Source organism: Lates calcarifer, linkage group LG3 (assembly GCF_001640805.2).
Source record: "Lates calcarifer isolate ASB-BC8 linkage group LG3, TLL_Latcal_v3, whole genome shotgun sequence".
Taxonomy (NCBI): Eukaryota; Metazoa; Chordata; class Actinopteri; family Centropomidae; genus Lates; species Lates calcarifer.
In genome coordinates this window covers 19,231,845-19,343,425 of record NC_066835.1, presented here as the reverse complement: position 1 = coordinate 19,343,425, position 111,581 = coordinate 19,231,845, and the positions used below count along the sequence as shown (strand labels likewise).

The following is a 111,581-nucleotide window of genomic DNA, read 5'->3' as shown; positions in this document are numbered from 1 at the left end:
TGGGTGGGTGTTTCTCTCCCTGTAAAACATATATAAAGCTACTTTTTTTAAATATCTTTTAAATTGTGTAGTGTCAATATCCACATTCTTCTTTACTGACTTTGTTAGTAGTTTTCTACCACCAACTGTTGATCAGCAGAGATGGCATGTAACTAATGGCAGGACATGAATGACCCACTCATAAAAACGTCGCTCCACAGCGCTGCTACTGGTCAAAAGAAATTAAGTTCCATTTAAAAAGCTTTACAGTGAAACAGGTGATGATATTTTCAGTCGCTCTCACACCGACAGGAGATGAGAGAACAGGTCCAGGTTGAAACCAAACAGAATTAAGCTTTAATGTAAACAGACGCAGGTACTGAAGGCAACCAATGATAGAGATGATATGGGGGAGGGAAGTGGGGGGAGCAGACGTCTGAGACGGATTAAAGGCTGTTAACGTCCACTTTTAGAGGGAATGTATCCATTAGTTCTCATAGGTTTTTTAGGGGGAAATAATATATGTTCAACTGCTCTTACTTGTTGTTGATGTATAAAAAGGCTGGGACTACTATCCTTGATGATGACGACCGAAGACGATGACTTGATTTAAGAACCAAAAGCTTTAAAACTCTTTATCTCTCATGGGCTCTTTGTTGGAAAAAAATATTTGTATTTATTGTATAAGGGAGGTGCGTGCTTTTTCGGGGATGGGGAAAATGGTCCGTTTGTATTTTATGAACTTCTTTGTCTCTCACCTTGTTTATTTATTGAGTCTTTATTTATGTATTTATTGGATTCTATTTAAGTCTTTCTGGATCTTTGTAATAGTTTTTTCAGGGGTTGTTGTGAGGCTTGTATCTGCAGAGAGGGGTGTTCTTGAGATCAAGACAAGAAGAGAAGATGCCAAACGAATGTTTCAAAGCAAAACCAAACCTAAAGACTGTTGTAACCTGAGACAGAGAGAGACAGTAGCAGGGAAACTGTGACAGAGGAAAATGATGTTTTGAAATTAGCATTGGGGGAGAATTCACACAGAGCTTGAAGAGTGTGTTACTGTTTAAAATCTTCAGTCAGTAACGTTTACTTTCCTGTTCCACCAGCTCTTTGTTAGCGCAGCGTTAGCCGAGCTATAGAACAAGTGTTTACCAAGAGGAGAGTTACAATACCACACACAAGCTAGTTCTTGCGTAGAGATTGTCTTTCTATCACTACATAGCTAATGTTAGCATTAACAACTGTTTATGTACCAGTCTAGAAGAAACATTGTTCAGCATCAAACTTCATTCTTTTAATCACCTAGAGCTGTCTCCAGCGGTGGAAAGCAATGCCAATGTTTTGCTTCTAGTTCTATCACCTATTTTCTTCTTCTTAAGTTAGCATGCTAACCAGCTAGCCCATCTCATTACTTTCTGATAGTGACTCACTGTAGCATCTAGTCTGGCCTGAAGAAGTGGCGCTGCTCAGAGTGTTCAGCGTCAGAGAAAACTTAACTGTAACTGGAAAGACTTTAAATTAATATAAAGTATAATATAATATACTTTAAATTACAAAACATAATGCTCATGACATCAGACTACATGACCAGCTAAATAGCGTTGGTTGGGTTAGCATAATCAGATTTAATTCTAAACTGAATGAATACAACAAACTCTGAATGCAGACATAACATATATATAACATATAAATTGGCCTCTAAAACTGTGGTTATGTTACAGCTTGTGATACTGCAGTGACCTGCTGTTTATGCAGATGATTATTTATTGTTTCCTACTAGCTAGTAGCTATGGCAGTTTTTTTTAATGCTGCAGCCAGATTTAGTGAATCACTAAAATTAGCCAATAGTGTCTAAGATATTGGAAAAGACTTACATATACTGCTGCAACCCAAGTTCATTCAGGTGTGATTGTATTTGCAGCTTCAGGACATTTACGTAGCAGGTCTGGTATGCTGTGTCACTAGAAAGTAAACTAATCAGACTATGCTAGCTGTTTCACCCAGCTCAGTTTCACACACTCTTAACTGGTTAAACTGGTCAGTGACTGACACAATTCTCAGTTTTTTGCCGTGTGTTTTAGTTTAAAATCCAACATTTCTGTCCCTGTCGAGTGAATTTCCTCTGTTCACGTCTCCTCCTCTGCTCTCTGAAAAGCTTTCTGATTCCCTCTGTCCCACTTCAGGACGAGGGCTTTAACTCATACCTCTGATACTCTGATGAAAAACCAAATAGATATTCAAGCTTTAATGACAAAAAAAAGAATTAAAAAAAAGACGTGACTTGTCTGAACTCAGGAGTGAGGGATATGAAACTGGCCCTAGCAAGTTAGTTTGGTGAAGGAAAAACAAAGATTTTCATTAACCAGTTGTTCTTATGGCTTTAACCTACAGCATACACCACCTTGTCTTCTCCTGTTCACTGTTTGGAGTTCAGGGAGGTGTTGAGGATGTGGCTGTTGTTTTGTAGAAAGGAAGGTGTGTGTATATTCATCACTGCTGTCGGAGAAAAAAGGAGTATTTTTACTCAAGAAGAAACACGTGCTAATTTATGTTTTTAGTGTTTTGCTTGACTTTTGCGGTGTTAGAAATCTACTGCAGAGCTTAACAACTGCATTGATGTCAAAGTAAAGAAAATACAAATTTATATTTTTAAGATTTGAGGTTTTATTTTTGCTCCGACAGCAGTGCAGCTCTGACTATATGTGTGCCTGTGAAGTTAGACTCAGCTGTGGTGGACAGAGAATGATACCAAAGTTAAAACTACCACAGTGAGACACTACACTACAAACACAACACACACACATTCACAGTGATTCCATGTGTATATAAACATTCAGGATTCTTGTTAGGGACTGTAACTGATCAAATAAAGGATATCCAGCGCCTGACGTTAATACAAAAACACTGTCAGATAATAAGAGCACTTCAGGCCTTGACAGTTTTTTACTGTAGTTCTTCTGTGGCTGTGAATGTTAATTTTACTACTCTGCTCAATTTTCCAAGTCACCATGAAATATAAAAGACTCTTTTTTTGGCCTTGAGAACACAAAATGTAATACCAGTAACAACAGATAGAGTGGAGAAAAAAAAGAGAATAATTTCAGTCGATATTGTTTGCCCCGTATTATTGTTAATTTATTTAGGAGAAATTTAAAAGAAGCATTTTCCTTTCTATTTTTTCTACAATGCAGCTTAAATCCAAAGGTTAAGAGGACAGCAAAGATAGATTTTACTGCTAAAGAAAAAAAACCTCAATAGTGAAAACCAAAGAGTTCCACTGTATCTTCTCACCTTGATTTTCTTTTTTATCCGCATTGTACAACTCCCACGTTTTTACGATGGCTCCAAAAGTGTTCTTTAATATAGCCTAATGATGATGATGGTGGTGATGATGGTGATGATGAACATAAAAGAAGAAACAAACACTGCTCTGTAAGCTTTAGTATCTGTTCTTTGGGTCCTTTTTCTGTTTTGAAGTATGCTTACAATATGCTGTTTTTTGACCTCGAGGCTCTCTCTGTCTGAGTTTGATTCTATAACCTGATTCTGTTGGAAAGCGTTTGGGTTTGAAACTGTTCTCTACTGTCCCTTAACTCATCGCTATCTGTGTGCCTGTTGTTTTGGGGGCCAGGGAAACGGGGACAAAACAAACCTGTAAGTGTTAGGAATAAAGTGCGAATTTAGACCAAAGTCATCTCCTGTGTCTTTGTTGTTTATTTATTTTGCTGTATTCAAGAACAACAGAATTTCTATTTTTTGAATGTGAGTATATCCGTTTAGGGAGTTTTAAGTAAAGTTTTGCAGATGCAAGTTTTAAGTACGGGATGAAAAAAAAAAAAAATATATATATATATATATATATAAAAATTTCATAAGTTTGAAAAACAGGTTGAAAAACATCTCAAATTTTCATGCTTGTCTGTGAACGACTGTAAACATGATAAAAAAGTCAGTGCTGTTTATTTTCAAATATATATGCTTTTCATTCACGGTTATTTACTAGTATTATTTCTATATTATATTACATTACAGATAATTAATACTGGACACCACAGCTGCCCTCAGCTCTGTGGAGCGTTTTAGCAACTTTCAGCTCCGTTTTGGTTGAGTCTCGTGGCTCTCATCAACCTCGATTCAGCCATAAGCAGGCAGCTGTTTTCAAAACGTGTAAATAATTTTCTTCAAAGTCAGAGCCAAAAGGAGAGGCATGCTTTAAGTAAACACAAAGTTGACTGCGGTCCACCGTATTAAAGTCTGATGTTTTTAGTTAGGGAAATATCGTGGTTGTCATGGTTACAGTAATAAATGTGGTTACAGATATGCTCGTGCTTTTCTGTTGCTGACCCAAATAATATCCACCCTGACCTCGACATTATGTAGACTTTGTTGCTTAACAACAATGTCATGTAATAATTACTATGGCCACTAGAGGGCTCTGTTGGCCATAAATACAACGCTAATGCACACAATGTGTAAAGGGATATGTTCAGTAAATAGGCAACTGTTCACCAACACAATTTACCATATCAACTTTGTGTAAACTGAAGTCTGTCAGTGTTGTGTTTCCACTGCCTTCAAGTCTTTAAACACTGCCTTAAGTTTTTTTTTTTTTTTTTTTGGTGAATAACAACCTCAGAGAAACCCTGAATATTTTTTAAAATGTGGAATGAAAATAGTCTAATTCAGTACAATCTAAGTGGAAAATATTATGTCCTCCAAATACAAAAGGCATTCAGTTTCACATGAAGTTAATTTGATGAAATTCTTCTCTCTCAGACAGGGCAAGAAGAAAAGGTGTATTTAAAGCCTTTATTTGTCTGTCTGCTGTCTAATGGTTTGAAATGCCGACCCTGATGAAGACGCTATGAGGTGGAAACCATTTTAAAAGATGAATATTCCCAGCTTAAATAAAAGCTTTTCATAGACTCTCCCTCTTTGATACCTGAAGAACGATTCTTTTCTGTGTCTAGTCATTATTATGTATCAGAAAACCTTGGTTGATATAATTCTAGTCCAAACGGTTTTTGTGCTTTTCTTTCTTCTCTGTTAACAATAATACTTTATTCTTGCTTAAATATCAATATTTCCAGTTTTTCTTGTTTCAAATAAGCTATACTAACAAGGTCAGGAGATTTGTGTCCGGTGGAAACAGTCAAGTTAAAACATGTTTTCCTCTCAGTGTCTGTTGATTACAGATGTACTGTATGTGCTGCGTACTGAGCCTCAATGACAGTGCTTTGTTCTTGGCAGTTATTGTGCAGATTTTCAGAAAAAGGAATCCTCTGACTCCTGCTTTAAATCAATAAGACAATATCTATATCAGTCATTTTCAACCATCCAGCTCTCCTGTTTTTCCTTTCTCTGCGCTGTTTGCTCTAAGTCCTCACACGGTTTTGTTTTGTCGATAGCTGCTGACATAGGCAGGAGGAGTTTTACCACACGTGTGCACTTCGCTTTACATTCTTGCAGTTGCATGTTCGGGGGGGTACCATCTTGGATGGAAACCCCTGAATCATTCAGGGGGCCCGGAGCAGGACAGGAGCCCTGCAACCTACCAGGGGGGTATGGATATTTAATGTCTTAGTGTTGTTGTTGAACTCACAGGGGCCAGGATTTCTAACAGTGCCCCTGCACACTTTCACAACTTATTGCTGCCCAGTAGTACCACAGTCCTCCTCTCTGCAGCTGCTTGAGCATAAAATTGTGTTGTTGTTTAGAGAATCAAGATCGAACTTGTTTTCTTTCCCAAAAACAACATTTTCTGAGCCAGTTTCTACATTCTCCTCCTCCTCCTCCTCCTCCTCCTCCTCCTTCTCCTCTGCTCCTGTTTTTTATGAGCTGGATCCAGAGTCATACGCCAGTTTGTAATGTCACAGATCAGCCAAACCATAATCCACACTGCTCCTCCCGTCTACAGTAAATCATACCAGTGCATCCAAGTCCACATACAAATAGCTTCTGGGTAAAAAATTAGAGCTTAGTCTTCACTGTTCAGCAAATTACTGGGCTCTGAGATACTCGATCAGATCTATTACTTCATGCCACGGTTGCCCATTTGCACCAACACACTATTTCATCTGAGAACTTGTGTTTATTTTGTGGTCAAATCAAGAATCAATACAGCCATTTTGGTTTTTTAATATCACAGAACTACTTTTTTGTATCTGGTCCCTTTGTTGAAGGCCTTAAACCTTAGATGTTTTACACCGTACTGTATTTAGTTTGACTTTGTCCCAGTCGTATATGAAACATTTTCTACCATCAGCTGCCAGATGTGGTGAAATAAAAGGTGGAATGGCAGATACGAGGCTTCTGTGTGAAGCTGTTGATGTGTAGTTTTGACATTCGGCCGCCTCCCTCGTGAAGCGATCTTTTGAAATAATGATGCTGCTATTGGTCCTGGGTGGTTCAGATCTGGGTGGCCTCTCTGTGAGTGTGTTTCCAGTCAGTCCCAGTCTCTCTTCTGGGAACTAACATGTTGTAACCCACAGGTCCCTCAGGAGCAGCTTTGCTTTGCCTCCTCCAAGGAAGAAACTAACTCTCACTCTTTTTCTCTCAGTGTCTCCGACACACAAACACACTCACAGTTCAAGCTTGGTCTTCACTCTCCATGCTCTGTAAACCATGAATGAACCTCTATGTTTGCACCTTTACACACTCTGCGTGCCAGATGTGAACCAGCCAAATGTTTGGAAAACCCAAAGTGAAATACCAGGTGTGAAGCAGCCGTGAAATCCGCAGCGCCGCTCTGACCGCTGAACACCGCGGTGTAGAGGTCACAGAGATGACCAGCAGAAAAGGTTTCACAGCAAATGATATCTTCATCCGTTTCCTAATCTCAGCTATTTTAGTTTAAAACCTAAATGTTTTTTTGTTGTTGTTGTTTTCTTCTTGTATAAACTGGATCAGTTTATACAAGTCATTACTTTTATTCTTAAAACTTTCCTTATACTATACATACTCCTCTCATTAATTTGTTAATTTGTTATTTAAATATTAACCAACATTTTCTTTCAGTATTATTTTTGTATGATTCTTGATTCATTTTTATCATGAATTTAGAGAATGAATGTCTGGTCTGCTCTTAACTGGACATTTTCTCACTGTTAATTTTGAATGAAGGTGAAGATGTTGTTAGATGAGGAAAACCTGCCCCACTGTCTTAAACATGGGCATTGTGTTAAGCTGCAGTTTACGATAAAAGCCACTAGGTGGTGTCCTCTCACTATAAACAGACCAATAGTTTGAGAGGACCAGGAACAGGTCGACTCAGCTCTTCAGCAACTTTTGATGTTCATAATGTTTTATTTTAATTTACATTAGTCAACATCTAGGGTGGAAGTGCTGATGTTTTTTTCCTAGAAAAATGTTTTTAAAATATATTTTAAAAACTCTACAGTCAGAATTTCAAATATAATATATTTGATATTATTGATATTCAAATATAGATGTTTTATTAGTTTTATAGTTATTGTTCTGTTACAGTCAGAAAAACTAAATCACTTTCATCTGAAGACTGAGAAAAGTGGCCCTGAGAGGCTATTATGCTAACAGTGCTCGCTAACGTGTTAATGTTTAGCGGTTCAGCATGCTAACACTGGATAATCAGAACTAAACACAAACCACAGCTAATAGCTTACTGATGGGAATGTCAGTGTTTTAGGTGTTTGGTCATAAACCAAACGACAGAACAAAATGAAAGAGGAAAGGTCAGGGATCACTAAAACCTGTAGTATACATGAACGTCTGTAAAACTTCATGACAGTCTGTCCAGTGATTGTTGAGATTCTTCAGTCTGGGTGGTGAATGAACCACACTTTTATAGAAATACTCTCCTCTAATCAATAAAAACAGCCTTTTGAATTGTATCTTTAGCTCTTGTCACCATTATTAAACTCTCAAACTCACACTCCAACTCAACTGTTTGCAGCGTGTCATTTTCAAGGAGATAAATCTTAATTTACCGCCTCACTAACTTGTTGTTGGTTTTTGGTTAAGAGCTTTTGGTGAGACCGCTGCAGAGTGTTGACGTTTTATTCTGTGAAAATCTTAGTATTTATTTTTCATTTCAGCTGCAAGACGCCACACTTTTGAAAACTTGTAGGTCTTAAGAAAGTTTTTCCTATAACCAGTCAGATGAACTTGAAGTGTGGTGGTCAAACAGAGAAGAAACATATATGAGTTAAAGCTTTTCATCTGCACAGGTGCTGCTGTAAACAAACTGTTCTGTCTGCTCTCAGTCTCTGTGTTTGGATAAATGTAAATTAGTTTTTGCCTAGCTTTGAATGTGAGAGTCATATTATAACAATTGGTGTGTTTTGCAACATTTCACATGTAAATTCTGTCGTAGCAGTTAAACTGTCTGTGCTGTAAAACCGGAACAAATGCGTCATACTGGTTTGAGTTATTTTGAATAAATATTAAAATGACTAGGCAAACAGTTCAGGCTCCACGCTTTCACGAACCTGGACTGTTGACTTATATTTGTTTAGTCAATGAGCTTATTTATTAAGGAAACCCTCATTGCTTTATTTGTTAATACTCAGCCGATTATTGTCTCTTCAGGACCTGTCTGGATGTTTGCTCATGTGTGTCAGCTATGTTCAGCAGTGGTGAGTACTCACATCCTTTCTTTAAGTAAAAGTGCCAGTACATTAAGGTAAAAGTAAAGTCCTGGATTCAATAGAGATGCAGTAAAATCCAGTTTTTCTGAACTCCTATCTATGTGGTCCATTGGTCTGTGAACTCTGAGATCGGGGTTTCCCCTGCAGACTGTCAGGATGGATAAATTTGATGTGAACTGTCCCCCTGATTTTGCCCCCTAGCCCTCACGTCTCAGCATGAGAGCGAATGGCAAAACGCCTAAAATGTAAATACACAAGCCAACACGACGCCACATCTGCCTCTGACGTTTGACTGTCTCTGTGAGGTTCCATAATCCAGACACCTCCAGACACAACGTCCTCTGGTAACCGCGGTGATGCAGACAGTCACTCTGTAGCTATAGAAACAAAACTGTATGCTCTGGGTGTGTGGTAGGTGGCCGCCTGCTTGCGGTTGGCTGAATGGTTGGTTGGTTGGCGCGTTGTTGGGCTGGCTAATCACCGCAGCCCTGGTGTGATGTCTGTTGCCATCACGCTCTCGACATCAGCCAAAAAAAGAGCGGGACTCTTGCATATTGCTGAGCCTATAGGCTGCTCCCCCACGCAGGGCCATCCCCCGCCACCCTGGCCAAACCTACACAAACACAGTGCCAGCCAATCTCAACCCAACTCAGACAAACTCAGTCTCAATCCAAACCCATCCAAGCGTAACTGTGTGCAGCCAAGCCCACCACACTCCACCCTGCCCTAACCCAGCATTTGATATTTTATACCCGAGACATCATTTAGCCAACGCTCTCCTCCAGAGCTGCAAACAGTGGAAGAAATCATCGTAATTGTAGGTGGCAGGATCATCTTGTGGCTAGAGGGAGCGTCGTATAACTTAAAGGTCACAGACTTGATCATATCGACAACCGATTTGTCTGTCAGTCTCCAGTCAAAGTGTTTTAGCGAGACTCTAAACCACAAACCACTCAGTCTGAGTTACTGTGGATGAGAGCGGCAGCTGTGAACCAAAGCCATAAATCACAAATAGAACCAAGTACAAAAGACAATCGCTGAAATACAAATAACTAGAAAATGATACTGAGGTTTTGTCTTTGAGTGGAGGGAAAAACTAAGCAGCCAAACCTTCTCTGTGATGCAATTTTTCAGCTTTTATTCCAGGATTTCTGTGGAACAGGCCTACTAGGGAACCAAAAGACACTTTGTCAAATCAGGATTTAAAATAAAATCTCTTCTAAACAGTTTTTATTCGAGCACAGAAAAAGCTGATTAAAAAGCAAGTCAGAATCACCTTAATCTCTCAGTACAGTCACTATAATTTGCCTCAGAGACACACAAGTACAGACAAGTGTTGAGATAAAACAGGGCCTCACATGCCTGTATAGTACAAGGCAGTAGACTATACATGTCAGACTAAATATATACATTATATTCAAACAATAAAGACAGGGAGGATGAGGGGAAAGGGGGGAAAAGATGGCTGCTGAATCTCAGATCTGTTTTTCTGTAGAAAAGGAAACAGGGTGACAAAGAACAGGATTAGAAGAAAAAGGAGATATAGAAAAGGAAGTGAAGGAGGAGGAGAAGAAAGTGAGACAGTGAGCGTCAGTTCGCAGAAAAAAACAACAAACCTTCCCTGAATTTAGGAAAAAAGGTTAAAAACTTCTAATAGAGATGAGAATCGCAGCAGGAAAAATACACAACCAAGCTACACACTCCTTTGCATCCAAGCCACAGACGTTTAGATCAACACTGAACCAAATCTAAGCACCTGGTTAGTATTTTCATTGGCCTGTCACTGTGTTAGCGCTGTCGACTCTTACATACTTTTCTGTCTCTGCTGTCAACAGACAGTAAAACCGTATGAATGAACCACTGTGAGATTCTCAGAGGCAAAGAGACTGTTAGCGTCGCTATCATTGCTAAATTAGATTTTACATTTAATTCAGTTTGCTGAGACTGATTTACAGTCAGTAGTGGGGTAGATTAAACATCCTGACTAAGAAAAGGAAACATTTAGCCTAAAAATAATTTAACACTCTCACAAATCTGAGGGTATGTTTTTTAGGTTATTTTGAACAGATTAGCAGTATTCATTATTGGGTTTTTCACTTTTGATCAAATCTTAATCCTATATTTCTATATATTTAATGTCTGTCTTGGTCTAGTTTGTTAGGTTAGTGTTTGATTGACTGAAACCATCACATAATAATAATAATTGTAAGGTTTGGGTAACTGCCTGGAAAGATTTGGGGTTCGTTCTGGCATTCACGCAGGTTTATATCTCTTATACAAGAAGCAAAGATGCCATTTTTACACCAACCTCAACCAATGCTAAATATTAAAGCTCAGTTAATTACTTTAATGGCCACTAGGGGGCGACAAGTACACAACCCTCACTTATTGTTACTGAGGCTTCAGCGTGATAGCAGTTTACACAGATTACACATCCAGGAAACACAGAGCAACGTTATCATCCAATTGGTGCATATTCTGTTCTCTCGACAGAATTAAGTGTAAAACTCAACTCCTGGGTCCTTGGTTCTGGTCCACCTTGGTTTCAAGCAACTGCAAGCAGGTAGCTGACAACTAAAGATCCAAATACAGACCAACATTCTGTACTAGTAATAAAAAGAGATTTAAATTCGAAGTGCACAGACACATGATCCCACTGGGATGATAATGTTGCTCCCTGTCTGCTTAATGTGCAAGTAAGCTTTGTTTTAATGTTTTAGCTGTGACACCTTCATAAGACTACACCACAGCAGGTTTATATGTGTTATCTTATTTTGGAGTTCTGTCTCCAAAAGGTTTATTAAATTTAGCTTTACATTTGCATTGTTGGCCTCATGGGGACAACAAAAGAAAGTTCCTGAGGTAAATATGTGGCTCTTTAGCTGCTATCACAAGCTGGTCTCTAACTGTGTCTGTTGTTTGGTCCTAGACCTTAGGGTTGGTGACGACCAGTGTTGGATAATGTTACGTTTAAAAGTAATAGAGAATGGGAAAAGAATGTGAAGGCAACGAAAAAACTACGTAAAGAGCGTCCTATTTGCCATTGCGCCAGCTGAGCTTCACTTTAGCGCTGCCACACTGTAGGACGAGATACCTTCCACTAGTTTGCAATTGCTAAGCCATAAGAAAGAAAGATACTGTGCGAATGTGTTTTGGTTTTGTTGTAACAGTAACTTCCTCTTTTTTTAAATATCTAACGGATGATTACTTGAATTCCAAAACTAGCGCATTACGTTTTTTTAACGTAATTTAAGCAAAAAAAGTAATCATAGTACTCGATACTCGAATGTGTTAACTCTTAAGTGTTACCTCCAACACTGGTGAAGACCTAGAATCCTAGATGTTCTTCTCATGTTGGCAGAGACCAAAACGATAAAACTACACTGAATATTGGGCTTAAATACACAGAGGGCCTGAAAAACATGGAATACAAACAATGCAACATGTTACTGGTCTGTGTGTCTTAGAGTTATTCTGCTCTCAAGTGGCCAAAAATCAACTGCTGAAGCTTTAAAGAAGAAATGTGGCTCCCATCGTAGTGTTAATCTACTTATCTAACCAGCTTTATTTATATACATGACATGTCTTTTTGCTTAGCCTTACTTCTACTTCTCTACGTCTACTTCTACTTCTCTACTTCTACTTCTCTATATCTGTCTTTGTTTGCTATCGCTGTTCTTTAGCACCGATAAACCAAGACAAATTCCTTGCATGTGCAAACTTACTTGGCAATAAAGTCTGATTCTGATTCTGATGCCCGTATGAGCCATCTGACTGAACTCAACAAGTTTAAACATGTCCCCAGGGTGCTGTTGAAAGTCATTCTGGGAAACGTAGGACATCACTAACTGAAGTACAGACAGCAGACTGAAGGAACGTGGGTAAAGTTACAGTCTGGACGTCGCAGCTTTAACATGCAAGCAGAGCGTTTCTATATCAATAGAGTTGACGGAGCAGTCTGGGTATTTGGGGAGTGTATTATGGGAGGAAGCGGTGCATGGTGCCAATTGGAATAGGAAGAGGGAGTTCCTCCAGAGACAGACAGAGGAGACTGTTAACACATACACACTGAGCTCTATATAGACTGACACCGTTCCACACATACCTCGCTCTCTCTCTGACGGACTGACTGCAGGCTGCTCCACCTCCTAATGCCCCCCCCCCCTTCAAATCCCTGTCTTTTTTCCTCCTCACACTCCTCCTTTCTCATCTCCCTCTCCCTCTCTTTCCATCTTGCCAACTCACACTTCTCTCCTTCACTCACTTATCCCTCTTGTCTTCGTACTATGCCTCTCGGGTTTCCCTTACTCATGCTCTTCTTCCTCTTCTCTCTCTCTCTCTCTCTCCATTACAGACTTGGCACAAGGCCGCAAATAGGTCAAATATAACTCTCACATTCCTCCCTGCAGTCACTCTTCCTCTCCAAGGACTGAATGTGGCCTCACACTATCTCCCTCACTGTCTCTCTCCATATTAAAGGTTTATTGGATGTGATTCCTCCGTCTCCCTGCAGAAGAGTTGACTTGCTCCTAATTAAATGCTCACTTTTTTCTTTCAAGTTCCCACCACTTGGCCACTTGGAGTGTGTTTGAAATTCTCCTGTGCTATTCATTATGCAGAGCAATAATCTGTGGTGGTTCACGAACGACAAAACTATTGAGTGAGCACAAAACCAATTCAAGTGGTAATCACTTTGCAAGTTAGGATGAGAGCGCGTAGGACAGATTCATGAGCACAAAGTAAGCTTTGAGTAGCCATCCCTGATTTTGAGAGCATTCTTTCATTACGGGTCGGTTCACCCAAATTAGAAAGAAACATATTTTCTGTCTGCACCTGAAACATTTCAGACTAATTTTAAAGTGGTGCCTTAAAAAACAGAAACACTACTAAACTGTTGATCAGATCAGCTTTCTGTGTCCAGATATCACCAACCTATCTGCGTGGGTTGCTGTAGCAACAATGTAGGTGTCTTAATTGTGTAGCTACTGTCACTCTGGATTTGATATTGTCATTGTGATGCAAAAAAAACACCTCCAAATGTGGTTTGGTTCCAATTTCCAGATCTGACTTCTCGGTTTCCAGACTTCTTAAAATCAATCTGAATATACCAAAAACACCAATCTAGGCTGGCAGTCTGAACAAGACTTTATACCTCTGGCTGTATCTCACAATGATGGTTTTGATTTTAATTGCAGAAATTTCAAGATAAGTGGGATTTACACAGCAAACTGTTGAGCAGGGTCTGTGGTGGGAAGTAGTTTGTTTTCTGTGGATTATCAAGAGGAACTGGGACAGTGATCCTGAAAAGAAACCAAAGCTACTTCCATGGCTAAATACCACTAGAGGTCAGTGATAAGGGTTTTTTTTTTGGTAAATATTTGGGTAAACTAACCCTTTAAGCCTGACAAAAAGAAAGATATGAAGTCAGTGAGCAATGTTAGCTCTGTTCTCTGCTCAAATATGGTATTTCAACACTTCACTTTCTTAACATATCTAACACCAAGAATCCATGAAACTTACTATTTTGTACTTGCATGCTCTTACAACATGTTTTGTATTCTTAGATTTTGATTTTCAGATCGATTCTGACTCAGTTTTGACTTGAGAAATGTCAAATGTATTAAGCCAAATTTCATAAATGATGAGTAGGACGGATCATTTACAGCTTGTGAGATGGTTGTTTACTCCAGCTCATTATTCAGATGCCTCTTGCTCTGACTGTATGCAGATAGAGTTTGAAGGGGGCTGTCCTCCCCGAAATTCAAATGAGCCTAAAATGTCCCCTGTGACCTCCCGTAGCCTAAAAACAAGCCAATGGAAGGAGCTCTGCCACCCCTCTTTTTTTCCTCTATAGGTTTGTTTTTCTATTCAGGAACCCCGCTCTCTCCTCCCCCTCAACCTTCCCCTTTTTAGCCCCCTCTCTCTCACTCACTTCTCTCTCTCTCTCCTCCTCCTCCTCCCCCATTTCTTCCATGGCCTCATCCTCCCTTCTTTCCTCCGTTTCTGTCCTCTCCTCCTCGGCACAGGAGCGCCTTAATCCCATTACACATGTGTGAATACCAGCTGGAGGAGAGAAGGAGAGAGAGAGAGACACAGAAAATAGAGAGGGAGAGAGAGAGAGGAGAGGGGGAGGTAGAGGGGGAGACGGGAACAGAGAGTGTTTGTGTCCTAGTGTGAGTGACTGCATACTACGACTGTGTCTGCCTGATGCAAAATCCCCTAATGTAATGTAGTGAAGTTTACCGTAATATAATGTAATGCTTTATAATGAGGTGTAATGTAGGAGTTTCTCAGTTTTCAGCTCTTGTAATGCAGAGGAGGACGTCACCCGACCGGCCCCAGACAAACAAGTATTTTTTCTAAGCTATAACATCTTTTAATAAACTTGTTTTTGTTTTTTTAAAGTTCAATGCAAGTGTAACTTTTCTTACTCTGATTTAGTTTTAGGATTCAGGCTTAATGAACCTTTTAAATCCCTCTGACATAATTTCTGAAGTCAAACCTGCAGATCTTTGTTTAAAGTTTCTGAAAATCCAAAAATCTCAGGATAACTATCGGAGAAATTTATTTTAAAAATGCACAAGATGTCTTGAGTGGTGTAGATCTGAATCTTGGTTTAACAAAAATAATTAAAACTTGAGGTCCATGTAGTAGCTTTTTCTGGAGCTTTCAATTGCATATCATGATCTTCATCTGCAAACTGCTAAATCAAGCAAATCCATGGAAAAGGGTAGCGAGGGGGTCTTGAGTTAAGATGATTTTGGAGTTTGGATATTAGCTTCAATGAAAAACCAGAACAACATGATGATTTCTCAAACCTTAAAGCTGCTTAATGTGAAATAAAAAGGGGAAAATATGTATTTAAAACAGTGCAATTTCAATATATTTACTTATAGAACATTAACAGACCTTTTTCACACATACACAGGTTTTTAAAATACTTGAATGGCAAATTTCACTTAGCAACCTAACTCACCAAGGCCACAAGGGAAAAATATTATATAATATAAAAAGTTACATTAAGATTATTGGTGTACTGTGTATAAAGTATCAAAAGGAAAAGTGTAATACTTCCCTCTGAAATCTAATGGAGTAAAAACATAAAATGAAAATAACACTGTACTTGAGCTCAGTACTTGAGTAAATGTACTTTCCACCCCTGGGATTCGATGAGGATAAAGAAAATAAAATTGCATAAATGTGAGTCACACATAAGAGACACTTGTTTTTTAACTCAATTTGAACTTAATTTTCTCCATGTCTGCCACCGTTCAAGTGCCCACCATGTTGAGCCAAGTGCTGCTGGGAGCGATTGAAGTATTTAAAACTATATTTTCCATGTTTTAGGTGCTTGTTTTGGTTCCGACACGGTCCCGCTCCCCTCTGTGATTCAGGGCTGGTTGCTGGGATGTCGGCGAGGCGATGAGGACGCGAGCTAGACAGTGCAGACAGGCCCAATGTGGCTCCTGAAGAGTTCAAGCGCCAAGAAAATAAACAAGCCTTTTGATCACAAAGAGCCCATTCACTCTCTCTCACTCTCTGCCTCACTCTCTTTCTTTCTTTCTCTCCCCCTCCCCCTCTACTTATCCTTGGTAGTCCTCCTCAGCTCTCCTCTCCTGACCTCTATTTTTTCATCCTTTTTCCTCCTTTTAAAAACCTCTCCATGTGTGTTTTAACCTTCTTTTTTTCTGTCTCATCTACACACTCAGCACTGTCCTCCTGCCTTTGACTGGAAGACAAGAGCAGCAGGGAGACAGGTCCGTGCAGAGAGACAGACAGACATCATCTGACCAGCCAGGGGGCAGACAGACAGACAGAAACACAGACAAGGGCCTCCTTATTCCACAAACATACGGTCATGGTGCAGTGCAGGGGAACACGACATGGAAAATGTCTTCATCACTCCATCTTTAGCACAAAGCACGAACAGGGACACAGGCAAACTTTCCCCTCCAGCCACTCACACACTTTTCTTTCTGCTATCACGAACACACTAGCTCAATTTGACTCCACTACTAATGCTGTATGAGTGTGTGTGTGTGTGTGTGTGTGTGTGTGTGTGTGTGTTTTCTTATGCATACAGATGGGCTGGTGTGAAAAGGCCTCTCCCATTACAGTTTTGTTGTTGAGGGTGAGTGCTGCTGCTCTCTCTTGGGTGTGGCTCGGTTACCATTTGCCCCCTCAGGCCTATTTTCCATTTTCAAAACACACCAGATTTGCTCACATACAAAACACTCACCTCTGAAAAAAACAATTAAAGACATAAAAAACAGCTTTTTCTCAAGCTTTACACTGGGATAAAGTTTGTTTCCGTATAGCATCAACACAATGATGGTTATATATCTCTTTTAAACTAACTTTTCATTATTTGTTTCCAGTTTCCTTTGCAGTTTTGAATGTCATATGTTCACAATTTTCTAACCAACAAAACATTTCTAGTAAAAATTGAACTTTTGAGTATAAAAATTGTTAAATATATACATTAGTGTGAGTAAATAACCCAGCATTGAGATTAAAAAACACTAAAAAGTCCAAACAGCCCAGTGATACCGGGTAAAGTTATTGGTGCTCTAATGAGTGATTTTTTGTGTGCAACATCAAACAAAATCATCACAACCTAAATCCCTCTGATCAGATCCTCATTCAGTAATCCTGCATTTCTTGTATTTCTTCATCATTTTCCAATCACTGCTGATTGATTGCGCCTGTTTACTGATTAGGGTCATTACCACCTCAGTAATGAACTGATAGTGACTCTGGTGATCAATTAGTCCCAATCACCCCGCCATTTCACACGTATGTAACTGTCAGTGCTCCTGCTGGGCTTTTGTTACCGTTGCCTTTCACATGCAGCCACTGTCTGCAATGTGTCACTAGAAACTGAATTTTTGTCATTTTTTTATTTGAATCTTGAAACACTTAACTTAAATAAGTGCACCAAAAAACATGATTTTGAATGATTTCATTTTGAATTGTATTGTTTAATCTTAATAATAGAATTGAAAAACATTCAGTTTCAATGACACATATTTCTGCCCATAGATTGGACACTTTTTAAACTTATCTTAGTAACTTATAAATGTATTTAACCTCCTGTAAATGAGTGAGAAAACGAAAAATAAATATATGACATCTGATAGACAGACACATTTTCCTTTTCTTTGGTGAGAACTGTAACCATATTTGCATTATTATTAATCTGATTCTCAGGGGTCACAGTACATTAGAGAACACAAAAACACTTGTATTTGATTAAGACGTGCAATTGTTTAAAGCAGGTTTGGTGGAAAGATGTATTTTGATTCACACGTTTCTTTCTTTACGGCGGCATCTCCCCACCTACACAGGTACGAGTAGCTGCGGTTTCTGAAGACTGAAATCTCACCAACAATATGAGAAACAGCTGAATTTGCATTATATTATAATCCACTTAAAGAGTTTTCCAGTAAGCTGCTTAATTTCATGTAAATCAAATTTGTAATCTCTCAGAAGGAAATCTTTGTGAATATTTGTTCCTTGTTAAAAAAAAGTGTTTTCTGTCTCTCTGATATCAACAGGTCGTCACGCTCAGCAGATCAGACACAACACGACCGTTCTCACTTTCACCTCCTCAGGGTGTTCGTCCTGACCTGTCCTCAGGTGGAGCAAAGGTCAACAGCAGAGCACAGACAGGAAAAGTTGGGGTCAGCAGGAGCCTGGCAACAAATTTCTGCTCCCTAGGAGGTTAATCCAGCCCTGGATGAGCTTTAGAGGTGCAGGGAGGCCAATGTTGTTACCACAGTATAAAGTAAAGTGAACCTGGGTCTTCTCTGGTGATCCAGCTTTATAATAATTAATATATTTCATTTCATATTACATCCTGTGCTCATGTCCGTAGCAGATTGTTTTCTACCTGTGGACACAGCTAGGCTAGTTGTTTCCCCTTGTTTCCAGTCTTTATGCTAAGCTAAGCTAACAAGCTTCTGGCTTCAGCTTCAAGATGAGAGTGTGCATGTATTTGTGAGGTTGTTTCTTCAGGATGAACATCCTGAGGAGGTGGACTGAGAACGGTCCTGTTGGGACCAGCATGGCACCCTGTTGATACATACACGACTATAGAGAGTTTTGGAAGAGAAAGACGTCAGAAGTTTAGTGGTGAAGGTGTAACGAGGCATCATACTGAGGAGGAAGAGGAGGAGGAGGAGGAGAGCTCAGGTGAAAAGAGGGGGGCGACAGGTTGGCGAAGAGCGGGAAAAAATTTAGGAGGGAGAGGAACTGGAGAGCACTCAGAGGGAGAGGAGGAGGCTTGAGAGGAGGAGAGGTGTGGGTGAGCAGGAAGCAGGGGATGAAGTTACAATACTGAGGAGGATGAAGGAGAGAAGAGCAGAGGAGTGAAGGAGGAGGAGGAAGAGGAGGCAGCGCCGGAGGAAGTACTTTGAGGAAAAGTACAAGTAGAGTATTGTAAAAATACTCCACTACCCTCCAATCCCTCAGACACAGAAGTATTCACAGTAAAATGTAGAGCATCAAGAGTAAAAGTATGCACTATTTTACTGTTGTAGTTGTCAATGGTGGAGGTGCTTTTGAGTACTTTGTGTACAGTTAGGTAAGTTTAGTTCAGTGGTTCCCAATCTAGGGGTCAGGGCCCTCCAAAGGGTCACAAGATAAACCTGAAAGGTCGTGAAATTATGATATTTTTGGACTTTTCTTTGTTTTTTTGTGAAAATTTTGATTTAATTTTAAACTCAGACATCTGAAGCTGAAATACTAATTTAATCTGTTACACTTCATTTTATTTTATAACTTACTGAAAAGTAACTAGTATGTATATTTTTCTGGGTGAATGTAGTGGAGTAAAAAGTAGGTTATTTCTCTCTGAAAGTAAAGTGGAAGTCTAAAATAGTATAAAATAGAAACGTATGAATAGGCTATCTCACACTGTGCTTAAGTAAAGTATTTCAGTACATGTACTTAGTTACTTAGGAGGGTGGCAGAGAGGAGCTCACAGAGGAGGAGAAGGAGGAGGAGGAAGTGAGACAGCAGAGAGGGTGGAGGTAAAGCAGTGTCAGTGATGAGATGTTTTGTGGTATTGTTGATGTTATTGTGCCTCTGTGTGTGTGTGTGTGTGTGTGTGTGTGTGTGTGTGTGTGTGTGTGTGACAGTCGCATGGCCTTCACTTCCCACACGCTGCCACTTAAAGTAAATGAGCAGAGCAGAGGAGGGATGGAGGGATGGATGGACGGACAGACGGACGGAGAAAACAGTGGGATGATGATGATTGGGTGGAAAGAAGGAGGAAAGAAAAGAGCTACCCACAATCAACACACTTATTCTCTCCACTTCATTTCCTTCCATCCGCTCTCGAGCTCAGCCTGCTCCCTGCTCTCCAGTTCACGCTCTTGAGTAATTACGGCTCCTTTCTTTCAACTCCCTCTCTCTCCGCTGCCTCCTCAGAGCTGATGTAAGTGCTGAAGGGCCCTTCATTAGAGAGGAAGAAAGGAGTGTGGGAGAAAAGAGCTGAGTGTGTGTGTGTGTGTGTGTGTGTGAGCCCATAATGCTAATAAGCGCCTGATAGGCTACAGGCGATGTCCTCTTATAATTATAGTCTATGTAAATTTCACCCGGTCTCCATCTCCATCCATCCCCTCCCTGTGGGACAAAACACCTGTTGATCGGCCTCTCCTTCCGCTCCCCGTGTATGTATTAAACTGACGGATGGCGGCTCCCCTGGCTGCCTCGCTGTCGCAGTTTACAGGTAAACACGGCGCCTCTCATCACCCGCGGCGGTAACGGGGTCTCCACAGCAACGCCGTGACGCGCCAACCGGGAGCGAGCAGGGCGACAGAGTGGAGGCAGCGGCGGCGGCAGCTCCAGCTCCGGGCGGCGAGCGAGCGACGGGTCCTCATCGAAGATCGTCTAATGAGATGATGAGCCACTCGAATAAAAATAAGTGCACTTGAAATCGGCCTTAATTAAGAATTTCAAATTACATTTATTGCTAAATTTAAAAACAATGAACAGACTTATTTATTTATGAATAATAGTGTGTTGCAGTCCTACTTGAAAATATAAGAGATACCAGATATGTTTAGCTTTTACTTGCCACTGTGAGGCTATATATATACATACATACAGCCTTATTGCTGTATATATATATAAGTATGGATAAAGGCTACAACTATATATAAAAACACAACAACATAAGTCAATTCAATGAATTTAAACTTATTTACAAAGAAAACTCAGACCTAAAATGAGCTCATCTACCTGCTAAAAACCTGTCCCCCAAAACTTTCTGTGCAACGTGCGTAAGTGTTTCCATCCTGTGTGATGATTTCTGTAAACACGTATTATGTTAGAAATATGTAACAGGTAATAACAATAATCTCAGAGCCAGATGTTGACACCTTTTCAAGTTAAGGCCCTGAGATCAAGTAGGATCCACCTTTAGGCCTCTATCAAATCAATGGGTGTTGTATTAAAAAAAAATAAACAAACAACAACAAAACCCCCCTGAGGTTAGACATTACAGCTCCAATGAACTGTTGAAATGGCAGTTAAATATCATTATGTCTTTTCTTGTTCTGTAAAATGTAAGTGAGCATGAAAGTGTACTGGCACCTTTGCATGCTCCCTGATCCTCTACAAAAATCCTAAAATGCCCTTCCAGCTCTGGCTGGAATGAAAAGTAATCTTCCAAAAACATAGACGATCTTTGGCAACAAGTGGGCGTTGAGTTCCTCTCTCCCTCCCTCCCTCCGTAGGTCAGCGTGGGCGGCCCCGTGTGGCAGGAGGAGAGCGAAACACGACACCCCGACAGAGGAAGGAGGAGGGGGGGAAGGTTGAGAGAACACGAAGTGAGTGAGTGAGTGGAAAAAGAAAAAGTCTGTGCCGGAGAAAGAGAAGGGGGCAGAGAAAGAAGAACAGAGTTGGCTTTGGTACTTTTGTTCCGCCGCTGTTTTGACTGTCGGTGAGGATCATGATGATGAAGATGATGGTGGTGACGATGATGATGTGGAGGAGGAATCGACCATGCGACATCGTTGCAACAAACGGGATGAAAATTTAGACTCGTCGCATTCCGTTGCTCCAGCATCGGCCAACGGCAGCACGACTCCTCCAAACTTCGACCTGCGCCATTCAGATCCCGGGCAACTGGATTTCCCCCCACTCGAGAGAGTCGGGGCAACTTTTCGCATCAGAAGCCCCCCGTGCTTAAAGAAAAAAACAAATAACTCCAGCATAAAAGTTTTTATGAGCTAACGTCGATGAGTCGAGGTAAAAAGCAGAACCTCATGCGAAGTTAGCGGAGTTTTTTTCTCTTTTTAAACTTAAGAGCCGAGCTCGTAATCGAGGCAGGTTCTCTCTAACGAGCCTCTTGTGAGAACAACACCGGAGGAAGGAGTGGGGTGTCACTGCTAACTTGGCTAACGGCTAGCTAACTAACGTCTAAAGTTACCAGTCGACGGGGGAAAGTGACTGAAGCGGCGTACCGAAGACGGCGACAAAGATGAAAACCCCGGCAGACACGGGTGAGTCGACGGTCACACACACTAAAAAGACTTTTATTTAGTTTTTTCCGCTTGTACTTCAAAAGAAAACAACAGCGCCTGTAGCTTCGGTGGCTAACTGGTTAGCACGCTAACAAACTCCAGGGAAAGTGTGACAAAATTATGGCGCTAGAGTGGATCCCATTCGAGTCTCTTGTTGTTGTTTGAGCCATCCCAGGGAGTCGATACCACTCGGGACCGCTTTGTTTTTCATCTACAGCGAGTCAAGCCGAGCTTTAAGCCTGTTTTTAAACTTTAATTCAGAGATATTTAACTTTAAACGGACATCCGAAGCTACTGTGCAGTGCGGTTCGGAGTGAGTGAAGGCAACTGTAGAGTTAGCTTTAATTTCCCAGATCAGTGGTAAAGGAGTCAGGGTCAGGGCCAAAGTGCACTGACCGTGCACTGCAGTAGCTTTGTATTTGAGATTTAGTTGATGCCTCAGAACAAAAACGACTTAAATTTAGTGAGAATAAATTGACTGCAATGCACCCACACCAGTCCTGTGGCCCCTAATCTGAAGTGGAAAAACTAAGTGAATGAGTAAAGTGAGGTAACTACAAGCGATTTTATTTACATTATTTTGCAGGAAATGTCAAAGAAAACATGTTTGAAACTAGTAAAGCTGATAACTGCTGCTCGGAGTAGATTCAGTTTAATGTGTCTCCTGTCCAGCTTTTCATAGATATTTAATTCTAGGAGGTGACAGAAAGAGCAGATTTTTCTCTAGTCTGACTATTATATACCGAAGGTCTCAGCCAACACACTTTTCCATTTATCACTACATCACAGTCTGCAGTGAAAGGTGGTGGAGAGTGACTGCATGATTGGATTGGGAACTAAAAACTGTTGCATTTGATCAGTTCTCTGTTATGGTAATGGTTGGCTGAGATAGTTCAACTCTCCTGGATAACATGCTCATTCAAGTGTTGGTGTGAGACACATGTTTTGTCCCTTTTGTTTACACATTTTGCCTCCTGTAAGGCTTTTTTGTAAGTAAATCTGTTTGACCCATGACACCAACAAATATTGGAGCCAAGAGTATTGTTTTACCAGTGTAGTTAAAAGCTTTACTAACCTGCTTCAGGAATTTAAATAGATTTAAAGTCAGAAATCTGAACTTCCTGCTGTTTCAGATTCCACACATTTTTCAAAGATGATTTTGGTTTCATTGAAATTATTATGATTTTCCACCCATACGTTATGATTTCTCCTCCATTGTGCATTTAGGTGCTTTTAAACTTGGTTTAGTCAGGAGTGTTTTGTGGTAATCTTGGGCAGGCAAAGATCCAGTTCCCATAATGGATGTTAAAGAGGGGAATGCCACACCACACCACAACACAACATCATAATTAGAAATATGGCTCCTAGATCTCTGTGCTGCCTGAGATAACTTTTTATATCACAAAACAATTATGAGAAAACTTAAACACAAGCAGCTTTTGTCAAAGGTTCTGTAGCCACATGGATGGATAAATACAGTATCTCATACTGGAACTTGGAAACAGTTTAAATGACCGGATTCGACTGTCAGATTTTAGCTACTGTATTTTTTTGTTTTCAGTGCCGTTATGGGTAGCATAGCTTGAGAGCTGAGTGAAGCCCTATGATCCATGAAACATTCTTGTTTGATCTTGACCACAGAGCCCATCAAGCAGAAAATACTTAGCAGGCAATTTCTGTCACACACAGTCAAATAAAGGTTATGGAGAGGATCAGATCAGCAAGGGTAATCTGCACTTGTGTTCAAAAGCAGATAGCCTTGTTTTAAGGACAGCTCCCTTTGTTAGTTAATGAATACATTTCTGCTTTGGTCATGCTGGTAAGCTTACATTCAGCTTAAAGATGGCTTGGCTTTAAAATGAAACGGTTTTTCAGCAATTATTGTCTGATTCATACCAGCTTCCTTTAGTTTCTAGGGATTATTTTTTTTGTGCGAGTGAGTCACAGTTCCAAATGAAACTGTAGCTTGCACAGTGACATCAATATGAAGGAGGTCATTTTAGTTTGGTGAGAACTTCTTCCCCCTAAGGAGAGCTGTGCTGATACTTAAGAATGGCATTGGGTAACACTTATCTATATCCACAATACATTATGCACAGAACTACACAGGCCCTTTGTGTGTACTTCTTCTGGTGTTGGAGCCTGTTGACTAATATATATATATATATATATATATATAATATGGGTCAACCTCCACTCTCTTCCTATCAGGAAGTCAGCAGTCTGGCCCCACCAGCTCCAATTTTCCACTTGTGTTACTCCTTGTATCAACAACGCGCCACATGTAAGACGTCACAGCTGTAGACAGCCCGGGACAGCGAACCAGCACGCTATGTTAGACTGTGTGTGTGTGAGTGTGTTGTGCATGTTTGAGCACGTGTGAGCGTGTGTGTGGAGTGAAAGGAGCCATACATGAGCAATTAGCTGGTGTTAAGTCTGGTGAGGGCTGGGCTGCTGTTTATGACTTTGAATTTATATGTTTCTGAGTGTAAACATTTATGTGTGTGTGTGTGTGTGCTCGTGCACAAATGCATGCATGTGCCCACATGTCTGTCACTGTGCTGCTCTACCTGACACTGATGTGGTCACAACAAAGTGAGTGTTTGACTTTTACCAGCGAGACCAAATTGCCCTTGAGGAAGACCATTTGGTTGTGGGCAGTTGACTCAGCCTATTGTAATTACAGGAAGAGCAACTAGACGTCTTTATGCAGATTCAAATAGCTCTAATAACACTGGTTAGACCAAAGCTAATGAACCAGGGGCTTGTTTTGTTTGAAAAAAAATGACGCTGTTGGTTTCCTTTGGGAAAGCCTCTGTTGTGTTACTGTCTCACCGCTATACTGAATTATGCTGTTGGCACCAGCAGCAGAGACAGCACAATTACACAACAAGTTGAGGCCAAGTTGTTTGTCTTTGGGAAAGTTTGGGAAGAGGTGCTGGCGACTGATGTACAGAGATGTGATTTTGCAGGCATTTGTGTTTTAGGACACCCTGTGTCTCTGTGTATTTAGTGGAGATGCTGCAGTGTCATGTGTCTGATGTGTGTTGTTTGTGTCACTATAAACAATAAAGAAAAATGGGTTATTGGCTATTTCAAGAGGGCCATTATGCCATATAATGCGTCAGTGAAATGCACATCTAATATTTTTAATTTAAAAGCAAGTGTACGTCGTTATGTTTAAAATAGAAACCACTAAAATCAGGTCTCTGTCTTGTTTTTGGCTGTACCAGTCAGGCTCAGTCGTAAACATGAGGGTACGGGCTGGGTTCAGGTCTCAGTTTCACCTTTCTAACACATACTAAATCATGACAGGATCCATTTAGGAGGAAAATGCCACAACCTTAAACGCTAGCGTTCCTCACAGGATGTGCCTTTTCCCTGGTTTCCCTCCCATTATGTGGTTACTGTGAGTGATCAGGTCAGCGCAGAGGTTGACCTGATCACATTCCTGATTACTACTGAGCCGGGTCCGGGCAAGCAGACCCTGGAAAAACCACAGCAGAGTGACGTCAGCATCTCTCTGGTGTGTTGTCAAGTGGCGGCCCCAGGTCAGCGTTGCTATGATCATCTCTCAATGTTACGGCGAGCCTCTTTTCCTGGAAGTGTGTATGTACAGTGGCTTTGGTGACCCATGCAAAGCTAAGAGAATAGACAACAGGTTACACGAGCTGGGACATGCTGGCCAAACAAACATCAGCGCCTCACGCACAGGAAAACCTCGCACTCAGTCTGGGCGATGAACTTTGATAGACATATATGCCTGTAGCTTTATTCAGATTTTTTCAAATAGTCCATTTTGTGGTGCAATTATGACAAAAAAACGTACAGTGCCAGATTTAATTTAGTGCTCTCAGGGTCTCGCTGTTGTGATGCTCTGGATATGTATTTTGGAATAAGACCTTCGCATTCAGATAAAGTTTGAAGTGAAAAATTTCAGTCATAGGCTCAAGTGTTTTAAGCTTCATACCTTCTTCATTTTTAGTTTAGATTTTATTTTATTTATGAGTTTGTTTTGTTGTCAGGATTTCTTTGGCAATCTGGTGAATATATGGTACATAAAGTTACACCAATAACACTAGAAAGCTAATATAATATTGTCCAATATTTAGAAGTAGGCTTTGTTTTACAGCTGATTTGTCATAATACAGACGCCCTCTAAGTTTTTCCCATTTTAACTGCATTGTCTAACAGCCCTGTGGTGATTGTTGTGTAGATATATAAAAGCATAATCCATCCTTTTGTTCTCTGAAACCCTCAAGAATCATCGATTTGTAATATTGCACTACAGTAGTTATTTTTGATTAAGTGTGGTAATTGTCTTTTTTTGGACTCACTTCATATCTGCCTGTCTCATCTGCTCCTACCGCAATTAACAATCTCTACCAGTTCCCAGGATGACTTAACAGCACCCATAGACCGTGTTTAAACTTGTAAAAATTCAGCTGTGGGCTGTACATGCAGGTGGTAAAGCGATAACAATAGAGAAAGTTTTTCCGGTGGAGATCAATAAATGAGAGTTGCCCCCATTACTCTAATTGGAATATATCTTGGGGCTGTACTGTGTGATGGTCTTTTGAGGCTTCAGACGAAGGAGAAAATGTTTTCTCTGCCTCTTTTGTGATGAATTTCTCTTTATATGGTCGTTGAACATCTGTATAGAAAGAAGCTTCTGCTCTATGATTGAGAGGCTGACACCAAAACCTGACATTTATGTTGATGTTTTAGATATTTGAATCATATTTTATCATGGCACCACGTTTTTTGTAGAAACGGTAAGTTCTTCCTTTGCCCAAGTGTGGGAAATCAGGTCTAAGAACATAATGAAGTCAAGGTGTTCCTGAGCAGAATCTTTCCATGAAATCTTGTTATAAAGGACTCGGTTTTAGAGCTCCCAAAAAGTAGAAATCCAGGCCCGGCTTTAGACAAAGAGCAGGTTGCTTCCTTATCTGTGCACTGTCATTTGCAGAGTACGAACAGTACAGCTCGCTCTTTGCTCCAAAGAATGCACTCATCCGTTTAAATGTCTTCGTTAGCCTGCCCTGCTTTCTTAGCATCTGTAAGTATTTATGACTGAGTGAATCTTTGTTGGCTCTGTAACAGTCGACCTCCAGCAGGGCAGATGAAAGGACAGAGCAGGTCAAGTGGAACCAACAACTCGCTCTACTGAGCAGATAAAGAAGGCCTCTGCAGCAGGACAGATATCTCTGAAACACCTGACAGGATACTGGGTTTCCGGCTGCAGTTTTGTTTGGTCACACACTTACAAATCCCTCTTGCATGAAGTTATAGGTTATACAAACCACATATATGGTGTGTATACTTGGAGCGATAATGCGTTGAAGTATATACCCATCAAATGAAAAGAAGTAAGCATTCTCAGTGAATCCTCGTATGTGATGAGACTGTGTGAAATTATGAAATAATCTCCCTTTTTTTTCCTGCAGCTAGCGTTAACTCACCATAACACTGGTCGTTTCTGCTTTAGCTATGCACATTACCACAACCATCTGTCAACGGAGCTGACAGTCTCAGACAAACAGAAACAAGTTGCACTTTGATGATGTAATAGAGAGTATTCATACCAAATCATTTTGACAGAGCGATGACCAATAGGAAAAGTCAACCAATGGTGTAACTTTATCAGCGCCAACTCCATCACTCACTCAGTCACAGTCACAGATGTTCGCGTCCACAGGTCTGGCTCCACTGCTGCGGTCCTGCCAAAAATGCAGACAGACATTCTTTCTACATTTGCCCTTGAATTGCGTTTGTAAGTTTCTGAATCAAACCAAGGCTGAGAAAGTAGAGAAGGTGTTGGAGGTGGTTTTTTGCTTTGTCTTGCTGTTTTGACTGGAGTCATTCTGACAGAAAGTGGGTTGGAGAGCTGTGCCGTGTGTTATGGCTGTCATCTGTGGTTCGTGGAGAACGACAGAAAGAGATGGGGGGGGGTGTCCTGGCTGGTCTGGCATCATTTATGGCCAGAGGGATCGAGGTAGGGATCTACCAACATGCGGGTCTAACTTCTGCACACTGCAAAAAGAATAAGGACTAGGTGTGGTCCTGTATGGCTCTGTGTAATACTGCCCACACTACCTCTGCCACTGCCAGGGCTGAAGTAGTTACAACCAAGTTGCTGTCAGAGCAGAAATATCCACCAAATGCCATATGTTTTTAGAGAGTCTGTTTTAGCTGAGAGGAGTGGTTAGAGGTAGTCTGCCAGGTCATGCTCTGGCAGTTAGAGAGACCTGCAGTAGGTGGCAACATCTAGATTATAATGTTTTTTACAATGAAATGGGAGCATTGACACACACTGAAATCAACTGTGGCATTCGCTGGCAGTGCATTGCAACACCAGTGGAAAGTCCTGATTTGGGGGAAAAAAAGAAAAAACTCTGCTAATTTAGAAACCATTTGTAAAACGATGTAAAATAAATTGGGTGCGTTTTCTCAAAGGCGACCACCTCAGGAGTCACAGGGGGGAAAAAACCCTGCCAACAGGTTGCAGAGAGAAAAAGAGCACAGTTTGGTTTGTGGTTGTTTGGACGTGGTTGATCCAACCCAGACTTTTCCTACCCATGCACTTGTTGGCGTTACACCTGCATTTTTACCCCACACTGCGCAAGTGAAAGTGTGAGATGTCCAGCTTTGAGAAATGCCAAGCAAATTCTTTATTCATAATCTCATAAATTTGAATCGTGATACTTTCCTAATTTTACAAACCTTACTCTGTTGGATATGCAGCCATCTAAACTCCCATGAAAAGGCAGGGGAAACTAAGAGCTAAGAGCACCACTGAAACCAAACTGCTGGAATATACAGTCTGTAAATCCTGATAGACATTCAGGACAAGCTTGATAACATGTCTCTGCTTTCCAGGGTTCAGCAGTAAGGAGGGGCTTTTTTGCTCACATTAAACTACACTTGTGGTCACTTGTTTCCCCTGGCCACCACTAAAAGTACCTCCAGTATATTTATATTCACGTGCTTTCTGTAGTAATCTGATGACTTAAATGTCACGCAAACAAAAAAAGTCCAGTTTCTGTAATCAGGGTAAATGACATGACTAGAGAGACCTGGGTAATATAGTTTCTATCTTTCATTTGCTTTTGAAGGAATTATCCAAAACAATGCATGTGCACAACAAAAAGACTATTTTAGTATCGATGTGGCAGCAGTCTGCGGGCTGAAAGGAAAGATCATTTGTTGTAGTTCTATCCCTGTGTCCAAAGCAATTAAATCCAAAGCCAAGACACATCTGGTCTGGCTCGGAACAGTGTCTCTAAGGCTTATGTCTTAAATATGTAAGGGATGGTTTCCACCAACTGATTTTTAGAGACTTCTAAGCATCACAGAACGAAATTCAGGATCAACCTGAACCACCAGGAGTTACCCTGAACACACACTTTATACCCATGACAAGAGGCAGCAGCAACTTGCCTGTTAACATCATAAACTGTGGATTTGTTTTGCCAGTTTTTTAGTCATTTTTGTGCCACCCAGTGTGTTATACAACAATATAACTATAAATGGTCTAATTTCCTTTTACAGTTTTTTCCTGTTGTGATGACATAGTCCAGTTTGTGTTGTTAAATGTGCATTTTAACAGCATATGACCAGCCTTGGTCAAACCCCCTGCAGTGCCACAGTGAGTGGTCATTTTAAGTTTCTTGGGTTGTCTTGTCTTGGAGTCAATCAGACCTGTTGTGGTCCATGGAAGGAAAAGACTGAGCACAGAAAGATGGATTTCAGCAGAGCACAGTCTTTCTCTTCTGTTGTGTTTGGTTCAGTCATCAGTCTGTCGAGAACCCTGTGGTTTTCTCTCTCTCTCTCATGGCTGTCACTATTCGTCCTACAGTTATATATATATACGTGTGTGTGTTATGATTGATGTGACTCAGTGGTGTTTCAAACCTAAAATATAGGAAGTTTGTGTTAACTACAGGCTAATTGCTTGAAAAACTTTTCTCACACCCCAAACCACACAAATGCATACAGGCAGCGTACACACTCACACCCTTCTCTCTCTCTTAACACACACCTTCACCCTTTCACACACCCACATTCAGACAAGCACAAGAGTTCAATGAACCTTTTTCTTCACATACCAAATATGTACACTTGTACATTTACTGCATCTGCAGCTCAACACACACACTCACGCATACAGTGTACACCTAAGAGGCTACAGCACTCGTCTCACCTTTGTGCAGATCAAAGCAGGGACGAGTCGATGATGAGGAGAAAATGTAAGATGAAGATGTTGGAGGGGGGTTTACAGGATAACACGTAACGTTGTTATGTGACCAGTTGCATGTAACTGTGTGTATCGTCACGATGCAGCAAGGCTGTACAAAAGTTTAGCCGACCCAACAGTAGCGATCAAAGCTAAAGGCAGGCTTTGATTGGACGTACAGATTCAATTCTATTAATTCCCAGCTGTATCTGTAAATGTAAAGCTAAAACAATTATTCGAAATTAATGGACCTGATCCTGTAAGTCGGTGTATGGTTACAGCTTCTCCAGTGTGACCGATTGTTGCTTTCTGCCCTTGGGTAGCAGGAAATTATGACGGGCACTCGTCACACATTTCTAACATATTTAAACAAAATAATTAATCAATTACTCACCAAAATTATCAACACATTAATCAGTAATCTGTAATAATAATTAGTCTCAGCCCTACTAACCCTTTCTGTCATTTATCTAAAAAGCAAATGAAAACAGAGGGGAGTCCTTGCACTGCTTTACACCTACTTTGTTGCTCTTTATAATTATGATAAATTGTCAGATCAGTTCAGGTATACACTTCTATCATTGAGAATGACTTAAAACCGCTGCAGAAACTGTTGAAGCCGACGTGGGGTTTGGTCTTGTCTTGTTAGCTGCTTCAAAGGCAGGCCATAAATTACATTAGTGATAAGAATGGCACCATTTGATCAGGTCAGCAACATCAGTTGGCCATAAAGTTCAGCTTACTGTTTTCTCCCCATGTGCCCTTCATGACCTGCGGCGCTCAAACTCAGTTAACATCATAGCATCAACTTAACAGCAGATTTCTTGGAAAAGTCTTGGCAATCTGAAGGGTTATATATACACTTGCTTAGATGACTTGATGAATGATCTTATTGAAACATGATCTAAATAAGAAAGAATGCTAAACCGGTTAACCATTAAATGACAATATTACTTGACAGGCTGAATTTATTACATTCAAAGATCTGTCCTCGTTCATTTGTTAACTCATAAGAAGTCGATTTTTGCCGATGGCAGTGATGAATGAGTCGGGTCTCTGTTTTACTGAAACGTGAAAGTCAGTTTGTCCGTCAGACACTCACTAATCTCGCCCACTCCCAACATGCGCACTGTATTAGGGGGGCCTGGACCCCCCACATGCCATGAAAATGGGTGATGTCTGTCTTGCATTAACACACACACACACACAGACACACTCTTTTAATTTTCTCACTACAGCAAGCGAGCATTGGCTTGCTCATTTGGGCTGCCATCTCCCTGCGGTGACGCCGTCGTGCCTCTGTCTTTAATGTTTTTACACAGGGAGCGAGCCACTCAGTCTAGAGACTAGAAGATCCAGCTTTAATGCAATAGACTGAAGAATTAAGACTGCGGTGGCTCTGCCAATGAGGAAAGGCTGACTAACGCGCCCAGACATCACACATGTAGAAAGTCCCTCGCTCGCTGTTTTACATTCTAACAATTTCATGGACACAATCATCCAGAGTGAATTACTGTTATTGTGAATGTACAAGTGGTAGATCAACAATATTATGAGCCAGCACTAAAGACTGGCAGCTCAGACTCTGAGTTCTGGCAGCCATAACAAATATTCATGTTCAAGTTGAGAAGAAAATGTAGAAAAGATTCTTTCTACTCAGGGACAACTTTCAGCAGAGTTTGGTTTGGGAGTTTGGTACGAGGTGTCCTTGATGGTTGATGTTCAGGAGCAGTTTGTGGTGAATTGGTTTGGGTCTAGTCCAGTTTGAGCCTCTAAGTCTAATCAAGAACTTTTCCCACAGAGAGTGAGTGAACAGGTCGTCAATCAAACATGATTAATTTCAATGACTATTATCTTGACTATTGAAAACCCACAAATGAACTAACAGTTTGTATTTCTGCAACTAGCAATTATTTTCATTATCAATTAACCTGAGGATTCTTTCTTGATTAATCACTTGATCATTTTGTCTGTAAAGCATCAAAAAATGTGAAAATGCCTTTTAACATTTCCCAGAGCCAAAGGTCACATCTTTAACTGTCCTTGTTTTGTTCAAGCAACAGTCAGAAACAAAAATATGTTCAGTTTATTTTCAACACGTAAAATCCTTACATTTGAGGAGCTAGAACCAGCAAATGTTGGCATTTTTGCTCAAAAAGGACCTTAAAAACCTTTCAATTATCAAAAACATTTGCAGATTAATTTTCTGTCAATCCAAAAAAGTAATAATTTCTGCTCTAGTTCCCTGAGCACTGATCTATACTTACTGGGGGTTCTGGGTGAAATGACAGATCCTCATTTACAGTTTCTTTTCCAATGAGTTCCACACAGTAGGACAGGCACATTTCATAATTGGAGCAGTGATATTACCTATTCTACCCTACTTCAGGTATCAGAATCAGTATTTGGAGAATCAAGGTTTGATTGGTGCAGGTCCATGTTTGTGCTTTATTTAGCTAAATTCATCCAGTTTCTCCATATGGTAACCTAGTTACTATTAATTCTGACTGCTCTGTGTACAAGGCACCTATTCTATGTGTGTCTGTCCATTTTTTTCCTTTTGAAGTTTTTTTTGTGTAGTTTTGTTTTTTTTTTTTACCTCACGCAAATTAAGGGTAAGAGGGTAGAGGGTGTGTCATATGATGTAAAGCCCTCTGAGGCAAATTTGTGCTAAAAAGTATAAATAAGATCAACTTAACTTCTCAGCCAAAAGTGTCTTAAACTTTATCCAGATGGAAAAAAGACTGCAGAGGACACATGTAGATACTTGGAATCCAGGCGTTAATCAGTGCACAAAATATGCACATTCCCGGCTATTATTTACCCCCAACTTTGAGAGTATTTAGATGCCCCCCTCCCTTTTCTGTCATATCAGTCACATCCCCGAAATGAACATCCAGCATTGTCAAGCTGCTTGTCCTACTAGTTGTAATCAACAGTGGAGCCTCTTTGTCTGTGTGGAAAGATGCTGAAAGGAAAGCGGAGTTATGGGAAAGAAGAAGGGAGGCGGGGGAGGGGTGTAGGGAGAAGATGAAATTTGATTGGCAGCGAGTACGAGAATGAGTCACTCATCCAGCTCTCTGGATTTGGAGCTACGGGCCTATTCTGGGCTGTGGTGACACGTGTATGTGTGTATGTATGCGGTTATGTGTGTGAGTGTGTGTGCATGCATGCACACCAGTGTTCACATGGCTCAGTCCAACAGCTGAAGTCACCAAGTTTTCGTTGTTGGCCTAGACACTGTGTGTGTGTGTGTGTGTGTGTGTGTGTGTGTGTGTGTGTGTGTGTGTGTGTCTTTCTATGGTTGTGTGGACACTGTTAAAAACCAGTGTTGTGAGGACATTTTTGCTCCTTGCAACTTCAAAGGGCTGTTTGAGGGTTAAGACTTGGTTTTAGGGATAAGGTTAGAATTAGGTTGAGGTTAGGGTAAAGGGGCAAAAAAAAATGCATTATGTCCTCGCAGCTATAGAAAGACCAACGTTTATGTGTGTTGAGGGAAAATGAAAGTAGTCTAGCGAACAAACCACAACACAGAAGCCAGATTTAAACGCAGATATTATCTCGCTCTCTCTCCTGCTCTGAAGTCCCCTCTACAACAGCACCACCACTCTGCAGATCACTCCAGCTCCACAGTGGTCTCATATCACTTATAAGCTGTTTGTATTATTTTTTTCCAGGGATCACTGGATTCTGGATATTGTACAAGGCAAAATTGGTCTTTCTCTCATTATTGACAGTGGTGCAAGTGCAGGATATGTTACCTAACAATATCATTCAGGGCTGGTGTAAGATGTTAATATTTCTGTGGGACAAGACCTTGAGACTGACTTTATTCATCCCTTAGAGAAAAGGGATTTGTTTTATTCATTACCCAGATATGTTGGTCTTTCCCTTCTATATCCCCCGTGATGGCACCTCAGGAGGTCTGGTACTTTCTCTCGCAGTGATATTAGCCAAAGCTTTCCGGTTAAAGGGTGGTCTCCTTGTTCGTTCTGCCTGCCAGCTGCCCAGTGTGATGTTATTAATCAGCAAAGGAGGCTGCCTGACTGTGGAGCTGGCTGGTTTGTTGGGTTTAACATTGGTTGACTTCACTCTGCAGGGTGTCAGCCTGCCTTATTTCCTGCAGACAATGTATCATAAACATGCACAACAGTGTGTGTTGCTGTGCAACAGATAAACCAAATCTGTTCTGCCTCACTGCACCCCTGCATGGAGACAGTGGAGTCATATCACACTCTCTCTCCTGTCTTTATTTCTGTGTGTCAGTCTCTTGTTCTTTTTCACGCTCACTATCATTCACAGAAACACACATTTTCTTTCAGTGAAATTCCATCCTGACTGTAGGAAGTGAGCTTGAGATCTCCAGCGAGGCAGTCAGGTAGCCAGGAGCTCATTACAGCCAAATGTTTTACAGGGTTGTCATTTTCTGGAAGGAAAGCATGCTCAGACGAGTTCAGAAGCACGTGTACATGCATGTATGTGCTCTTCCTCTCTGGGAATATAGGCCTGAAGCTGATGAATCTCCAACCTTGGCTCAGGCACTGCAGATTAGGAGATTGAAGTTTGTGCTCTGAGATGATGTGATTGTTTAGGATTTTTTTTTTTCTTTCTTGAACTCAGTGTGTTGAGCATTTTTGCCTTCCCAGTGGAGCCACAAGTGCTTAAATTATATGTTTTGATGAGACAGAAAGGTGCATCCATTAAATGATATATTAAATGATGACCACAGTGACATGATTTTGATATCCTTAAATCGGCTGTGTAACCCAGAAGCCCTGCTGAATGCAACAGGAGGTTCCCTCGATATCACAGTGTAATAACTGACTCTCAAATCCACACACACACACATTCACCGAGCCTGGGGCTGGCTTAATCACAGCCTTGGCTGCCTCCAAGGTGCTGCGGCGTTCTCCAGGACGCGACAGGTTTCTGTCTGGCGAGGTTTGGGTGGCCGCCGTGTCACAGATTAGAGTGGCTTAGCTGTCTCAGTTGTAGCAGAGATGGTTTATACACTTAAAGGCTTCATTTTTGCTGTCCATGGCTCTACTGTTGTGGCACACAGTCAAACTCCTCGCTTCCTTCTAACTCTTCTGCAGATTTGAATATACAGCAGTGCAGCTGTCTGTGCTCGAAAACCACTCATCCCCCAAATAGTTAAACTTTGCATAGTTTGGATTGCTCACAGTCTACGTGAAGCATCGATCACAACACAAGCTATTTGGAAGATGGATTTCTGAAAACAACCACATCATCCCCAAGAGAACCAGCGGCCTGATTTAAGCCATGCGCTGTCACCTCATTGACGGTTACATAAAGCTCCAGCAGAGCTCTCAAATCTGCCAACAAACCGAGCGTAACTCATCATCAGCACAAATTTAAGTCATTAATAACAAATCGTCTCCTGGCAGCAAATGGACTGTGCAGCCCTAAATCTCACCACTTGATCAGCACAGATATTTAGAGACTTCAGACTTTTTAAACTTAGTCTAAGACTCCCATAGAGAAAATTGGTGTATTCAATCTCGATTCAGTTTTTCTGCCACCTTTATCTTCGTCTTTATGTGCTTCTGAGTTCCTTCATTGAAAATACTTATTCACACACAGCTTTCTCTTTTCCTTTGGCCTCATATTACTCTGCCAGTCTCTTTGCTCTTTGTTCCTTGGTTGAGAAATGATTATGCAAACACACATTTCAGCTTACATACAGATACAGATCTCTACCCCAGTTTAAGACCATTCTGAGTTTTTTTTAGGCCCTCATTCTGTCTTTGTGTCTGTTTATCTCTCCTCCTCCCTGACACTGACCCTGTCTCCCCTCCTTCCTCCCCTCGTCTGTCTTTGTCAGTCTGTTCATCTGTCTGTCTCTCTGTATGAGCCTTATGTAATGGAGGCATCATGTGAGAGCCAAGGTGAAGGTTTACGCCGTGCACCTGCGGACAGCCATCCTCCTTTTCCCTTTGATCTCTGCTGGACTGTGTTTCTTCTTCTCCTTCTGCCCCCTCTCTCTTCCACTTTTCTTCCTCCTCCTCCACTCTACCTTTCCACCTGACTTCCTCCTCGCCCCGTCTGTTTCTCTCTCGACTCCTCCCTGGCTTTAAGCCACTGGCTCCTCGAATCTCAGCCCCATCCTTTAAGGGTAATTATGAGATCATCTCAATGAGGAGCAGAGGGTTTTTAAACAGTACTTTGAGGCTCAGGACTCCTCAATAAAGCAGTGTTAGATTGTCTGTTGTGATCCCAGCATTGTAGACAGGTAGTTTATACAGCGAGGCAAAAATGGAAACCTAAATAACCAGCTCCTGTCCAGATTTTTTTTCCATTAGATTTTTTTATTTGTGTTTTCTTTCTCCAGAATTTAACTTTCTGCACATGCCAGTAGCGTTTACGCCCAACGGAGATTCCCCGTTTCCTGCTCTGTACCCATTTATTTCCTGCCTTTCTGTGTTGTCCTGATTCCATCCCTGATAAACCCCATCCAGATTTCAGTAGCTAGCCAGCCAGCCAGCCAACCGCCCCTCCACCAGTCATTTAGCCTGGCCTCTTACCTCTATGTGTCGCTCTCTGTGCCCCTGAATAATCACCCTGCAGACAGACACAGACCGACCTTTCCAGCAGCTAAATATAGACCCACCAAAGAATAGGAGGAAGGGAGGGAAAAATAAATGGGGGGGACAGATGGATAGATGGAACAGCATTTTAAAGAAACTTGCTGGGGGAGAGCAAGAGACGTAGAGGAGGAGGCCGTTTGTGTTTAGTCTCAGCGCCTGCAGGCCTTCTGGACAATACCCCATCGATGGCTATCGGTTATTATGAGCACTATTCCAACTGCTGTGACGTCAGAGTTCCTGAGAAAAGCAGACCTGTGTGTTAAAATCCCCTCACCCACTGATTGCTGCTGCACAGATCCTGTGTTTCTCTTGGAAAGGAGAATCGCAGGTGGCTTGGAACTGCAGGCTAATAGTAAATGAGTTTTTCTAGCCTGTACTTGGCTATATATAGAATCCAGCGAAGCCTGAAATGGTGTGTTTCACCTCCGCCTAACAATCAGAAATTCTTCCTGTCTGGAGCAGAGCTTGCCAGATAGTACGAAGGCCTTTGGGTTCATTTGTCTGCTTCAGTTTTCGCTAGCTTGCAGCTCTGCATTCAGAGCATGTCAGTGCCATAGAAGCTGTAGAACAAGTTGTATATAATACTGTTGCACTATAACATTTACCTGGCTGCTGATAAGGAACCATTTAAGTCACGTGCACTGTAATCTGTAAAAGCTCTGCCAAGTTCATATGTTGGCATTACGTTTGAAAAGGACCCAAATCATTTTTTTCCACTTAGGATAACAGCCCATTTACAACCCTATAACACTCTTGTAACACTTTATATATAGCTCGAGCGTAGATGAAAGCAGTTACATTGCTACTAAAGTCACACACATAAATTCATGATATATACATTCTTTTGCAGGTGAACCAAAAGAGATGGAAGGACATGATAAACTCTCCACAAAGCCAAACTACATTTGTTAAATGGTTTGCCCCAAAATTAGATAACTGCTCTCCCTCCATGCTGAGTATGAGATAACAAGTCACACTTTGTGCTTTATATGTAAATTCCTGTGTTGCCTATCCTCACACACCAGATGATGCAGAAAATTTAAGTTGTATTGATAACAGTCATGTTTAAACACAGTTTCCATAAAAGAGATTTGTTCATACAAAGTTCTGGCTACAGACAACGTGTCTCAGCCATGTAAACAAACTTTCCTGTTTCCTTGTTGCTCTCCCACTCTCTCATGTATCTATAGATGCCATCTACGATCTGTTAATCTCTTGTTTTGACTCACATTACGTTAACCAGCAGCTGTAACAGATGCACCTCCAACTGGGCCCTCAGTTGTGCGTCTGTCAGAATGCCACGCAAATCAGCTGTGCCGACGGACTTTCTGCATCCACCTCTCTTGCTATGAAGGCGCTGTCTCTGATTCATCTTAGAAGAAAAACCCTGATTGTGAATGAATGGATTTAATCTGCCTTCTGAACAAGAATGTAATTAATGTACAGTATTTTAAGCTTGAATTGAGCTGTGTGGATGTGAAAACTTGGTCCCTCAGTGCTGTCGGGGCAGGGCAGTTTGTTGCGTTTCCATTGTAAACACAGCGTGACAGTGAATCCTGAGCTGTAGCGAGAGGTCTCCACTGGTTAGACGGATCACACCCTCGCACTGCAGGTTCCTGGATCTTTGCCAAAACTCTAAACTCTTTTGGCGAGTTTCTGTAATTGAATCATATTTTGTCTTGTTTGTCGTGACTCGGCCATTTATTTTTAGAGCTAAAAAGCTTTTGTTGCTAGGAGACTGTGCGTCTTAGGAGAGGCTGAGCGAGGGAGGGACAGAATGAAAGAGAAAAAGAAAGCAAGAACAGAGATGGCAGTGGTGTTGAGGGGGAGAAAGGCGGAATCTGTGAAAGCTGAACGACAAATGAACAAGATATGAGTCAGCAGGGACATCTGCAACACACACATGCGGTGGGCATGGTTGCTATTCCTGTGTTCTTTGTCTGTGTGCTCTGTGCACCCACGCATGAACCCACTTACCTCTCCCCACTAACCTGTGTTGTGCGTCTGTGTACTTCGTGTGTGTGAGTGTGAGAGAGATATTAGCTCGCCCACTTTGATTTAATACACTCCTCCTGTGTGTTGCATGCGTCTGTGCATGTGCGTATATGGAAGAGTACTGCATGTGCATCTGTGTTTTTCTGCAGCAGTCACCATTGTACCCCCGGTAAACAGCTGTGTGTTGTATCTGTGTCACAATGCCTAACCTGTCCCCACTGACAAGAGCCTTATTGTCATGTGCATGAATCATATGCTTGGACCCCAATTAGTAATCTGCCTTTAAATGGCTATTATCAACTATCACAGCCAGCTTGTCTGTCTTTTGGCTCGATCTCCTTGCACCATAGGAGATCAGATAGCAGCATGTGGTTTATTAGTCATTAGGAGCGGGTCTGTTTTTTTGGGATATTTTTTTCTCTTCCTTAAGACGCCTTTTGTAAGATATTTTTTTAGCATGTTAGCTGCCGCCTTCAGAAAAAAACAAGCGCTAGGCTGTGAAACTGTTTTAAGAACCACCGTATTTGCAAATTTGGAGAGTGAATGTCACACATCGTCTTTCTTATACAGTGTTGAGTCTGTTTCTGCTAAATTCCCATTGTCATAGAAGTTCTTAAAAAATACAGCAAATCACAAGTCACATATATCACCCTGATTTCAAATGCGGTGATGTGATGTCCCAGTGTGTAAATAAGCATAATGTATTCATGGCACGCTCATCGAAAGACACATTCTCCAGCAAAGATGCATCTATTTGTACAAAGGAATTATCCTAAAATACATATAATACGCAGCCTTTAAATATGAGAACATCTCTGGAGTATTCCCATGAATCCCACGGGACATAATGAATGAAGGGACCAGTTGGGAAAAGTCGACAAAAGAAAGGATGCATCTCTGCCCCACAATTCTTGCAAAATTCAGTTTCTGTTGGACAACACAACGTCACAGCTTGAAGCTCTTAAATCCATCTTAAAGGGGGGAGAGCACATTGCAGTTACTCAACTTGTGCGTGTGTCGCCATTATTTAGCCAGACGTTTGAATCACAGGGGAGCTTGCAGCAATGTCAGAGGCAATGTGCCTGTGCAATACTTGGGAGTTAGGTTGCTTGGTAAGTTTAAACTCCAGTGGCAGTATGGACTGTTTGTCCATGCACTAAACAAATCAATAGAAAGCTGCTTTTGGCACTTAGTCACTTGAGTTGTAGTTGACCTTTTGTTGTAGTGTGGAAACACTGGATTGTAAACACTAGATTTTGCATAAAGTGAATATCTGTGGCTTCTTTCTCTCTGTATGAGTGGCATTCTCATAGGTTTTGGTTTCCAGATTGTCATTTGTTGTGGTCAGACTGTCCCACTTATAGTCAGTTATGTACTACTACTACAACTACTGCTTCTGCCACCACTTCCTCTACTACTACTACTACATATTAATGACATTTGCAGATGCAGCTGCACACCTGATGATGGACTTTGGTTTCACAGTGTCCAACTTGGTTAGTTTTTCCATTCCACTTTGACTCCATTTACACCTGCTATTAAAACGTCATCTGTGTCTGGATAAGGGTAAACACATTGCTGGTGTATCTAGGTAAGTTGTAAACGTACTCATCTTTGTGGTCAGAGCTTGATCGAACATATCAGAGCATTACGATTGATATCAGCAGAGTCAGCTATTTGTTCATAGTGTTTTTTTGAGGAAGAACCACCCATGTTGGTAGGAATGTCGTGACTCACACTGGAGTTTCTTGTCCACTCAGCTTCACAAAAAGACTCGAGCACAATCCATTTCCACCAGTTGTTGCTCCCTTAACTGATCCATTGTTGAAAGCAGCTACATATGCACAAAAATGACCTGGTGGCAGCTGTGTTGCTTCTGACAAAGAGGCTGTTAAAAAATATAATATATATCATTTTTTCACTGTTGAAAAGTAACTAATAGGTATAATTTTAAACAAACTGACACCTGCCATTTTTGTTTTGTTTTCTGTACAGGTTTAATCTCAGTAAGCACACAGTAAAAGACAATGACCGCACATATTGTGTAAATGGAAAAGTCATAATTGATTTAATCACCATCTGGGCACCATATCCACATACAGTTTACTTTACACTGGCATCTAGTTGCCAGGTGTGTCCTCTTTTTTTCTCCCCCTTAAACTCATTTACAGCTATTTTTTTCTTCTGTTTTTATGTCATCTTATCTGTTTTTCATCTGGTCTCAACAAAATAATGAAACAAACAATTCCCTGTTGAACATGCCAGATTGTTGGTTGCATACACTCACACACCGGACCCTGATCATATACTGGGTGATGCAATGATTTTATATTGTGCGTGATTGTGTCATGCACTGTCATCAGACTCAGGTCAATAGGCCACATCACGCCATTGTTATAGTCTGTCGGCCTTGAGAATATCATTGTTAACAGTTCACTGTCACTGCTGTATAGATATGAGAGGCTTTATGGAGTGTGGGAAACTGATTGTAACCTTGGTATTTAGGATAGTGTGTTTCTTTTAGAGTTACATAAACACATATACACACGCACACGAAATTCAGCATTGTTATATTGTGCCCATATGTTTCCCACCCTCAGCTTTCTCAGCCTGATTGCCAAGGCACATCTGGTCCTAATGAGGTGTGTGTGTGTGTATGTGTGTGTCACTATGCCTTTGCTATTCAGCCTTTCAGCCTGGCCTTGTGTTGAAGTGGTGTTGAGTCTTTTACTGCCACCCACTGCTTTACAACACAAAGCCTATACTTTTAACTGTTGGATAATAGTGTGTGTGTGTGTGTGTGTGTGTGTGTGTACTTGTGCTTGTGTGTTCTGATAGCAGTTATAAAACCATAGCTTATATTTTGTCTGCTTGTATCTGAAGGCCTGTTGATCTTTTACAACAGTGCTGATTTTCCAGCTTTTGATGCCGATAGCAGTGAGGTTCTTGATATGACTGTGGTCTGTGGGAACAGATTTAGCCGAAATGCTCATCTCCAGCTTTCCTGGAACCACTAGATCCACTTTGCAGGAAAGCCATGTGTTTTGGATTTCAATGTACATATTTCATCCAAAGTTTCATCCTTGATTCTGTGGCTCCCAACAGTCTCATGTCTTGTATCCTTTCACAAAAGCTCCACTTCAGCAAGTCACTTCTGTTTCTCTGCCTCTTCTTCTTTACTAAACTTTTTTCAGTCTCCACAAAAGACAACCTTCAGACTGTTTTTTTTCTTGTCGTGTCCTTCTTGTCTTTGAATTTGCCTCCACCTGAACACCTTCTCTCTCCTCCCACCCTCAGGGTTTGCCTTCCCGGAGTGGGCCTACAAGCCCGAGTCGAGCCCGGGCTCCAGACAGATCCAGCTGTGGCACTTCATCCTGGAGCTGCTGAGGAAAGAGGAGTACCACGACGTCATCGCCTGGCAGGGAGACTATGGAGAGTTTGTCATCAAAGACCCAGACGAGGTGGCCCGCTTATGGGGGGCTAGGAAGTGCAAACCACAGATGAACTATGACAAGCTCAGCCGAGCACTAAGGTGAGGGAAAGTGGGTGAAAAAAGGATGAAAGAATCAAGGGATCACACTTTCACATTAAAGCCTATATTACAGTTTTCAAATTCTGGATGCTGTCTTTTAAAGCATAAACTCTACATTGACATAAGAGACCGAATGTATGTCCAGCCAAACTGGTTCATTCATTCATTGCTGATTTTAAGTTTCAGGAACTAGAATCCTGTTGGTTTTGAACTCCAGATGAACTGTGATAAACTCACTGAGGCAGACAAGGTCAATTTAAAAATAGATCCAATTTGTTAGCTGTGAGATAACAGTACAGCAGACCACAGGGTTAAGGATCTCTATCTATTCACACACAACAGAATTGGAACATAATTACTTTTTTGCTTTCTCTTCTGTTCCTCCACACTGTGCAAGGCTTTAAAAACAAGCTAAAACAGATTTTCAAAAATGGAAGCTGAAGAATAGAAAGATGAGGGCAGTATTGATTCTTCTTATTTCATTGCCATAGAGTTTCATTTTCCTCATTAGCATCGGTTATGTGCAGTGCTGTCGACCTTTGAGCTTGAGCTTATATATTTTTTCGTTTCTTTTTTAAAACTCGCTCAGGAGTAAGTTGGAGCTTAATTTTAACGGCGTGGAATGTGTCACAAGACAAACTGGTGTTTTTGTTGTTGTGAGCAGCGCATCTGCGCCGTGTGCTAAAACTCCGGGGTGACAGCCGATTTAGAAACACACACCTTCACCCTCCGCGGAGCACATGTGGGATGCTGCAGAGTTTTATTTAGCTGCCAGTCTGTTCTCTTGTCGTTATGTACACAAACACACATGCACATGCACGCAGCTAGTCATCGGTGTCGCCTCCTGTGTTGTAGGTTGGTGTGGGTTATAGTTTGCCATGGTGATGACTAGTTACACTGCCTCGTCACCACACACACACACGCACACACACACTCACACACACGCACCCACTTACACACACACACACACACACACACATACACTTAACACCTTGTTATATGTCAGCCCTCCTCCAGCCCATCTGTGTCTTGTTTGTTGCTTAAACCTTTTTATATCCTCAACTTATCCTCATATGACTGCATATTTAAAGACGCCCAACCTCGTTTTGGAATATATTTGTTGATCAGAATGTGATCGTGAATTTGGAGAGTTATGTATGATGCTGATGTAACACATTGATTTTGCAGCTTTGTTTATTTATTTGCTGGTTTGCTTTACAATACAGATAGAGATTGTATGATAGGTGGAAGCAATGCAACAGATAAAGCTAATTTGCTCTCCCCTTTTTTGATCAGTCAAATTGATTTATTACATTTTCTTTAGACGTACTTAACATTTAACCATGTACATCCATCACTAAATAAGAGTTTTACATTAGTGTCATAACAAATCAAATCATATTCAACTCAATAGAAGCATTTTTTTAAAAAGCCATTTGTATGTTTTGCTGTTGCTGTGTAGCTAATGTTAGCATTAACAGCTGTTTACTTACCAGTCTGGAGGAAACATAGCAAGGTGAGCATCAAATTTCATTCCTTTTCTCACCAAGAGCTGTCACCAGTTGAGTAGCAAAGCCAATGTTTTACTTCTATTTCTACTCTACTTACAGCTCAGCTTGGCTCAGCTTGGCTCAGCTTGGCTCATCACTTTCTGATAGCGACTCACTGCAGCGTCCAGACTGCCCTGAAGAATTAGCACTGAGCAGAGGGCATATTCTAACCTCTTGTATTGTAAATGCAATAATGGCTGAAGCTCTTGACATCACCACCACGTTCAGCAGCAGAGAAAACTTACTAATAGCCCCTTTAAAGTAAAACAGGGACTTAAAATTGACAGATTTAAGGTGCTTAACTTTGATGTTTCATGCTTAATTCATCACTTGCCAATTAATATTTATAATTTCTGGAAAAAGGTTTTGTATAACAAAAGGGATACATTTGCTTTTAACTGGAATAACATTATATCAGGAAATGTTTGATTTGTTTATCCTTTATTGCAACAGTACCCTTTAGGCTTCATTTGACACCTTCAGAGGAAGGAATTAGGATTTGGTGATCCTTAATTATTTGAAACATATCAAACCTATCACTAATACACAGAAATAGTCCAAAAACTTTGATCTCCAAATTACACACTGACATTAAACAGCTTGTATCCTTAAGAAGGAATTAAGCCCACAAAGGTTTAACAGTATATTAGCAGTCGCTTTCTCTCCAGCCGCAGTGAGAGTTTCACATCAAGGACAAGCTGGAGCCAAACTTTGTAGTGAGTGTCTTTTCTGTGGTTTGTAAACTTGAACTATATTTGAAGGGCTGTTAATTAAGTGTGAAGTCTTTGGAGGAAAGTTCTGTCTCTGTTAGATGTGAAGTCTTTGATTGATGCTTCTCAGCGTCTTTGAAGTGAGCATGCATTGGTACACACATGTGCGTTCATTCATGCATATACACTACGTGTGTGTGTGTGTGTGTGAGTGCCTGTGAGTTTGTGTTTCCCGTACGTCTACGTGTGTGTTCAATGCATAGAGGTTGAGTCTATACAGTCAAAGTCCTTTCTAGTTTATTTGAAGGAAGTTCAAATGGTCTTCAAAGAGCAGGAGGCCACGAGCGGGTCTGGGTCCGGTATGTGAGACTGGCTGTCACATATTGACTCAGCGCTGTTTGAATGTGTGTGTGTTCCTTTCACATGTACGTGCCTGGCCGTTTCCCCCCAGCTCATTCAAAGTGCTATCCATCTATCCACACGTCTGTGAACATTATGTCCCTTCAGCTTTTACTGCTTATACAGGCCTGATACTGTTAACGCCCACTCACACATACTGCTGTTTACCTCCTGGACTCTGTGTGTGTTCGTGTGTAATATGTATTTTGATTTTTCTTCTCAGTCGTTTCTGCATGCAGGGTGTTTTTTGTGTTTATGCCTACTTGCACTGTACTTGTTCATTTCCACCTGTACTAACTTCTCAAGTACTGAACCACAGCACACATTTAAGGGTGCTTTCACATCAGAGACCTGGGCCTGAGTCCAAGTACACTTGAACGTGAAGTACAGTTCGTTTGATTAGCGTGAACACTTTGTACGAAGCAATCATACCTAACATGAAAACGCTCTGACTGTTTGCCGTTTAGCTTGAGGCTTCAAACTTCACATCAGGGGGAGATCACTTTCTTTTAAAGCGCTTACTCTCAGACCTCAGGTTAATCACTAAAGCACTAACTGAGTTAAACTGATCAATTAAAGTGATCTGTGTGTGTAGTGTATTAGCTAAAACTACCTCAAAAATCAAACACTTTTTACAGGTCAATATAATTATAATAGTTAATGTGACAATTATTTTCTCGATTAATCGTTTAGTCTAAAAGACTGTTTGAAAATAGACGAAAATTCATCACAATACATCAATACATCACATTGCTTTGTCTGACCAATTGTCCCAAAACCTAAAGACATTTTTTAAACAAAAAAATCCTCACAAATCATAAACTGGAACTTGGGAATGTTGTGTTTTTGCTTGAAAAATTACTGAAATGATTGATCAACTAATGAATTAATCATTGCATCTCTAGATATTTAAGTGGGACATAATGTTCTTTTAAAGCTAATGTTCTCAGGTGGCAAGTTAATCTTATTTTTCAGGTTATTTTGGTTGAAAAGATGCATTTGTTAGAAACATATTAGTTAAGACCACTTCAAAAACTCAACCACCTCTTACAGATTAACTGTGATTACTTTCATATGTTCAGCCTGCATTGTATGTTCAGTCCTGTTTGTCTGCTCCTTTGTGTATTTGTGTGTGTGTGTGAGCCTGTATTACATGTAGTGGTGTGGGTGTGCGTAGTAGTCGCCTCTGTCAGAAGAGGCCCTTCACTCATTGAGTCATTTAGGAGCTGGATGAGCTCCTGGTTCAAACTCTCCTGCTCTACTTTGTTCTCTATTGTACCAAACTCCAGTGACTAACACTCTGGTCACACTGGAGCAGGGATACAGCTCCACCATTGTGACTAATATTTCATCCATATCCGTATCCATTGTGTTTTTTAACTGCCACTACTAGTTTGACTTTTTTGTTTTACATGAGCTTTACTGTGGTTCAGGGCTGTAGTGGTGCACAAAATTCAAAGTTTTGTCATCCATTTTGATGCTGTGTAAAAAGGCTAAAGAAGGTCCAACATGAATGATTTTTACTTTGCAAAGTTAGATTACATTTTGCAAATACATCCTAGGATTTGTTTTATTCCTCTTGAAGGACAAAGAGTAGGGTTTAATGAGTTATTCTGTTCCCTATTTACCTTTTTACCACTGACGTTTCACCGGCACTTTGTCTGTTATGTATGTATGTATGTATGTGGCCAGAATTGAACTATTAATTTTGTTAGATGGATAGGTATATAAGGAAAAATAGATCAGTGGATGGATAAGTAACCAGACTGAAACACACTCTGCTTACCTCGTATTATTTTTACATTCAGCCTTTTCTTCTCCTGGAGACAACAAGAGACCATCATGCAACTTTTTATTCAAGAAAATCTTGTTTATGTGCAAATTTAGCCACTGGGCTCCTCTCTGCTTGATTCTACTGAAAATGTTGAATAACGTATTACATTTCCCAGAATGAAGTGGCCATTCACAGCTGAATGAGAGACACTGAGGTAGAAGTTTTTATGTAAGGAAACATGAATGCGGTTTGGTCCTGAGGCTATCGGTGAGTCACAGGGAGCCATTTTATCATCTTTTAGATGAGCTGTCAACGGCTCTCTATTCACTCCTCTACACCACTCTGTGTATTGACGATGACTAATGCACAGTTACTAATGGAGCCGCCAGGCTAAGACCAAAGTCGTAACGGCTGTCTCACTTCCCTAAGTAATCGCAGTGAGAGTTTGAATCTAACCGTGTGTGTTCACATTGTGAGCAGCTTGTTTAATTGTGTCTTGTGCACAGAGTAATGTAAAATTACCACGCATAGAGGTGGAGTTTGAAGAGCTGCATTGTGTTTCTAATGTTTCAGTTTTGTCTTTGCAACATTTCATTGTTTTGCTGCTTTAAAGCAACTTAATGTAACTTTGAGTCAAAGTGGTTAGAGGTTTTCATGTGCGGAAAACAAAGCCACTAAATCACTTGACCGAAGCTCCAACTGTAAAGCCCTACTCACTGAACTGACACGAACAGGGTATATTACCTATCACTCAGTTAGAGGGAGATCGTACCTGATCACAGAGGAAGAACAGGTGTTCAGGAAGCAGAGAGGATCCATTCTCCCTGTTACAAGTCAGTGAACCATCAAAATGATTCGGAAACTGTTAATTTAAGGTAAATTAGCTACATAATGTTGCTTTAATGTAGGTTAGCAAACTAGCTAAATGCCAGTTCATCAACATTAAACCTAAAAATCTCAGTGAGTTCAAAGCTGACTGGTGACTGTCGTCCATGTGTTTGTTCCTTCAGTGCTTGAAATAAGTTTCATGTCAAGAACTGAAAACCCTCTAATGTCTCTGATTATCTTTACATAGTTATGCAGAACTGCTCACATAAGAAAGTCCAGATCTGATTGGCTGTTGATGCCAGTGACCCTAAAATCTGTGGCCAACTCAGCCAAAAACATTGCTAAATGTCCGCATATAAGCCAGAGTTTGTTCAGGTCCACAGGAACATAATAGACTATGGTGATTTGTTGATCATTTTGGTTGCACAGTGAGTAATAAGTGCCTGGTTGTGCAACTATGAGAGTCATTTTTGTGGCATGTAGGAAAAAGTAACTGGAAAAATGTTAATAATATGTGTATTTTTCATGGTTTCACACTTTAAATGTTCAGCCAAAACAAGACACGGCTTTGATCAGAGGTTTGCCACATGTTGCCGATGATGTGATGAGTATTTGAAAAGGGTAGGATAACACTCTCTGTCCTTCTCTTTAGATACTACTACAACAAGAGGATCCTCCACAAGACCAAAGGGAAGAGATTCACCTACAAGTTCAACTTCAACAAACTAGTGCTGGTCAACTACCCCTTCATCGACATGGGCTCTGGTACGTAGACGCACATGCTGGTAAATCCCAGGTTAAAACATCCTCAGGTAGTCTGAAGAGTTCATGTCTCATGGGGATTTTGTTATAATTTACAGTTAATAAAACAAACTGAAGGAAATCATTTGTGTTTTTAGCACCATTTGTGGAAATCAGAGGAGTTTAAGCTCTTTTTATTTCACTTTCTGCCTTGATGTCATTTCTTAGCAACTAGTTATTTTGGATGAAAAGAATAGAATCGCATTGAAAGCAAGGACCTGTTCAAGGGGTTTTGACTCGAGGACAAACTAAAAGTTCTTGGCCTTCAGGTGTGCGAATTTGAGGTCCTTGTATGTGCAGTGTGTGAGGTTCAAACTGAAACAGAAAATTACATGTGAAGTATAGATAGTTTAGAAGTTAATTTATCAGCCAAGAACGGAGATGCTACAATACTATATACTATACAATACTATACTATGGAGTATTATAGGCAGCCAGTCATAATCTCATATTTTCAGGGTATGTGCAGGCCTGCGTTGATTTAAGTTTTCCTCCAAAAACAGAAAAAAATATTATTTAGTGAATGTTTTACAAAGGTCTTAGATGTTGTTCTAACCTGTTAAAGGTAAAAAAGCTAGTTAAAAAGTGTTTTTATATGTGACTTTAATGACAATTGACAAAAGTCCTCAGTGCTGTTGCCCCAAACCTCTGACTTTAAGTTAAATATTTAAATTAATTAGTTAAGTTCTTAGTTTTTCTCATTAGTTATTTCATCCCCCTCTGCTTTCCCTTTTTAAAGATTGTATTAGAAATTATTGTTGTAGCCTGCTGGAAAGTCCTGGCAAACCTCCCTCAAAAATGTCAGTAAATTCACACATGCATCCATATGGGTTTTCCTTGATATCTCTTCTATTTTGGTTGGTTTGACACAGAAACAGCTTTTATAAAAGTCATAAATATGTGAATCCCGTGTTGTCTGCAAAGACACTTTTGGAGCAGACAAAGACCCAAAAAGTGCAGCCGAAATGTTCAAATGTTATTGTCTGAGAAAATTTCCAGTCAGTGTGGTGGGTGAGTTACTAATTTACTTGCCAGAGCCAAACATTACAGGTGAAGACGAGGAGCAGTTTTGAGGCCAGTGCTGGCCTGACTCAAAATAGTACATTTAGTATAATGGAATCACCCCAGTTTTTGTTATAAAAATACGACCTAGTAGACGTACAGATCATATATGCAGACATAATCTGAGTGGGGTGTGTGTGTGTGCATGTATCTGCCTGGTTACTGTGTGTGTGTGTGTGTCTCTTCTAAGACATCAGTGTGCCACGTCCCAGTTTATCCCTCTCCTCCCTCCTCTGAAGTCGTCTCTCGTTCTGGTCCCGGCCACCCAGTGTAAACACAGCCCATATGGAGCGTTGGATACGGGTGACATAAGTGCAGCACGAAACTTTAATTATAGCCTCTGTGTGATGTGGCCCACACACTGACATGTTGTGATATGATGGTTTCATACGATGGTTTTTACACGCGCACACATGCCCACGTCAATCTGGACTGATGCACAAGCACAGACGCTCGCAAACGTATGTGCTACACAAACACGCATACGCACAGCTTTTCTTCTCTCGTTGTCTCCGACACACATGGTTGTGAGATGTGTGCTGCCTTTTTTTTTTTTTTTTTTTTTTTTTTTTTTTAAAAGAGAGACCTACGCACACACACACTCTCAGCGGCACTGGAAAAAACAGAGGAACCCAACCCATGTTTGTGATGGCAGTAAGAGCGACTTTTCCAATATTTAATTCTGGCACGTGCACGGATGCCAAGAATTTATTGCAGTGCCACAGTCTCGCTGGCAGGAGAGAGAGAGGGAGGAGGGGTTGAAAGAGTAGGGAACTTGTGGCTTTGTGTAACCCACTGTTTTCTTTCTGTGTGCCTGTGACCCTCTGGGTAAAATAGTTGGAGTTGGAGACATGTGACCTACTCTCATTAGTTACTCTCCCCTTTCTCTTCAGCTTAAAGGGCTGCCTTGTCCAAATTTACAATTAAAAAAACAACACAAGCATATTTTCATACCTAGCTCAGGCAGTATTGAGCCATACAGATTTTGAGATATTAGAGATTGCTGCCTACACGATGTTTTTAAATTTCTTTTTTGGTGCTCTGAGGATTGAAAACTGCTTTAAAAAGAAACAATGTCCCTGTTATTCTGCATAATCCACAGACAGAAGAAATAGTCCCCTGTAAAAGTAGTTGATGTGGATAATCCAGAGTAACAGGGATACAGATTGTTGCTATTTAACCTTTTAAATTATAATTTTTTTAAAATGTTTTGAGCACCACCAACACAAATCCTTATGGATTAGATGCCACCAGAGGAAAGTGAATGAGAGAATGTGTTTTTTAGGTGAACTGTCCCTTTAAGAAGATATGAGTCTATGCTTTTATATTTTCATTACTTTCTGTATCTGTCATTGTTTCACTCTCCAATCAGACCATTTACACTTAATGTTTTCTCCCAGGTCGAGGAGTCCCTCAGAGCGCCCCTCCAGTGCCAACCGGAGGCACCCACTTCCGTTTCCCCCCCTCCACGCCGTCAGAGGTCCTCTCGTCCAGCGAGGAGCTGCGCAGCCCGGGCATGTTCAGCAGCGTGGCCCGTCGTATGGCTCGAGGCTCCGTCAGCGACTGCAGCGACGGCACCTCCACCAACTCAGAGCTGGAGGAGGCTGTGGGGGCCGACGAGCGAGGCGTGGGTCCTGAGAGGGCTTACAGGGGTCTGCTTCCTCCCCGCCTGCCTCACGATTCTCTGTTCAGGGTCTACGGTGGGGCCCCAAACCCGGCGGGGCTCCCCAGACCTGCCCCCAGGGTCCACCCCGAGCCTCTGTCCCCATTCCCTGTCTCCCCCCTGCCTGGCCCCGGGAGTCTTCTGGCCCCAACTCTGTCCCCAGCCCTGTCCATGACCCCCACCCCTCACCTGCCCTACACCCCATCCCCCTCCCTGTCCTCCCCAATGATGGGCTCCCACTTTTCCTTCAACCCAGAGGATATGAAGCACTACCTGCAGGCCCACACCCAGTCCGTCTACAACTACCACCTCAGCCCCCGAGCCTTCCTCCACTACCCCAACATCGTCATCCCTCAGCCCCACCGCCCCACCCTGGAGAAACCGGCCGCCCACCACCTCCACGGCCCGCCCCTGCCTCTCTCTCATTCGCTCAGCCAGCACCCGGGAGCAGGAGAGGAGGGGCAACAGCACCCGTCTCCGTTCAAGTTCAAGCTGCAGCCTCCTCCGCTTGGGCGAAAACAGAGGGAATCAGGAAGCTCATTGGCTGCTTCGACTTCCTCCTCTTCCTCCAGCCAGTCCTCCTCATTCCCAGGGTCTGGTCAGATATCCAACTCTGTCCTGGCTGCAGGGCCTCCAAAGATTAAGGTGAGTCTGCTGACACACACAGGATGTGGTGTTTTCCTCTCAGGTATGGTTTGTGGTTTGGGGAATGAAACATCTGGATGGAGTCATAAATAAAACGTGTGGTAAAATTTTCTGCAGGTGGAGCCCATATCAGACATCGAGTCAGAGGAGGAGGTGGAGGTGACTGACATCAGCGAGGAAGATGAGCTGAATCATAACGACGAGGATGACGAAGGTGACATGTTCACCCCGACAGCTCGTCATCATCTCAACCAGCTCAACAACCACCACCAGGCTAACGGGAACGGCAGCAGCCCCTCTGCCCCTCTCCCTCCGCACGGTAACCACAATGACGATCCCGATGACGATGAGGAGGTCTTCAAGACTCCCGCCACTCCTCCCATCGGCAGCGCCGGCCTGGCCTTTCCTCTGATTGGCCTGAAGAGCGAGCCGGGTCAGCCAGCTCCCATCAGCCCCGGAGGCACGCGCTGCATCCCGCTCAAACTCCGCTTCAAACGCCGCTGGAGCGAAGACCAGAAGATGGAGGCGGATGGAGAGAGGGACGAGGCAGAGGACAAGAAAGTGAGAGCTGAAGGAGAGGAGGAGATGGAGGGGAAGACGGAGGAGGCAGGGAGGAGAGGAGGGGAGGTGGAAAACGGGGGAGGAAGAGGAGCAGGAGGTGTTATTTTGGGGTTGATGCTGCCACCACCTCCCACCCAGCGCAGAGCGAGCTCAGAGCTGCAGAGGGCTACAGCACAGCTGTCTCTGGAAAACACTGGCTGCTGAGCTTCATGCACACACACACACACTCTCACACACACACTCTCACACACACAGGGGATCCTACTTAGATATACACACCTCTGGGAGTCTTGTTAACACGTTTGATAGTTTTATATAGCCCATAATGCCTTGTGGGTTCTTGTCGGCAGTAGTGACCGTGCAGAAAGCTGAAAGGTTACGACATTAACACACTGGAACGTTCCTCAGTGTATGTCTGAACATGTACATTCATCCTATGTAGGAAATTGTTTTTTGTGCAATAATTAAAGGAGCTGTCGGGCACTTTTCACTGACCTCACAGCCCCACAGCCTCCTTAAATTACTTAACAGAGACACAATATTTTCCTGCATAGGTTCCAGCTACATGTTCGCAGGAATGTAAAGAAGAGAATGTGTTGATGTATTAACCTTCGATGCTTGTGGTCAGTACTGTCAGTGAGCAGCTGCTGGGAGTTTTGATCTATATAAGACCTTTAAACATAGATGTGCCTGTGTAGCCTCTAACGTACTGCAAGGCAAGACACCTTTGTGCCCCTGGTACCTTATCAAAACACGAACGCAGCAGTGTTTCTGCTGTGGCTTACAACACTAAGTGATAACCAAACTTAGTCTGTATATTGACTTCTGTTTTTAATATTAGCTGCCCTACAGAGAGGGAGCCTACTCTTTAATATCTCTTAGGAATTGCACACTGCCTTCTCAACGCCTCCTCGCCCTCTTAGTGCCAGTTATGCCAGTAAGTCTGCCAGGGATCACCTCACATCACACCTGTGCCCAGATTATGTCTTTAATGGGATTTAATGGGTCTATTTGTTTGTCTGGTACAGTGAAACGAATCACATCCCTCTCGTTTAAAGCGTAAATGAGGCAGCATGAATTGTACAGCAGTAGATAGAATGAATTTCTCGCTCATGTCTGGCTCACTCAAAGGTAGTGAGCCCTTTTTCCATAACCTCCCTCACTTCTCAGTCCTCCTTTGTATTCACCGTGACAGACAAAACAAATCATGATGTTACTAAAAAAAACACTTTAAACAGCCCTGATAGAGATTACAGAAGTGCCTCTCTGTCTGCACCCATCACCACACAGTCGTTTACAAGATGGAGGGCAGTGAGCAAAAAAAATTAATTAGATAAGAAAAAAATGAGACCTTGCACCGATGGATCTTACAGACTGAAGAGGGTTTTTTTTCCTTTGAAGAGGTGATTAGAAAGAACTCTCCAATCACAGTATTTTCTCCAGGAAACAACTCGGACACTATCGGACAGCATCGGCGGCCAGACTGAGTGGTCTCTTCATCCTCAGCTCATTCACTACAGTGTATAAAGACATGAAATGAGGATGGAATTGTACATCTTGAGGGCAGAGGAGGAGGAGAGGTGGATTTTGACGAACTGACGTCAACCTCTGACCCCGTCACACAAATGGACGGCGGCGTTAGACGTTTGTCAGCCAGCGAACGGACGGCGGTTCCCACTGTACAGGAGAAAAACCACCCGGGTATCGGAGGAAACGCGTCTGATCTCTCTCTCTTTATTTTCTCTCTGCTTGTTGAGGAAATGAGGAAGCAGCTATCGAGCAAAAGGCTGTAATTACAGACACACTTGTTTCTAAAATGTGTGCGTGGACCCAGAGCTGGTGTAAAAACATTGCGGAGGCCTTCGAGGATGCAGAGGGGCGTCTCAGCTTTTCGTGACTTCGCACAATCTCTTGAGGGGGCGGGGTTGGAGGTTTTGAGGGCACTCGTAGTGTTTTCTCCCTCGAACACACAGATCAACAGCCTCCTCCCCCAGCGCCCTCCCCCTGTGTTTATTTTTTAAAGACTGTATTCTTTCTGTCAAAGGACGCCCGTGCCTCCCCAACAACATGGACAGTATTTTAGGGCATTTGCAGTGATCTGAGGGCTTTCTGTGTTTTTTTTTTTTCCCCCCCGGAGAAAACAGCCGAATCTGTTCATGTGATGTTTTCAGAAGCGACGATTGAAGCGAACTGATTTTGTCCTGGGGGGTGGGAGTGGGATGGGGGAGAACGGGAACCATGAAATGAATGTCGAGCATCAAGGTTAACTCAGGCAAACCTTCACTGAGATATTGAGAAACAGCTTATTTTTTATGACATTTAATTCATAAAGTTTTAAAGAATAGAAGAAATGACATTGCGCCCATTTTAATGAACAAACAATTCCAAATAAGATTGTGCCTTTTTTAAGCCAACATGAGTTTTATCAAGTACCCCCAGCAAAATATTTTATCTCACACACACACACACACATACACACACTCAGAGTACCACCATGCCTTCTGTTTTTGTAAAAGAGAGATACAGAATAAGTAAATCTACACATATATATTTTATTCAAATATATATTGAATTCAAATATTATATTTCAATATGGTCATTTGATACAAATCAGGAAAATCCTACTATTTTTAATGGTAAAGATATGTATATATTCTAATGGGCATGTTATTACCAGTATAATTCAGCCTTTGCCTTCTCACCCTTGCCTTCTCTTGACCGTTGAGCTGCAGTGACAAAGGCCACTGGTGTCAGACTTTTATATTTATATTGTACAAAAAAAAAAAAAAAAAAAACAGTTATTGTGCATTCAGGGGACAGGAGGGTGTGATGGGACGAGGATAAAAAGAGCGAGCATGAACACTTAACCAGGTCTGGGTCAAATCATGTTTACCTTGTTAGTGGGTGTGTTTGCTGGAGTAGCAGCCCGGGTGGGGTTTACCTGAGTCGAGCTGGTAACCCCTCCGACTAAAACTCCTCTATGTTGTTTGCAGGCACTTTTTGACCCAGATCTGCTTAGAAAAAATAGAAAAAATGTGGAGGCGCTCAGGTCGTACAGCTGGTGACAGACTCGCATGTTCAGAGCAGACGGATTCTGATTGGACGTTTTCAGCTCTGTGACGCCACACAAAGCCAGCGAAGGACCACAGCTTCTGATATGGCTGGACTTTGGTTTGAGCGTGGACTGTGGACTTGAGCAGCTTTGTGTGTGAACAGAGTGTGTGTGTGTGTGTGTGTATGGGCTGAACCCTACACACACACACACACCGTCCTGGTTAGAGATGGGCTTTACTGTGGCTAAAATAAAGGGAAACATGACATCAGACGTGACATCAGACGCCCCCACAGTCTCTCTAGAGTAGACGGCATAACCATACAAACTGCACACACTCTTTAACACACGCACACACACACTCAGAGGAAATGGCATCACAAAACCTCAGTGTGGAGTGGAGAGAGAGGGACTTCCCATAATCTGACTCGCCCGCTCTGCTCAGTGTGTGTGTGTATGTGTGTGTGTGCATACATGCAGTTGTGTGTGTGAATGTGTGGTTTCTATGGTTATTATGCCATACACACACACACACACACACACACAGCTATTCAACACAGCCTACAAAGAGTCTCAGCCCTGGGTTATTTAGCTCCAGATCATCCAACCAGCTCCAGTCTCATGTCTTTGTCTTCAGCGTTCATATTTTCCTCCCCAGGCACAAACAAACTTGTGCATCTGTCCTTCTCACATGCCTGTTAACATTATCAGCATTCCTCCTTTAAAACAAACAACAAAAACAAAACAACAAACCCTCTGCTTACTGTCTATGGAAAAGTGCCAGCAAAATATTTTAGGGAACTTTAAAGGACAGAAGTATCAGTTGACAAGTGTCTGGTGAATGAAAATAAAACCACAGAGCTGCACCTGAACTGTTACACCTGTGCTGCCTTTTTTTTTTTTTTTTTAACCTGTCGTGGCTTCAGAAACAAAAAAAAGAAACACAGGAGAGAAATAACTGTTCCCCCACCGGGTCGATATTTTACACCCCTCGATTTCACCGATGCTGTTCTTACCATTTTTCTTCTGTATGTTTTCAGACATATTACTGTTACTCTTGTAATTATTATATTATTATTAACACGACTATTTTTTTGATTATTTTGTACCCTCTTGCCATGACCCGGCCTCTTCTCCATGAATTCCTGGTTGTTTCTGTGAGTTTTTGTTCCAGTTTGCACTCGTCTCCGTGGACTATAACCATTCAGCTTCAGTGCAGTCAGTTTTTTCTTCTTCTTTTTTTACTCACACTGATTTTATAACCATGTTACCATGGACAAGAGGAGGGTCACCTAATCCCCACGATATACAGCGGGGGAGAGAAACAATTGTTTTCATTTTTTGATGTTGTGTATATATATTTTTTTCCATTTTGGAGGATTGTGTAAGAAAAAAGAGCATTGTACTGTTTAACCATTGTATTATTTGAAATGCACCCCCTCCCTCCACCTCCCTGTCCTCTCTCTGGTCGTCTCCGTCTCTCCTCTCAAGTCCACCTCGGCGGCGAGCCGTCACTCCAGAGGAGAGACCGAGACTTGTTTTTATCACGGAGGAACCATCTGTACTTCTGTTTCTCTTCTATCTGTTCATCTTCATTTGTAATTAAACAATAATCAGGGTTCATTAAAAAAGGTTAAAAAATGGACGACAGCCTCTATGTTTTTCTTTCATTTATTTATTTTTATTCCTGACTTCATCTACAAAACATTGGCACAGTCAGAAAACCAGAAAATATTTTTCTAAACTTGGTTTACTTTGAATTCTTTGGCATAGACCTGAATCAATTAGTCAGTGAATGGAAATTGATAACTGATTGATCCTTTTACTAACTTTTTAAAACCAAAATGCCAAAAACGTCCTTGTCCTCTCGCTTGCTACTTCTCTCTGTCTTATGGTAAACTCTTATTTTTGCTTTTTGGTCTGTTTCAACATGATCTTAAGGAAATTATGACGGTGTTTGGTGTTTGTTTTTTACAGTTTTCTTACATTTTATTGACTCAATAATCAATTAATCTGAACAATAAGCAGCAGATGAACTGATAATGAAAATAACTTCTAGTTGAAGACCTAATGAACCATCCAGAAGAACATTTGGGGTGAGTTATCCTTTTACACACTCAAAAACATCGGTCAAACTGTACGAGTCAGGTCTCTGTTCTGTAATGCTAGTACAGTCATTTTGTATTGAACAACTTGCAGCCTCGTCGTTTGCCCCCGCCTCTCTGTCTCTGAATGTTTCATGTCTCCAGTCAAGTGCTTCACACTCGTCAAAGTCCTGGCACATTTTATGAAAAAGAAGCCATCCAGGGATAAGCATTCTCATGCCTGTGATGGATTTTTTTTTTTTTTTTTGGCCCCGTCTGGGACACAGCTGCAACAAAAAGGCAGAGGAGGGATTTAGTTATGACAATGGAAATGATTCAGGAGGAAGGAGAGATGTCAACCTTCAGCTGTGAGGCAGACTTTGTTGTTTTCTGCTCATGGCGACGTTATGTTTCCGGGTTATCCGTACATGCGTTCGTCCTGTTACTGTGAATGCGATATCTCAGTGACACCTTGAAGGAATCTCCTCAAATTTGGCACAAACGTTCACTTACACACATACACTCATGGATGAACTGATTAGAATTTGGTTGCCAGAGGTCAAAGGTCACATGACCATTGAGAACACGTTTTTAGCCATAACCCAAGAATTCATAAGCTAATAAACTGCAACTAGACTGGTCAGCAGAAGCATATAGTCTTGAGGCGGTAATCCTAGTTTACAATATGTTTCTCAGTGGCACCAACACTGTCTGATGGTTTTAGTACAATGAAAGACTTGATGTAGAAATTAGTCTGTTCATTCATTTCCATGTGTGATTTTTACACTAAGCATTTATTTGATGTTCTTGAGTGCAGCAGCAGAAAAAAATACACCTCACTTCTTCAGTCATCCACATTAGTCACGTGTGCCCTGACAAAATCCCTGCAAACATTAATAATTACGATGCTAATTGTGCCCCAGATGACACCTCTGTTATCCACCCACCAAATGTTTTTTCACTCCTGTCAACATGGAAGTTTTAATTACTCACCAGACTGGCAAATCTCTTTCATACACCATGTGGGTTTGTCTTCTGCTTCATCTCATGATCTGAATCAGAGTAATGGTTTTTTACCTCCTCATAAATTTTGGGCGCTTGTTGCTCTGTGGTCCTGGTTTGGGTTTGAATAGAAAGTCAGTATAGTGTTTGTTTTTGACCAAAAGTGCTGATAACCAACGTTTTCATTTATTTCTATTTTTATGTGGCAAAACTAGGGCTGCAAGCATTTTCATTCTCCAGTAAATGGCCAAATATTTTCAAAATAATTGACTAATAGATCAATAAAAGTCAGAAAACAGTGATAAACTGCCATCAGAATTTCTCAGAGACCTCGATGTCATCTTTAAACCCAAATAAATTCATTTTGCTATCAGGGGAGGCTCTGCAAACTGGCAAATATATACATTTCTGAGTCTGGAACCAGTGAATTCTTGCTTAAAAATGACTTAATTGGTTAATCAATCTGCAAAATAGCAGCAGACTCAAGCCAAAACATTACAAGTTCCCAGCTTGGTGTAGGTAAACAGTGTTTAGATGTTATATTTCTCCACTAAAACAAAATTAGTTCTGTTATTTTCAGTCAAATTCTCCTCATAGGACTCTTATACTGCACGGCTCAGACCATTTCTCACTGAAGAACTCGGACAAGGCCTCTTTATGTTTAAATGTGAAGCTCATTAAAACAAACACACAGCCTCAGGAGTAGATTTCCCCTTTAATGATCGCTCTAAACCATTAAATGTCTTTTCTCTTGAGACTCTGGTTCCCCCTGTTGTCAGCTCTCAGTACTACGCCTTCTAATCCGGAATCTCCTCTACAAACTCTCGCGAGACTTGACCAGGATTCGTAACGGCTCTCTAACAGTAATTGTAATTGAGCGTTTACCTGAAGACCTGTTTACACAAAACTAATATTTATGTCCAGACTGAACACGTCCACCGTCTGGAAAGTTATACAGAGGGAAAACTCAGCATTATGGAAGGTACTCAAAGTCAAATAAACGTTTTTAATTACTTTTTCAACGTCTTTTGCTGTGTCATTACCACAAATTCAAATTTTTTTTTTTTTTTTTTACATCTGCACCTGCGCACCACAGCTTCGTAGGTTGAATTAGCTTATATCGTAAACACGTATATTTCTGTATTTTACAAACAGTATTATACTATATACTGTACACTATATGGTGTAGTTATATTTTTCAACATTTGATCGGTTTGTTGAGTAAAACGGTCCAAAGTAGGCGACGTGGCTACAGGTTAGCTTAGCTTTGCTTAGCATAAATACAGGAAACAGGTGGAGACAGGTAGCCTGGCTCTGCTCGAAGATAACAAAAACTGACGCACAGCACCTCTGAAATTCACCAGTAAACACACTATATGTTGTTTGTTTAATTAGTACAAAAACCAAAGCCTAAAAATAGCGGTGAGAGAAGTAATCAGATACTTTAGAATTAGTAGAAATGCCACATTGTGAGGAATACTTCATTACAAGTAAAACTCCTGCATTCAAAAGTAAGCTCAGCAAATGTACTATTATCCAAAGTGTTCATTATGTAGAAAAAGGGCTCCTTTGATTTGATCTAATATGATGTCATATAATATAAATTAGTATGACCTGTTGACCTTGTTATTTCCCCAGGCACCCAGAGACTAACCAATACTCTAGTGCAGACATGATTAGTTGATTAATCAATCAACAGAATCACCAAAAATTAATTGGCAACCATTTTGATAACTTCTTAATCATTTAAGTCATTTTCTAAACACCAAAAAATCTCAGATGTAAATATTTGCTCATTTTCTGTGATTTAAAAAACAACATTTTGAGGTTTTGAATGTTGGTCAGACAACAAAAGTAACTCAAGTTAAACCTTGCATTACTTCTGTGATGGAATAATATGACCTTACTTGAGGTTTTCTGTTTGTTAATTTCTCGACACACAGGAAAAGTGATGAATAAAATGCCTTACAACAAAAGGCTACAATATAAACTAAAACCTCTCAGGTCTTAAAACTGGATTTTGGAAACCAGAGGATGGAGAACACATCATAACTGATCTCTAACAAATTCACAATTAATCCAAACATGTTGTCCTAAATGATACAGAGTAAACCTGGGGCTTTTGGGGCCTGTGGGGCCAACTAAGTGTGTATTTCCTAAAAGGTCAAAATATTCCCTTAACTCATGAAAACAAACAACAGAACAGTGTTATTCTTGGCCCTCTTTAAAGGTCAACTTTAAATTAATTTTACTTTTGTAGACCCTGCATCAAGAAGCAGGTAAGTTTGGTTTCCTGTGTCAAACAAAACTGATTTTCAGTCACTTTTATGTGGTTGCCTGATGCGCTGAATGTCATTCATGTAGCAGCTCTCTGACCCATAACTGACTGAAGTAGCTCCACATTTAATTTTCCTCACTTTCCTCCGTTTACACCGTCTTTGTTTTCTCATTTTAAAAATCCTGTTAATCATTTCACCATTTGTTTTCAATCTCTCTCTCCCCCAGCACTCGTCCTCCTCTCTGTCGCCTCTCCTCTCTCCCCTGCTCTCTGTTTTGAACCATTCATTGGCCACTGATCTCAACAGGGGACGGGGCCGTGTTAAAAGGAGGCTGATTGACGGGCTGTTTGGCTTCCAGCGGAGTGGGATTGTTGTCTGGCTGAGGGACGAGGTCAGAGGTCGCAGTCCAGAGAGCTGGAGACAGAAACCAGATCACAACAGAGGGCTAATTATCATGCATTGTTGCAGGACTCCTGCTGGGACTCCGCCTTCACTTTCACCACCAGGTCACAGTGAAAGCTCTGGACCTCCAACATTTAAAACCTGGTGAGTCACAAGTGATTAATATCCCATTTATATTTATATGAGTTAAATACTTCTGAGTATTAAATTCTGAGTGAAAAACTGACTGCATCGGCTTGTGTAAACAGTATTAGTGGGAAGAAGGGCATGATAGAGAATAGATGTAATAATGTAATTTGCTTTAAAACAAAGATAATCACTTTCCTTGTTCTACACAATTACAGTTACTTTCTCTGTTTGACTAGGGTTTGCACAACTGTTAAGAAACAATGAATTAGGGGTTATGAACTCAGTAGAGAAATAATCAATGACAGTAAAATGACATAACTTTAAATCACTTAAGATTAGTTGACTTAGTGCTAGAGCAGTCAGTCAGTATGCGTGGAGGATTACATGCTGACAGTTGAGTACCTGTGCAGCAGCAGGTCTGTGAGTGTATTTCTGGAGGCAGATTGTCCTCGTGACTCAGCAGCGTCCTCAGTAATAAGGATTCATTATCTGTGAGAGTCACGAGAAGAGAAACGTATATACACTGGCTGTGGGTCAGATCAGCAGCCATGTTCTCACCCAACCAAGGGTCTGGAGTGTATACTGCTCAGGGGGTCAGTGGATTACCTGCAGGGAACACAGTCAAGTGAAGATGAGGATGTTTCCAGAGGCCTTCATCATAAGCAGGTTTCAGAGGATGGACCATGATCACACTGGTCCGCAATCCCAAAACTAAATGCTGCAGTAAATAGATAAATTACAAAGGAACCAAACCAAGCTCAAGATGCAAAATAACATCTTAACAGGGTTAAATCTCACATTTCCTGACTGTCACTGAATCAATGTTATAATTTAAGGAATTTTTGTGATGCATTATTTTTTATTAGTTGTTACTAAATATTTACAACCCTTCACCTGCACCTACTCACTATTAATGTGCAAATTGGTTGTAAATGCAAGAAATCAAGTAAACTTAGTACGAGGTTTCATTTTTCAGCCTCCCTAATTAATTATCTGTGAATCTGACAAATATTTTTGTTATCACAAATATCCATTGTGCAAATTTTCACAGTTTCCAGTAATCCCCAGGTTGATGACAATATCCCACAGCCAACAAAAATCAGGAGCATCCACACATTTTTGCTTTTGGGAGGGTGCTTTTTACACAGATAAGACAGCGCCATCTACTGAGCAATATCTGTAACTGCTGTAGACACTGTAGAATCAGAGAGAGAGGAAAGGTGTCACCACTGTCAACGTTTTTCCACACAAACCTACAGCACTCCTTGTTAAAAAAAAAAAAAGTTTTGAGTTTGACTGTGTTAAATAACTTTTGTTCATGTGGATGTGTGATTCATCTGTTTTAGAAATAGTTTCACTCAAAAACCATACTGAAATGAGACAGATGATACGATATAGTATAATCTAATCAATCAACTATTATACAAAGTCTGTATACAGATAGTGCACTGTGACAGCAAGCTGATAATAAGACAAATTGACGATAATAAAAGTCATAATAGCTAAAAGTACAGTAAGTCTGGTGGTCAAGAACATGGAAAGTAAAGAAGAACATGTTGTCATGTTCTTCAACAAACAGTAAAGAATGTATGTCTTTTAAACAACGGCTAATGGAAATTCCTATTTTTCAGTCTTGTTCAATGGAGGACAAATTTTGATAGATGTGCAAAAGAACCAGTCAATTTGCAGAAAATCAGGTCTAATCAGTTTATTATTAAGTCCAAGTTAACGGTTGTACCAAATTTGAAGAAATTCCCTCAAGGTGTCTGTGAGAAATTGCGTTCACAAGAACAGCACAGCGTAATCAGGCTAAAGTGGAAGGTTAATATCAGGTTGGTTTACAGCTGCACAGGAAGCAGGCGTTGGTTTTTATTGTTTTTTGATCTTTTCCTCCGAGTCATATGAGTCTGAACACTTCTCTTGGCCAGATCCAGGAATTCCTCCAAAGATCAACTTATTTCAACAAGACATATTCTCCAGTTAATCAACTTTTCCACCCACGGTTCTGAGGCTTGAGTTAACTGTTGTAACATTACTGCTCACTGCCTTGTGTTGGATTACCTTCCTCCGAGTGTACTGTAGATTTGATTTGAGACCAAACACTTCCTTTATAACATCATCTAGCCTATTATACAAGCTGAATGTCACCTTTGTAATCATGTTCTTGCTGTTGGAGTAGATCCTTATAAAATAACTTAACTGAATAATTTTCAGTTCAGATGTAGAGCAGTTTGATTTAGTGGCACAGGCCTGAATCTAGACTTCTGTGTCTTCAAAGAAATACAAGACCAAACAGAAATGTTGCCTTTAACTCATCAAGATGATGGAATTAAACAAGACAAGCACAGCACTTAAGTTCTATCAGAAAACAAAGCCTCATCAATCTCTTGACTGGAGCTTTGACAACATAGTCCCACTCACTGAACTGAAACACAGCCAAACAGTGTATATTACCCATGATCCCCGGCTTCTGGAACAGGAAGTAACAAACACACCAAACTATTTATAATTCTTGATATTTTCAAAGTTTCCTGGCTGGATATCAGAGATGAACGCTAGTTTTTAATGACTTTTTAACTGATCTACAGTTCAGCAGTTTCAGCAAGAAGGAGCTCAGTGGTCGCCATTTTGACAGTGTTGACGTCATCGCAGCTGTGGACCATTTTCTCAGATAGATTTTCTTGCAGTTTTCAATCACCTGAAACAGAAACACCACAAAAGTTATTGACCTTAAACTTTCTGCTTGAAGAGTTGAGCTGCACGTGCACATAACGAGAGCTGTTTACTCATTTCAAATGCTGCTTACGTGTCACATCACCAATATTAATACAATAATGTAAGATAATAGCTGCAGTATCTGATAACCCTCTGAAAGGAGAGGGGGAATGCCATGCTTTAAGTAAAATTTATTGATAATACCTCTGTACCTTTGCTCGTAACACAATACTTTCACAGTGTGTTGTTGCTGCCTTTAATCTGAATACGCTTCCACTGGTTCAAGTCATTTGTTCTGGAGCTCTCAACCGTATTGCATAATCCTCATCAGCAGCAACTTCCCATGATTCTGAGTCTCTAGTTTACAGTTTCATTCTTGACTCGTGGCAACAGCAGCTGACAACACAATCTCAACTCAAGGTCCTCTCAAGGGCTTTTTCTGTGGCTTTTGTGAAATATTTGTATGATGTTTTTAAACGTAGTGACGGTAGGTCGATGTGATATCACTTCCTGTTTACGGTTAGGGTTACGGTATGATACACGTTCTATATTATTAATATAAAAGTTGGGATACAAACTCTTGAGCTGACACTTGACAGATATTTAAACTTGTACAAATTTGCTCAGATAATTACACAGTCGGTGGCTCTGAGCGCCTGCACACTCATCTCAGATTTCATCACTCACAGCAGGTGCAGGCTGTTAAATCTACTGTACATCTACTCAACCTCAAAATGTTGGCTGGGGTGGAGAGGAGTAGCGTTTGGTCTCATCTGGTCCATCATCTCTCACTCTCGATTTGTTCTTTTTTTTAAGCACACGCACACACTTGAATTAGAGAGTGTTAGAGTGTTGGGTCAGGCACAGTGCAGGGTCCCTGGAGCTGTTTAGCAGTTAAGTGGCCGTAATGCATTTAGTGTAAAGTGACTGGGATTGGGGGGCTTAGCCGCAGCTCTCCGCCTCATTCTTAGAAAGTGCTCAGAGGTGCTAATACCAGGCGGATTTATGGCGCTCATTCACAAACAGCTCAACTTCTGCAGCAAAGAGTCACTCTCGGTTTTCTGAGTCTCTGCCCATTTCTCTCTTGTGTTTCTGTCTTGTCTTCCCAAGCTCTTTATCTCCCCTCTTCCTCGCCGTCTCTGTCGCCTCCATGATTCATGTCCCCCTCTTTCTCTCAGCGCAACAACCTGTCTTTCATAATTCACTTCACTGTCTGTCTCACTTCTACCTTTTACCACTAAACTCTCCGTCGCTCTTTCATTTCCAGCCTCATCCCAGAGCATTTTTTTTTTTTTGCTGAGACTTAAATCTCGGGTCTCTTCCTCTCTCTAATGTCTCTCGACGGCGCCTTATGAAACCAGCCGCCCCTCAAAGTTGCGTGCTCGCTGTACTCGCCCTACATTTCTGAACACATACTCGTCTGTGGTGAATGAGCAGTCAGTTAGGGAGAGACAGAGACTGCAGTGCTTCACTATCAGGGGTGTGGAAGATGTCTGGAGATCCCACTCACGCTGCACTTAACATGTGTGTGTGGTGCGTTTTCACAGATTTATGAGTCACAAGTTGTTCATGTAATGGCCGTGAAATGTGTACACTAAACACAAAGATGCTTGTGTGTGTGTGCGTATTTGGAGAGGTCGCTTGTGCATGAGCGTGCAAACTAAATACTAATAATAAACCTGTACTGTACTTTGTTGTATGTGCAACAGTGCATGTCTGTATGTTTGCATGCTCAAACAGCCTGTATAGTCTGTGCAGTATACACAAAAGTGTGTGCACTGTATGTGTGTGCGCTTGCACAGATCTGGGCACAGTGTGTGTGTGTGTGTGTGTGTGTGTGTGTGTTCCAGTACACGTACATCTTATGTAACGCCCAGGCATGTTATAACTCCACTGCGCCTGCTATGTGTGTGTAGGTGCTCGCTTGTATGCGTGCGCCCAGTTGTGTGTAGCTGTGGTTAGTGTACCCGCTTGCCTGTGTGCGTGTGTGTGTGTGTGTGTGTGTGTGTGTGTGTGCCAGGCAGACTGCAATGCTGCAACCAGCTAGCTCTGTATCATCATTGACCAAACTCGCCATCTGTGCCTGTAAGCTATAGAAACAGCATGTCGCACTGCTACACAGCAATGAACACACCATTAGTGTCTTATGAAATCGCAGCAGGATGCCTGTGTGTGTGTGTGTTGTGTGTGTGCTGCAAATGCCCGTATCTGTGTGCCAGCGTGTTTGTGTGTGTGCACTCATGCATGTTAAACTCTATTTTTTTACAGCCTGTTTGTATGTTGTGTTGTATTCTCCAGTGTATTACAGCCTGTACCTGCTCGTACACATGCACGCCTCCCTGCTCACACACAGCTCGTGTGTGTGTGTGTGTTTGTGTGTGCGCAGGGAGGCCCACAGTGTATATGGGTCACTCTCTTAGGAACCATAATCCCACGTTTGGACCAACTTACTCACTGGGGTTTCACTCTTCCTGTTTGGCCAAGCTGATGGCAACAAGCATAATGACCTCACCACAGCACTCGGTCATTGGCCTGCAGACCCCGGGCCTCTCAGCCAATCACACGCTGCTCTGGTGACGTATGGGCTCCAGCGGGTGTTCTGATTGGCTGAGGGGGCGGGACTTAGGGATGCTGTGCAGTTTAGAGCACCTCTGATTAGCTGGGATGGAGAGGGAGAAAGCATGAGAATTTGGGAGTTGGTGTTCTTTGTGGTTCCTGTTGAAACTACACTCAACCTGTGGCTTGCATGGAGCACAGTGGAGAACATGTACAGATGCATAAACAGCACATAGAAAGTTAATAAGTGCGATTTAAGCCTTTTTATAAGTGTGAAATGTACGTGTAATACACGAGACAGCTTGGGACGTGACATCTTGATCTCTATTAAATTTGATAATGTCATGTCATTGCTTTTTAGTCCACTAAAGGAAGTCTAACCTGTTGTGAAAAGACAGACAGCCCCTTCCTCCCCTCCCTCTCTCTCCCCCTCTCTCCCTCTCTCTGCGTCTGCACCCGTTTTCATATTTGTAGACAAATGAACGAGGGATGAGAAGAAGCAAAAGAAGAAGACAAGAGGAAGATTTCATTGCTGTCCTGCGTGCCTGTATAAGTCACAGACATGCCCACAACGGAGCCCCATTGGCCGCCGCAGCCTCGCTCTCCCAACAGCTGTTCTGTGTTTTCCCACACTGTGATTGGCCGCGCCTCGCCGTCCGTCAAATTTACTTTGACGCGTGGCTCCGCCCCCGTCCCGCTTCCCGGCGATTCTATTGGCTACTGTACCCGTTCGTGTTCCGCGATTGGCCGCACGGGCTGGTTGTCAAGGCTTTGGGGCTTCATTCACCATTTTGCGACTGTAGTGTAGAAAATACAGGGCAGTAGTTTTTCCTCCTTTTAAGTTGCTTTGCCGGAGAAACATGAACGGCCGCTAATTGGCAGCTGCGGACGACTGGTCACCCTGCCCTATTTTACCCGGCGGACTCAACACAGAAACACACCGGGGTACTATATTAGCTCTGGTGAGTATAAGCTGCCCACAAATCTTTCTCCTGCAGCACTGCAGTGGGGCTTGTTGTGCTTTTGCCGAGCTGCTAACGTTGTTCATGTTTACTGTGGCCATAAACAGTGTTAGCAGTTGAGCCGATCAGCATATTTTCCGATATCTGGGTGGCCTACGGAGAGGAGTAGAGGGCGGATTGGGTGTCTTCTGCGAAAAAAAAGGGAGCGGTGCGGCTAGACATAGTGAGCTTGAAACTTTTCCACTAGAAATAAATTCAACGCCATAACTGCCGTTGGACTTCCCTGAACAACTGTTATTTTTTCCTGCATTGTACCAAACCTCGAAAACTCCTCGCTTTGTCATTCCTCCTCCTCTCTCTTACATTGACATATTTTCTTCCTCTTTTTCATGAATCAACGTGGCTCTTTGAATTAATGTGTGTGTGTGTTTGAAGGGGCTTGTGAGAGGGCCTTCTTCTCCTTGGACTAGTTTTGTGGCAACATATTGACACTTTCTCCTCTCTCTTGTATCGCGGTTGCAATAATGCAAAAACGACGACGACAAGGGGGTCGATACAAAGTTGCCCCGGACAGCTTTTATCTGTATTTTCAGACGACTGTCACTCTCGGATGGGCCACACAAACGACTTTGCGTGCTGTTTCTCGTGTGTACGTGTGTGTGTGTGTGTGTGTGACTGTGGAGTGGATTGACAAAGTTAACGCGTTCATCTGTTTGGGACGTTTCACACTGTCATGCAGCGCAGGGAATATGGGCCGTATTACATGGTATTAAGGATCAATATGCCCGTTAAACCGGTTATTTCCCGGTGACAGCGAGGAGGAGATTTCCAAGCGGCCTTGTATGTGTAGTTGAGGCCTGGTCGCTGCACGCCACGGCCTGCTGTGTTGTGGAGTAAAAACTGGTAGTAATCGCGGTACTACGAGGGCTTGACACATACACGGTACTATCCAGCTAAACCAGAGGTGACGACATCACCTCTTGTAGTTTGCATTTTGTGCTTTGGGCCTCGTCGAGATAAAGTGAACAGCTGTTATCTACTGTGGATTATGATTATGTCAGTATATTTATACACCCTGGCCTGTCGATAATAAAGCACTGTAGTAATCTTGTTATACACTTTAAAGAGCTGCCCTGCAAATGACAAAACTTTTAAATATACTGTGGCCAGAAATATATATCACTAAAAATGATTTAGCAGCTCCACAGTAAGGTAAGAATATACTATACTGGACTAAAAGTTCACTAATGTGGGATTATTATGGTGAATTTATGGCAAGAATTAGCAAGTTAACTCACCTCATGCTCCATATAATAATCAGTTGCATGTTGCTGCTTATTATTAGTTGTTGCTGATAAACTGATTAAACCTGGACAATTGCTCAGCTAAATAATACATCCTCAGAAGGCGGTGGTTCATGTTTTTCTCACCTCACTTGACTTACATCAGCTTGATGCTGCCTACAGCCATGTTTACTATGCGTTCATGTCAGTCTATAAAAAACAAGCTGCACACTGTTCAAACAGCAGTTGAAATATGATTGAACTTCATACCCTGCTCTTTATGTGTTCCTGATGGGGCTCTACTTTGATCACACTGAATATAAAACATAGGAGACACAGGCCCTCTATAGCTGCCATATGGGCTCGCTCACTCCATATTTCACAGAGGGGAGTGTGAGTTGCGTCAGTTTGTCTTTAAGCTGTTATCATTAGGCCCATGACTCTGACACCAGCTGTTGTACACAGTGCACTACTGAGTAAACACACGTAGCATACCTCTATCGTGACCAAGTAAGGCCGGCTGCCAAATTATTTTATGGTGGCTGCTCTTACGGCTGTCTGTCCTAAATAGGGATTTACATAGGGCACAGTGATGGCTGTGAGCTCCCTGGCTCTGTCTCTGTGTGTGCACTATCAGCTATCATCACATAGATGTTTGCTGTGTGTGTGGCCTTGAGACAGACGGCACTCATCTCTGAAAATGGATTTCTCTCTAGCCGATATGATGTGGCAGATATTAAAAGGACCTGAATGAATGCGAGCCTTCACAGACAAACAGGAAGGCAGCAAAAGGGAAAAAGGAGACGGGCAGACACAGAGAAAGAGACTGGTGGGAGGACGAATGTAGAAACAGGGACAGACAGGCAGACATGTGAGTTAACAGACAGTCAAACAGTCACTGACAAGTAGACATGCCTAGTGGTGGTTGATAGACATCAATCCAGAACATTTTGACAGTGAATATCACAGTCGCAGTGAGAGAAATTTCCAAAAGATGACAGAGCATATAGGGGGTGTGTTGACTCTCCCTCTGATGCACTTGTTAACATCGTTCTGGTACTCGTAGCTCTGTGGAGACTCTTGTATTGGAAGAAATGAGGCAGAGCACAGCAGCAGTTAGGACCCGAGGCAAGTCCCACGCGTATCAGCCACACAGAAAACAAACCAGTTAAATGACAACAGCCTCCCCCCTCCACCCACCCCTCGTTCAACAAGTCGACAAAATCAATCTGTTTTACTTTCTAAAACGGAGGCAGAACTGTGAATGAGTCCAGTGTGGAATAGGAGATATTCTGAATGACTCTGGCATGGCCTAAGAGCGATACTGAATGACTCTGGTGTGGAATAACAATTATTCGGAACAACTCTGCTTTTCTGGATGACTGCAGCAGAAAATGAGGATAGAGACTAAGTGGAGGGAGAGGAGAGATGAGAGGTAGAAATCGATATTAGAGAGAGAGAAGAGAGAAACGCAGGCAGGGGATAAGAATGAACGTGTAATACTAGCAAAGAGAGAGAGAGTTAGAGAGAGAGGGAGGAATAAAGTAACGGGAAGTTAGGTAATGGTCTTCCACAGGAAATGGAGTTTGTAGGGGCGGATTGACTCTGCTTTGAAATACATAGATAAAGGTCGCCACCGAGAGAGAGAGAGAGGGAGGGAGAGAGAGAGAGGGAGGAGAGAGAGAGAGAGAAAGGGAGGGTTTCAGTATGCAAGTGAAGAAGGAATTCCCCCGCCTCTACCGCCCCGGCCAAGAAGTAGTGTGTGTGTGTGTGTGTGTGAGAGAGACAGAGTGTATCTGAGAGGAGTGCATGCAGAAAGGCTTGTCTGGGCAAATTGCAAAGTTCTCCTCACTATTTCCATAAAGTGTTGTAAGTCTACATAGTGTTTACCCTACAATATGGCCTCCTGTTTTCATTATGTACCTGGTATGGATGCAGGCCTTGTGTAATGTGAGTAGAACCTGTTATGTAATGAATTAATGTGTAATGAATTTGTAGATGAGTCATATTCATTACTACTCGAGTACGATGGTGCATCATTTAGCAGGTAATTCATTTCTTAAAATTTATGTTTAACTGTTTATTTCTCTTATTTCTGCCTGTAATCACGAGGTCCCACTTTGAAGACCTTTTATTTTGAAGTACTTTGATGTCACGCAAATGTTTTCCCAGATGTTTGATTTTGATTCAGTCAGTCACTTTTCCTCTCAAAGCCGTGCAGTTAGTAGCTATCCTGTGTGTGTTGAATAGGCTTTGTGCATGTCTGAATGTGTTTGCCACATGAGTAACCCACACTCCCTGTTCCCTTTCTTTCAGAGTCTCTGGAATAAGGTGGGCAAGTGCCGAAGTCGCGCAACGAAGACAAGACAGGATGAAAGAGGGAGGCCTCGGCAGAGGAGGAAAATAGAGAGAAAGGAAAGGAGGGGAAAGAAGAAAAAAACTAGGCAGAGCAAGCAAGGAACACCAAGGAGAATCTCTGGGATAAATAAATAAAAAGACTTGTTTGGAGAAAAGGCAAGCTAGATGAAAAGATGAAGCCGATTAAAAAGCAGGGCCGGCGCTCTCCTCCCTCCACCCGGGCCAAAGGGGGGAAGCGTCGCGGAGTGGGGGATGTCCCAGAAGGAGGGGAGAAGAGAGACTCAGATGAGAACAGAGATAGAAGCAGATCCCCGCAAAACCAAACTCCCTCCTCTTCATTTTCTTCTAATTCACATTCAGAGTCCTCCCAGGCGGACCCAATCAGGGCGCGGGACACTTCGGAGGGGGAGGGGCTTCACAGAGAGGCGCTGTCAGAGACGCTTATGATGGATTCTGGGAAATTGTTGACGCCCTCGGACGACAGATCAGGGAGGTCAGCTGTGAGCGGCGGCAGCCACAGCGACAGTGGTGGTAGCAGTTGTAGTAACAGCAGTACGCCGAGCGCCAACAACAGCCCGAACCCGCCTCCAGCCGGAAAACGGCGACCTTCAAGGCCCGCGTCCCCAAGAAGAAGTACACCTCTGAACACTGCTTGTCTACTACTGCTGGTAACCATAGCAACCCTGCCTCCAGCACGCCCCCTCCTCTTACTCTGAGTGGTGGGGTCTTCAACCACGGGTCATCGGGTTCAGGAAGTGACATCAGCATCTCGCACCCTGACAGCAGCGGTCAGAGTCGGAGCCTGATGGACGACTTCCACGGCAGGACTACTGGCAGGGAGGGGCCTCAGGACGGCTCACCAGGACCCCCCACCCTGTCGCTAGGAGTGGAGAGGGAAAGGCCTGGAGGGGGTGAAGGGGTGAGAGATGCAGAGCGAGTGTCGCCCAGCCCCCTGCCCCGCTGCTCCTCGACAGACACCGCCAGCGAGCACTCGGCCGACCTGGAGGTAGTCGGCGACACGCACGCCCCTACGCAGATGTCCGCACATACGCCATCCAGTCTCCCTGATGCACTGTCAGACGCCCTGGCCAAAGGGCTGAAGAATCAGCGTGTCCTCGCCCGCCAGCTCAGGAGAAGAAGTGACGAGGAAGGGGGAGGCGAAAGGATGGATGAAGGGGGGAGTTCAGACCTGGTGTTCCGGGCTGGGGTGGTCCGTAAGGTCAGCGGTGAATTTGGAAGCCTGGAGGTGCAACTGAATGGGGAGAAGACGCTGTGTCGTTACCCGTACCGACACGACAGCCCCCCAGGGGTGGTAGACATTATTCTAGATGCCCCGCCGCCTGGTGTACACCCCATACCTATTGGGACCCGTGTCTGCGTACCGTACGGCAATGAGGAGTGCAGCGAGGGCCAGTGGCAGTGGTACCGAGAAGGTGTGGTGACCCAGGTAGACACACACCCTGCAGTGGCCAACCGCTACCGTGTCCTGCTGTCAGAGGAAAGACCCCACTCTGTGGACGAGGAGGAAGAAGGCAGAGGGGCAGCTGGTGCTACCCAGGCGGTGTGGGTCTCCCGACAAACACTCCGGCTTCTGGTGCCACCCTGGGACCTGGATTTGCCATCTGGAGGAGGACGAGAGGGAGAAGACGGAGTCAGAGAGAAGGAAAGGGAGCGGGAGGACAGGGAGGAGATGGATGTGGAGCAGGAGGTGTGTCGTTTGAGCCGGGGGATGGCCCCAGGAGTGGGGTCGGTGCTGGGGAGAGGAATTCCTTACCCAACCATGGTCCCTGTTTCCTCCACACCTGGCCACAGTATTACCTCCCCAGTTACTCCTGCATCAGTCCTCAGCCTGGCTCCTGGCCGAGAGTGGGAAATCGAGAAAGACTTTGAGAGGGAGAGGGACCTCCAGAGAAAACAGGAAAGAGAGAGGGAACGAGAGCGAGAAAGGGAGAACAGCGTAAAACAGCAGCAGCAACAGCAGCAACATCACCCGTACATGCCACTTACCCCCGAAGAAGACATGGAGGTGTCCCATTTTAACATGGTCCCAGTGGGGGCGATCATACCTGGGGCCAAACCAATGGCAGTTCCCCAACACCGCCACATCGTCTCTAAGCCCCCGCCTGGCTACCTCAATCCCCACCTGTCTGTGGTGCGGGGCATCGGGATGCCCCCCACCCACCTGGCCTTGAACCCCCACCCCCCTCCTTCACCTGTCCTGTTAGGCCTTGACCCAGCAACCGCAGCAGCTGCAGCAGCTGGTGCTGTCATTACCACCCCGCAGCTCCCTCCCCTCCCTCCCATCTCCTCTTCCACCGCGTCCTCCTCCAGAGTAGAGAAGGCCTCAGGAGGAGGAGGTTCTTCCAGTGGAGGAGCAGGTGGCGGCGGTGGATCTGGATCAGGTTCGACCTCCTCCTCCTCCTCACGTTCCCGCACCCCGCTGACAGCTGCCCAGCAAAAGTACAAGAAGGGAGACGTGGTGTGTACGCCAACAGGCATCCGCAAGAAGTTCAATGGGAAGCAGTGGAGGAGACTGTGCTCCCGGGAGGGCTGCTCCAAAGAGTCTCAGCGCCGCGGATACTGCTCCAGACACCTCTCAATGAGGACCAAGGAGATGGAAGCCAGTGGAGGCGGCCGGGAGAGGGGTGGAGCCAGCAGCACAGGGACCCTGACGCCGTCTGACCTCCGCCTGGGCGGTGGGAGGGCCAGCTCAGAGTTCGACTGGGACGAGACATCGCGGGAAAGCAGCGAGGCCAGCAGCCGTGGAGGAGACTCCCGTCCCCGCCTCGTCCTTCCCTCTCTGCTCCCCCAGGACCTCTCTCGTTTCGACTTTGATGAGTGTGAGGCAGCGACCATGTTGGTCTCCCTGGGGGGCTCCCGCTCAGGCACACCCTCATTCTCCCCCATCTCCAACCAGTCGCCCTTCTCCCCCACTCCATCGCCCTCACCCTCCCCGCTCTTTGGCTTTCGCCCTGCCAACTTCAGCCCCATTACTGCCCCTGCCTCACTTACTCCACGCCGCAACCGCCAGCTTAGCGGCACTAAGATGGGCACGCCGGGTGCCGAGCGAGAACGCCACCTCTCTGGGATCGTGCCCACTTTCCAGACCAACCTCACTTTTACAGTTCCCATGAGCCCCAGCAAGAGAAAGCTCGACTCCCACCCGCCTCCTCCACTGCCGACGGTCCAGGACTACCAGACCAAACCTGAGCAACAACAGCTAGTGGGCATCGGGGGAGGAGTGGTGGGAGAGCCGACGCTGGGCCACAGCCCTGCCGCCTTCAGAGTCCTCTCCCCCCAGAGTCAGCCGACAACTCCCTCCTCTCTCTCCTTCAACCGGCCCCGTAGCGCCACCAGCAGGCCACCATCCTCCGCTGCCTCCACGCCTCCACCCATGCTGGTCTCTCCCACTCCTCCCTCTCCGCTGCCCCAGGAACCTTCACCACGCCGCATTGTTCCACTCCGCGATTCCCCAGTCATCGTCCGCAACCCAGATGTCCCCCTGGCCAAGTTCTCTGATGGCCCATTAGGGAGGAGAGATAGAAGCAGGTCTCGGGAGCACAGCCAACCCCAACATGCAGCTCTCCCAGGCCTGCAGGCCCCCGTCCCCATCAACGGGGCCACCACCAACGGTGCGGTTCTCCTGCGCAACCCCACATCCACACTCGTCCTGGTCACCTCCAGCTCGGTAAGGAAGTCACCATTTCTTGTTTTTGATGTGGTATATATCGTCATATGATCCAACCCTAGTACATTAAGTGGTTTCCATGAGCTTCAGGCATCCATTAGAAAATATTGAGAATGAGAATGTAAGAATATTTAAAATTCCTTAAATGCTTTTTTGTTGATCTTACTGATTCAGAATGTTGTTTGGGCAGTGTTTAAGTCCTTTGACGGTGACCTAGAAAGTTCACCGTCAATGTGAATTACTCTGCAGAAAATCTATATTTTAATTATGGTGATAGACCTTAAAGGTGGCCTTTCAAAAGTTTGGATTCTCAGCAGGGATAATGGAGTAAAATGGAGACCCAGAGTGATGGCACCCACCTGAAATTACCTTAGAAACCTCTGTAATCACTGATAGTGAGACATGGACATAATATGATTAATTACGTTGTGTGAAATCAACACGATCAGCATTTTAGTTGAATATTATTTTTGATGTCTCCTCCCAGTCCCTGACTCCAGCCACAGCAGGCCACACCTCCCTCTCCAGCCCCTCCACCCCGGGGTCAATGTCCACTTCGTCGGGCTCGGTCCTGTCCTCCTCCGGTTCTGGAGGCAGGGAGAGGGAGAGGAAACCCGAGGGACACCAGGACGCCACTGGAGGGGCGCTGCCACAGCCGGTAGCCTGTCACCCCACTCCGACTGCCCTGCTGCCGCTCATACTGCCAGCTGAGTCGCCTCACCCTGCTCCACGCAAGCAAATCATCATGGGACGCCCAGGGACTGGTAAGGACGGATGGGAGAGGGGCTGGGAGATGATCATGTGTATTGTGGTTTTGACCTTTGTTCCTGTCAGATGCAAAGTCTGCTGAGCCACTGTTCTGCCATCGTGTAGCGCAGGAAGGGATGTGCAGGCTGTATCTTATGTGCTCTGGCCTAGTACTTCTCGCTTTCATTATCTCTCTCAAGTTACAGGAGTGTCATCAGAGTGCTATGGCTATGACTCATGTACACTTGGTACACTTACTATTGTTTGCTTGCAGTGTAAGAAAAGTAACCAAGCGACATTTTTCCAATTGTTCTGCAATTTTGGAGTTTTACCATGCTTTTATTGAGTTATAAATGTATATATTTATTTGGCATGTAAAGATTTTTCTTTATTTTAAATTATAATTTGCTATGATAGACAAAGTAAGAGCAGGAGAAATGTTCTGCTGCTTTGGGCTGCATGGTTAATTGTTGTCTTTTTGTCAGTAGCAGTAAACGATTGCATAAAATCAGCCATAGTGAAAACAGGGGGAAAGTAATTGCATTCAGGCATTTTATACTGTCAGCAAATGAAAGGAAAAGTCACAGATAAATTAAATATATGTTAGATTACTTTGCATTTTTGACCCAAGCTTCAGTCCAGTTCAGGTCCTGCATGTAAATTTTGGTGTTTTAAAAAGCGTAGTGTGTGTATTATCATCCTGGTTATCACTGCCTTCTCAAATCATACCATCAGCTAACTCTCTAAAATACAAGCTTTACTGTAGATGTCAGAGGGAGCAGACTGTTGTTTGAGAGAGGATGAAAAGGGGTGATGTTGCCCTTATCTGCAATTTTGTGAGCCTGCTTTTAAAGCATCTATTCAGGCAAAAAAATCTGTTGTGAAAATATTTTGTCAGCTTCGTGTGCAAACTGTTGGATGTAAGAAAATTTGCCACTGAGAGAAATAGAGGTGTTTGAGTTCATCATATACTGTATGCTTGTTTCCATGCCAACCTTGCGATATTACAGTATGGCAAAACTCTGAACTGTTACTTTGAATATATGAATAAGGGAGATGGTTTCCATTTAAAATGCACAACTTCTCATTTTGTATCATTATGATGCAACACTTTCTAAATCTGAAACCCGAGCGTGTAATAAATGTACAGGAATTTGTCTTAATGTGCAGAGATATTGGCAATTTATAGGTCGTTCAGTTTCACAGTTTATATTGACAGGATATTTTATATATGATACTAAACATACAGTGTATTTCTCAGTTAATATGTGCATTCATGGCAGGGAGGATTTGTGTAAAATCATTGAATACAAGTGACAAACCTGCACCATGAGGATCTTTGCATTCTTAATTTTGATATTTAATTTTTCATAATCCTCCTCTGATTAAATTATAATTTCTTCACTTAGTTCAAACGACAAAAAGACGACTTTAGAGGAGTGATTTTTTTTCTGAGGTGCGAAGATCAGAACAGCTTTGATATATCAGTCGCTCAGGCAGCCACCCAGACCTGCTGCTCATTGTGTGTAATTTGTGACTCAGTGTGTGTAGTTATGGAGTGACTGAGTGTGCTTGAGTATGAGTGTGCGTGTGCAGGAGGTGTCACCCCCTTTTTTTAGTTTTTTTTATGTGCGTATGTGTGTGTGTGTGTGTGTGCGAGACAGAGATAAGGGGTGTTTCACTGAAACTTGAATAGGGTGAGAATATTGACATGTCTAGGCATGCAAGACTCAGAGCGGGAGTGCAGAGAGCAACAAGGACATTCACACCCCGTCCTCCTCTTCACACCACACATGCACACACACACACACATACACACAAACACACACTCATCTCGGTGTTCCAGACAATCAACAACCTCAGACAGGGCATCAAGGGCAGGTCCAGCGTGATGTGAATGTGTTTCATCACTCTCAGCAGAAAAAGGAGTAATCGTATTGCCGGTGTGTTGTCATGGATACGCTGTTTTCCACCGGTAGAATTAGCGCAGTAAAGCGACGAAGCCTGGGCTGATTACCGGAGCGCGCTTTTCTTTATTTCTTTTTTTTTTTCCCTCCCTCTCTCTCTCTCTCTCTCTCTGTCCCCTTCTCACATCCATCACACTCCTGCTAACAGCCACCTGCCTCTGTAGCGTAACGTTTCCTCTGCCATACATTTTTAAAAACACCTAGAGCCACAGCGGGCCCAGAAACAAACACAGGCAGAAGGCAGCGGAGGCCCCCACGGCTGAGATCTCTCCTAAATATAGCCCAGCTCAAGTGCAGCTGCATTAGCATCACAAGTTTCATTACTGGCTCTCTGTGAGTACATCTGCAGCCTTCAGTGAAGAAGAAGAAGAGATAAGAGCTCAGATGTAGCTGAGGTCCCCTCTTGTTATGCAGCTCAGTAACTTTATATTGCTCTTGCACCCACAGGAGGAATTATTTGAAATTCTAGTATTGTGTAGTGATAGTCACAGGACAGGTGGATATGTACAGTTGAGGAACATAATTTCCCCCACCTTAAAGCATGCAGACAGCTCTTCACCCCATCAGGTGTATTTCTTTATCGCTGCTGCCACTTGCTAGTCATCGCTGTCAGCGCTTCACGTAAACCAATAGAGGCAGATGGATATCTGAGCAGCATTTCTGTCTCTGATATTTTTCACAACTCACCACTGTCGCTGGAATATTCATGCCTCGCCTCTTCAGGATGTCAGCAGGTCCTTTTAAAAGTTTGAAGAATCTCAAGTCGTATTATTCAACACCTTAAAGGATGAGGCTGAAATTATTCTACATTTTTCTCACTGTCAGCAAATCCCATAAAAAGCCCAAAACCAACAATGTGTTAGTCTGATTCTCTTTCCAATTTCCCTCAGTCTGTGGCACAAAAGCCTGTTTCTTCCCTTTAAAGTACATTTTTAAAAATTCTTAAGAAAATCAGTCTCATTTCAGGCTCAGTAATTTCCTAAAACAGTTGGACACTTTAGAGTTTAGCAAACATTATATAAAACTGAGTAAATAGTGCATATATGGGTAACTACTGTAGTACTAAGTTTGAAATAACCAGTGCAGCATGTGGTTCACTGATGTGTTATATCAGGGTTTGGATGCTCAAAGCAAAACGTACTTGTTCGTAGGATCAACTCTGTTTTATGGGATTTGTTGTCAACAGGAAAAATACAATAGATCACCTGCATTCTCCTTCAAAAAGCACCAAAATATCACCAGCTACAGGTTTAATTTAAATGTTTTTTCTTAATTTAAATCCTAACTTAGTGACATTTATTTGAGACAGAGCTGGAAAGTTTTGGCAGATCACAAAGTAATTAAGTCTGGTTTCACCACAGCTGTGGGTGGAAACAGTGAGGAGTGTTGATTTTGCACTTTCAGCACATCACATTCTGGCTCTCATGTATCTTCGCTGTTACAAAAATACACGACAGGGTTAATACAGTATTGACCCTATAAACATTTCCTGTTACACTGCTTATTCAGATGAGTCCCAGAACTGTTGGTACCAGCTACATCCAGTTAGACACTGTCTGTTTCTGCCTTGCTTTGTTTTCATTACAAACTCGGTCTTAAATCCAATTCAAGATAGCTCTGAAAGGCCTTTAAAAAGTATTAAATTCAGCTTAAATCTGCTGATAACTTCCTGCTGACTACAACAAGGCCAAATAGGCTATTTAAAATGTTTACATCAGTTTTTGTTTCTAATAGTTTGATGTATCCTCCTGGTATCATTTAGATTTAATGAGAATGGAGACACTTTAAACAAAGCACCTGTGCTTGGTCCCTAAGGTTGGCAGGGATTGACTCTGCTGATTAAACCGAGACCAATAAACTCACCCATATTAACTATTTTTAGCAGATATATCAGTGTTGGTGTATGCTGTATGTTGGCCAGTAAGGAGCAAGAGATTACAGGAAAGAAATGCCGAAACAATAAGATATCAGTGTCAGCATCTATTGAGCTTTATTGCTGATGTGTTTCTGAGCCAAGTCATTAAATCCCTACAAGCTTAGTGTAGCTAAATCTGACCTCTGACCTATCTGAGAATGATTAAATAAGGCAAAAAGATATATACAGTTATACTGTTATATACTGTTTTACGATACAACATTTCCTTAAGAGAGCAGCTTCTGGTGTGTAAAACATTTGAATAATCCTCACTTCCTCAGCTGAAGTTCCTCATGCAAACAGCGGCATATACTGCCAGTAAGTAGTAAGAAGTGCAAAGGTTACAGCGCAGTGATAATAGTCATGTGACACCAGAATCAGCACTTAAAAGAGAACTTATTCAACAGTGTGTGTGTGTGTGTGACCAACCAACAGCACTTAACAGTACATCCTGGATGTATTTACATTTTCCTCGTTGTCTTAACTCAGCAGTATCTGGATCTCCATTTTAAATGTGCCATAGCTTGGCAATTGGTTAGCTATATATAGACCATTTTAATACTTTATTATAAAATTATTAATGGAAACGGAAACTGGACATCGCAGTGCTGCAGCATGGAGTTCACAGCCAGTTTATTTCCACCGGGCTAGACTTGTATGTGGAGTACTACTGTCAGTGGAGGAGTGTGGAGGATGAAACTGTTTAAACCTTAGTCTGTTGAGGCTGAAATCTTTATTATGAGAGTTTGTTCAACACTCAGAAACAGAATAAATCACTGCTGAAGTACCATGAAACCCTGAAGTGCTCCACTGATTGCTAAAGTAGAAGAAAAATATTCAAAAATGCAGTAGCAATTACATCAAAAGTAATAGCTGTGGTTATAGTTGTTGTACCACTTGTGGTGGTGGTAGTACTGGTGGTGATTGAAGTAATAGAGTTTTCAGAATAATTGTGTTGTAATGATATGAACATACAGACACTTTTTATGTTGGATTTTACTTGCATTTCATTCACCATGTCTGCACTTTATTTACAGAATCCAAAGGAGGTTCTAGGGGTCCTTAATGAGGTCCTGGTGGCTATTGAGGAGTTTCTGAGGATCATTTTTTGTTTTAGTGGTAGATAGGAAGGTTCTAGAGGTAGGGTTTCAGGTGTTTTAGGAGGTTCCTTTAAAAGATCTTAGTGGTTATTGAGGAGATTCTCAGGATAGTTTTATGTTTTAGGGGTCAATAGGACGGTTCCTTAGGTCCTTTGGGTTGTTCCAAGGGTTGTTTAGAAGTCTTACGTGGTCATTGAAGGGGTTCTACAGATGGTTTTAAGAGGTTTTATTGGGTCAAGTGGTTCATTAGGAAGTTATAGAAGTCCTTTCAGGGGTTGCAGTGGTTAGTGAGAAGGATCCAGAGGTCCCTTAGGGGTTTCTAGAGGGTCTTTGGGAGGTTCTAATGGTTATTGAGAAATTTATATTTTGTACGTTTTCAGTAAGAAGGTTGTAGAGATCCTTCAGAGGGTTCAGGGTGTCTTTGAGGGTTTTGTGGTCCTTCAGAAGACCTTCATAAGATTTCTAGTGGGCTTTAAGGAGGTTCTGTTGGTCATTAAGGAGGTTATAGGTGTCTTTAAGAGGTTGTAGCGATGCTTCATGAGGTTGCACTTGTCCTTCAGGAGTTTTCTAATGGGCCTCAGGGATTTTAGGGGTCCTCTAGGTGGTTAAACACCTATGGAAGATTTTGCAGTGGCAACATTCTCCACCACCATCAGGTAAACACCAAATGAGGGAATGAAGAGCACTGTTCCTCCCTGCGGTAGAGTTCAGTACACTTTATGGCAAGGAACACTGAACCTGTTCTAGAGGCTCATGGTGGAACATCACATTGCTAGCATTGCTTTGGTTTCTTTCCTATAATATGTCCCCCGTCTGTATGTCTGTATCAAGAAGAATACTTACATTAATATTGTGATATTGCTTCTAAGCATAACTATCATCCCTAAGCAGTACTAATAGAGATTTGTGTGTAAATTAAATATGTACAGTGCAGTCTTTCTAGGCTTGAAATGGTTCCCACTGCAGAGACAGTTTCAGCTCAGAGTCCGAAGCTCGGCAGCAGTGTGGCGGCAGTCTAGACAGCGAGTAGTCTGGAGTCTGGAATCTCTGTGGATAAAATAACAGGTTCCCTCATCACATCACACACCACATGACCCCTCAACTCTCATTATCCTGAGGGATGGTCTCTGTGTGTGTGTTGGAGACGGGGGCAGAGTAGGTGACTGAATACACAACTCCATTCATGGTCTTCAGTCTCTGGCAGTTTCTATGAAAGTGTAGTTTTTAGTAGCTCTTTAGCTCATCGCTGGCTGATGATCACATAGGATTTCACATGCTGCCAGAGGGCATAGCGCTACCTTCTGTCTACAGTCCACGATACTGAGATGGATAAACATGATGACATTTCACTTTTTCTCTCCCCCTTTCTCCTCTCTCTCTCCCTTCATGTTCCCACAGTTTGGACCAACGTGGAGCCTCGGTCGGTGCCAGTGTTCCCTTGGCATTCACTCGTCCCTTTCCTGGAGCCCAGCCAATCAGGAGCGGCTGCCCAGCCTGCTGATGGCCAACAGCTTGTCAATCAGAGCAAAGGTAGCAAATGACCCCAGTGCTTTTCTCTGGACATGACATCATGACTTTTTGCCCAGAAGACAAACACAGAGGACTGATTTTACAACATGTACTCATATACATATGAAACAAGATATCATAAACAAGTATTTCCCACTCTAAAATAATCATAGCGCTGTGTTTCTCAACTAAAACACTCAAGTACAATTGTTGGTTGGACAAACCAGCAGCCAAGTCAGTGTTTCCCAAAACTGTTGCGACTGAATTGCAAATCAGCACAGTTGGAGTTCACACCAATATAGTTCCAGTAACATTGTTGATGACACTATTTATTGACTTGAGTGCTGAATTTTTATTCATAGACTAAATTTGACTGGTGGGAACAGTCAGTACTCTGGAAGCTAATTTGAGGACTGCAGCTTCTTTTCCACAGATCTTTAGGTCTCTTTATCGTTTCTTTATTTTTAAGAGCCGTAGATTGTTTTGAGGTTAATTGTCAAGTCAGTAGTTAAAAGAAAAGGTGAATTGTCCTTTTTTGACTGAAATCAATCAATCAATCAATTATTGAAAGAGTTGCTGATTTAAAACTCCCAGAGCATCCTGTTGCTGTGTCACATGATAAGTCTCTAAAGAAAACAGACAGCTTCTATTTTAAGATGTATGACCATAAAAGATAAAACCAGTTTTAACATAGTGGATTTCTTTTAAGAAATCGCCACACCACCTGAATAAAGGCTACATAAACTCTAAGGTATAAGGATGAGGCTAACCTGTACACCTGCAGTATAAAAAAAACACAGTGTCAACTAAGTCCTGTAATATCTCGATTTAATAGAAAATAATTCTGTCACTAAATCCTTGAGGGAACATTTCCTTTGTATGTGAAACACATTCAGGTTTACCGTACATGAAATATTCTTCTTACTACTGCAACACATTATAACATAGATGTAATCAGAGCTTCTCACACCTCCCACAGACATTTGGCCAGAATAGAGCTACTCATCAACACGCTGCCTGCAGAGTGGCCCTGCGTTTACGCATATGGCTCCGTTACTTAAAGCTTTTCACTAACTGGCAGATAAATGGCTTTTATCTTCCAGAACCTCGTTGTGGTGTCGCCCTGGTGAGTGACGGTCGCACCGGCCCTCCAGACCTAGAGAGGGGATCGCCGTCATGCCCTCCCCCAACCAACGACAATCCTCCTACAGACAGGGGCGGGGCTGACAGCGAGACAGAGAGTGATACAGATGACCCGTAAGTTTATTTCTTTATTATTTTTGAGCAGCTTTTTTTTCCACATCCTCCTTGTCTTGTCAAGGCCACAGAGCTAATGTTGGGACTGGCGCTGTGGCACATTGACCACATTGCGAAATTAGACCAGTCCTCCAGTCAGGCACTGGATCAACAGCCAGATAACCATTGTTCCAGTTAAGGTCTTGTTGACATGCAAGCACAGTAATTTATATCTTTATTATTTACATATAAACTCAGCAACTTATTGAACTCAGCGGTTTATTTTGTTTTAGCATACATACAGATTCATTAACGTAACATCTAGGAATCTGTTCTTATGCATCTTATAAATTATTCCTGATTTGTTCCTTGCTTTCCCCCCTCATTAACTGCTTGTTTATTCTAAAGTCTGAATGTTCTTCCAAAATTATATGTGTCCTTCTCTAAGCTGTGTTTCTTATACCTAAATATGGAGCGGAAACAAAACAAATATGTTGTCAAACAAAGTCTTAGGCTAACCTTCTGTGCTTCAAGAAGCATCGTAACTTGTTTTGGTGCCGCTTTTAAATGGCATAAACTCACATTGAGCAGAACCCCTCATACATTGTGTTTGTTTCCTTTCTGCGACTCTGGGTATGACTCAGTAGAAAACAGATTGTAACTGTAGATTATATTAGACACAGTTTGTCGCTGTAGTTTGAATCACTGGCTTGAAAACTCTCAAGGACACTACACTTAGAACAGGTGCAAATCAAAATCCACCTCTGACAGTAAAATTTCAAAAGAAAACAACAACAAACAACTTTTTTCTACCAGCTGTATCAGTGTGTGTATGTGTGTGTGTGTGTCTGGCAAGAGTTGTACAGTCTGTGCTTGCTCATTCCACTCAGTCTCAGGCTGTGTCTCTGCGTCTGGCTGGGTTATTGCTCTTTCAGAGTGACTCAGACGGGCTGCGTGGCTGTCTGGCTTGTAGTGTGGTTTTGAATGTTTCAGGGTCACTGTGCTCACAAAGGCCGCCATCGCCGAAAGAAATGCTTCAGCAGTCTCCTAATGTTGCAGTGGTTGCACCTGTTATCTGCCTACATCTCAATGGAGAGACAAATCGCATTAGTAGAAACAAAGTCCACGCATTTAACAAGATTCGGGCTCCATTTATTATCTCTGTTCTCCCTGTCTGTACAAAAACACTCCCACTGTGAGCACACTAACAGACACATACTGTGCAAATGCTAAACATAATATTAACATTTAGCAAATTTTATTTATCCACCCTTTCTTATCTGTCCATTCTCAGGCTGTAACCCCCTTTTTTTCTGCTACACACAGAGAAACTGACAAACTGAAACATTCTTCCACACGTACACCTTCACACATACGCCTATAAACATGCACACAAACAGCACATCTGACTTTACACCAACCAAACTCTCACGTAACTCCAACCTGCCTGATAACTTGAGATTGCTGTGGTGATTTTTGGCTTACTTCCTATCTTCATAGGCACTGTGTTTTACTCTCTTGTCTTTTTATTTATTTAATCTTTCCTGTATATAATAAAAAATTCCTGATCAAAACCAGACAATAAAGCAAAAAAAAAAAAAAAACAGCAGTATTTATGTAGTCACGGCTTGACACTGAGTTCACTCTCTAACAACAGAAAGGCTCAGACTCAGTGTTTGTCGGCTCACAGTTTCAAAAGACTCCAGTGGTGGTGACTGTTATGCTCATAATTTAAACAGTTTTCTTGCCACTCATGCTCAGAAAACGTTAACCCAAGTTTATATACCACAGATTTATTAACCTACAGTTTTGTTCCATCACCAGTATTTGGAAAGTCTGTGGTGTGTGTGTCATACAAAACAATTTAGTCAAGTTTATAAGCACTGACTGGCTGATCATTAGTGCCTGGCTTGTCCTGTTTACCCTCTCTCTTCTCATTATTACTCTTGATTCATTATCACTCTTTTTTTGGTTAAATTATTGAAATAATAATGGTCAAAAATTTGACACAAACTGTCTATTTCACAGCACTCGTTCTACAGCTGCTGTAACACTGTAGTAAAATTAACTCATTTGTGACAGCATTTTTATTTGCATTTTTTTCTTTTTTAATTTACCCTGTGTCTGGTTTCTTTTTCCTGGAAACAACCCTGACTACTCAGCATAGTTAGCATGCAGAGTGATAACAGCCACAGCTGAACAGATAAAGAAAAGTGCGTCAGCTATACTAACAGTAAATTAAAGGAAAAGAAAGAAGTGAAAAGAAAGAGAGGAACATAAAAGGGACTGTTCTTTTTGATTGGCCCGTGATCTCTGGGCTGTGTCTTGCCGAATCTAAAATCTAGGGAGAATTGAATTGTGCTTTATACTGGTTAAGAGGTTGCTCTACATCAGCTGGAACTTCATGGAACCATTTTATCAGATCATAAAGGTGTGAAAAATATCTGAAAAATCTACTAAGAGTAGATCCCGCACTCTTTAATAAACGATGACCACAGTGTTTTGAATTCCTCCTTAAGTCTAAGCCTTGTTGTTTTCCTGAAAGTTCCTCAGAGACAGGAATCTCCCTTCATTCCCCATCTCTCATGGATTTTCATTTTCACTTTCTACGCGTTGCAGGTTCTCCCCGGGTGTGGCCAACGATCCAGCGCCCTCCACTGGCCCTATCAAGAGACGCACGCAGTCCCTCAGCGCCCTGCCCAAGGACGGCGACAGGAAGGTCAGTCCACCATGCAGACAGGCATTAAATAAACAGAAAAGGGGGGAAAAAAGATACACAAACAAGAGGAAGGTTATTACTTATGAAATGTTGCACTAAGAGCTTATCATAAATGTCTCTGCTAAATGCTAACCAGAGGGAGAAGGACCACATCCGCCGTCCCATGAATGCATTCATGATCTTCAGTAAACGCCACCGGGCCCTGGTGCACCAGCGACACCCCAACCAGGACAACCGGACAGTCAGCAAGATCCTGGGGGAGTGGTGGTATGCTCTGGGGCCCAATGAGAAGCAGCAGTACCACGATCTGGCCTTCCAGGTAGAAACAGTCCTTCACTTGGTGCTTGTTTTCTTTAAATTCTACAATTTCTTATTACATTGTCAGGATTAACTCCCCTGTAGTGAATAAATAAAATAAGATTCCACTAATGGCCGTAACACAATCGTGACTCTTATTCTTTAGCCAGTATATAAATGCTCCATTCATTTGCAGATCCTTTGTTGCACAGGGTTTGATGCAGTTAACAGACTAAGCAACAGTAACTCCACAGTGTCTGGAGACAGGAGATAGGAAAAAAAGCGTTAATAAGCACGGAGCTACAGAAATTCAAACTGCATAAACAGAAACTTGAAAAGGATCCTGTGTCCTCCTCCTCCTCCAGGTGAAGGAGGCCCACTTCAGAGCCCATCCGGACTGGAAGTGGTGCAACAAGGACCGCAGGAAGTCACTGTCGGAGGGCCGCGGAACCCCAAAGGAGCCGCGGGAGAGGAGCATGTCAGAGAGCATAGGTATGTTTGTTGATTAGCATTGATTTGCATTTCCAAGCCAATGTACAAAATACCGTTTAGGGGAATTACCTAGATCTGTGAATTGTATCAGTCCTAGTTTTTGTCTCTTTCAGGTCCTGCGATGACTTAAAATACTTTCACTATTACAGGGATTTGATTTTGCCTGATAAATTAAAGAGTAGTAATTACATGTGGCAGCCATATTGCAAGGAAGTGGTTAAAAAATTATAAGCAACAATAAGCTCAAATCCCTTTGACTGTCAACATTGTAAAGAAGCAGTTTTATTGATCCACTTTGAGATGATACACTGTTTTATTTTTTCTCCTCTCGTCTCCAGATCCCCTCTCAGAGTCCCAGACGATGGAAGGGAAAGGAGGAGGCTCGGGCTGGCCAGGGGGATCAGAGCGTCGAGGGGGGCTGTTTGTGGGGCAGCACCCCCGTCCCAGAGCCTTTTCCCAGAGCGCCGTGCACACCCTGGAGCAGAGGGAGAGAGAGAGAGACCTGGAGAAGGTATGAGGTTGTTAATCTGTAGCTCAGAGGCAACAAACTGAAACTGAAGAACGTGAAGCAGATCACTAGCTCCACAAGCTGGTTACTTACTTAGCAGTGTAATCATTCAGTGTGTTTAGATCAGGATCACTGTGACCTCTCAGTTAAAGACAGTTAAAATTATATGCTTTTATTCAAGTTGAGTATTTTTAACAGGTTTCCTAGAGCAAAGTGCATCCAAGAGAACAAAGAAAAAAGTAACACAAACAAAAGCGCAGACAAGTAATTCATCGGTGTGTTGAAAACAGGGCCAGTGCTTGTGTGTATACGAGCGCCCACACACTGACATGCGTGTCGAGTGCGAGTGCATATTCACAGACGCGTGTCCTTCACAGTGCAGAGCGTTTTGGTTAAACTCTACAACTGAAAACACGGTGTTAAAAAAAAAAAAACAGTTCAAATGGACTCGCGCGGTTCTTTGTGTGAGGGCTCGAGTTGTTGCTGCTGAAAACCCACTGAAACCTCTGGGGGAGCTCAGCCTCCAACTTCAAAGGTTTCACTTTCTACTTTTTAAGTGCCTTTGAAGGTGTGAAACTGTGGTGTTTGCTGCTTCGCTCCTAATCACAAAGGACTAGGCCTGCATGTGAGCTTCTTTGTTTGAAGGCATTCGTTTAATGCTAGTGGCAAAGCTGTGTCTGTATGCAAGCTTTGATAATAGCTATATTACCTCTGTCTGATGTGTTTTTCAGAAGTACTTCAGGTTTTTCTTTTTAGTTTTGAGTTGGTCTACAAATAAATATTTTGTCTGGATCATCTACCTGGATTTATTTTTGAAAGTAATTTCTTATTCTCTCCGTTTCTTTAACTATGTCAGGATGACGGGGCGAGTTTGTTTCGCAACCGGCCCCCACCTCAGTCCCTCTACCAGGGTGGGGCCAGTGAGGACATGACCAGTGATGAAGAGCGCATGGTCATCTGTGAGGAAGAGGGGGACGATGATGTCATGGGTGAGTTAGATAATCAGCAGAGATGTTTTACTGGTTAGAGCCACTGTTTCATAACCGCAGAGTGTTAGTTTCTGTTCCCACAACGGTCAGTACGTCTTTGACAACGACACTCAACTTCAGCCTTCTTAGTCAGAATGATAGTGTCAGCGAAACGCCTCAAAGCTAAAAAAAAAAGTAGCTGTGTCATCTGGTGAGCCCCGGCCCCAGCCCCGGACTACTAATCAGTAGTAGCACATGCAACAGTAGCCTCCTTTAAACAGAGATCCTCCTATATTGCCTTTAAGAAAACCCCTGATTATGGAATCACAGACGTGACTTGTAGCACAACAGCATCAGTGTCTGTCCAGCTCTTCATTTTACACAGATGTTGATTTGGTTCTGTGACTGGCTCTGGTGTGAACTGAAACAAACAACAATGATCCTCATTCCATGTTTGTACCTTTTATACAGAACAAGGCCAGAATAAAGGCACACCATTCCCACCTTGAACAGTCTAAATAGGGCCTCATACATTGGTGCAGGGATAACGTGTTTTTGTAGGCCAACCCGGAAGTCCCTGCCAACCCTGGTTCCCTCAACTAAATGGGATTTTTTTCATTGGGTTTTGGATTGTTACAGAAAATAAGCAGTTTTTTGAGGCCTAACTACAATCACCAGGAGTAAAAAGCTAATGTTAAGCCTATAAAGAACTACTAAGCTCCCAACTTGTCATTTCATTTAGCTCTGACCTCTTTTACAAAAGCCTTTCTTCTTAGAGAGTTAGTGATGGTTTGCAAGAGTGTGAGTATAAACACAAAGCTGTAAAGGTGGCTGGTGAATAGATCAGTTTTCACCATTCAGACGTCGACAACCTCTGTAGTCTCATTTAGCCACATGTTAGCAACCGCCTTTTTAAGACACGCAAAAAGAATCACAAGTGAGGTGTTTTCTGACATATTTTATGAAGTAGAATAAAATGTGAAAATGTCTTGAGCTTGTGTTAAAACCACAAAAAACCCATCAACTTCAGGACAAGGGAACAGGAAGTGCTAAGATGCTAACTTACTTCCAGGTTTTAAGGACTCATTCCTGCACCACTCTATTGTCCTTCAAATTTTTGTCCAGAAACCTTCACTGTGTGGCTTTTCACCGTCAGCTTGGGTTGCAAATTAAACCCCCTTTGTGAAAATGTGTAATCTGATATCTGTGTCCCATCCTCAGAGGATTCATGTCCCGAAGGCTCCATCGACCTCAAGTGTAAAGAGAGAGTTACGGACAGTGATGAGGATGAACCAGATGGACAGGTGAGGCACAATGGTCTCTGGAATTTCTTGATATTATCTAAATAGAAGATATAAAATGGATTTCAATGAACAACCACACCTTTCCCTTCCCCCTGTTTTGTGCTGCCTATATATAAAAGACATGTTAATGTAAAGGATGTAATTCAGTATCAGTGTTCTGTTCCATGCTGTGAATAAAAATAATAAAATTGAGTTTATTTTTTAGTTAGTTTTATTATCAGTGTAATTCTGTAAGTAAGTTAGGAACGATCGAGAATTAAAACCTACAGATTTTCCAGAGTTAGAACTTTCCATAGTAACTTTCTCGGCTTTGATCTCTTCCTCTCTTCATCTTTCTCTTCCCTCCAGCATGGCTTCCAGCCAGTGTCCCGCTCCTCTCTCCCCTCCTCCTCTCCCTCCATCCCTCACTCCGACTCCACCTCATCTAAAGGGAACGGAGCGGGAGGAGGAGGAGGAGGAGGAGGAGGAGGCGGTGGCGGAGGAGGAGGAGGAGGTGCAGAAGATGAGTCTGAAAGAAAGAGAAAGAGAGGCACAGACGGAGGAGACGAGGGGAGCGAGGGAGGACCTAAGAGAGAAGAAACAGCAGCCGGTGGAGGAGAAGGTGGTGATGGAGGAGGTGGAGGTGGGCAGGGTTTCTCCTCTCTGTCCATCACAGGCTCCACATCCAGCACCCAGGCTCCCCTCACTGTGGCCCAGCAGGGTCTGCCCCAGGTCCTCGGCGCCGTCCGCATGGCCCCCACTGTGGTGACCAACGTGGTACGACCCATCGCCAGCACACCCATCCCCATCACCAGCAAGCCAGTGGAGGGCGCCGTCACCCTCAGCTCCTTACCCCAGGACAAGAAAGCCACTATCCTGATTGGAGGAGGCGGACCTCAACAGCTGCCAATCACCGCAGGGGGTGGGTACCAGTCCTCATCATCCTCTCCTGGTCCAGTCAGTGTAACCCCTGTGGGGGGGGGCAGCAGCCTGGTCACTAGCCTAGTTCTGGGAGGGTCCTTCCCTGCCGCCCAGCCAGTTCAGCTCCTCACCCCGCAACCCCCACAGCCGCACACACAACCCCCCCTCCCCGTCCTCCAGCCCCAGCTCCACCACACTGCCGCCATCTCCTCCCTCACACCTCCCTCTGGCTCCAAGCCGCTAGCGCAGGTCCAGTATATCCTGCCCGCCGAGAGTCCCTCCTCGTCCCCTCAACTCACCCACCAGCAAATCCTCTCCCTGCCCGCCAATGCCGCCCTGGCCAATGGCGTGCACTCGGGGGCGGGAATCAGAGTCAGCCCCGGGACCAGAGGTGAGACAGAGAACAACGATTGGCTGAGAAAACAGAACACGTCTGATTTTCCTCTTAGTGTTTTCACTGGTCCGTTGAAAACTGAAAAAGAAATCTCTGTGTTTCACTTTTTGTCTCTTTTTAGCTGTAGTTCCCTTCACTTATTTCTTCCTAATCATCTCCACAGGAAGCACTGAAAATAGATTTGATTGGCTTACATAAACCAGAGATAAATGATTGACAGGAGAAACACTACTGACACGAGTATGAGCGCCTGCCGCCCACCCACGCCTTAATCACTCTCTATTCATAAGAGTCAGAAGCAACAGAAAATTGTTCCACCTTGTTATGAGCAAGGAATTTCTCCTATATCAGTAGCTGAAATCTCCTCTCCGTCTCAGTGTGTCTCCACCCACCCGTCGCTCCTGTGCTGTCTTCACCTCTCCTCTTTTGGCTCGATTCATCTGTTCCTCACGCTGAGTGATTTAATTCTCTCTCTCTCTCTCTCTCTCTCTTTCCTTCTCACTCATTAGTCCAAACCCAGTCGCCCGTCTTGCAGAGCAAGATGTTGGTTCCCATGGCAACAGTGAGAACAGGGTCTACTCCTCCTCATCCTTCCATTTCCCTGGTGGCTCCGCCTCTTCCTGTGCAGAACGGCCCCGCGACAGGAAACAAGGTACGGATGTCAACACGACAAGTAAAACAAATGTCGGAGAGACAAATAGACGCCACGCTGTTTGCTGACAGGTGACGAGGTAGACGAGTACGCAACAGCATCAGCAGCATTAAAACTAGATGAAGACGACACATGTTCTTGTCAGCGAACAAAGTAGATAACATAAGGTTGGTGTGGTGGAATGAAAATCTGCTTCATGGTCATGTTTTACTGCTCTGTGCTGCAGCTTTAGTCTCTCTTTGATTGATTTGATTTAGATTTTATTTGATTTGATTTTGCTGTGTAGGGATGAAAAATGAGTCAGTCAATACACAGAAAATTAATTGATAATCAAGTCATTGATTTAAGTCTGTTATTAAGAAGAAATACAAAGCGTTTCAGGTTCTGACTTCTCAGATATTAGGATTTGGCTTAAAAAATGTGTATTTTTTGGTTTTGGACTGCTGATCAAATGAAACAATCAATCTGAAGAAGTTCCTATGAGCTTTGTAATGCTCATTGTTTTTTACTATTTCCCATCATTACTTATATTAAGAGTTAATCTAAAAAAATGATGATGAAAATGATGGAGCTCCCCTCCCTTTGTTGCATTTCTGTCTAATTTCATGTCCCTGTCAGTTATAAAGGTTCAAAAGTGTCCAAAAATAATTGTTGATTCTACTGAGTCACTGTGTTTTATTCAGTAGAGACCAGTTGCTTTAACAAAGTGTCAGAATTGTTCTGACGACCATAAAACCACATTTGATATTTAAAAGTTCGTCTCTGTGGATACATAATAAATAAATGATTAAATATTGGATGTGTGTTTTCTAAAATAAATAAATAAATAAATCTGGGTTTATTTTTACTTTGTTGGTTGAGAAAATCCTTTATTTATGTGTTTTCCTCACAGATCATCCAGATCGCTCCCATGCCTGTGGTCCAGACCAACGTTCACCCTAGCGGCGCAGCAACAGTACATCCCGGGAGCCCCTTTCCTGTTTCCGTGGCAACGGTGATGGCTCCCGGTGCTGCACCCCCGCAGACCGTTCTCCTGACCTCCCCGCCCACCAGGTCACCAACGCAGGCCCAAACACCTGAAAGACAACAACACATATATATATAAATATATACACCCGCTGTTTTTCCTCATGATACAGTTTCAGCCAGTCAGAAAAGCGTCTCTGTTCAGCAGCGATTAAAGATGGTGTCAGATTTCGATTCTAGCGAGGTCATAACCTTGTGCTTGATGTGTGGTAAATGTACTTAAAAAAACAAGCTCTGGACACATGATATCACTGCTTCTTCAGCTGGAGGAATATGAACTATGATACTAACTGTAAAGACTTAAAAAGTCCTTTTCCAAGTTTCTCATGTTTAGACAGGAGTCAAAGAAAATCTAGTGTCATTTAGCTGCATTAAACACACACATCTTAACTTAATAACTGTTTCTAAAATTGTTTAAGTCATTTTTTAAGTAAAAATTCCCACATTTTTACAATTTTTATAGATTTTTTATGATGGTAAACCAAATATGTTTTGCACCATTGGTCAGACAAAACAATCAATTTCAAGTCAGCTCAAGCTTTTTAAGGTTGTGATGGTATTTTTTGACATTTTAACTCTTTATAGATTCATTGAGAAGGTTATTGGCAGAGTAATTGGTATCTGCTGCCCTATTATTGGTAATTTAGCATCTTTGTAAACATTTGCTTTAGTTTTAGAATCACTCTTTTTTGTATTTGCATTGTGTGAGTGTAGTTTAAAAAAGATCCTAATTGATTTCTAATACTTAACAATATTCACTTTCAACTCTTCTGTCCTTCAGGATCACCTATGTCCAGTCTGGCCCGGGAGTTACCACAGCAACGCCCCAACAAGCCACACCTGCTCCAGGCCCCGCATATCTCCCATCACCTCTGGCAACTCTGGGCTTCACCGCCATCGCCCCGGGCGGGCAAACCCTGGTTCAGCCGATCGTCGGTCAGTCGCCGCTGCTGGCTCCAGCCCCACCCCTGAGCTGTCAATCACAGACTCCCCCGGGCCAGGCCGCAGCAACCGCTGGTCGTCAGGTAAAAGCAAACAAAGGCAATGAGCGGTGTTAGCCGCAGACGTTTTAAAACTTTTCACAGTTTGCATCAAAAGACTGATTGTAGACATGAAAGTTACTGAAGTCAGATGATTAATATATGAATCTTTTTTTGTTTTATTTTTCAGTTTTAATGAGTTTTTCTTCTCAGTATGAAATACTGCAGATTTAATGGCCCGATTTCAAAAACTGTCTGTGTTTTTCCAGTGGTGTATGAATTAATTAAATCTCCTTAAAAGTCTGTTGCAATAAAGAGAGCAATTGTGCATTAGCTCCAGAGGCAGAGGGATTAAAGGTGCTAGATGTATCACTCTGGTATTGATAAGTCATCACTGCATTGGTTTTGAGACATTAGGGAAATTAGTGTAAACAAACAAATGAGAGTATTGGCAGCCTTTCCTTTCCTGGCCTCTGCTGCATTTTACATGTCCACCAGGTTGTGAAACTGCCGGGCTGATTTACAGCACACAGGTTTGCTCACTGTTGTCATGTCTTATCCATATTTGTCTTGCTCTTCCAAAAAAACAAACATGGGTGGAGCCAGGAGAGCCTCACCTGCTTTTCAACAAACTGTTAAAAGATATTCCTGCTTTACAATCTTCTCCATCAGGTACTAACTGCCATCTACCCTGCACCGACGGTTACCGGCGTTGTCTCTGTAACAACCATGCCGCCTGCAGTGGGGGCTTCGGCCCAAGACGTCATGAACCCCTCCTCTCCACTGGCGACAGGGGTGGCGACCCCTCAGCCTAGCGTGGGAGCGGAGGTGGAGCTGAAGGTGGAGGTGAAGAGGGAGAGTCAGCTGGACGCTCAGTTCGAGGATGGAGGGCAGGGGATGTCAGCAGCCACCTGTACGAGCACTGCCGCAACAGGTAATCGTCCTGTGGTTTTACCTGGTTGTGGTTGTCTTTAGTTTGTCTTTAGGTTGTTTACTCTTATGTTTCTTGACACTCCCGTCTAATCACAGCTAACTGAATCTTGCAGTGAAACTGCTGCAAAGCTTGTTCGAAAGTTACAGTGCACAACTTAAGGTAAATAAGGGTTGGTGCAGTATTTTTACATCAATGTCTGTCTTTATCTATTTCAAGTAAAAAAAGAGGAGATAGACATCGTTCGGTCTGCACATCAAAGAGGAAAATGTGAGAGATGGATACGGCAGGGAGAAACGAAGTGAGATGGATACAGAGCGTGAGAGAGGGATGAAGGAGAGCAGCGAAAAGAAGAGAGGCAGAGAGACGGACAGAGAGGACCACAGCATGGGCGACAGCAGCAAAGAGGTGAGAAAAGCTGGATATCTCCTCCATTCATTCGCTCATTTCTCTCGTCAAACCCCACACTCCTCGAGCTTTGGTTAAAGATCTTTAGATGTCTATTCAAACAGTTTTAGGTCAGATTTTTTATCTCTGAGAGAAGGGTGTTTTTTTTTTTACTGGGCTGCTTCATAAAATGTATGTGATATCATGCAGAGGGGAAAAATACAGGGAGTTTCACAACTTCTCTAAGGAAGTCAGGCCAGTATCTGTGAATTTTACAGGAAGCTTGTTTCGCTGGTTTCTCCCACAGCAAACCAGCAAAGCAGACTGGTTTTGATCAAAACAATAAACAATTATTTAAAAAAAAAAACATGATACACACATGTGTATGTCATGCAAGAGCTGTGTCACTGTCACACAACAGGAAACATAATAATAAACAGTCCCTCGTATCCACAAATAAAATAAAATGAAAGTCATGGAAAAGTTAAGAAATTGAACATTGGACGAGACTTGTTTCATCACATCTGTCTTTCTCTTCATCCCTCGCTCTCTCTTCCCAGGCTGGTCCTCGTTCGCCTCCTCCACCACCCTCAGGTTTGGATCCCCCTCCCCCTCCCCCGACAGAAAGAGAGCCTCCCTCTTCCTCGAAGAAAACCAAGTTTCGACCCCCGCCGCTCAAAAAGACACCTGACTCACTTGACAAGTAAGTGGGACGCTGGCAGCTCCTGGAGGGGTAGAATCATTAGCCGAGGGAACGTCACATTTGCTGGGTGTGTTTGGTATCAAAAAGGAACCTCAGAGTTTTGTAATTGCAAAAACGGGTGAATACCCATAATTGAGGAATTGAAATAGAATATAAAACACGGAGCGATTTGTTCTCATTGTTGTTATAATTTAAGCCCTGTCTCATCTTTGACTGCAGGACAAGTCTTTATTAAAGTCCAGAACAATTCTCTGTGATCAGACTTGAGTTATGGCTCTCGTAGAATCAGTGCCAAAGCGAAATGAAACAAGTCTGCCAGGTCCTTCTGGCTTTCTGGTCATTGTAAGACAACGTTCTCTCTATTTTAACAGTTTACATTTTCTCAAGCTGAGAGAGCTCATACAACAGTAGCTGATCCTCTGTAACTATGGCGTGAAGCAGCTTGAAGACGAGACACAGCCCTGGACAGGACTCCATTTGTTGACTTTATTTAACACTGATTTTCACACGTAGTGGGATCTGTGTCCATTTTTAGTTTGTGAGCAAATCTCCAACTTCAGAAAATCGATGGTGGAAACTCTTTGTTTTTTTGAATGTGAGTGGGCGGAGTGCTCAACCTTTATATGCTTTATTTAGACAGTAAGAGAGTGGTGGGAAAGCCACAGAGAAGAGGAAGCCCTGGCAGAACTCAGCCCTAAAGGCATGAGAAATGTGGATACACTCAGAGGACATCCCTTGATATTTTAACCAACGCATTACCAGAGTGGGCACTGATGCAGCTGCTGTGTTTTATATGTGCAGGGTCTTGTCTGAGACGTACTTCGAGGAGCGCTTTGCGGAGCTTCCAGAGTTTAATCCAGAGGAGGTCCTTCCCTCGCCCACCCTGCAGAGCCTGGCCACCTCGCCAAGAGCCATCCTGGGAAGCTACCGCAAGAAGAGACGCAACTCCACTGGTGAGAAACAAGTCATTCTGTTTCTACATTTTCTACCCTTATTTTAAACCTCCATTTCTCTTCTCAGTTCTTTATAATCCCACTGTCATGTCCAGATCACCCTTAATGTTTTCTCTTCCTGTGTCCCCAGAGCTGGAGCTGACAGCAGAGGACCCCAGCTCCCCGAGGAGGAAGACTCGACGCCTGTCCAGCTGCAGCTCAGAGCCCAACACCCCCAAGAGCGCTGCCAAGTGCGAGGGAGACATCTTCACCTTTGACAGAGCAGGTAAAACGACGGGTACATCAGGCGCAGCAGCCTCAGTGCTGCTCCACAGGGGTTTTTACTGACAGAGCTGTGATGCCTTGTTTTGTCAAACCAGGCACAGAGGGAGAGGATCTGTTAGGAGACTTGGACAGGGTTCCCTACTCGTCTCTGCGCAGAACTCTGGATCAGCGGCGGGCTCTGGTCATGCAGCTGTTTCAGGAACATGGCTTCTTTCCATCAGGTAAATCACCTGCAAAGTTGTACTCACATAATAGAAATAAACTGCTGCCCCACCTGTTACGTGGCTGAATTACCTGATTAAAAACCTACAAGAAGATTTGTTGGACTTTAAAAAACTCTCAGTTTTATAGAAGTTCAAAGTTAATTCAGTTGATTAATCACCATTACTTTGCAGTTTGAAATCAGAAGACTATTACACAAATATGAATCCTTTGGCTTTGTTATTAAGTAATCTGACAAAAAACTGTGCAAGAAATCTGTAGCAGTTGCAGCTTAAAGAAGATCACACAGGATATGTGGTAATGCTTGAGCTTGTTTTAATTCCTCTCTCTGTTCCCTGTTTTCACTCCTCCCTCCTCTTCCTCTTTCCCTCTCCAGCTCAGGCTACCGCTGCCTTCCAGGCGCGCTACTCAGACACGTTCCCCACCAAGGTGTGTCTGCAGCTGAAGATCCGCGAGGTCCGTCAGAAGATCATGCAGACGGCCACGCCCGGAGCACTCGAGCCCGGAGGGTTGGCCGAAGTCAACCCCACTGCATCCCACAGCTCCTTATTCAATCAATCAGCCCGGGAGGACGGAGGGGCGGAGCAGCAAGGAGACAAAGCCCGGAGCCCCGAGGAGCCGAAGAGCGAAGGATCATAAGCTGGAGAGGATGACAAAGCGGGAAAAACCGAGGAAGAGAAGAAGAGGGAGAGAGAGAGGAGTGTGTCATCCCCGCAGAATGCTCTTGTATGTGTTGAACCAGTACGAAGGATGGTGGCTCCAGCAGGATCTGTTCTACTGGCACTAATCTCCACCAGACCTGGGCAGAAATACATTTGAATATGGTCACAAATATTCAAACTACTCAAGGTGCGCTTGATTTGTCTAATCAGACAAAAAAAAAGCCTCAAAAGTGGACGAATCACATGCAAGTCCAGATGAGTCAAGTGCTTCTTGTAGTGTTGTTTTTCCCTTTTTTTTCTCCAAGTATCCAGAATATTTTCAGTTAACACTTTGCCCAGGTCTGCTCTCAGCACATTTGTACAGTAGTTTGTAGTTTGACACACAAACTCTGTGGTACACACTCTCTATCTCTCTGGCACACACACAAAAACCCTGGTGCATACGTAATCTCCAGCATGCACATGATCCCACACACACACACACACACACACATACACACACACCCTTACCAAATCAGACTGTTACTCTTGGTTGGCAGTCCCCAGGAGCCGCCACCAAGGACCATGACACACAAAGGCACTTTGTCACTTATTGTGCAGATGCAGTTTGCTGTTGCCAGCCAGCCAGCCAGCCCTCAGATGCCATTGACTTGACCTCCTTCTCGCCCCCTCCACTCCTCAGCACAGTGGTCGGGACACAAACACAACCCCAACGACCTCCACTGGTATTCCACAGCCCCTCGATGCTGCAAGACAGACAGCACACACGTACATATATAAATATATACAACACACGCACACACACAAACACACACACGCAGTGCATGGACACGTCTGTGCTGTGTGAGCACTCGTACACAAACATAGTCAACCCTGGTCTGACCAAGCCATTGGCCTGCACAGTTTTTAGTGATTGTAGTGAGAAGAGAAACTGAAAGCATGAAATCTGTTCGCTCCTGGAAAAAAAAAAAAAAAAAAAACGAAGGCAGGAGCTGGGATGTAGTGTGACCAATCTTTGCACCTTCAGTTATTGCCATTTTTGAAAGACTGAGTCCTCATTGGCGGGAGCTGATTATATATGTCTGTATATCTGTCGGGGGAGGGTGCCCTCCCCCCAAAAAAAACCTGTGTGAACAGGCACCGTAAAGAGATTATGTAAAGAGACTAGTGGTTGCGAGGCTTTTGAAGAATCAACGTTAAGTTCGACACTGACCGGCTCCCAACAGAGCGCAGAGAAAAGACAGAAGAAGAAGAAACTGGATGATGTTCATTGGACGGAAGATTCATATTCCAACAATAGGAAGACCGATAATAATAGTAAATAAGGACAACAACAACAACAACATGACAAGCTTACCAACAGAGAGAAAAAGTAGAATTTTAACCAAACTTCTCTGAATCTCCCAGTGGATATGATGTTGCTTTCTCTCGTTATCGTTGCCGTGGAAATAACCAGTTTTACCGTGGCCTGTTTTTCTCTCTCGTGGCTCTATTGTGTTTTCTTCTCCAGCATAAAAAAATCACAACAAAACAAACAAAAAAACAAACAAACTCTGGACAAAGAAGGGGACAAAATCAGTCTGTGCCCCCCTCCCTACCACCCTCCTCCCCAACTTTTAATCGTACCTGGGGTGGTTCTCCCCCACTCCCCTCCCCCCACAATTTCTCACCAGACACACAGAAGTGGGGGAGCAGGGGTGTTTGTCGTTTTGTAAAACGTTGAAATCAGGTGTTTGCACAATTTGTGCGGCCCTTCTTGTTTGGGACCGCCGTAAGTTAAATCAGGAAAGTATTGTTTTTAGAGATTGTTTTAGTAGAAAAAAATAATAACCTTGTTCCGTATGTTATCAACCACCTTCACCTGCCCCTCCCCTCCCCTTGTTCTCCTTGCCCCCCCCCCCTCCTTTCAACCCATCTCTCCCTTCTTTACCTTTCTCCTCACCCGTCTCCCTCAACTCCCCCTCAAGTGTTGTTAGAAAGTGCCCTTAAGCACTGGTCCCGGGTCAAGCGCTATGTAGCTCAGGATGGTTCTGGTTAGGGTTAGTTCAGGGAAAGCAGATCCTAGACCAGCCCTGGAGGGCAGTCTCTGGAGCCCTCCCCTCTTCCCTCTCTTCTCGACACTTTATCCTTTCCCATCAAATGGTGCAATAGGACATTTATTTTATTATTTTTTTTGGAAATGGGTGGGTTATTTTGTTTTCGGGGGAAGGCTCTGTGCCATAGATATTAAATCCAGTGCAGTCAGTCAGTGAGAGGAATGAGCTATTGTGATACTATCTTTAACTATGGTATAAAACAAAACAAAAAAAAGAATCACACAATTATTGTTATTGTTGAAGAGATAGAGAGTATAACTTACTAAAAGTCAAAGACAATTTTTTGAATAGCACTTTTTGGCTCTTTGCTTCCTTGGTGAAGAGTGGGGGTAGTTATTATTATGGGTATCTCTTTTATTTCTCTGTATACAGTTGGATGTGTGAAAAAATATATATACCGGTATTTCTATATATGTGCATTTAGGTCTGTGTTTGGGTGTGTGTGTATGTTTTGGCACATGCAGGTAGCGTGTTAACACAACCAACCTCTTGTTCTTTCACCACACAGCAACATTATCAATAGTATATTTTTCATTGTATTCTACATTCTATATTCTACTCTAGAGACAGTATTTTTATAGTCACCATGACTATTTTGTCCGCCATCTTGACTGTTATCAAAACCCAGTTGATTCAGGATATATATGAAATATATATTCAGGATATACAATATATAAATATATATAACACACAGGTAATAGAAGACTATCAATTCACATCTGTTTGGGGTTAGGGCTGTAAACGTGTCCATCTGCATGCATGTGCAATCACATGCGCGCGTGAACACACCCACACAGACATATGTGCATACACACACATGTATGCGTGTACACTGTATGATTGTGCTTAAAAATAAACTGTCCTTACTTTGGAGAAGGAATTTTAGGATGAGCGAGGTGAGTGTTATCTCATAAGCAGGCATGTTGACCATGTGCAATATTTCTAAACAACAACAAAAAACTAAATATTGAAAATATTAAAGATCTAACACAATGTCTGATGTTGTTGAGTCTATTTCACAGTCCTTATATTTTACCATGCTTTCTCCAAAATCATTGCAGAAGAGACAAGAGAGATGAGCTAACACAAAACCATCTTTACTTAAACAACTTAAGCTGTACACTAATGAGCAGGGTCTACAGATGTAGTCACGTTGACCCACTGGGAAAGGCCCCAAATCCCCAGAACATACAGTGTGTACCTCTCCAGCTGGCCTTTAGCAAACATCTCAGCCTTAAAAGTGCTTATTGGATTAGAGTAGCCTCTCAGATTCAGGTCATACTGGGTGAGAGAGGTGGGTTAAGGTGATGGGACCTAGTCGCAGAGCCTCCCTTACTGCCAAACACACTCTGAGAAGCTGGAGATGGCACTGGCCTGCTCACGTGTGACTCCTAAATAAGTCCAGAGGCTTTCATCAGTCATCACTTAGGTATGTTGTTTTCCCCCCAAGTAAAACACAACATCACATCACTGACTAAACTAAGGAAGATCAGAGAAAAGCCTTTCATTTAAAGCAAATCAAGCTGAGGTTTTAAACTATATAACAACTCTGAACCTCCAAAGTGTCAATTATGGTTCTTTTGAAAAAGTTTGATTTTCCATTTCCATAACTATTGTTAGTTTTATTGTGATTTTACAGGCACTTAAAGTACTAATTAGCAGGTTTTATGGACTAGCTACACTACTCTCTAATATAAAAATAATCTCTGTATTACTACAAAAAGATGGCGGGAAAACTCACTGAGTAATCTAGTAGTTTTTGGTGGAATAAGCATTTTTCATTTTGTGGTAATATGTAGATCGACTGTTGCTCCTTCTTTGGCCTCCATCCACTGTTAAGTCATTTTAAATTTGTAGTTGTTTTGATTTGTGAAAGCCATAGCAGCAAACCTGAGCAACAGCTCCACCGAACTTCATCTCCCAGGTGGCATTGCGAGCGGTCTGTTTCTAGGTGTCTAGCAACAGCTACCAGCCCAGACAGCCGGCGGCAACGGGAGCGGTGTTTCTCGGTGTGTCTTCCCACGATTATTTCGCTGCCGGGGTGTTCATAATTAATAGTCGCTTGGCTGAAAATAGTGGAAAAAAACAACCCTGACCCCTGCACAGAGATATGAGCGGCAGCGGGCGGCCCAGGACCAGCTCGTTTGCTGAGCCGCCAGGTGTTCCAGGAGCCGCTGCTGCGTCCACCGGATCAGCCGCTGCCGTGGGGAGCAGCACAGGAAAGTCCGGGGTCCCGCAGGCCTCCGGCACCAGCTCGTCGGGATGCTCGAACCTGAAGCTTGCCAGTAAGTTTTAATTAACCGCCAGCTCTTTGTCGGAGTCTGTCCAACCAATAAATCGTAATCTATCCCTTTATTTTAAATATATCTGCCGGTTTTATGTGTCACAACCCAGAGGAAAGGCGTTATTGCTCCCGTGTAGGGGCTAACAAACTTGCTAGCGTGCTAACTAGCTAGCCTGCTAACGTTAGCCACTTGTTTTGTATGTAACCAGTTCCCTGTCCGGCCGATGGATGTATTCACCCCTCCTGTCATACTAGCTCACTGGTCATCACTTTAACCCAGTGTTACCTCAGCCAACCACATGAATAATCATCCATGTTTTTAATAAGATCAACACCCGTTTGATTTCTCTGTCACTGTGGCCAGGGTGCAGTTAAACGGGCTCTGTTGCTCTTTGTGGCCAAGCCAGACTGAAATACCTAAACTTGAGTGCTGCATTCAGTGTTTTCTTTTGTGGGTGTCGTTGCGAGTGTGGCATCGGCTATCAGTCTGGCTCGCCTGGAGAGGGGTCAGGGGAGGAGAGCCGCCTTTTCACCAAGGTCACCTGTGGGGCAAAGGCTCAGCAGCAGGTGGCCGACGCCTGGAGGATGCAAATGATGCGCCGTCTGCAGGAATGCCAAGGAGAAGGTTACCCCTCAGTCTGCGAGGATGGAAATATAGTATGGCCCCTTTATCACCGTAGTGACAGGTGTAAGCAGAGATCCGTGTGCGTATGCATGTGTGTTAATCCAAACCTTATCATCCATTAGCAGGCAGCGGTGTGTGACTTTGATATCAGAGCCTGAATGGGAGGTCATCTCCAGTTCAAAGCAGTGTGACCCTTGTTTTCTCTCCCTCCCTCAGCAACAACAGCAGCAGCAGCAGCAGAGCAACACCGCCTCAGGGCCCTTTAAGATCAAATGTCACCCCAGACTGTTACAGATACTCTTTTGGATGATTGATGGATACGTGGTCAGGTTTTGGAAGACCTGGGGGCTATTTCAAGAGGCAGGATTAACCTACTTAGGCAGATATTTGTGAGAGAGAATGATTTGATTTGACATTTTGAATCACTGGTTAAATTACACTTGGACATGGAGCATTAAGGATGTTGTGTTGCCATACCAACCAGTGATCTGTCATTATGAACAACACTGGAAGATATTTGATGATGAAATGTTGGTCTCCAAGTAGTCCCGCTTTTACAAAATGCACATCATGGCAGAAGTTGATTCTTTTGCTCCAGCTTGTATCCTGACTTAAAGTTTAATATTAACCTCTAAGGATCAAACTTCAGCTTCTTTTCTGGTTTTCTTCACCTGCTTACCTGCTGACCTGGTAGATACAGCACAGTATTTGACGCTTGCTTGCATTACAGCAGAAGGTATGAATGTCTTAAAGAGAGGGGAATGAAGATTTCAGTTGTGGTGGCGTTTGTGGTCATTTTACACCAAAATATTTTCCTCTATCACCTTTTGAATTGACGATTTCATGAGGCGATGCTTTGCAGGCGTGAATTAGTGAGTTTTTGTATAATGTTAAGATATTAACATCCAAAGGGAAACAGATCTGCAAGTAGGGATTACTGCCATAAATCAGAAAATTTCCCCACATCCCAGTGTAATTACCATGGCTGCTGTCACTGTGTCCAAGCAGTTGTTCCATTATTCACAGTCTGTGGAGCAGCTCCAGGATTTGTCTCATCACCACAGTCTGTCTCTGTGCTATTCAGCTTTAGGAGAAAACGTTTAAGTTTCTCAAATTAAATTCAGCTACACTTTATTATAGAAACACAATTCAATATCGGATTCTCCTTTTAATGAAACAGAAACTGTGGAATGATTTACGACTGTCTCTTTAACACATTTAACACTTGTATCACAAGATTGTTTTTGTCCACAATTGCTCAACGTAAATTTTTTGTAAACAAGCTTACAGTTTACTGACAGATGTAACCATGATCTAGTGGGAAGTGACACTGTGTTGACTCTGTGGTAGACGGTCCCATGAGTGTAATAGCTCTGAAACAATAGATACCTGATCGAAACCTCACACTTGCACCAGAGATTTTCCCTATAGAGTAGATGGCCTGGTTAGATTTTTGGAGATTTTGCTGCATTAAACTGCATATTAATAAGGTAAACTTAATTCTCTTGAAGCTACTTTGCTTTAAGATGTGGAGTTCATTTAAGTACGCTGTGTTTCTTTGTGTATGAGGACGAGATATTAACATAAAAATCTGCTGGTTAGTGCATTAATCAGAATGATACGCCTGTTTTTATTAATAAAATACAGCTGTTACTTTGCATGAAATCTCCTTCTGTTTGAGTTTAAAGACACAAAATAAATAGATATGGACATGACAAAGATATTATTTCCTCCTGGAGATGTGAGTTTCCTTCTGTGAATGACAGGAAGCAGAGTGTGGTACAGTGCTACGCTGATATGAAAACACTGAGCTCAGACACAATGAGGCAATGATAAATCAGAAACTCTGACAAAGCCGGAGTGAGGCCTCATCTTCACTATGATAGATTACTGACCTCCGGCAGGATACAAGTCTGTGGAAGTTGTTTCTTGTAGTGTAAGAAAAAAAATAAATAAATGAATGGCAGGAGGAAAAAAGCTCTGATACCTCCGGCTGCACTGACTGATGCATCAGCAAGAAAATGTAAGAGGACCAGCGTCACAGACAGTTGGCATAAACGTATACTTTAACCAACTGTCCTACTTTTGTGTGTGTGTGTGTGTGTGTTCGCATGATGAACCCAGTCACTTTAGTTAGAGCACACACTGACCCGGTCACTCTGCAGGCCACACAGTTTCAGCTGTAACAGATATCGCCAGCGTGGCTATTGGATGACCAACCACACTTGTGCGTCTGGTCTGAGAACAGTTTACCGTGTGTGTGTGTGTGGATATGGACGTGCACCAGGACACACAGTCCTGGCTGTAAGAGGGCCATATCAATAAGTGCATTGTCTTGTTTGGTAAACAAAGCATTAAGTATGTGGACATGGTCGGGCTGACAGTGATACAGCGCGATGACAACTAGATGGCAAAGGGCTGCTCCATTATTTAAACACCACAGATCAGCAGAGGAAAATTAAATCTCCATCGTCTGGTCAGGCTGGTGAAAGGGATCCAGAACACAGTAGCTTATTTTAGTGGCACTATGTTGATACAAAAAATGACAGAGGAAAATCAGCAAATTGTAGTTGTTGGTTTGTAAAGTGGCTGGCTGAGCAGAAATCATGAATTAACCAGGATTTTTTATGGTTTTGTCTCTTTCTCCTCAGCTCCTTTTTCTCCTGGTAATTCTCCCACTTTGACACTTTAAACTCTACAACAACAAAAAACATTTAAAGCTTTTCTAACTCTCACAACCCCCACTGTTAGTACAATTTACTCTGTTTGCTTTCTGTGCTTAGACTTAACCTGACACTTAAACTTGCTTCAGCACTTCCATTTTTACAACTGTTTCGATTCCTGACAGGGATTGTAATTTGACTTCTACCTCAACTACAACCTGAACTGTTCAGATAAAGATTCTCCAAATCTTTGGTTCAGTTCAGACCTCAATTTTTTAGCTATATTTTTTTTTATTACTCATTTTGAACCTAACTCTAACAGTGTGATCACTTAATCGTAGATATAAAGATATTAACATGATACATGCAGTTAGAAGACAATAAAATAGGTGTAATATGTACAAAATACACAGCCTACTTCACCTTCTGAGAGGGGATGTATCATGGTTTTATCTTCCCATATCACAATACGATATCGTTAATGTTTGTATCGTGGTTTCACTCTCAGTTTCAGAATCGTTACACCCTTAGTTTCAACTGTTTTTAAATGTTTCAGTGGTGAAATAGTGAAATATTGACTTTCTGAATCTGCTGCAGATGGACTGATATTCTACATTTTGGTTCATCTGTCTTGTACTTAAACCGGCAGAAGTGGCAGTTAAACATTATCATAAAAACAAAGAAAGTTCCTTATTCTTATCTGTGCTGTAAAGATGCTGAGACTAGTTGATAATAATAATTGAACATGAGTTATAGTGGCTGAAACAACATCAAACTGGACCCCAACACTAGTAAGAACAGAGCATCGCCTGGAGGACAGAAATGTTTTAATTTGACTTATTTTTCTCACGTTTTGAGGGTTTAGTTAGTTACTTTGCACAAGAAACCACAGATCGTAAATGTGGCTTTTGTGTGAGTCAGATTGTGAGGTTGTTGTTGGGGAGATTTGGATTTAGAGATTTTTATCACTATGATGGTTTTTCCAGGCTGTCATCAGCCTGTTTGTGCAGTTTGAAGCACCTTTGATTACTATATACAGTTCTGTGTTCAGGCTGAGTGCAAACTTACAACACCACTACCACCAGCTTCGAACTTTTCTAATGCACATTGTTGGTAAGACAAAATATAGTTTCTGTGGATGACTGAACATGAAGCTCCAGTCATTTTACCACATGCAAGGTGATGATATACAAACCTCTATGTCTGTTTTGTAGTTTTATATTAACACCAAGGCACCACAGGGTGCTTTACTCTTCTTTGAGGCAGCTTTTTTCCAACCTTTTCATAGCAGCAGACACAGTAATTTCAGACAACCGTACACTCTACAAAGAATTCTTCCCAGTGTGTTTTATTGACCACTGTGGTGTGTTGCCGCTGGATAATATGACAAACTAATCCTCGTATGGAAGACTGTGATCACTTACAACAATTTATCAGGACAAAGAAAGTAGCTGGCCTATTTTTGGGTTCATTCCCACTTTAATTAGTCACAGTGTCTTGAATATGAACTCTGCCATTCCCTTCTCCTTCCTTGGAGGCTTTTGTAAAGTTGACGTCCGTTCACCAGGCTGTCATTAACCTAAATATTCAAATGGCCGGCGGAGAGACAGCCCAGATGTTAAGGCTCGCTGCAGCAAGCGTCCCGGGTTGAATGTTGCAGGGTATTGTTTTGGTCACGTTGTGAATCGGTTTCCTATCCTCACCTCTTGTAGGAAGGAGCCAGAGGGACCACGACAAGTTTTAATCCTTCTAAGTTTTTGCACAATAAAGCAATTAACAGATTACCTGTTATTACACATGAATAAAGTCTTACTACTTCAAATTGAAATAGAGGAGATTACTCTTTGAAATCCCTGTTCATACTCATGTTACACTGCAAAGCGACATGTCCTGAATCATAGCACTTTATTATGATTTCCTTTGACCTCATTCCAACCCTGTTCCTGCTTGTTTCCTAGGAGACAGTGGGAAGGTGACGACAGTTGTGGCCACACCAGGTCAGGGACCGGACCGCCCACAGGAAGTCTCTTACACTGACATCAAGGTGAGCAAGAAAAGTGAAACCAGGACCTGAGCTCTGTCCTCATGTAGAAGAACTGCTGTGATTACCTCTGTTACGACTGAAACCAAGGCTTTTATCATCACATAGAACAAGATGGCTGCAGTATACTGGGCTGGACTTGATGAGGGTGGTGATCAGTGCCAGTGGCTCCTTAATTATTTTGCCAGGGGCTTTTAAAGCAGACTTTATAGCCTACTTTCTCTTAGTTAATTTGCCTATCTCTGATCTGAAAATGTGACATAATTGTGTCAGTTACAGCCTAATGAAATTACATGAAATGACACTGGTGCGTCTGTGAGTGTGGTGTGTAAACATACTTCTATCACACCTTTTATCTCAGAGTCTTATTATACTGGCTTATCAGAGATACTGACATGTTTCCAGTCCCTGCAGCAGTTGAAGGTTAGGTAATAAGGACTAATAAGAAAGTAAATGGAACATCTATTAGTAGTAATCATAGATAAGTGTGCGTTATTAGTTATAATTTCACAGCTCTAGTACAGGATGACACTTGAAATCCAACACATGCATTGTCTACTGATCATTTCCTGCCATAAGTTTCCCTTTATTTATCCTTTGGTCCATACATTCTCAGGTGATACAGTATAAAATGTCTAACCCACAGTGACATCTTCAAATAGCTTGTTTTCTTTCATCTAAACATCTAAAACCTTCAGATATTTATTTTATTATTATAAAAGACGAAGATAACCAGCAAATGCTCACATTTGGAACCAAAACTGAAACTGGAACCTGTTTCATCAATTATAAAAAAATTGCTGATGATCTGATTGACATTTGATTGCTTTTAGAGCTAAATCTATAAATTGCATGGGCTAATATATCTAACAGACATTAAAAGGTAATTTAGTCCATATGTACTTTGGTTGTGGGTTTTTTTTTTTTTCTAAATCCACTGAATCTGTATCAAGGTTTTTTCTTTTTTGTTTTTTTGTTAGCTGAACAGATCCTCAGTCTATCAAAGGGCTAATTCAGTTATTACAGAATATATAGTAACTCTGGACGTTAAAGGGGTTTCATGTTTCATGTTCTCTACAGATAATGTTTCACAGTCTGTATCAGCCTCTTACTCAGTGCTGCATGTCAGAGATCATGTCAGGTGACTAATGGTTCAAACTGAAGATATTTATCCTCACTGTGTGTCTTTGATTAAAGTGTATTTAGCTGTCAGTTACTTGAAACCTACCCTCAGTAATCAAGGAGGAGAAACCTGATTTTCTCGGGTAGATTTTTTCCTGGAGAAAATTGAGGAAGCAGGAGAGAAATCTGATTCCTGACCTGCTGCATGTAAACACTGATGTACGGTACTGAGGTTACTGCAGTGTATGTCAGCACGTCCTCCACATAACCTGGTTTATCTGAGGAACCTGGTTACTTGAGTGCACGTAAACACTCTGACTGGAATTCAGCATGAGCCTGACTTTGCTGATGAACACAGGTTTTAACCAGTTATCACACTCGTGCTGTTGACCTACTTTAAAACAAACAGGTTGCACCAGTTTAGATGCTGAAAACAAACACAAACTGAAAAGTTGTCACAAAATGTTTCTGGAAAATGTGATCACAGATGAGCTTCAGTTATGTGTCACCTGAAATAAACTCTGAATGTTTGTATTTGCTCCTCATCTGATTAATTGTTTCCTCTTTTCTGAAAACCACACAGGTGATCGGTAATGGATCGTTTGGGGTGGTGTACCAGGCTCGGCTCATCGACAGCCAAGAGATGGTGGCCATCAAAAAGGTTCTGCAGGATAAGAGGTTCAAGGTAAAGCATTAGCTTTGTAGTTTCTCCACATATTCTGTTGTCTTTTGTGAACTAAATGGTGCACGTCAGGGACGTTTTCTGACGTTCAAAGTTCTTTTCGTGCTCAGTTTGTTTACTCAGTTTCCCCGTCTACACTCGTATGTTTGCAGAATCGGGAACTACAGATAATGAGGAAGTTGGATCACTGCAACATAGTCAGGCTACGTTACTTCTTCTACTCCAGTGGCGAGAAGGTACTCCAGCTCCTTTTTATTTGTTTATTTTGTTTTGTTTTTTAAATTACAGAGACTTAAATCAAAAAATCATATTGAACAACAAATCAAAACCACATGAAACAACAACAACTCGTAGAAAATATAGTAAAGAGGAAACCAAGCTGTTTTCTGATCATGCAAACATTTGCATTGCAACATTAGTCACCACATTACACACTCGTATCTCAGAACCATAGTCTCAGGAAAGTAGAGTAAAACTGAGAAAATGATGTGTCCACGTACTGCACATAAAAGACAAGATTACTCACATATGACGTAAACAGAAATACCCCAACCTTGAAAAAAGGGAAGTAGTCCATTTCTTGGACTGACAAATATAGAAGCTTGTGACTCAAATGTTGCAGAAGTAAATTACTGGGAAAAATATTATTATTCAGTGTCTGTGTTCCCTTTTTTATTTAAAAATGAGGTTTCCCTTGTAAATGTGTGAATGCTTGTGAGATAACTCAGTTTGTGGCATCTTTATCCTCTGAATGAACCTGTTACGTGTTTTAAACTACACCCTTCTCTCTCTGTTTAATGCTGTCCAGAAAGATGAAGTGTACCTCAACCTGGTGCTGGACTTTGTCCCTGAGACGGTCTACAGGGTTGCCAGGCATTTTAACAAGGCCAAGAGCATCATTCCTATCATATACGTGAAGGTAAAATTCACCAACTCACTTCTGCACTCACTGTATTTAATTGTATTCTTACGGATCTCTCTTCTGTTTTTTATTTCAGTATATTGTGAATAAAATTGAGAAAACTCTTTCTCTTAACTCTCAGAGTTAATTGATAATTTTTTCAGCAGTAAGCAAGGAAGCATGTTTTACTACTTTTACTGCTACTACTTTTACTTTTGTGTGAGTTTTTCCAGTAAAATTTGTGTATGGAAATGTTTCCTTGTCTAAATATTAAGGCTTTTTTGGGATGAGTTGTTCCCTGAACGTCACACAAGAGGGCATCTTTACTCCATCAATCTAAAACTCTTCCACAGTAACACAAAGCACCATATAATCATTATGTTATCATCGTGTTTTGTCTTTTTGTTTCTTGGGGTTTTAACAGTATAAACAGGTGATCTTGTGTTTTTTTGTTTGTGTTGTGACCTCCTCAGGTGTACATGTACCAGTTGTTTCGTAGTCTGGCTTATATCCATTCCCAGGGCGTTTGTCACAGAGACATCAAGCCCCAAAACCTGCTCGTCGACCCAGAAACTGCCATTCTCAAACTGTGTGACTTCGGCAGGTAAGACACAGAGAGAGAGGATTTTACAACAGCAACATTTAAACAGATCAAACATTTGCCTGTATGTGTTTTAATGTTTTGTTTCCTCCTGAAACAGAACTGTTTTACCTAATCTGCGATTTAGTTTTCACCCTCTTCATCCTCTAACCCTTGGACGCCCCCTCCCGCCATTCTTGGCTTCAACCTCTCGTCATTGTTGAATATGATTTCTTGTGTTTCCCCAGCGCCAAGCAGCTGGTCCGGGGTGAGCCCAACGTGTCGTATATCTGCTCGCGGTATTATCGCGCGCCTGAGCTCATTTTCGGTGCCACAGACTACACGGCAAACATTGACATCTGGTCTGCAGGCTGCGTACTCGCCGAGCTGCTGCTCGGACAACCCATATTCCCCGGTGACAGTGGGGTGGACCAACTAGTAGAGATTATCAAGGTGAGTGTGTTGATGTGCGTCTGTGATGCTGCTGAGTTTTTTGTTTTGTACTGGTTGTGTCTTATATTGTTGGACTGATCTTAAGGCAGCTTCCTGTTTTCAGTTAGGGCTGGACTGGCTCTGATCCCCTGATTTGATTTGATTCACAAAGTCCAGATGCTTCAGTTACATCAGATAAATATAAATAATGCATAAAATACTTTTCTGAATTTATCCTGGGAGCTTAGATTTCTTCCATATTCAACAACTGAACAACACTGTTGTTTCCCTTGAATATAAAATTGTGCAAAGC

The 111,581-nt window shown here is 42.5% G+C and overlaps 4 protein-coding genes across 4 annotated transcripts in view; all 4 read left to right on the top strand.

Annotated features, from left to right (window-relative positions):
* Nucleotides 1-20,639: 20,639 nt before the first annotated feature.
* erf (Ets2 repressor factor) lies at nt 20,640-57,193 on the top strand. Its single transcript, XM_018674129.2, has 5 exons — nt 20,640-22,111; nt 42,269-42,503; nt 48,417-48,529; nt 51,028-51,935; nt 52,053-57,193. Exons 1-5 carry the CDS (start codon nt 22,090-22,092, stop codon nt 52,698-52,700), a joined length of 1,926 nt encoding a protein of 641 aa, XP_018529645.1. The 5' UTR covers nt 20,640-22,089; the 3' UTR covers nt 52,701-57,193.
* Nucleotides 57,194-67,483: 10,290 nt separating this feature from the next.
* Nucleotides 67,484-72,044, top strand: LOC108881924 (putative protein TPRXL). Its single transcript, XM_018674131.2, has 2 exons — nt 67,484-67,677; nt 71,277-72,044. Exon 2 carries the CDS (start codon nt 71,492-71,494, stop codon nt 72,032-72,034), a length of 543 nt encoding a protein of 180 aa, XP_018529647.1. The 5' UTR covers nt 67,484-67,677; nt 71,277-71,491; the 3' UTR covers nt 72,035-72,044.
* Nucleotides 72,044-95,737, top strand: cica (capicua transcriptional repressor a). Its single transcript, XM_018674128.2, has 17 exons — nt 72,044-75,006; nt 75,494-75,770; nt 82,134-82,265; nt 83,348-83,501; nt 86,100-86,199; nt 86,336-86,518; nt 86,862-86,988; nt 87,327-87,499; nt 88,353-88,485; nt 89,686-89,768; nt 90,117-91,059; nt 91,572-91,714; nt 92,607-92,767; nt 93,522-93,765; nt 94,393-94,654; nt 94,871-95,059; nt 95,599-95,737. Exons 1-16 carry the CDS (start codon nt 72,124-72,126, stop codon nt 94,954-94,956), a joined length of 6,084 nt encoding a protein of 2,027 aa, XP_018529644.1. The 5' UTR covers nt 72,044-72,123; the 3' UTR covers nt 94,957-95,059; nt 95,599-95,737.
* A 6,111-nt stretch (nt 95,738-101,848) lies between these two features.
* LOC108881923 (glycogen synthase kinase-3 beta) overlaps nt 101,849-111,581 on the top strand; it is a 17,574-nt gene continuing 7,841 nt past the window's right edge. The window contains exons 1-7 of the mRNA XM_018674130.2: nt 101,849-102,223; nt 107,469-107,554; nt 109,257-109,358; nt 109,508-109,591; nt 110,164-110,274; nt 110,730-110,860; nt 111,085-111,289. Coding sequence (XP_018529646.1) covers nt 102,049-102,223; nt 107,469-107,554; nt 109,257-109,358; nt 109,508-109,591; nt 110,164-110,274; nt 110,730-110,860; nt 111,085-111,289 — 894 coding nt within the window. The 5' untranslated portion in view covers nt 101,849-102,048. The remainder of the gene's footprint in view (nt 102,224-107,468; nt 107,555-109,256; nt 109,359-109,507; nt 109,592-110,163; nt 110,275-110,729; nt 110,861-111,084; nt 111,290-111,581) is intronic.

Excerpts from the sequence above, each read along its gene's own strand:
- cica (XM_018674128.2), top strand. The coding sequence starts at position 72,124 with ATGGACGACTTCCACGGCAGGACTACTGGCAGGGAGGGGCCTCAGGAC. Across the intron at positions 75,007-75,493 it reads TCCTGGTCACCTCCAGCTCG|TCCCTGACTCCAGCCACAGC; the intron begins GTAAGGAAGTCA and ends GTCTCCTCCCAG. Across the intron at positions 91,060-91,571 it reads AGTCAGCCCCGGGACCAGAG|TCCAAACCCAGTCGCCCGTC; the intron begins GTGAGACAGAGA and ends CTCACTCATTAG.
- erf (XM_018674129.2), top strand. The coding sequence starts at position 22,090 with ATGAAAACCCCGGCAGACACGG. Across the intron at positions 22,112-42,268 it reads GAAAACCCCGGCAGACACGG|GGTTTGCCTTCCCGGAGTGG; the intron begins GTGAGTCGACGG and ends TCCCACCCTCAG. Across the intron at positions 48,530-51,027 it reads CTTCATCGACATGGGCTCTG|GTCGAGGAGTCCCTCAGAGC; the intron begins GTACGTAGACGC and ends GTTTTCTCCCAG.
- LOC108881924 (XM_018674131.2), top strand. The coding sequence starts at position 71,492 with ATGAAGCCGATTAAAAAGCAGGGCCGGCGCTCTCCTCCCTCCACCCGG.